General features: G+C 42.0%; 3 protein-coding genes across 20 annotated transcripts; 2 read left to right on the top strand and 1 right to left on the bottom strand.

Moving 5' to 3' along the window:
- The first annotated feature begins 6,947 nt into the window (after nucleotides 1-6,947).
- Nucleotides 6,948-55,897, top strand: LOC139408933 (alpha-adducin-like). 17 transcript variants are annotated; one of them, XM_071153409.1, is made up of 18 exons: nucleotides 7,041-7,217; nucleotides 24,777-24,989; nucleotides 26,152-26,314; nucleotides 28,052-28,203; nucleotides 30,195-30,275; nucleotides 30,939-31,088; nucleotides 31,437-31,580; nucleotides 36,545-36,643; nucleotides 38,540-38,707; nucleotides 39,004-39,351; nucleotides 41,915-42,010; nucleotides 42,308-42,400; nucleotides 43,403-43,486; nucleotides 48,067-48,223; nucleotides 48,543-48,932; nucleotides 49,820-49,903; nucleotides 51,148-51,181; nucleotides 53,774-53,926. In XM_071153409.1, coding segments are annotated over exons 2-18 (2,439 nt in total). In that variant the 5' UTR covers nucleotides 7,041-7,217; nucleotides 24,777-24,794; the 3' UTR covers nucleotides 53,775-53,926. The 17 variants fall into 17 exon arrangements, 16 of the variants coding, with proteins under 16 accessions (XP_071009522.1, XP_071009509.1, XP_071009518.1 ...); XM_071153420.1 differs by having other exon boundaries at nucleotides 39,004-39,258; nucleotides 51,148-51,185; nucleotides 53,774-53,910; XM_071153411.1 differs by having other exon boundaries at nucleotides 51,151-51,185; nucleotides 53,774-53,910.
- Nucleotides 55,898-58,199: 2,302 nt separating this feature from the next.
- LOC139408932 (NOP14 nucleolar protein homolog (yeast)) lies at nucleotides 58,200-92,295 on the top strand. 2 transcript variants are annotated; one of them, XM_071153403.1, is made up of 19 exons: nucleotides 58,200-58,367; nucleotides 58,518-58,717; nucleotides 61,865-61,999; nucleotides 62,585-62,726; nucleotides 62,983-63,125; nucleotides 64,444-64,581; nucleotides 64,858-64,980; nucleotides 65,207-65,338; nucleotides 66,149-66,446; nucleotides 66,721-66,851; nucleotides 66,968-67,053; nucleotides 67,158-67,293; nucleotides 73,699-73,800; nucleotides 76,525-76,678; nucleotides 79,465-79,624; nucleotides 81,733-81,880; nucleotides 89,917-90,035; nucleotides 90,588-90,743; nucleotides 90,994-92,294. In XM_071153403.1, exons 2-19 carry the CDS (start codon nucleotides 58,535-58,537, stop codon nucleotides 91,094-91,096), a joined length of 2,589 nt encoding a protein of 862 aa, XP_071009504.1. In that variant the 5' UTR covers nucleotides 58,200-58,367; nucleotides 58,518-58,534; the 3' UTR covers nucleotides 91,097-92,294. The 2 variants fall into 2 exon arrangements, with proteins under 2 accessions (XP_071009504.1, XP_071009503.1); XM_071153402.1 differs by having other exon boundaries at nucleotides 58,213-58,367; nucleotides 58,535-58,717; nucleotides 90,994-92,295.
- Nucleotides 92,296-92,751: 456 nt separating this feature from the next.
- On the bottom strand, nucleotides 92,752-94,857 carry LOC139408931 (vimentin-like). The gene is made up of 4 exons (XM_071153401.1): nucleotides 94,368-94,857; nucleotides 93,348-94,025; nucleotides 93,056-93,103; nucleotides 92,752-92,947 (listed from the first exon to the last, which is right to left on the bottom strand). Exons 1-2 carry the CDS (start codon nucleotides 94,855-94,857, stop codon nucleotides 93,349-93,351), a joined length of 1,167 nt encoding a protein of 388 aa, XP_071009502.1. The 3' UTR covers nucleotides 92,752-92,947; nucleotides 93,056-93,103; nucleotide 93,348.
- Nucleotides 94,858-102,825: the final 7,968 nt, after the last annotated feature.

Below are 102,825 nucleotides of genomic sequence, written 5' to 3'. Positions count from 1 at the left end.
TTGGGCACTCTGTTCACATCAGAAAACCGCTCGCCCACACGGCACCATAAACTTTGGTCTGCGGTTGAGGCCGGTTGGACGTGCCAAATTCTCTAAAACGACATTTGAGGCTTATGGTGTAGAAATGAACACTCAACTATCTGGCAACAGCTTTGGTGGACATTCCTGCAGTCCGCTTGCCAAATGCACACTCCCTCAAAACCCAAGACATCTGTGGCATTGTGTTATGTTACAAAAATACACATTTTACAGTGGCCTTTTATTGTCCCCAGCACAAGGTTCACCTGTGTAATTGACATGCTGTTTAATCAGCTTATTGATATGCCACACCTGTGATGTGGATGGACTATCTTGGCAAAGGAGAAATTCTCACTAACAGGGATGTAAACACATTTGTAAACTAAATTTGAGAGAAATAAGCTTTTTGTGCATATGGAACATTTCTGGGATCTTTTATTTCAGATCATGAAACATGGCACCAACACTCTACATGTTGCTTTTATATTTGTGTTCAGTATACAATGTGTGCGATGCCTTCTTCAGCATTCATAGCCAGTCTGAGCCTTGGTCACCGGAGGTTGCTACAGGTGCAGTCTACTAGTGGAGGAACACTGTCTGAGTCCATAATCCAATAACAGGTTTTGGGTAATGTATTACCTTGCATGCTCCATTGCTCACCACTGGGCATCCATTGCTCTTTTCACTGGCTTTCATATCACCCGTTCCTGTGACACTCTCCTGGACAGCTTTTTTTGTTGGCCAAAATCGGCTTATAATTGGACCCATGAAGGGGTAGATGATGGGTTCAAGGAACCTCTTATACACCCACAAGAGAATGGGAATGACGATGCAGGGAATGCAGACCATAGCTGTATCTCAACGATCAATGGACAACCTGCAACCGAGGGGACAGGGAAAACAAGGTTAATAATTTCTCAAATGTGTCATTAGGAAAATGGCTACTCTTATCTACAGTAATACAGCGGTGCCTAAAATGTCTCCCCATTGTCCTGCACTGGAAGCAATACTGCACATATATGGTGAGAGCATATGAGAACATGTGATATGTTGCAAGTAAACAAGACTCGAAAAATAGCTAAATATTCCATTATGCACCGACGGTATAGATGGTGGGCCGTAGCAAGCTATCTGCTTTAGTTTGAGAATATCGATCTGTCGAGGAAGAGTTGTTGTTTTTTACATATATGCTATATTTATTTCTTCCGAACACATTTCCGTCTGTTGGCAATGTCAGTTCTTGCACATTTTGATCACGTCTGCCAATTACATCTTCTGTATCTAAGGTCGAGGAAAAACTTAGTCTAATTGGCTGGGCCCGGCCCCCCCAGTGGGTGGGCCTGGCTCCCAAGTGGTTGGGGTGGGCCCATCCTTGCTCAGTCATGTGAAATCCAGATTAGTCTAATTTACTTCAATTGACTGATTTCCTTATATGACCTGTAACGCAGTAAAATCGTTGGAATTGTGACATGTTGAGTTTATATTTTTGTTCAGTATATTTAGTTACTGTATATAAATATGATACCATCAATGCAAGCTGTAAAATGACTCCCAACTTAAAATGCAGCAACCTTAGTAGTTTAGCTATCAGGAGCAGACAGCTTCATCACTAGCTGGCATGCCATTCTGGGACAAGGAGCATTTATCAGTTTATTTCAAGTAATAATTTAAGACTACAACAACTCTATAGGACAAGTAGTGTAAAGCTAATAGTCATTAAGGCAGGAAACACTCATTTAATTCATACAGACAAATAAGAAATGCCACATTATCCCTGTTAATTGTTGGAGTAGGATGATTGCAGAGCAACCTGCCTCAGTCTGTCAGGATGTTCATTTTCTAGCTGAAACTACATTTATTCTCTTCTCTCACTTTTGTCTCACATTATCTATTCAGTGCTCCCGTGTCCTGCTCCCAGACATCAGCCAAATGCTATTCACCAAGCATGGGCTGTTTCACCCACCTGTGAGGAGAACTATCCTACTGCAGTTTGAACTAGCTCTGCCGTCACTATTTAGACAGACATTCTTTGTGGATGTCTTACACCATCTAGTGCATTTTACAGTTGAAGAACATCCACTACTAGTGCTTGTTTGGGCATCTTTATTCATTATTGTTCCATTATATTACTCATAAGTGTCATTGGACAAAGGAGTCTTCTGTACTGAGGAGCTTTGTTAAGAGGCCCGACTCTCGGTCTGAACATTAACACACATCGCTTGCAGTACGGTTTTGGAAGGACCTTGTCTTTCATAAGAGTGGGAAAAAAATACGAAAAAAATGTTACGTTCATACACACCTTTATAAGGTTAGAGTACCCACACGGCCATATCGCAATGTTACAGCGCTTGTTTACGGAAAACAGATGAAAGAGGACCCCCTGTGCTAATACACCATCTAGCGTGCTCCGAACACCTGTGTGTGTAAACCTAACTCAGGAAGTGTATTCTTGTTGGATGGAGGCACACGTAGCTGTATATGGATCTGTGCAAAACTGCAACAGTTGGTGTATTTCTTTATTTGAAGGATTGTTTCTCACTGATGAAAGACAAGGACCATGTTTCGAAAGTCGCATTGCAAATGTCGGGGTTGTAGTTCACATGAGCCAGTTGTGGGCGAAGCTAACCGCTGAAAACTGTAGGGAGAATGCAGAATGCTCCTAGAAGGCTAGCGTCAGCCCACCACCATAGTAGAGAGGTCAAACGTTCAGGCTGCTGCAAAGACACTATGGAGGCTCTAGTCTAGAGTACCCTGATTAAATTGTTTAAGAGACTTTTTAAACTCTCTACCATCAGGGAAGTGGTAACTGCCTGCCCAGACTCCTTTTTGCAGGCCATCGGATCAATCTCCCCCACCAAAGGAAAAGTTTAAAAAAATAATAATGTTTTCAAGAGTTGGGGTCTCAATTTACTGTTGTGAGTTAGAATAGTAGAATACACAAGGTGCAATTTCGAAATTTGGTTATGCTTCAGCAATTTGTCTCATGTTGTCAGTCAATTAGCCCATGTCAGATAATTTTTGGGGGATTTCTAACATACATTTTGTGGTCAGTTTTTTCAACTTGTTATCATGGTCGAATTACCGGCCAGGGAGCCCGCCATTGATTTTGTTAGTCAGTCTCACTCAGATATCATTAAAAACTGCAAACATTCTCTTCACCCTATGGCAAAATTAGTAGAATGATCTGACATATTCTAAGATTGCTAAATCTTCTCTCCAGCCAATGGCAAAATCTGTAGAATTGCAGAAAACTGCAACATTTTCTCTACTCCCCGTGGATTTTTTTTTACAAAATTCACTTTAAAACAATTCTCTCAGTTCTCAATAGGTGGGGCACTAAAATGTTTTACTGGTCGTGTGGGGTGATTGGGGGGTATGGATGTGGGTAAACAGAACTTGAGCAACTGCCACCCCTCATGATGAGTTTAGATTTTTGTTGTGGCCCCCACCCCATCAAAGTTAACCATCCCTGCTCTAAATGTATTTTAGAGCATTTTTAAACTCTCTAAATGGTTAAATGTGTGAGAAATGTCATTGTTGCAATAGTGTGTGAGTGGGCAACATACTGTAATCTTAAAATGAACATGTTTAATTATTTTGCCATACTAAATTATTGTATATTGCGCTAATTTCCCTAATATGGACAGTTTGTGTTACTAACTTACAAAACTTGCATTTTCACCCCATACAATTGAGTGGAATAACACATTCTTTTTACCTCAGATTGGTGATGTTAGTATATATAAAAAAAAGTGTATAGCCATCACGACAAAATAAGACTACACCCCAAACGTTTACACCCAGTTCTATTGTCTTCAGCGTGACATCGATGGAAATGACTAACACAAACAAATGTGTTGCGATACACTTACCCAGATAGCAACCCACTTGAATCAAAATGTCGCTAGCGGTATTCTACAAATTGTCCTCTAACCAGTGATATACACCTTATTCCCATTTTTTTTTTTGCGGTGCTCGTTTAATCAGGACCCGGAACCTTAATTTCCCTCTCTACGCAATTTATTTCAACGTGATATCGCGTTATTGACAAATAAGTGTTGCTCTTTCCGATTTGGCGACTCCAAAATCGAAACGCAGCTCTAAAAATGTAGCTCTCCGTCTTCTGTAGGTTGTTCTCGAACCAGTGATGTAAAAATCTAGTTTCCATTTTTTTAGTTGTGGTAGTTTCAACAGCGTTTACAACCTGAATTCTCACCTAATCTCCCCTTGCCACTTGTAAAAACAACAGGGGTTTTGGTGCTTGTGTACGGTTTATAAGGTGCTCGTTTTAAAAAAAGTTTATTGAATTTACTGTTGATGCATATGTATGTGTAGATACTACATTTTCGGTTTAGGTTTTAAATATTACGAACTGTTTCTGCATGCTTATTGATTTGGACAGGTTAAAACTGCTTTGATATTGGGGTATTTATCTAAATGTGTTGTCGACAGGAAGCAGCGAAACCATAATTTGTAACTTAAATTTTAGCAATATAAATTGCATTTTCAACATACATATCCAATTGTATTGTACTTAATCAGGTAAAAAAAAAAAAAACTGAATGAGTCCAGAAACATGCTGCCATTGATTTATTTTGATGACCTAGGCCTTTATTTTTTATTTTTTTTCACCTTTAATTAACCAGGTAGGCTAGTTGAGAACAAGTTCTCATTTACAACTGCGACCTGGCCAAGATAAAGCATAGCAGTGTGAACAGACAGCAATACAGAGTTACACATGGAGTAAACAATAAACAAGTCAATAACACAAAAGAAAAAAAGAGTCTATATACATACATATATATAAAAGGCATGAGGAGGTAGGCAAATAATTACAATTTAGCAAATTAACACTGGAGTGATAAATAATCAGATGGTCATGTGCAGGTAGAGATACTGGTGTGCAAAAGAGCAGAAAAGTAAATAAATAAAAACAGTATGGGGATGAGGTAGGTAAATTGGGTGGGCTATTTACCGATGGACTATGTACAGCTGCAGCGATCGGTTAGCTGCCCCAGATAGCAGATGTTTAAAGTTGGTGAGGGAGATAAAAGTCTCCAACTTCAACGATTTTTGCAATTCGTTCCAGTCACAGGCAGCAGAGAACTGGAAGGAAAGACGGCCAAATTAGGTGTTGGCTTTAGGGATGATCAGTGAGATACACCTGCTGGAGCGCGTGCTATTGGTGGGTGTTGCCATCGTGAACTGAGATAAGGCGGAGCTTTAACTAGCATGGACTTGTAGATGACCTGGAGCCAGTGGGTCTGGCGACAAATATGTAGCGAGGGCCAGCCGACTAGAGCATACAGGTCACAGTGGTGGGTGGTATAAGGTGCTTTAGTAACAAAGCGGATGGCACTGTGATAAACTGCATCCAGTTTGCTGAGTAGAGTATTGGAAATGTATGGAGCAACACAATGTTTAAAAAAATATAAAATACATATAACAGTGCCGCTTATTTAACATGACTGTGCATAAAAAGCCAAACCTGATAATATATCACAGAAGATTAGCCTATACTGTAGTTATCCGAATGCCTCACGTTTCTCTAAATTGGGGCATTTATGCTTTAGGCATAAATGTTAATTGTGTATATATTATTGGCCTACCAGAAATCACCAAAACGTTTTGCCCTGCCAAACCGTAGTATGGCAGACTGTTTAGCTGCACATCAATGAAAGCTGCAATTTGTGTAGCAAAATCCTGTAAATTAGCTGCGTTTAAAAAAATATTATCCCCTTAATATGGTTAATGCAATTGGCAATAAGTACATTAATGTAACGTTATCTGTTTGATATCTATAGAAACATTCTGACTAGCTAGCTGCCGTTATTCAACCAGCTTTTGACGCTTACCTAAATCAGAAAATATGATTATTTTCTACTCTTGGATAAAAGCGAATGTACATCTTACTATCGTGCATTGAAGTGCATTGATGTTACGTTTGTGCATTGAAGTGCATTGATGTTACGTTTGTGCATTGAAGTGCATTGATGTTACGCAGACGAAATTTACATAATTTCTGAAAGGACGTCATTTCCGGATTCGCCAAAGAATTATCGTTACTAGTTTCTATTTCTGGAATTTATCTTCCTAAAATGTGATTTTAAACCTAACCACACTGCTAAACTAACCTTGAATGAAGACGAAAAGCTACATTTTGTTTTGATATAGCCTATTTAGACTTTGTGGCTGTGCTATCTAGTGGAAACCAGATGATTGGTTCGTGCTGTACAGTAGCAACAATAACATTTCGCAGCTTGTAACAATATTTATTTTTGTATTATTTTTGCAACACCGTTCAAAGCAAAGAGATACGCACGCAGATGGTCGCAGATGTGGTTTATTTCTAATCTCGAGGTCTACTACAGGGGGTAAACTATTGTATAAAACATGAATAGTTTTGAGTGGTTGACTTTTTTAACTTTTGAAGGGAAAGCCTGTATTTCCTTACAATGCCACAAGGTGACATGAGTGTGTCGACTACATGATTTCTATCTATTTCATGTAATGGACACATTAAAGGGGGGAGTTCTCAACTAAATGTTATTGTCTTTCAAAGAAGTCCTGCAATTAATTAAATGAATTATCTATATACACAATTAACATTTATGCCTAAAGCATAAATGCCCCAAATTAGAGAAACGTGAGGCATTCGGATACCTACAGTATAGGCTAATCTTCTGTGATATATTATCAGGTTTGGCTTTTTATGCACAGTCATGTTAAATAGGCTGCACTGTTATATGTATTTTGGGATGAAAAAAAAACATATTTTTTAAACATTGTGTTGCTCCATACATTCCTATAAATCGAAGGCCTGTGCCTTTGCAGCAATGGATTATGAGCACAACCAATTATACATACGTGCCAGGCATTCACCGCACCCACGTGAGAGGGTCCATGCTTTCCGGAATCCTTGGGACGTCACAACTCTGACGTTGCCCTATTGAAGTTGACATGGAAAATGGTTAAGGTTAGGTAAGGGTTACGGTTGTGGTAAAGTAAGATTAGGGACGTCCCAAGGATTCCAGAAAGAACTAACCCAAGTGAGAGGGCGGTAGTTGGGCGGAGCGTCGCAATAACTACAAGCAGAACCAGACCCTTTTGAAAGCACCTCGGATAGAAATTGTGAAAATAGCAGGCTCGCTATCTAGAAGAAGGTGCTGTCTTTCCAACCATATTTCGAATAAACGAGGGTAAGTTGCAACAGATAATGTTATGTCAATAGTAGTACGATCCAGTCGGTGCGAGATCATGTAAATTATGGAAGTGTTATTTTCATTTCTCTTTGTATAATATGTAGCGAACTTGCTAGTAGCGTCGCTACAACGTTGCCTACGCGTCGCCAATGGACTTTGCAGAGGGGCGTGTGGACCTTTTTTGTTGTTGTAACTGAAGCAATAGTGAATTATACACTGAATAGTTGTGTTGGCCTACTGGTAGGGTTAGTAACAACAATGGCTCTGTAGGCTACTACTAATCCCATCACCCACCTAGTCTAATTCAAACGCAGGAGTGGGTCTAGGCTCCTAAAGCCACACGTTCTAGTAGGCTGTTGTCTGAGAATGTTGAATAGCCAGGGGACAGGACGCTGAGTTTAGGTTAAACAAGTGCATTGGTGTGTTTTATTATAATATTTATCATAGCATTATGCAATATCGAGTGCAGCATTATGCAATGTTGTTAGAGAACTGTATGTGGCCCCTAATTGGATAGTATTTTACGGTTTACAGTAGGCCTGAATAATGAATGGGACAGGACAGTAGGAGAAGTAGGAGGAAGTAGGAGACCTTCAAACCTTTGAGTCAGTCATTGCTAATAGCCAGATGTTATTTGAACACCTAAACTCAGCAAAAAAAGAAACGTCCTCTCACTGTCAACTGCATTTATTTTCAGCAAACTTAACATGTGTTAATATTTGTATGAACATAAGATTCAACAAATGAGACATAAACTGAACAAGTTCCACAGAAATGTGACTAACAGAAATTGAATAATGTGTCCCTGAACAAAGGGGGTCAAAATCAAAAGTAACAGTCAGTATCTGGTGGGGACACCAGCTGCATTAAGTATTGCAGTGCATCTCCTCCTCATGGACTGCACCAGATTTGCCAGTTCTTGCTGTGACATGTTACCCCACTCTTCCACCAAGGCATCTGCAAGTTTCTGGACATTTCTGGGGGGAATGGCCCTAGCCCTCACCCTCCGATCCAACAGGTCCCAGACGTGCTCAATGGGATTGAGATCCGGGCTCTTCGCTGGCCATGGCAGAACTCTGACATTCCTGTCTTGCAGGAAATCACGCACAGAACAAACAGTATGGCTGGTGGCATTGTCATGCTGGAGGGTCATGTCAGGGGTACCATATGAGGGAGGAAGATGTCTTCCCTGTAACGCACAGCGTTGAGATTGCCTGCAATGACAACAAGCTCAGTACGATGACGCTGTGACACACCGCCCCAGACCATGACGAACCCTCCACCTCGATCCCGCTCCAGAGTACAGGCCTCGGTGTAACGCGCATTCCTTCAACAATAAACACGAATCCGACCATCACCCCTGGTGAGACAAAACTGCTACTCGTCAGTGAAGAGCACTTTTTGCCGGTCCTGTCTGGTCTAGCGACAGTGGGTTTGTGCCCATAGGCGACATTGTTGCCGGTGATGTCTGGTGAGGACCTGCCTTACAACAGGCCTACATGCCCCCAGTCCAGCCTCTCTCAGCCTGAGCACTGATGGAGGGATTGTGCATTCCTGGTATAACTCGGGCAGTTGTTGTTGCCATCCTGTACCTGTCCCGTAGGTGTGATATTTTTCCCAGTGCACTGTAACAATGAAGTATTTCATGTTGAATTTTGAACATCCCGTATTTTTCTTTGTCTATTTGAACAATCATCCAATAAGCTTCCAATCTCCCAAGAGATGTTTGATTACTCTTTCCTACTGATGACAATCCAGCCTTGCCTAGGCTACAGTACACATGTCAACAACCCAAAGAATAAGGAAGCATTATGGATTTCTATGAAAAAAGCCTTGAGATTAATACTTTGTCCTTCTCTGTACAGTGTTATCCCATCATAGGTAATTGTCATGCAGCCAGGCAGTGAAAGGCTTGGTAAGAGCATTGAGGGTTGTTCAGAGGATGAACAGGGATGTCTGAGGCTCTGTGCTGACCTGGCGAATGAATGTGTGCCTTCACCCTGTCTTTGACCTGCTGATATCAGGGTATTATTCATTGGGCACCAAACGTAACCAAACTCACTGAAACATGGGGGGACTTGCAGAACTTGTCCAATAAGAAACACTTCGTTTTCTGCTGCAAAGTGTTTTGCTACGCTATGCACTAGTGAGATAGACCCCAGGTGAATGTGTGCCATGCCATCTCTGGAATGCAGATTGCTGTTAAATTTGGGGCAATACTGGAGATCAGAGCATATTTCACTAAACTATTGCTTCTTTAGTCTGCTAGCTGTTGATATATTTTTCCAGTCAGTTAGTGGGCTGTAATTCCCCTCCTTTTTATAAAGATTAGTAGAGGCAAACTAGGCTAGCAGCCTGTAGAGCGAACTGGAGGGGTATCTCCTTGGATTTTGTTATTTTGTTGGAATGGGAGGAACACCATTTCGATTGGAACTGCTACACACACACAGACTCTTGTTTTTAAGATAGTTTTTTTTAGAGGTCGACCGATTATGATTTTTCAACTCCTACACCGATTATTGGAGGACCAAAAAAAGCCGATACCGATTAATCGTACAATAAGAATAAAATGTAAAAAAATATATATACATACAAATTATTTGTAATAATGACAATTACAACAAAACTGAATGAACACTTATTTTAACTTAATACATAACATCTATTTAGTATCAAATAAATAATGAAACATGCTCAGTTTGGTTTAAATAATGCACAATCACAGTGTTTGAGAAGAAAGTACAAGTGCAATGTAAAAAAAGCTAACATTGAAGTTCCTTGCTCAGAAAATTAGAACATATGAAAGCTGGTGGTTCAATATTCCCAGTTAAGAAGTTTTAGGTTGTAGTTATTATAGGACTATTTCTCTCTATACGATTTGTATTTCATATACCTTTGACTATTGGATGTTCTAATAGGCACTTTGGTATTGCCTGCCTAATCTCAGGAGTTGATAAGCTTGTCATAAACAGCGCTGTGAGTCAAGCATTGCTAAGAGCTGCTGGCAAACGCAGTAAAGTTTGAATGAGTACTTACGAGCCTGCTGCTGCCTACCACCGCTCAGTCAGACTGCTCTATCAAATATCAAATCATAGACTTAATTATAATATAATAAACACAGAAATTCGAGCCTTTGGTCATTAATATGGTCAAATCCAGAAACGATCATTTTGAAAACAAAACGTTTATTATTTCAGTGAAATACCAAACCGTTACGTATTTTATCAAACGGGTGGCAACCCTAAGTCTAAATATTGCTGTTACATTGCACAACCCTCAATGTATGTCATAATTATGTACAATTCTGGCAACAAGCTAGGCGACCCAAACTGTTACATATACCCTGACTCTGCGTGCAATGAACGCAAGAGAAGTGACACAATTTCCCTAGTTAATATTGCCTGCTAACATGAATTTCTTTTAACTAAATATGCAGGTTTAAAAATATATATACTTCTGTATATTGTGCGTTTTTCGCGAATGCGCTTCTGTTAAATCATCTCCTGTTTGGCAAAGTAGGCTGTGATTCGATGATAAATTAACATTGATTATATGCGACGCAGGACACGCTAGATAAACTAGTAATATCATCAGCCATGTGTAGTTAACTAGTGATTATGTGAAGATTGATTGATTGTTTTTTATAAGAGCAGTTTAATACTAGCTAGCAACTTACCTTGGCTCCTTGCTGCACTCGCGTAACAGGTGGTCAGCCTGCCACGTAGTTTCCTCGTGGAATGCAATGTAATCGGAGTCCAAAAATGCAGATTACCGATTTGTTATAATTAATCGGCCATGCCGATTAATCGGTCGACCTCAAGGTTGTTTTAGTGCACCAACCCACACCCTTGACCCCAGTGTAGATGATGATTAAAATGTGTTCCTCATTTCAAGTTTGTTTCCCCCTCTCTCTCGCTCTCTTTCCTTCCTTTCTCCAAGTGCAAACGTTTGGCTGGGTTTCATTGTGTAGAATGCAAGATTTGTCAGTGCAAGGGGGGGAGTCTTGTGTTGGACTCAAGAAACAATGTTTTCTGAAGTCTTGAAATATTTGAATACCTAGGTTAATATTTTACAATGTTTCAAGAAAAACAGGTTGATCCAGCCCAGTGGCACTCAGTGGTGTAGTGGATGCTATATGCAGATATATGCCGTATACCCACTTTTTGTTCAGTGGGTATTGCGTATACTCACTTCTTAATCCCCACTGACGCGTATCAAAGTGGTGTGGTGGAGGTATTTCACCCTATCAATTATGTAGTTGTCGTACAATAGAGAAATCAGGCGAAAAGTAACTTACACAAATGCAAAGCCTGTGAAATACTCTATGTTCAGATGCGCGCCACACAGTCTCAGCAGGCAGCAAGAGAGTGCAGCACTCAACTGGTTGTTGCAACTTACAGAAAAACATCTGTAGCCACTAAGGAAAGGTAGGTAGAAAATAAGTTAAAACTTTTATCTACCAGTATATGCTAAGGCAACAATGGACATGTAAACAATGTATTGAAAATGATTGGGTACGAAGTCTTGGTTGAATCTTTGCGATGCGCAATTCAGTCATCATGCGCATTTTAGCACATCGATTTCTAAATGCTTCCCCCAAAAACCTTCACAATTAAATGTTGACTGCAAAGTAGGCCTACCCTGGCAGAATGATACCATGATGATTTGTATCAATCAGGGGCATTTATTTAGCAAACTCTGCCATCACATGTAGGACATGTACAGAAACACCACTAGCAAAACAGTATCTTGCTAGGTGCGCAATTTAATTAACGGGCTACTGCACCCTTAAAAAAATTAACACAACCGTAGTGAATTTCAGCGAATACATAGCATAAGTGCTTTACTGTCATTATATTAATTTAGTTTAAAAAAACATGTAAAAAATAACCTACATTCACTTTATTATTGGATTCCTCAGCCTGCTAGTTTTGTTTTCAATGCTGATCATATAAAATCAAGCAACAGCACTGGTAACAAGATTTTTAATTAAAAAAAATATATATTATATATATTTTTTTTATACATCTCTGTTCGAACGCTTCTGCATGTAATTATTACATCTTCAACCTAGTCGTGGATACACTCAATGGCTGCCAGTCCACCAATTATGCCATTGATTACATTTCTATGGAATAGATACTATATGTAGCGACCCGCTTGGACAGTTGTGTGCCTCTTTTCTGACGTCCTGTTGTTGTGTGGTTATCACGGCACGTTTACCGGTCACTCAGGCTTTCGTGGGGTCCAGCAGGCCAGTCCCCCTGCTGCCTGCCAATCAAAGGAATGCCTGGAATGTTTTGGTGCCAGGACTCATTGTGGTTGGTGGAACAGGGGGGGCTGGGCACAACAGGTTCTGTTATATTGGCATGCTTAATGGTTCTCTCTCTCTTACATCCTGTATCAGTGAGAGAGCCATCAGGGTTAATGATTTGGTATATAACAATTTACTTAGTGTAGTCATACAATTTGATTTGTATAATAAACAGTTTGATATGAGAATGTGATCCACTGTCCTGGACAATCTTTTATTCATGATATATCGAGATCATTACAATACTTTATTGTCCATTTGGTCCATTTGGAATTTCATAGTGTGCCATTTTCCAAACCAATCTCCCCTCAGACACCGATCTCCCTCTTACATGTGACATCTGACTGCCACATAAAGCCTTGAGAGAACCCTCGCCAAGCACGGTCACTGCCCCCTCAACACAACGCTCTACGGATTCAATAATGACATTATGCAGTCGATAACCACTCGTCCCCCAGCTGTAAGAGAGCATTTTAGTGAAATCAGAATAGTATTTTAATAGCCAGAAACACACAGAAGTATTTCCATCTTCAACATTCATGAGTATAGAAGTTTTATCATATTGGGCTACAAATTGGATGCTTGAGGATGGTTATCAGGGCTTTGCCATGTAAACACTGCAACAGACACACAGAACACACTGTTCAATGCTCATAGCATCTCATTTACATGAGTGAAAAGGACCATGGCTATAATGCGTTCTTCTGTTAGGGGCACTAGTTATCTGAGGCACAGGCAACAGTTGTCAGGCAGTGGATTCCTACATCCCAAAGAAGCATTATTATGGATTCTATCTATGACAGGCATTCACTCTGGAGTTAGAGACTGCACTCATTGTTTGGAAGCATAGTGGACTTCGCCATGTATCACTGACCCATCCAGATATGGAGGCACACACACAGGAAGTGAGAGAGGGTGAGTTTGAGACCAAAACTTCAGTTTCCTCTCCTCGCAAAATCCTTTCACAAAATGACTTGACTGGCATATTTTTGGAGCTAACGCAAGTGCTCTTTTTATCCTGTTGTTTAAAAAAAATATGTATATATATATTCTATGACCTAGGTTTGATGGAAAGGTATTTTCAACGGAACTTCCTGCTCTGATTGAAAGCGCTTTGGTAAAATGATCTTATTTCTTATGTATTTTTGTTCTGCTTTATTTTATAGTACTACTGATATTGATTACTTCATTTTTGGGAAAGCGCTTGCAAGAAAGGTATTTCGCTGTACTTGTGCATGTGATGAAAAAAACGTAATTTTAAATGTTTGCACAGTCCAACAAGCCAATTTTAAATAGGTTTTCCCTCCAACATAATGACTAAAGGGGTGTAGAGTGGGGTTACATAACATTACACAGCCAAATGGTGTCTCAAATAATTCAAATGTTTTTCACTTTCATTATCTATGATGTTGAAATAAGCTAACTGAAATGTTATTTTTCATTACATTCTCTACTGTTATTGGAGATCTAGCAGGTGTAAAATAAACGCCTGAAAGTAGATCCACCTACATACTGGTCTTGACGAGAAGAAAAACTGTCGGGAGGTTGTTTTCTGCACTGTAAAACCTATCCAGTAAATGTGTAGGAGGAGTTAAGATGGAGTGTCGCCTCGTTAACGTCCAAAATCGGAAGAAGCATCAGCCTCTCTTCCCATTTCCCCTGAACTGCAACATCTGGTTGTTGGGGACTCGGCAGAGGTTATTGGAGATCAAAAGTCAAGAACACACATGTTCATCTCAATGGACCCTACCCTCCCTACAGTAACTCTGGTCTGTCTGCAGAGCTGAAACTTAACATCTATCTTCTCTCTTGCTCGCTAGCTAACAGCTTTTTGACTGAAGTTATTGTAGTACTAACAATTAGTCGCCATCTCTCGCTCTCCTAATGCATTCATCATTGCCTCATGTCAGGATGCAGGCTGGGAAAGGACGGAAAAGTTATGGACAGCATCTGGACTGTTGCAGAATTTCTCCAAAGCCGTCTTACTCTAATCAATACTACTCTTTAGGTTAGTTTCCCCCATAGCACTGTGTTGGAATGTGACCCAGATTGATTCATTCCTTTAATTATATTGGAAGGTTATACGTTGTAAAATATTTAGGTATGCATGCATCAGTGAGAGATTTAGAGTGCATTTTGAACCAAATCTTTAGTCAGAAGGACATAGGCTCATTTTGGGTTCAAAGATGACAATGGTGTTGCAACCTGTATCCCTACTACTACCTAGTGCAATCTGTCATGAATGAGATTTCTATTCCCAGTTCTCTGTAACAAGTCTGGAACGTGTTAATAACACATTTCATTTGGAGTAGAGTTGGTGTGTACTGTAATGATAGATTGCTATACTATTACATAAGTTTAAAAGGCTATTCCCAGTTTCCATGGTAATGTGCTTCGTTTCCATAGTGACCACAGTCAATGCTACACCCCTGCACATTTCTGATGTGCACCAGTTGTTGAGTAATAGTGGGAAGGGGGAACCTGTGTGATGTGGGGTTAGTACATAATGCAGATGAATCAGCCAGGTGTGAAATGTACAACTCTGGGCCTGATGCTACGATTGCAGCTTTTATCAGTAGCTGCACAGTTCTCTATCCTGGAAGCGTGATATTAAGTATAAGATATGTATGTAAAACATTGAGCTGATATTCCTTGTAGAAATGGACGGATGGATGGGAAAGGCCATTATGTTTCCACTGAGCTTGGGGATGGTTGGATGCTTCAGTGTGGCAGGGTAGATCTGTGTTGACGGTAGTCAGCAACAACATCAGCATTGTGTGCTTGAAAGGGGAGTGTTTTTGTGTTTGTTCAGCTTCATGATTATACTGTACTGTATCAAATGACATGGTAAGCACTGAGCAGCATGTAGTCTCTCGACATCCTTTTGGATCATTCCATCTCCCAAAAAGCATGAGGATTTCGACACCCACCATCTGAAATTGTGATGAAATCGTTTCTGTAGTTATAATTTAATCTCTACTTGATTGCACCCAAATTGTCCCTTTAAAAAAAAAAAAACATTTATAGGATTTATATAATCTTCAATAGATAGTACTTATTAACATCTAATAACACCGTAAGTCTTCCTAACAATGAGTAAGACATGTGGAATCTAGGCTTGGACGGTATACCGTATATACCATATACTGGGGTATTTGGAAATGGCTACAGGATGGTGTTTAGAAACTGTCAATACCGGTCCAAATAGGTACTATATTTTTTGAAGATGATATGAATCCCATAAATTAAAAAGGGAACATTTTAGGTCTTGATTTGTCATGTTTTCTATGTAGCTACAGATATTCATAGGCTATAGTAGTACATTGCCTAATTTTCCTATTTTTTGACAGCTTAGCTGCCGTGTTAGGGTAGATGCCCACGCAGTGGAGCGCATATGATATTGAGTTGCAATGACATTTGTTTACATAGCCAGCTAACAAGTGGATTGTTTTGTCCTTTTTCTACCGACGCAATTAATTCCCAGCTTCGTAATTAATCAGCTAACTTTGTAGTTGGTCTGTCAGGCAAGAAAACGAGTTGGAGGCAACATTGTGCTTTGCTCGTGACACTGTCACTTACTTGATAGTCTCACTTCCTCTCTACAAAGACAACCAGCTATGACCATCAAAATAGATTAAAAATTATTCTAAACCTGTTTGGCTAAATTGCACTTTGTCATCTTTGTAATCTTTTACTTTCAACATCCTAAATAAACAGTAGTTGATGTGTTGAATCTGTAAACCGTTGTGCCACATACTTTGACTTCTTACCATCTATGAAAAGTAATCTGAACATGGGTGTTGAAGTGGTTGTACCCTATATAGCCTTTGTGGTTATAATCTGACCCATCTATGAACATATTCATGAACGTATTTTTGTGTACTCTATATCCTGTCTGACATGCATATGTACAACATGAATTGAGAAACAATCTGGCCACCAAGGTTTTCGTAAAATAATTTTGATTGATTTGAAAGTGCTGTATAGCATCATGATACTGTTGTGTGTGTGTGTGTGTGTGTGTGTGTGGGTGGAATGGGAGGCGTGTAACTGTATCACACAATTTATTATGGAAACCTCTAATAGGAGATTTATTAGGAAGAGAGTATGTGTATGGTTGAGAAAAGGAGATGATGTTCCCGGCCACAATTGTATCCATTTTGTTGCTCTGCTCTCCCTCTGTTAGTCTGTTCCTCTAGGTCAGTGAAAGCGAGGGAAGTGATGTAAAAACGCAGGGCTCAACAGCAGAAGGCAAGGAGGAAGAGGAGTTAGAGATGGTAGCAGGGATAGAGATGTGGGGTAGGAGGAAGAGGGAGAGGCTCCCTCTCAGGTGTCTTATGTTTCCATATAGTGTCTGCCCCATGTCAGACCACAGCCTGGGCCTATAAAGTGACAGCAGCAGGGATTTTGGAGTTGCTCATCACCCTGAACACACCATCCCCACTGTCAAACATGGTGGTGGCAGCATCATGGTTTGGGCCTGCTTTTCTTCAGCAGGGACAGGGAAGATGGTTAAAATTGATGGGAAGATGGATGGAGCCAAATACAGGACCATTCTGGAAGAAAACCTGATGGAGTCTGCAAAAGACCTGAGACTGGGACGGAGATTTGTCTTCCAACAAGACAATGATCCAAAACATAAAGCAAAATCTACAATGGAATGGTTCAAAAATAAACATATCCAGGTGTTAGAATGGCCAAGTCAAAGTCCAGGCCTGAATCCAATCGAGAATCTGTGGAAAGAACTGAAAACTGCTGTTCACAAATGCTCTCCATCCAACCTCACTGAGCTCGAGCTGTTTTGCAAGGAGGAATGGGAAAAAATGTCAGTCTCTCGATGTGCAAAACTGATAGAGACATACCCCAGGCGACTTACAGCTGTAATCGCAGCAAAAGGTGGCGCTACAAAGTATTAACTTAAGGGGGCTGAATAATTTTGCACGCCCAATTTTTCAGTTTTTGATTTGTTAAAAAAGTTTGAAATATCCAATAAATGTCGTTCCACTTCATGATTGTGTCCCACTTGTTGTTGATTCTTCACAAAAAAAATACAGTTTTATATCTTTATGTTTGAAGCCTGAAATGTGGCAAAAGGTCGCAAAGTTCAAGGGGGCCGAATACTTTCGCATGGCACTGTATTTTGAAAGGGTCTCTGAATAGTTGTTTACATTGTTACAGAAGTAAGAATCATTGTCAATCAAGTGGCCAACTTTGTGTGGGATTTGAAATACTTTCAGAATATTGTCCTCTGATCACATTTAAAAATATATAGTATAATAAAGTGTAATGAAGTAATAAAGTATAATATATTATACCTGGTACATTTTTGGTGAGTAATTTAGTCAAATTTGCTGCATTAAGTTTTTTGATAGTAAGGGTCTTTACACAATGGAACACAAAATTAGTGTAATTGACATGAATCTGGTGTCATATTAAAGAAGAGGTTATGCTCTTTAAAACTAAGTTCACTTGTAATTGTTTTTGCGCCATGTCTGTTTGTTTGAAATGTGTGAGACAATGAGCTTTATCTTGAAAATGTTCAGTAATCTACAGCAGCATCCTAGAATTCTATTGGGGTCTAAAGGGTTAAGTAAATATCTGCAGTCAACTTGTGAAGTACCTTCGGAGATGAAGCAGATCGCATTCAGTGGCGACCCATCATTCAGGGCAGAGCCCCACCTGTGTTTTGAGCCCCACATTTTTAGCTAAAAAAAAAAACAGGGCTTATCCGTTTTGCATGTTATTTTGGCATTAATTTGTGTCACCATATCAGTTTGCAAACGATGTAATAAAAAAAATAGTTAATAAAGCCGCATACTAACATGGACTCTTTTTTTGTTGCTTTTTTGAGTAATGCAGCTCCAAAATGCAGGTGTTTCAACCTAGCTCTGTGCTTTCTGTGGTGGTGGGGCAGCCATCAGACTATATGGAGTGTAGGTGTTGGTAATGTTCTCCAGTTTCGCCATGATTAGCTCAGTGTTCTGTCACTCGTGGGGACAGTACATCAGCGCCAAGTCTAAGGGTAGACCTCAAATTCAAGTCCCTGGGTGCTGCCATAGTTACAATAGAAGTGCCCATCCAAGAAGGCGCAAGGGCATTGGCCACAGATAAAATGGCGTCAAATCACATATCAACAGTTGCTTTGATTGGACTGATCATGTCAGCATCATTATTTCAAAATCTTAGCTTGCAGTTATCATGAATCAAGTCGACAATCTACTGGCAAATTATTTTTAATCCTTGTCATATGAAGTGAAATTATAGATACAATTTATTGGTGCTCATTGGACACACACGTCCGGATCCAGAATTCTATATAATGTCACGGGTCTGGGTCGGCTCTGATATGATATGATTGTCATGGGTCTCCAGTATTTTGTCATTTTTAACTGACTTATCCGTAAAGGCCGTACAGAGCTGAACACTACTTCTGCAGTGGAGAGAGAATATTACAATTTATACTGCTGCTCTTGCATGAGAGTGGAGCCTGCCTTCCTGTTGGCTCTTGGTTGTTGTAGCCTATCCTTTAACCTTTAATTCAGTAAATGTGATTCTGTCTTCCATTCCGTCTTCCATCTCCTCCTAACTTTTGCAACACGTGGAGCGGGGCTCTTCAGCCTTTGATGAATTATGATTGGCCAACAACAAGCTACACACGCCACGCTCCATCTCGTGAAAAGTAAGAACAGAAGCATTAATTATGCATTTTCTCTCTCTCTCTCCTTACTGCAGCAGTCGCGTTAGGATCTGTACAGAATATTCCGGACAAGTCCGCTATAGTTTATATATACCCAATCATAGCAGATCTGACCTAGACCAATGACATTTATTTAGAATTCTGGATCCGGACCCACTTGGGTCCTGGATCGGGTCTCTGGTATTCAGGTACAGGTGGATCTGTACCGGCAGTTGGAACCTCTACTGTGAAAAGAAAAGTAGAGTACAGTATATTCTACTAAACTATACCGTACTGAACTGTTCTCTGCTGTGCTGTGATGTGTTTTCCAGACTTGTGAAACACGAGGAGAATGACTTTCATAACCATAATTATACATTTCTGTGTAGTACAGGCCAGGGACCTATGGTGTAATTCCCTTAGCAGGTGTAAATCCATTTCACTTACTATAGTTCAATAACAAATCTCTACAGACATCTTTGAATCTTAAATCGGAGCAGATATTTAAGAGCTTTTGGAAAACATGTTCACTGTAATTCCATTACCAAAGTTTGCATTTGCACAGTTCTTTCATTACACTTTTTTTTTTTAATTGTATTTTTTGGTTGAAATTGTTTAAAGTAGTCCTTGTGCATAGAGTAATATGGTTTGTTAAACTTTGAAATCAGTGGTTTTTGTTTGGCATATATTTTAAAGTGATAAAAACAGTCAAAGCGTAATTCCGTTACTGTGGAAATTGCCCTCAACTACAGTTTATTTTAGAGATTGTTCCGGGTCGTTTATCTAAATGGCATCAGGGTTGTATGTAAGAGAAGACAGATTTAGTCTGCAATGCTCCCTTCTCACACTGGCACCACAACATTAACAAAAAATACTCAACAATCAATAGTGCAGAGTGTGACTATGAACCAGAGACCTAAGAGACCATTAAGGAAGGATTTCATTGCTGGACACAGAAGACCATGGGTTGTGTACCAGATGTCACTCTATTCCCTATATAGTGCACTATATAGTGACTAGAGTCCTATGTTCTGGTCAAAGTACTGCACACCAGTACCAGTCAAAAGTTTGGGCACACCTACTCATTCAAGGGTTTTTCTTTATTTTGACTATGTTCTACATTGTAGAATAATAGTGAAGACATCACAACTATGAAATAACACATATGGGATCATGTAGTAACCAAAAAAGTGTTAAACAATCCAAATATATTTTATATTTGAGATTCTGCAAATAGCCACCCTTTGGCTTGATGACAGCTTTGCACACTCTTAGTATGCTCTCAACCAGCTTCATGAGGATTGCTTTTCCAACAGTCTTGAAGGAGTTTCCACATATGCTAAGCACTTGTTGGCTGCTTTTTCTTCACTCTGCAAACCAAATGGGATAGCGTATCGCTGCAGAATGCTGTGTTAGCCATGCTTTTTATGTGTGCCTTGAATTCCAAAAAATCTGACAGTGTCACAAGCAAAGCACCCCCACACCATCCCACCACCACCTCCGTGTTTCACGGTGGGAACCACACGTGCAGAGATAATCCATGCACCTACTCTGCGTCTCACAAAGACATGGCAGTTGAGAACCAAACATCTTAAATTTGGACTCGTCAGACGAAAAGACAGATTTCCACAGTCTAATGTACATTGCTCGTGTTTCTTGGCCCAAGCAAGTCTCTTCTTATTATTGGTGTCCTTTAGTAGTGGTTTCTTTGCAGCAATTCAACCCTGAAGGCCTGATTCGTGGAGTATCCTCTGAACTGTTGATGCTGAGATGTCTGTTACTTGAACCCTGTGAAGCATTTATTTGGGCTGCTATCTGAGGTGCAGTTAACTAATGAACTTATCCTCTTCAGCAGAGGTAACTTTGGGTCTTCCTTTCCTGTGTTGGTCCACATGAGAGCCAGTGCCGTCATAGTGCTTGATGGTTTTTGTGTCTGCATTTGAAGAAACTTTCAAAGTTCTTGAAATGTTCCGCATTGACTGACCTTTGGCTTAAATTAATGATGAACTGTCCTTTCTCTTTGCTTATTTGAGCTGTTCTTGCCATAATATGGACTTGGTCTTTTACCAAATAGGGCTATCTTCTGTATACCATCCCTACCTTTTCACAACAGCTCAAACGCATTAAGGAAAGAAATTAAACAAAATTAACTTTTAACAAGGCACACCTGTTAATTGAAATGCATTCCAGGTGACTACCTCATGAAGCTGGTTGGGAGAATGTCAAGCGTGTGCAAAGCTGTCATCAAGGCAAATGTTGGCTATTTGCAGAATATAATTTGATTTAACACTTTTTTTGGTTACTACATGATTCAATGTGTTATTTCAAAGTTTTGATGTCTTCACTATTATTCTACAATGTAGAAAATTGTAAAATATTCAGTAAAACCCTTGAATGAGTAGGTGTATGAAAACTATTGACTGGTACTGTATATAGGGAATAGGTTGCCATTTGGGAGGCATACACATCTATATTCTCTCCACCAGACAGACAGTGCAGCATTATCCACTGTCCTGTTGGACAATAAATAGATATTCGTCATACAAAACCAGAGATTTGAGGACTTTTTTGTCCTGATGATTTTAGAACAGCAAGACTTATGCCTAATTGCTATTTTTCTGTTCATGTTATTTGGTAGCCTGGAATCCAAGCTGTAAAACAGAGCATGTCAGTTTGGATTCTAAGCTAGTTGTTCTCTATTCTGTGGGTGTAAATTACACCAATCACAAGAATCCCTCAGGTCAGAAGTGAGATCCTTGCTTCAAAACAGTGTGGAAACATTGTATATACATTTTGACTTGATAAAGGATGCATCGTCATGGTTTTTCTACTTTCTCCATTCATTTATCCTGATTTCCCCTTTTATTTGCACCTAAACTCTTCTTATTGTGTATCTGGCACTAAACCGATTGGACCAATGTCTGCTAAAGAGGGCTGGATGGTTTGGGCCTGGCTAGTAGTTGTCATAGCATCCTTGTGTCCAGTTTTGGCTGCCTGAAAGCTGCTGTAACTGCTGAGAACTTAGAAGGGCAAATGGTTTACAGTGGTGTCTGCCAGCCCATAGAGGCCCACTAGCCTTACACTAATCCTCTTATGCTGCCCGTCTTTGTCCTCTGGGGGGTAGGTCTCTGTCTACAGGCTGCTAATGTACTTTATCTGAGAGAACATTATCCCCTCAGACAGCCTTGACAGAAATGAGACAAGATCAATTGCAAATAATTTCGGTCCCTCTAGCTTCGACTCCAGCCGCTCTAGGTTGAGTCTTGAATGGAAATCCGTGTCATGTCTGGCAGAGTGAGACTACTGTCCCTCCTTTCTCTCATCCCACCATCTATTTTCGCTCCATCTATTTTTGCTCCATCTCTCCCATCAGAAATTCCAAGGCAACACAATTATGCTGAGACTCGCTTTAAAGACTTGAAAGACTCGCTGCCAATTATTTTTTATTTTTTTTCAACGCTTAACAAACCATACAACTCTATGCAATGACTACTTTGAACAATTTACACAGTAAATAAATACACGCATGGAAAACCCCGTTAAAATGGAATTGCACCCATCTCTCTCTGATCGTCAATGATGTTCTGTCTAAATTGGAGGTGGCGGTGCAAGCTGTACTGTGGTCCCTCCTTCCTGTACTCACTGTGTAGCCATCAAACACAATGATTGCCTGTGTTTGGCGTGCTAGTGTTGGGTAAAATATTGATTTCCTGTCCATTTTTCCCTGGCTCAGCCATTCAAAACAAAACCCAATAATAACAATAGCAAGGGACTTTCTATTTTATTATTGGGTTTTGTTTTGAATGACTGAGCCAGGGAAAGTGGACAGGAAATCAATAAGCCATGGGGTGTGTAGTCACATGACCAAACAGGAAGCAGCAGAGGTGATGGCATAAAGCCATGCAACGTGACTGAATGTTTGGGACAGCAAGTATGACGTGCACATTTTAAATTCTGAGGCAGTGGCATACACCCAGTAGTCCAGTGTGACTGTGTGATATTAAACGGATTACTTCGATGAAACCAGGATTGTGTTCATTAGGTACCAAATGTAAGAAAACTGACAGGGAGAGACTACTACCTTGGACTTGTCTAATAAGAAATGCTCATTTTCATCTTACATTTCAAAATGTTTTTCTACAAGCGTACCTTAATAAACATGACCAGTGGAGATTTTAGCATGTAAATCTTGGTGGGGCAAACTAAAGAAGTACATGTTTTAGATCGATGCCAGCAAAGCCACACCACAACACTTAACAATACATGAATTGCACTGTAACGGTGACAAACAGTGCCCACAAACCTGTTAGGGCCTACAAAAAGCTGTCCCCACAGCAGAGTTCTCTGCTACATCTGGCTGTCAGCGGAGCCTTGTCTGGCAGTGAAACAGTTCATTCAGCCTCATTTACTGCCTTTTAAAAAAACATAGCTGATGTGGCTGACTTGCTTAAACAAATGTGGATTCTACTGACAATTGAGATGTACAAACTACGGCATAATGGGACGACGAGCGGATAAGAGGCAATCTGTAATTTAGATTAAGATATTAATGAGCGAGTTAGGATGGACGTAGTCAATAACTATTTGTTCAGCACTTTTGAAAGGTACAGCAACAGAACTAAGAACCTGGGCCATTCCTACAGTATTATCCCTGTACACCAAGGGAGAAAGGGACGTATAAGCAGACAATGAAAACTCTTACAATAGTCAATGATTACATTTCTCTAAAACAGGCTATAGGCTACATGTGCACTACCAAGTCAGCAGTAGGCTGAATTATGAGGGGAAAAGGGACCAAAAGATTAGGGTGAGGCATATGGGCTACTAACAGCTGACAAACACTTAGTATTACTTTCTCAGCTACAGTATACATATCTCGTTGGCATATTACATCATTTATGCTGCAGAATACAATACATTTTTGGACTCACCTTGCTGTGTTCACTTGAACAGGAAGTTGTTTTGAGCGTGGCAGAAGTCATGCTGGATTGACAGCATGGCCAATGTTGAATGTTTATCCTTTTAAGCTTGGAAAAGAGACCCTTAAACCCAGACTTGGACCACACACTCCACTGAATAGCAGGCTAGTAATTGCTTTGCAATGCTTGCAGTTAGCCACTGATTCCTTCAAACCACTCATTGTTGAATTTGCGATTTCCAACTTGTTGTGTAATGGTTGTCCAGTGGCCGATCACTGATACATTTTGTCGTAGTGTCCCCATGAGTGACAGAACACTGAGCCAATCATGACGCAAGTAGAGAACATTACAAACCCCTATTTTCCGCTGGCTACCTCACCACCACAGAAATCACTGAACTAGGCCGAAACACCTGCATTTTGGCGCTGCCTTACTCAAGAAAGCAAAAGAGACCATGTTTTGTATGCGGCTTTATTAACTCAAATATTTGTAACTTTTTATTATTATATATATTTTTTTACATTGTTTACAAACTGATGTGACACTTACTAATGCCCAAGTAACATCCCCACCTGCCCTGAATGACGGGTCGCCACTGAACATGACCCATGTTGTAACATCTGACCTTTTCTCCCTGGCATCTTCAGGAGCCAACAGACCTGGTGATGAACGGTGACTCAGGTGCTGGGGTGGTGACTGCCCTCCCGCCCACCACCGCCCACCACAAGGAGCGCTACTTTGACCGTGTGGATGAAAGCAGCCTAGAGTACCGGCGTGAGAGAAACATGGCTCCAGACCTCAGACAGGATTTCAACATGATGGAGCAGAGGAAGAGGGTCTCCATGATCCTGCAGAGCCCGGTAGGACTGGCTATCATACACACGCATGCAAATGCACATTCTCACAAACCCACACACACTCAGTATGAAGTGCTACTCCTTTTCTATCTTATGTCTTAATGTAATGTCACCAACATAAGAATATAAGAACACCTTTTGTTACTTCAAATTGAATAGCCTTTTTGTGTAGGGCTGTATCACCCTCTCCACTATCACATGTTATAACCACTTAACATTGATCAACAGTTTATCTGTCTCTCTCGAACACACTACTTACTGTTCCCTCAACGCTCAGTTTAAGCCCAGTATATATGTATAAAAACTAAATATGTATACATCAGCCCTTATAGAGCCGGAAAAAAGACTGTCTTTATTATGCTGTGCAGTGTGGATGGATCAGGGTCTAGGGATAGGCAGAGAGCCATAAGGCCTCCGTACTCTAGTCCGAATGAGTTTATATGGGTCAGAGAGGAGATGAGCTCTTTCAGGGCAGCAATGACACACGCACATACACAAAGTGTGCACACACGGACAGCAGCTGAGAGGGTAACACAAGGGTAGAGTTCATGATATTCTCGCCTAGGTTCTCATCATGTCAGGGGGCAGTATGAAATATACAGGACCTGTGTGAGGAGCAGATAATTTTTTAGTTCTCTCATAGCTGCTGTTGGGACAGTGGGAATGTTTAGTACAGTAATTGCTAGTCAGCCCTTCTGTAATATACTACGCTATTCCTAAGAACATTGTTTCAGTTAGGAGCCTCTCTGTCTCCTCTTTGCAATGCGGCAGTCAACAGGCACTTCAGACTTACTTGTGACATTGTCAAGCAGCGACAGTGAGAAGACACGGGCAGACATAATGTAGAGGCCCTTTTTAATTCAGATCACTCTTGATTTAAGAGTAACCATGGATCCTGTAATAGATGAACTAACAATAGCCATCCAGTGACAGTATTAGAATGCATCAGCGATTGCGACAGTGTATTGGCGCGTTCTGTCCTGCCCTGACCCTTCATCATCTGTCTGTGTGAATGTCAACTCTGCGACGGTTGTAGTGTATTGGCCCATATGTGTGCAGTGACGCGTCCTGACCCTTCAATGTCTGTCTCCAACTATGTGACTCTCTGACTGTGTGTCTGTCTCTGTCTGTTACTGACTGTGTTACTGTCTACTTTACTCCCCAGGCGTTTTGTGATGAGCTGGATACGATGATCAATGACCAGCTGAAGAGGGGAAAGACCCCCACCAGCCTGTTGGCCCTGCAGCAGATAGCTGATTTCATGACCACCAGTATCCCAACCATGTACCCTGCAGCGCCACAAGGAGGCATGGCTGCACTCAACATGAGTGAGTAATATGGAGTAGAATCCTGTCCTGTGTCTTCAGTTCTTACCACAATGATTCCTTTTTAAATACTTTTGAAGTAAGTAGACTGTCTGGGGATACTCGAGGAGAGGTTTGGGATACTTTTTAATCAAATGTAAACTCAGCAAAAAAACTACAAAAAAAGAAACGTCCCTTTTTCGGGACCCTGTCTATCAAAGATAATTTGTAAAAATCCAAATAACTTCACAGATCTTCATTGTAACGGGTTTAAACACTGTTTCCCATGCTTGTTCAATGAACCATAAACAATTATTGAACATGCACCTGTGGAACGGTCGTTAAGACACAAAAAGCTTACAGACTGTAGGCAATTAAGGTCACAGTTATGAAAACTTAGGCCACTAAAGAGGCCTTTCTACTGACTCTGAAAAACACCAAAAGAAAGTTCCCAGGGTCCCTGCTCATGTGCGTGAACGTGCCTTAGGTATGCTGCAAGGAGGCATGAGGACTGCAGATGTGGCCAGGGTAATAAATTGCGATGTCCGAACTGTGAGATGCCTAAGGCAGCGCTACAGGGAGACAGGATGGAGAGCTGATCATCCTCGCAGTGGCAGACCATGTGTAACAACACCTGCACAGGATTGGTACATCCGAACATCACACCTGCGGGACAGGTACAGGATGGCAACAGCAACTGCCCGAGTTACACCAGGAACGCACAATCCCTGCATCAGTGCTCAAACTGTCTGCAATAGGCTGAGAGAGGCTGGACTGAGGGCTTGTAGGCCTGTTGTAAGGCAGGTCCTCGTCAGACATCACCGGCAACAACGTTGCACAAACCCACCATCGCTGGACCGGACAGGACTGGCAAAAAGTGCTCTTCACTGACGATTTGCGTTTATCGTTGAAGGAATGACCGTTACATCGATTTGCAGGTGGAGGGTCCGTCATGGTCTGGGGCGGTGTGTCACAGCATCATCAGACTGAGCTTGTTGTCATTGCAGGCTATCTCAACGCTGTGTGTTACAGGGAAGACATCCTCCTGCCTCGTGGTACCCTTCCTGCAGGCTCATCCTGACATGACCCTCCAGCATGACAATGCCACCAGCCATACTGCTCGTTATGTGCGTGATTTCCTGCAAGACAGGAATGTCAGTGTTCTGCCATGGCCAGCGAAGAACCCGGATCTCAATCCCATTGTGCATGTCTTGGACTTGTTGGATCGGAGGGTGAGCGCTAGGGCCATTCCCCACATAAATGTCTGGGAATTTGCAGGTGCCTTGGTGGAAGAGTGGGGTAACATCTCACAGCAAGAACTGGCATATCTGGTGCAGTCCATGAGGAGGAGATGCACTGTAGCACTTAATGCAGCTGGTGGCTACACCAGATACTGGCTGTTACTTTAGATTTTGATCCCCCCCCACCTCCTTTGTTCAGAGACACATTATTCCATTTCTGTTTGTCACATGTCTGTGGAACTTGTTCAGTTTATGTCTCAGTTGTTGAATCTTATGTTCATACAAATATTTATACATGTTAAGTTTGCTGAAAATAAGCTCAGTTGACAGAGGACGTTTTATTTTTTTTGCTAATTAATTGGTAATTACAAACACTTTGTTTATGCCAAATAAACACATTATTCTTTGTTAACCGAGGTAAGTGAAATTGTTCCTCTGTCTCTCTTTTTTTCAATTTGTTTTATTGGAATTATGTAACAATGTACATATTGCCAAAGTGTCTCCCTCTCTCCCTCTTTAGGTCTGGGTATGGTAACTCCAGTGAATGACTTGCGTGGATCTGACTCTATCTCCTATGAGAAAGGAGAGAAACTGCTTCGTTGTAAGCTAGCTGCCTTCTACCGCCTGACAGACCTCTTTGGCTGGTCCCAGCTCATCTACAACCACTTAACCGTAAGATAACCTTATACTGTAGGCATCTTACCCCTCTAGTAATACTGTATATCACTGAAGCTGTCTTGTAGTCCGTAGGAAACACCTGAAGTGGTATGTAAGGACAGGATCTTTTTTCCCCCACTGCAGTATAATGTAGTGCTTGCTTAGCACATTTTACCAGCATATTTTCGGAAAGCTCGTTATGGAAATGTGGGGTTGGCTAGGTTAGTAAGATTAGCTGAGTAAGCGTTATATAGATGAACCATCAAAATAATGTGAAAATACTAACTACTGCATTATTGTATGTATGTACAGTTGAAGTCGAAAGTCTACATAAACCTTAGTCATATCTATTAAACTCATTTTTTCACAATTCCTGACATTTAATCCTTGTAAAAATTCCCTGTCCTGGGTCAGTTAGGATCACCACTTTATTTTAAGAATGTGAAATGTCAGAATAATAGTAGAGCGAAGGATTTATTTCAGCTTTTATTTCTTTCATCACATTCCCAGTGAGTCAGAAGTTGACATACACTCAATTAGTATTTGGTAGCATTGCCTTTAAATTGTTTAACCTGGGTCAAATGCTTCAGGTAGCCTTCAACAAGCTTTCCAGAATAAGTTAGATGAATTTTGTCCCATTCCTCCTGACAGAGCTGGTGTAACTGAGTCGGGTTTGTAGGTCTCCTTGCTCGCACAAGCTTTTTCAGTTCTGCCCACAAATGTTCTATTGGATTGAGGTCAGGGCTTTGTGATGGGTACTCCAGACCTTGACTTTGTTGTCCTTAAGCCATTTTGCCACAACTTTGGAAGTATGCTTAGGGTCATTGTCCATTTGGAAGACCCATTTGCGACCAAGCTTTAACTTCCTGACTGATGTCCGGAGATGTTGCTTCAATATATCCACATACTTTTCCTGCCTCGGGTTGCTATTTATTTTTTGAAGTGCACCAGTCCTTCCTGCACCAAAGCACCCCCAAAACATGATGCTGCCACCCCCGTGCTTCACGGTTGGGATGGTGTTCTTCAGCTTGGAAGCCTCCCCCTTTTTGCTCCAAACAAAACAATGGTCATTATGGCCAAACAGTTATATTTTTGCTTCATCAGACCAGAGGACATTTCTCCAAAAAGTACCATCTTTGTCCACATGTGTAGTTGCAAACTGTAGTCTGGCTTTTTATGGCAGTTTTGGAGCAGTGGCTTCTTCCTTGCTGAACGGTCTTTCAGGTTATGTCGTTTTACTGTGGATATAGATACTTTTGTATCTGCTTCCACCAGCATCTTCACAAGGTCCTTTGCTGTTGTTCTGGGATTGATTTGCACTTTTCACACCTAAGTACCTTCATCTCTAGGAGACAGAACGCGTCTCCTTCCTGAGTGGTATGATTGCTGCGTGGTCCCATGGTGTTTATACTTGCGTACTACTGTTTGTACAGAAGAACATGGTACCTTCAGGCTTTTTGAAATTGCTCCCAAGATGAACCAGACTTGTGGAGGTCTACACATTTTTTTTCTGAGGTCTTGGCTGATTTATTTTGATTTTCCCATGATGTCACGCAAAGAGGCACTGAGTTTGAAGGTAGACCTTGAAAAACATCCACAGGTACACCTCCAATTGACTCAAATGATGTCAATTAGCCTATCAGAAGCTTCTACAGCCATGGCATCATGTTCTGGAATTTTCCAAGCTGTTAAAGGCAGTCAACTTAGTGTATGTAAACTTCTGATCCACTGGAATTGTGATACAGTGAAATAATCTGTCTGTAAACAATTGTTGGAAAAATGACTTGTGTCATGCACAAAGTAGATGTCCTAACCGACTTGCCAAAACTATAGTTTCTTAACAAGAAATGTGTGGAATGGTTGACAAACTAGTTTTAATGACTCCAACCTAAGTGTATGTAAATTCCGACTTCAACTGTATGTGTGTGAGCCATTTGGGGTAATTCCTTAGGCTTGTTTGTTTGGTACTGAATAAATTGTTAAGACCACCATCTGTACTCTTCCAGGTCAGGGTGAATTCAGATCAGGAGAGGTTCATTATTGTCCCTTTTGGGCTTCTGTACAGTGAAGTCTCCGCCTCCAGTCTGGTAAGGTTCTTCCCCCAGTGCCTCTCACTCTTAACAGAGCTGCCTGCATAATGTATAATAACTGTTGTGAACTAATACATTTTTTTTTACATCTTATGTTGTATTAAATGCATTTTAAATAAGTGATTTGTCATTTTACCTGCCTATTTTAATATAATATCTGGCTTTGGGATTCTGAATGCATTACGTTTATCATCTTCCAACCGTACTAGAGACATTAAGGTTGTTCCATCTCTGGCTAGTGTATACTGTAATCTGGAGATATAACACTTGTCTTGTTATTTAATGACTCATAGATCCTTCAAGGCCGAAACTGCCGTCAACCCTTTTCCCTCTGCCTGTTTCATCTTTTTACATTGTCAATTTCACTGACAGGCAGTGTCACTGTAGCCTGAGTGCCATTTGTGCTGTCTTGCCAACTCTTATATCAAGTTTGGCTAGAGTTTGCAAGACCGAACAAATAGATCTGGGACTCAGGCTAGCATCGTAAGATAAGGGCATCGACTCACTTGTTTAACTGAATGATCCCAGATGTATTTTTAGTTTGTTCATTTCTCTAGGCTTTCAGTCATAAGGCATTGACTCACCGCTGCCTGTCTGGTCCTATCCCATAGAGCTATGTAATAATGTATCCTGCCTATTTAATTCTGTATCCCGTCCTAGGTGAAGATTAATATGCAAGGGGAGATTGTGGACCGGGGGAGCACCAATCTAGGGGTCAACCAGGCTGGCTTCACTCTCCACTCAGCCATCTATGCAGCCCGGCCAGACGTTAAGTGCATTGTGCACGTCCACACACCGGCAGGAGCTGCAGTAAGAAATAAGCCCCCCCACCCACCTGACAAGTTCCTAACTTCCTGTCTCTGCCGGTTGCTACAGATCTATGGAACTTTAGCATTTTTATGCTCTTGTAAACGTTAAAGTATTAGGTACATCTATTTTAGCTCATCATTCCATTGGTGAAAATTCTGCCCACCCGGTACATCAAGCGAGCTAGAACGAATGTGAAAAATCGTGAAATACTGCTGCTACCAAGTCAGCTGTTGTGGTGTAATTACAGTCTCTGTGTGTTGTTTCAGGTGTCGGCCATGAAATGATATCTGCTGCCCATCTCTCCAGAGGCCCTGTCCCTATTGGTAAATAACTTGTGTTGTATTTCAGGTGTCGGCCATGAAGTGTGGCCTGTTACCCATCTCTCCAGAGGCCCTGACCCTGGGGGAGGTGGCTTACCATGACTATCACGGCATCATCATAGACAAAGAGGAGAATGTCCTCATACAGAAGAACCTGGGGCCAACCAGCAAGGTACCAGAAGAAGGGTTCAAAAGTATGGGGGCCAGGCTAGGGAGGGTTTGAGAATACATTTTCAAATCAAATTGTATTTGTCACATACACATGGTTATCAGATGTTAATGCGAGTGTAGCGAAATGCTTGTGCTTCTAGTTCCGACAATGCAGTAATAACCAACGAGTAATCTAACCTAACAATTCCACAACTACTACCTTATACACACAAGTGTAAAGGGATAAAGAATATGTACATAAAGATACATGAATGAGTGATGGTACAGAACGGCATAGGCAAGATGCAGTAGATGGTATAGAGTACAGTATATACATATGAGATGAGTATTGGAGGGTCTATAAACATAAAGTGGCATAGTTTTTTAAAGTGGCTAGTGATAAATGTATTACATAAAGATGCAGTAGATGATAGAGTACAGTATATACATATACATATGAGATGTGTGATGTAGGGTATGTAAACATTATATTAAGTGGCATTGTTTAAAGTGGCTAGTGATACATTTTTACATCAATTTCCATTATTAAAGTGGCTGGAGTTGAGTCAGTATGTTGGCAGCAGCCACTCAATGTTAGTGGTGGCTGTTTAACAGTCTGATGGCCTTGAGATAGAAGCTGTTTTTCAGTCTCTCAAACCCTGCTTTGATGCACCTGTAATGACCTCGCCTTCTGGATGATAGCGGGGTGAACAGGCAGTGGCTCGGGTGGTTGTTGTCCTTGATGATCTTTATGGCCTTCCTGTGACATCGGGTGGTGTAGGTGTCCTGGAGGGCAGGTAGTTTGCCCCCGGTGATGCGTTGTGCACACCTCACTTCCCTCTGGAGAGCCTTATGGTTGTGGGCAGAGCAGTTGCCGTACCAGGCGGTGATACAGCCCGACAGGATGCTCTCGATCGTGTATCTGTAGAAGTTTGAGTGCTTTTGGTGACAAGCCAAATTTCTTCAGCCTCCTGAGGTTGAAGAGGCGCTGCTGCGCCTTCTTCACAACGCTGTCTGTGTGGACCAATTCAGTTTATCCGTGATGTGTACGCCGAGGAGCTTAAAACTTACTACCCTCTCCACTACTGTCCCATCGATGTGGATAGGGGGGTGCTCCCTCTGTGGAATTCAGGAAACAGCAATCATCTCCTTTGTTTTGTTGACGTTGAGTGTGAGGTCATTTTCCTGACACCACACTCCGAGGGCCCTCACCTCCTCCCTGTAGGCAGTCTCGTCGTTGTTGGTAATCAAACCTACCACTGTAGTGTCGTCCGCAAACTTGATGATTGAGTTGGAGGCGTGCATGGCCACGCAGTCGTGGGTGAAAAGGGAGTACAGGAGAGGGCTCAGAACGCACACTTGTGGGGCCCAGTGTTGAGGATCAGCAGGGTGGAGATGTTGTTTGCAAGTGTGCGTGCGTGCGTGCGCACATTGTAATGGTTTTGACTTGAGGTTTGTTAGGGGTGCCAGGTAGGTTGTGCCTACCAGAGAAAATATTGATTTCTCCATTTTGTTTGAGGGATTGAGTCCGGTCTGTCAAGTCGACACCAGTGCAAAGGACTCATGTAAAAGTCAGTATGGAAATACACTTTTCATAAATCCTTAAAACATTGGAAATAACTTATTTTGCATTTGCAATTTTCGTCTGCGATGTCGTGACCGCTCGAGCCTGTGGATTTCTGAACATAACACGCCAACCAAATGGAGGTTTTTGGATATAAAAATAATCTTTATCAAACAAAAGGAAACTTTTATTGTGTAACTGGGAGTCTTGTGACTGCAAACATCCGAAGATCATCAAAGGTAAGCGATTCATTTTTATTGTTTTTCTGACTTTCGTGACCAATCTACTTTGCTGCTAGTTGTTTGTAATGTTTTGTCTGCTGAGAGAGATGTCCTAACAAACGCTTGGATAGCTTTTGCTGTAAAGCTTTTTTTTTTAATCTGACACGCCAGGTGGATTAACAACAAGCTAAACTGTGTTTTGCTATATTGCACTTGTGATTTCATGAATATTAAATACTTTTAGGAATTTGAATTTGGCGCTCTGCAATTCAGCAGATGTTGACAAAAATGATCCCGTTAACGGGATGGGTGCGCCAAGAAGTTAAGGCATGAGACTTCTTCGTCTGAGAAAGTTTAATCACCTTCCTCTTCAACGATATCCAGGACCTTGTAGCCATCAATCTCCTCCAATTCCTCAGCAGAGGGGAAACTGTCCGTAAGGCGTGAGACATGTCCTCTTTCAGCTCTCAGTAGTTCAGAGGACCCATTTGCTACACCATCCTATATAGTCCTTGCCATTTTGGGGAAAAAAACTTTGTTTTTGCATTATTTAAACCAAATTGAACATGTTTCATTATTTATTTAAGGCTAAATAGATTTTTATTGATGTATTATATTAAGTTCAAATAAGTGTTCATTCAGTATTGTTGTAATTGTCATTATTACAAATAAATAAATAAAAATTGGCTGATTTAATCGCTAGCGGCTTTTTTGGTCCTCCAATAATCGGTATCGACGTTAAAATCATAATCGGTCGACCTCTAGTCTGAAGGTACCACGTTCATCTGGACAAATAGTACGCAAGTATAAACAACATTGGACCACGCAGCCATCATAACTTTCAGGAAGGAGACGCGTTCTGTCTCCTAGAGATGAACATACTTTGGTGTGAAAAGTGCAAAACAATCCCAGAACAAACAGCAAAGGACCTTGTGAAGATGCTGGAGGAAACCGGTACAGAAGTGTCTATATCCACAGTAAAGCGAGTCCTATATCGACAACCTGAAAGGCCGCTCGGCAAGGAAGCCACTGCTCCAAAACCGCCATAAAAAAGCCAGACTATGGTTTGCAACTGCACATGGGAACAAAGATTGTACTTTTTGGAGAAATGTCCTCTGGTCTGATGAAACAAAAATAGAACTGTTTGGCCATAATGACCATCGTTTTGTTTGGAGGAAAAAAGGGGGAGGCTTGCAAGCCGAAGAACACCATCCCAACCGTGAAGCACGGGGGTGGCAGCATCATGTTGTGGGGGTGCTTTGCTGCAGGAGGGACTGCTGCACTTCACAAAATAGATCATCATGAGGCAGGAAAATTATGTGGATATATTGAAGCAACATCTCAAGACATCAGTCAGGAAGTTAAAGCTTGGTTGCAAATGGGTCTTCCAAATGGTCAATGACCCCAAGAATACTTCCAAAGTTGTGGCAAAATGGCCTAAGGAAAACAAAGTCAAGGTATTGGAGTGGCCATCACAAAGCCCTGACCTCAATCCCATAGAAAAGTTGTGGGCAGAACTGAAAAGGCGTGTGCAAGAAATATTTAGGGCTAACTTATTCCTTGCTACCCACTCTGAAACTAACTGCAGCTCTTTAAGTGTTGCAGTCATTTCAGTTGCTGCAGTAGCTGACGTGTATAGTGTTGAGTCATCCGCATACACTCTGGTTTTGCTCAAAGTCAGCGGCATGTTGTTAGTAAAAAATAAACAGCTACCCTGGGGAATTCCTGCTCCTACCTGGATTACATTTGAGAGGCTTCCATTAAAGAACACCCTCTGTGTTTTGTTAGACAGGTAACTCTTTATCCACATTATAGCAGTGGGTGTAAAGCCATAACACACAAGTTTTTCCAGCAGCAGACTATGATCTATAATGTCAAAAGCTGCACTGAAGTCTAACAAGACAGCCCCCACAATAATTTTATCATAAATTTCTCTCAGCCAATCATCAGTCATTTGTGTAAGTGCTGTGCTTGTTGAGTGTCCTTCCCTATAAGTATGCTGATATTCTGTTGTTAATTTGTTTACTGTGAATCTGGTCAAACACAATTTCTTCCAGAAGTTTACTAAGGGTTGGTAACGGGCTGATTGGTTGGCTATTTGAGCCAGTAAATGGGACTTTACTATTCTTGGGTAGGGGAATGACTAGCTTTCCTACAGGCCTGAGATCACACACTTTCTAGTTGGCTTAAATTGAAGATGTGGAAAAACAGTATTTTTCCATCCAGATTGTCAGACCCTGGTGGCTTGTCATTGTTGATAGACAACAATTATTTTTTTCACCTCCTCCATCTCGCCAATGGAACAAGTCATTAAGTAGTTGGCAATATCAGTTGCCTTTGATGAATGAGCCATCTGATTCAATGAATGATGGAGCCGAGTTGGCTTTTTCTCCCAAAATTTGATTTAAGGTGCCCCAAAGCTTTTTACTATCATTCTTTTATATATTTTTTTGTTAGTCATAACTTAAAAACAACTGTTCCTTTGCGTTGGTTGTATTACCAAAGTAAATGATCACAGTCAATTTAAGTCACAAAACAATAACAACCTTGGTTCACTGGTAAATGTCCATTACCTCGGGCATAAATAAAAAAAAGTCCAGCCCGGGTAAAGGAGTGCAGTGAACCCGAGTGACCTCAGTCACCAATTGTCTTTCCATAAAATGATGCGTGAAACCCATCTCCTTCATACAATCAGATTGCAGTAAACTCCAGTTTCACACATAATAAAGAGTATCACATCTCAGCAGTCTTCAACTGAATACATAAACCAACACGGTATAAATCACCCCAAAACAAATGGGTCAAAGGTCAAGGAGAACAGCCGAGACCAACGTAGATCGGTAGTCCAACAATGGACAGAAGTAGATCCGATACTGGTTGATCTTGCGACACAGCTACAGTACAAACTTTGAAATACAACAAAACAAACGGGGTATGAACGACTTTCCAAGCTGAGTGTTGAACACTTCCTCTCTCGCCCAATATCACCAACCCACTTTTGCACGGCTGATGCTGGCTATTTAATAGGGAATTAAAGCGGAAGCACCCCATCGGCAGGAGAAGCACTGGGACGGTTCAGACAAATTCAGGGCAGTCACAACATGACTTAATCTGTCTGGAAACTGGCCCGACATGTCTGTGTGAGAGAGTGGACAGCGTTTGTGGGTACACTGAGTTGTTTGGATGTTATTTGTCCTCTAGGTTCTGATCCTGAGAAACCATAGTCTGGTGTCTGTTGGGGAGACTGTGGAGGAAGCCTTCTACTATATCCACAACCTGGTCACTGCATGTGAGATCCAGGTAGGACAGTTTTCAGACCAAACTTGATTTCTGTGAGAATCTGCTCCAGGGCCTCTTCTCTGCGGCCGGTCTTGATCAATGATGCATCATATTGTATTATTACAAAGAGGAGGTTATATTGTTACTCTCAGGCAAGATGCCAACTCTTTGAGCATTTGAAATCTAAGCACAACATACAGTGCCTTGCGAAAGTATTCGGCCCCCTTGAACTTTGCGACCTTTTGCCACATTTCAGACTTCAAACATAAAGATATAAAACTGTATTTTTTTGTGAAGAATCAACAACAAGTGGGACACAATCATGAAGTGGAACGACATTTATTGGATATTTCAAACTTTTTTAACAAATCAAAAACTGAAAAATTGGGCGTGCAAAATTATTCAGCCCCTTTACTTTCAGTGCAGCAAACTCTCTCCAGAAGTTCAGTGAGGATCTCTGAATGATCCAATGTTGACCTAAATGACTAATGATGATAAATACAATCCACCTTGTGTAATCAAGTCTCCGTATAAATGCACCTGCACTGTGATAGTCTCAGAGGTCCGTTAAAAGCGCAGAGAGCATCATGAAGAACAAGGAACACACCAGGCAGGTCCGAGATACTGTTGTGAAGAAGTTTAAAGCCGGATTTGGATACAAAAAGATTTCCCAAGCTTTAAACATCCCAAGGAGCACTGTGCAAGCGATAATATTGAAATGGAAGGAGTATCAGACCACTGCAAATCTACCAAGACCTGGCCGTCCCTCTAAACTTTCAGCTCATACAAGGAGAAGACTGATCAGAGATGCAGCCAAGAGGCCCATGATCACTCTGGATGAACTGCAGAGATCTACAGCTGAGGTGGGAGACTCTGTCCATAGGACAACAATCAGTCGTATATTGTACAAATCTGGCCTTTATGGAAGAGTGGCAAGAAGAAAGCCATTTCTTAAAGATATCCATAAAACGTGTCGTTTAAAGTTTGCCACAAGCCACCTGGGAGACACACCAAACATGTGGAAGAAGGTGCTCTGGTCAGATGAAACCAAAATTGAACTTTTTGGCAACAATGCAAAACGTTATGTTTGGCGTAAAAGCAACACAGCTCATCACCCTGAACACACCATCCCCACTGTCAAACATGGTGGTGGCAGCATCATGGTTTGGGCCTGCTTTTCTTCAGCAGGGACAGGGAAGATGGTTAAAATTGATGGGAAGATGGATGGAGCCAAATACAGGACCATTCTGGAAGAAAACCTGATGGAGTCTGCAAAAGACCTGAGACTGGGACGGAGATTTGTCTTCCAACAAGACAATGATCCAAAACATAAAGCAAAATCTACAATGGAATGGTTCAAAAATAAACATATCCAGGTGTTAGAATGGCCAAGTCAAAGTCCAGACCTGAATCCAATCGAGAATCTGTGGAAAGAACTGAAAACTGCTGTTCACAAATGCTCTCCATCCAACCTCACTGAGCTCGAGCTGTTTTGCAAGGAGGAATGGGAAAAAATGTCAGTCTCTCTATGTGCAAAACTGATAGAGACATACCCCAAGCGACTTACAGCTGTAATCGCAGCAAAAGGTGGCGCTACAAAGTATTAACTTAAGGGGGCTGAATAATTTTGCACGCCCAATTTTTCAGTTTTTGATTTGTTAAAAAAGTTTGAAATATCCAATAAATGTCGTTCCACTTCATGATTGTGTCCCACTTGTTGTTGATTCTTCACAAAAAAATACAGTTTTATATCTTATGTTTGAAGCCTGAAATGTGGCAAAAGGTCGCAAAGTTCAAGGGGGCCGAATACTTTCGCAAGGCACTGTATACCAAACACAATACTTCCTTCTGCATGTGACATGATTGTGACTGAATTACTTTGTGTGGGACTATGTGTTTGTGTGTGTGTGTGTCCAGGTGCGCACCCTAGCCAGTGCTGGAGGACCTGGTAACCTGGTGATGCTGGACCCTGCTAAGTACAAATCCCGGCCAAGGTGCTCTGAGCATGTCGAGGGCTCCAAACACCCGAAATGGCTGGTCGGGGAGCAGGAGTTTGAGGCTTACATGAGGATGCTGGATAACCTGGTAGGAATTAATCTATTAGTCTTGAGAGTAATGATACCTTTTCATAAACTGGTCCCAGATCTGTTTGTTGTCTTGCCATCTCCTATGGTCATTGCCAAATGTTGTTTGACCGTAGGAGTTGGTAAGACAGTACAAACAGATATGAGACTACCAGGATAACATTTTCTTACAGTTGACAGGTTTTCATGTGAAATATAATTATTAATACTGTAGATTACTATCAACTATTTGATATGCCTTGCTTTATCCCCTTTCATAAAAAAAAACTCTAACTGACTGTCTCTCTCCTTCTCTAGGGTTACAGGACAGGCTACCCCTACAGGTGCCCTGCCCTGCGAGACAAAGCTAAAAAGTTCAGCAGCGACATAGAGATCGCTCCCTTGGCCACGGGCTATTCCTATGCCGAGGACAGTGACTCGGGCGCTCGCTCCCCTCTCAAGCACAGCTTTCAGAGGCAGCAGCGTGACAAGACCCGCTGGCCCAACTCGGGCCGGCCGGAAGAGGCCTACGAGGAAGGGCCCGACGGTGGCAGCCCCAAGTCGAAGACTAAGGTGTGGACGAACATTACACACGATCACGTCAAACCCTTGCTGCAGTCTCTCTCGTCCGGTGTCTGCGTGCCAAGCTGTATTACCAACTGCTTGGTCTGTGCCTACCTTATTGTTCATAGTTACAGTTCAGCTAGTTGATGACAGGGCAGCTGGTTGGCACTCTAAGGTTGGGGGGAAATGGATCCTGTGATCTATTTAGACCCTGTGATATAGCTACTTCTCCAGACAACTCCAGTGTTTGGATGTATCTAACCACCCTCTCTGACCAGTATTTAACTAATTCCCATTGTGGTAGTTTTGCTCTATTTTCCTCTCTCTAGCCAGTCCAAAGACCAGACTTTTAATAACTGCTTAAGAGCAGTTCCCTTAAATGCACTTCTTTGTTCTAAAGAAGTTGTTTTCCCTACGAACCACTCTTAAGCGGTTGATCCCTCCCTCTATTCCTCATCTTAGTCCCTCCCCTTTCCGTCCTTTGTTCCCTCAGGCTTTAGGGTGCCACCCTAGCAGCCCAGCACATGCGGTGCTGCATGAGTAGTCAGATGCATTGTAGGTGCTCTCCGGGAGGAGGAGCGACAGGGGCGTTGCATGAGCCCAGAGTGGGCGCGGCTCGATGATGTTGCTAACCAACCACTACTGTTGCTTTACAGATGTATTCTCGTTCCTTTCTGTCTGGTGTTGTGTGTCTGGTCTGTAGCTTTTATAACTGTACACCCAGGGAAGTTAATGCAGTATTAAACTCAAGCAAAATGTAGGATGCATTTTACTAAAGCAAACCCTCATACCTTTCTACGGTGTTGCACACAATTTTTGTACCACAGTTGATATGAGAGAGTGACAATGTATTACTAATTACTAGCTAATGTAATAGAACCATACACTAAATTATAGATAGACAGTGTCCCCCTTTTGTAGATGCACTTCAAAGCTAGCATGCCTCTCTTTATTTTGAGCATTGTTTGACCTTTGAAACTGAGGAAGTTACCTCTTGTATCTCTTGTAGCTGGTCCTTCAGCCAGACAGCCAATTACGTCACAGTTAAATCCACAGACGAGTGAATAAGGCGCAAGGCCGCCCTGCTTTTGGTACGGAATTGGAATCAGAATATCATGAGTCATAGCCTGCTTTTTTTGTGACTCTGCCCCCTCTATTCTTGAATCCCGAACCACCTCCCAACTCTCCAGGGCTGATAATATGACATTTTATTTGTGTTCCCCTGCATGAGCGAATATGTTTAGTAACATTTTTATTTTTAAACAAGACATTTAACCCGTTTTTGACTTTTGAAACAATTACCTCCTCTGGGAAGTAGGAGAAAGTGTTGTGTTGTGAGACTCGGTACATAATCAGTGAGTATATCATGTTTACATGTCCATCCCATGTTTCCTAACTACATCCCAGATGCCCTTTGCCTCTTCCTCATCTAGTTTTTGGTTTGGCACCTAACAGCTTTAACAGCCCAGCTGAAACATCTCTTAAACAGAAAATAACCCATAGCTTATGCTACTCCAAGGCAAAATGCATAGTAACATGCTTTCCAGTAAGTGCATCAAAAAAGGTGGAAAAAATATACATATTTGCATGAAGGCTAAAAGTAGATTCAGCGGCTGCTCATTTAATCACATCTATAAAAAATCAAATGAAAAGCTCAATCTTTTTCTTTCCATCCTGGCCTGAGCTTTCACATCGTTTCTGTTTAAACACCTCTGTCAAGAACTCCCAGAACAGTCCAGTTCATTACCTTCATGACAGCTCCAGAGGTTTTTTTTCTCCACAGCTGTCATAAGAAAGTTGTTCAGTAGTAGATCAAAATACCATTGCATAATGGCAGCCCCTTTTAACTAAACGTGAACTAAGGACCATTTAACTTGTATAAAATGTAATTCTTGGGGGTAACACTAAGTTGGCGTTTTTTTCCAATTAGTTATTCTGTCAGTCAGTGAATGGTGGACGAGTGTCTCGTCTGTCGGTGTGTTTTTCTCTTTATCCCTGTTGTTCTGTTACTGTACTGTATGTTAGCCTGGGAAATGACTTGGTGATGCCCACTCTCTCACGCCTCAACACATTGCTGCTAGCTCGCTGGTCGACATACAGTACATAGCTTCTACTGTACTGTAAGCCAGCGCCATCCTCGCCTCACCCTTCCACGTCCTCACCCCCTCCCCTTCCACGGTCTCTCATCTTCTTGTGATGTCTTCAGTTGCTCTTTTTTTGTGTTTTTTTACTTTTCTCAGTTTTTGAAGTCTACGAGTAACAGCCAGAGTATCAATGATGATGATGATGATAGTGCATGTTTTGAGGAAACATTCAATAACCGATGCCTGTTAGGGGGTTAGATAATTACATAAAAATACCAGTAACTTAATACTGAAAAGGACTGTTCAGTGTGTACTTTCTCGAACTATGAAATATAGAGCCATCCTGCCAAAAGATGTATCATCATTGGTTTACTGCTTCCAGGTGTTTTTGTTATTTTTTAAAATTCCGTTAGTCATACCTTCTCAATTTTTTTCAGTTTGAAAAGCATGACCTATTATTATTGTCCTGAAAAAGCCTGCGTAGTCTGTATATTTAAATCTTTTGCAGCTGTTTTTTTTCATGTGATTTTGGCAGCATCGTTTTAGGCAGTTTATTTGAATTGTTGCTTTGGTAATTACAGTGGACGAATGAGGAAGGGATGCGACAGGCTGCAGTAGCCAATCAGTTTGTCCCGCTCAACACAAACCCCAAGGAGGTGCTGGAGATGAGGAACAAGGTAGGATATCATTTTAACATGGACTCTGTCGATTATTTCAACATGGGTTGATTTGTGTCCCAACTCTCTGCCCTACTCCTGTAGTGTGCACTTATACACTGTTCATCATGGATTTAAAGCATTAGGTTGGTGTAAGTGTTGGCTGGAGCGATTTTTCAACAAAAAAAATTGAATCCATGAGTGGTAGTGCACACTTCGTAAGAATGGTAGAGAATCAGGATTTCTGTCTTTGTGTTATTCAATGCATGTCTGTGCCTCCGTATCCAACTCCTCTTTCTGTCTGCTACCACCCTCTAGATCCGAGAGCAGAACCTTAAGGACATCAAGACTGCAGGGCCTGAGTCCCAGGTGCTGTGTGCTGGAAGCATGGTGGACCGCTCCTTTGTCCAGGTGAGTCCCTCCTGTGCCCTGCCCCACCTCACAGCCGCCAGACAAACCCTGCAAAAATAGCGATATGTGTGCTGCCCTAAATGCTTAACCCCGAGCCGGACCACATTTCAAATTCTTAAGCTTGGTTTGATTGAGTTTGCCTGGAGCAATGAAACAAATATAATAGTTGCAGAACCGCAAACCCTGCGCTCAAAGCAAAGGCTAAAAGTATTTGAATGATTTCCAATTTCCAGTATTTGAGCCCAGGTCTGATTTGATCACCCCCCGCTGACATTTAAGTTAACTTGGTTATTCTTTGATCACAGAAGTTCTGTAAACTTCCTGCTGCGTCTCAGGACGGGTTGTGTCCATCCCCTTTGGTTGATGTTAGATTTTCCTCCTTTTGATGACTAACCCCAACATGCTGTTAGCCTTCAGCACTGGTGGCCTTCAGCACTGGTGGCCTTCAGCACTGGTGGCCTTCAGGTCTGTCGGATTGCTTTCATATGACTTCAGAGTTGAGTTTGCATGTTGTTGGTTTGCCTTCCTTTGACCTCTGATCCCATTCATAATTTGTTATTGAGGTTTTGCTAGTTTCATTTGAATGATTTTTGGGAGGACTGCTGAGGCCATTGTTGAAGTGTTTGTCTGCTGACCAATGTAATGTGCATTATGTGATCAGATTTTACTAATAGAAGGACTGAATTGAGAAAGAGCTGTTGGTTTTCTCTTAACCTTTCTTCACTGTTAGTTGTAACGTTTTGGTTTTGCGTGATTTGATAGCGTTAAATCTAGCCTTGTGCATTGTATTGGGTGTTTGTCTCTGTAGTTTGACTTGCACACACTCCTGTGGTGTGTTGCAATGCATGATCCAGAGCCATTTGTTTTAATCATGATCATGCTCGAGACTGCCCAATTCACCTCCCTGAAACAAATGCTGCGTGTGTGTGTGACTATGCGTATTGTAACAAATGTGTGTTCTCGGACTGGGTTCTGCCCCCCTCACTCAGTTTACTATTGCAGGACGCCCCTCTGTCTGACTGTACGGACACTATTGCCAGCCTCGATCTGTCAGAGGCCAATAGTCCTGCTAAGTCTTTTAGAAAGGTACTTCCTGACCTTCCATGACCTCTCACCTCTCTTCTGTTTTTCTGTGTGATATCTGGAGCATGTTAGGCAACCGTTGTGGAACATTGCAGCTAGAAATAGAGTTGATGTGATTCCTTCAAGTCACATGTCAGAAAAAGCCAATTTATTCAACATTATTTATATATTTATATCTCAATGTTCCACAATGTTGTGCCCTGTTGAATGCGGCCCTGTTCTTCATCGCCCCATATATAGGACTCCAAGGTGAGGTACAAACATTTAAGACAAATTGAATAGGCCCTATTGTCCAGACTGCTTTGAAATGCTCTATACTAGTAGTGACGTCAAACGTTCAGGCGCCACGTTAAATTGTGTTTTAGACCATTTTTTAAAACTCTATATGGTTAAATGAGTGAGATAATGTCATCGTTGCAATAGTTTGTGAGTGGGCAATGTATGTACAGTTGAAGTCAGAGGTTTACATACACCTCAGCCAAATAAACTTAAACTCAGTTTTTCACAATTCTTGACATTTAATCCTCGTAAAAGTTCCCTGTCTTAGGACAGTTAGGATCACCACTTTATTTTAAGAATGTGAAATGTCAGAATAATAATAGTAGAAAGAATTATTTATTTAAGCTTGTATTTCTTTCATCACATTCCCAGTCGGTCAGAAGTTTACATACACTCAATTAGTATTTGGTAGCATTGCCTTTAAATTGTTCAACTTGGGTCAAGCTTTTTCAGTTCTGCCCATAAATGTTCTAAAGGATTGAGGTCTGGACTTTGTGATGGCCACTCCAATACATTGACTTTGTTGTCCTTTAGCCATTTTGCCACCACTTTGGAAGTACGCTTGGGGTCATTGTCCATTTGGAAGACTAATTTGCGACCAAGCTTTAACTTCCTGACTGATGCCTTGAGATGTTGCTTCAATATAGCCACATCATTTTCAATCCTCATGATGCCATCTATTTTGAAGTGCACCAGTCCGTCCTGCAGCAAAGCACCCCCACCTCATGATGCTGCCACCCCCGTGCTTCACGGTTGGGAGGGTGTTCTTCAGCTTGCAAGCCTCCCACTTTTTCCTCCAAACATAACGATGGTCATTGTGGACAAACAGTTATATTTTTGTTTCATCAGACCAGAGGACATTTCTCCAAAAAGTATGATCTTTGTCCCCATGTGCAGTTGCAAACCATAGTCTAGCTTTTTTATGGCAGTTTTGGAGCAGTGGCTTCTTCCTTGCTGAGCAGCCTTTCAGGTTATGTCGATATAGGACTTGTTTTAATATGGATATAGATACTTTTGTACCTGTACAAATTTTTTATGAGGTCTTGGCTGATTTCTTTAGATTTTCCCATGATGTCAAGCAAAGAGGCACTGAGTTTGAAGGTAGGCCTTGAAATACATTCACAGGTACACCTCCAATTGACTCAAATGATGTCAATTGGTCTATCAGAAGTTTCTAAAGCCATGACATAATTTTCTGGAATTTTCCAAGCTGTTTAAGGGCACAGTCAACTTAGTGTATGTAAACTTCTGACCCACTGGAATTGTGATACAGTGAATTATAAGTGAAATAATCTGTCTGTAAACAATTGTTGGAAAAATTACTTGTGTCATGCACAAAGTAGATGTCCTTACCGACTTGCAAAACTATAGTTTGTTAACAAGAAATTTGTGGAGTGGTTGAAAAACTAGTTTTAATGACTCCAACCTAAGTGTATGTAAACTTACGACTTCAACTGTATATCCTCTTAAATTGACATGTTGAATTATTTTTGCCATACTAAAGCGCCAATATGTAACTTTTTGGGCGATCTGATCAAATTCACATAGAAATTAGTTATAGATCTGTCATTCTTATTGAAAGCAAGCTTAAAAAGCGGTATTTGTTCTATGTGCGCTAGTTCTATGCATCCCGTTCTTAAATTTAGTTTTTGCATCTTACTTACTTTTGTACACCAGCTGAAAATAAAACATTTTGGGTTATGGAAAATATAGTTCACAGCAGTTTGGATGGTAAACTGATTCTCCACACACTCAAAACTTGCTTGTTTTGTCACAAACTGAAATTAGGCTAACTATTAATATTTCAGAAACCAGGACATGGCGGACCAATTTCTGCATATTGCACCTATTTTAAGTGATTGTATATTGCGCTAATATCCCTAATGTGGACAGTTTATTACTACCTTACACAAGCTTGCATTTTCACCCCATAAAATGTAGTGGAATTACACATCCTTTTTTACCTCCGATTGGTGATGTTAATATAAAAGTTTATAGTCATCACAATGACGAAATGTATTGCTTAAAACAGATCAATATCATTGGTTTTGTACTGTTGATTTTGTCATGGGCTGGGTTGAGCAGGACTTGCAACGCAGAGTTGAGGTCGCTGGCCACACCAATGCATGGATTTGACAGTCAAACTATCACTTAAATAGCAGCTAACCGTTGTCATTGTTCATATCCTATGCTGCGTCGTGATTCATTTACGTTAACTAACAGAAAAAGTGGTCTGTTCCTTTTTCTGTGATGGCAGCCTCCCGAAATCAACAACCGACATTCCAAAATCAAAATGCAACACTTAAATATACAAATTGTCCTCTAACCAGTGATGTACACATTCCCAGATTCCGTGTGATTTTTTTTGAGCTGTTAGTTTGAACAGGACGTGCAATCTCTCCCTCTCGCGCAAATGATTTCAACGTGATATCGATGAGATTAAGTGGCGACTTCCAAATAAAAATGCATCACTCCGAAATGCAAGCAGACTGTCTACTGCAGGTTGTTCTCTAATCAGTGATGTAAAAAATATCTCCAGTTTCCATGTGTTTTTTTTGTCGTTGTGTTAGTTTCAACAGCGCATACAACCTGATATTCCCCCCTAATTGATATGAGTGATTTTATTGGCACTTTTCAAAACATTTTTTTGGTGCGTGTGCAGTTAATATGGTTCTCGTATACAACTATATGATTACTATTCTTTCTAAAATTATCCGCTGCCATTGTTGCAACCCCTGTTCAACCTCTTTCGTATCGAGATCCCTAAAGTTTGGAAAGCTGCTGCGGTCGTCCCCTCTTCAAAGGGGGGGACACTCTAGACCCAAACTGTTATAGACCTATATCCATCCTGCCCTGCCTTTCTAAATTATTCGAAAGCTAAGTTAATAAACAGATCACTGACCACCTTCTCTGCTGTGCTATCTGGTTTCTGAGCTGGTCACGGGTGCACCTCAGCCACGCTCAAGGTACTAAATTATATCTTAACCGCCATTGATAAAAGACGGTACTGTGCAGCTGTCTTCACATCGCCGCATTCTTATCGGCAGACTCAACATCTCAAATGACTGCCTCACCTGGTTCACCAACCACTTCTCAGATAGAGTTCAGCGTGTCAAATCGGAGGGCCTATTGTCTGGACCTCTGGCAGTCTATTCGGGTACCACAGGGTACGATTCTCGGACCGACTTTTTTCTCTGTATATATCAATGATGTCGCTCTTGCTGCAGGTAATTCCCTGATCCACCTCTACGCAGACGACACCATTCTGTATACATCTGGCCCTTCTTTGGACACTGTTAACTAATCTCCAAAAGAGCTTCAATGCCATACAACACTCCTTCCATGGCCTCCAACTGCTCTTAAACGCTAGTAAAACCAAATGCATGCTTTTCAACCGTTCGCTGCCCGTGCCCGCCTGACCAGCATCACTTCTCTGGATGGTTCTGACTTAGAATATGTGGACAACTACAAATACCTAGGTGTCTGGCTAGACTGGCCAGGTCGCAGTTGTAAATGAGAACTTATCCTCAACTAGCCTACCTGGTTAAATTAAGGTGAAATCTATTTTATTTTTTTAAGTAGAATACACAAAGTGCAAGTTCGAGATTTGGTTGTGCATCAGTAGTTTTTCTCTTGTTTTGTCAGTCATTGACAGTCACTCAGTTAGCAGCGTCAGCTAACAATTTTTTTGATTTTGTAAATTAGTCTAGCCAGATACCTAAACTTGTTGGGCACGTGCCCAGTGGCCCGGATATCCAGGGGTCCCCCACTCAGATCATTAACATGGCAAAATGTGTACAATTGTAGGAAATTTGCTTTAAAACTGCAAAAAAAAATATCTCTGCCCCATGGCAAAATTAGTAGAATTGAATGACATTTGTTATAAAATTGAAAAATGGTCTCTTCCCCAATGCCGAATGCATAGAACTGCAGAAAATGTACTTCAAAAGGTATATTTTGCTGTCGCTGTCAAGATAGGGGCCACAAAAAAAGGGGGGGAAGCAGCGACCACATCATTTTCAACTTAAGTTTTAGGAATATAAATTTGATCTTTCAACATTAATTTCCAATGTTATTGTACTTAACCAGGTAAAATAAAGTCCAAAAACATGGTGCAATTGATTTATTTTGATGATATACCAGAAATCACCTAAACAGGTTTAAACCTGCCAAATACTAGTATTAACATACTTAGAAATTCTCAGTGTTAGCATTGATTTAAAAAATTGTCTGACAATATTAATTTTGTGACTCTGAGGCCTGTTTTTTAGCAACAATGTGTCCCTTCCTGTCTGAACCACTAGGGAGAGCTGGTGACAGCGTCTAAGGCCATCATAGAGAAGGAGTACCAGCCCAGAGTCATCATCAACCAGAAAGGCCCCAACCCCTTCAACAAGCAGTTCGACCAGGAGCTGGAGGAATACCGCAAGGAGGTGGAACTCAAACAGAAAGGACCCGATGGTAAGACCTGTCTCCTAGATCACCTCTTGGGTCACGTTATACCAACTCAGAGAAGAACTGCACTGTTTATTCACCATTAAACCCTCTTTTCTCCATTAACTTCTAGTAGTAGCAGTAGTAGTAGTAGGAGCAGTAGTAGGAGCAGTAGCAGCAGTTCCAGATGGGAAATTGGTTTGCAATATACAGTTTTAAGAAAGAAATGACAATTGCAGAAAGATACAGAATCACAATATGTGGGGTATGAGGTAGTTCTTCACAAAGCTCCTGGAGCCCACAACCCATCACAGAGATCCAAATTGTTGTTGCATCATTCATCCAGTACAGGGTGAAGGGTCCTCCACAGCCAGGACACAGCTCCCTTCACCTGGGCCTGGGGAGGGAGGCCTGTCCCCCTCTACCTCCCCACAGAAGCCTGCACTGAAGCCAAAGCCCCGCTGTGTCCCAGAGAAGGGACTGGATGTTTCAGAGACCCCCCCCACAGCCTCCACGGCCACCCCTACCACCACCACCTCTATCCCCAGCGGGGACACCCTGACACAGTCGGGGGATGGTCAGGAGAGCCCTGGGACGTCCACAGGGTCGGGGCCCAGGGCCTACGGGGGAGATTCCCGCCCAGAGTCTCCTCACAAGGATTTTCACTGTGCCGTGCTGAAGGCCCTCAGAACCACCAACACAGAACTGGCTGCCCTCACCCTCCTTGAGGCTCCAGGTACTGACTGACTGCAGAGTGATTCTGGCCTGCCCTCTGTATTCTGACACTGGAGTCCCTTTTCTGTCTCTCCGGGGTTGATCCTGTTCCCGTCCTACCCACTACTTAGCCCCCTCCAATCCTCAAACCTTGTCTGTCCTCTGCCTATGCCCACTTCTTCATGATGAAGGTTGCAAAATGTCCAGGTTTTCCATAAATCCAGGTTGGAGGATTCCAGGAATCAGCAGGGAGGAAATCATTGAACTGGGAAACATCCCACCAGGATTTCTGGAAAACCTTGGAATTTGGGGAAAGTTTCCAGAATTTTGCAACCCTCCCCCTACCATCTGATCTGACTCATCTCTGTTTAACCAATGGAATCCAATTGCTGATTGTTGCTGTCTGAGGAAGCCTTCCCCAAATGAACATCTCTTTCATCAGTCCTGGGCAAGAGACTCTTCCTCATCCTCCTGCTCCTCCTCCTAACATGGACCTGTTTTCCTTTTGGGGTTTGTAAAGGTTTACTACTAATCATCTGATTGGCATCTCCAATGGAAGAGGTTCCTTATCTGGGGTGAAGGTGGACTTACATGGATCTTGTTGCCATTGTGGGCTTTATTACTTCTGCAGTGTTGTGTGCAATATCCTATAATAATAATCAGTGCCTGTGTTCTTTTCTCCTATGTTCTGTATGCTGTTTTTATATACTGTATGTGGTGGTGTAAGGGTAGTAATGTATTACACTCATTTCTCTGGGTTGTTGTGTGTTGTTTTGAATGAACCCTGTAACTGACAATCCTCAATCAAAATCAATGAATGCATTGCTCTAATCTGACCAGTTGACAACCTTCGTCTTTTCGTTTGTGAAGTGGACTTTTAAATTAAGTTTGATTCGATTTCCTCCCTAGATGCGTTACCGGAGCCTGAGGAAGAGGTGAAGGGTCAGAGTCAGACCTGCACGCCCCCCAGCACCCCTGTCAGAGCAGAGGAAGGTTAGTTGCCCTAGGGGCTTCTCCTGGACTACTACTGGGTATGAGTCACCATGGTTAAGGGTCAAAAACAAGGAATTCAAGGGTTCCTGTCTGTTTTTCTTTGATGTGGTCTTTAGCATAACTGTAGTTGCTTTTGAATGTGATGTTTAATGTGTAATAACAGGCCAAGAGGTTTGAGACTAATTGAGTCAATTGGGGTTCATTGGGTTATATGGGAAACAAACAAACCGTAAGATCAGAGAGGTATACTACAAAGTAGGATCAATGAGTTAGCCAGCTATCTTGGCTAAATGTTCTGAAATAACATTAACATTTCAGATGCACTTGAAATGAACATGGTCTGTCACATTAACTCAACAACAAAAACACATATCTATGTTTATCTTTCTTAATGAACCAGAAAATCTATTGTTATTTCTGGTTGTTCCTCAAAGTTAGCTGGCTAAATTATGGATCCTGATTTGTAGTATAACCCTCATGTAGTGGAAAGTTCAGTGTAATTCAGGATTTTCATTTTTGTCCAAGGAATATCCTCTTAGATTATGATTCCTCGAGATCAACAGAGCGCTACAAATGGGTAATGTACCAAAGGTAGCCATGACTTTTAGAGCGGAGTGAATTTTTCTTACATGAGATTAAGATTGAAGTGCATTCTGATCATTTTAAGAAATAATTTTGTTTTATTCTCCCTCTTGGTCTTTATTATTGTTGGATTACATCTTTTAAAGTCAGCAGGGGAATGCCCAATACAGTATAATGACACTACTGGTTGTAAAAACCATAAAGTACATTATTTCCCAGACTCTTCTTTGCCATGGATTATACAATAATAAAGAATTAATGCATCGAGATCTATGGAGGCCTGCGAAGGACATAGTTATCCTTCCTCTGATTTTCTGAAGCCAATACTGTGCTTCTTCTAGCATCTCCCAGTATAAACCATAACAAGTGTGTGTTCTGTAGGATGTAAAGTATAGAAGAGAAGTAGAAGGTGATTGTCTACTAGACCAATCACAGGTGTAATCTAATCAAAGATGGTTTAACCCATTCACTTCTCCATTCTCCATCTTTTGGAGTCTTGTTAAGAATATGGATTTATTTTTTATTTTTTTGTCCTGGTGTTTCTCCTAATTTCATTTGGATTTTTATGTTATAATTTTAACACTGTGGTGGCTGTGATTGACTTGCATCTATAGACGTTTGTTTCTACCTGTGCTTCTTCTTTGTGGCTGCGTTACTATCAGGAGATGGAAATGCTAGAGAGTACCTGTTGCCATAGTAAGTACGTATTGTTCCAACTCACCACCGACCCATGGCTTGTGTTCAAACTATTAACCCCACCGTTCTTTGCATGGATTCACTCATCCGACTCTTCCTCGTTCTCTCTCTCTCTGTGTCTCTGTGGCCCGCTGGGGTTGAGTATCTATTCCTCCTCACTTTGGTCCTTGATTTCCTGTTCTTTCCCTCTTATTTCCTTTTGTTGCCAGGTGCTATTTCAGAGGTCCTCCCTGTCTGAAATGACAGTATCTCTTAAATGATGAGATTGATGTTAACACCACTTCCTATACAGTCTATGTTCCTAGCCAGCGACAGTGGAGAGATCTGAGATAGACCCAGCAACAAATCTCTTTTTAGGTAATCTCTTCCTTCCCGGAGTTGACCTATTGTGAACTTAACCTTTTTGAGTCTTACATGGGAACATCTTATTTTAAAACTATATGAAATCATAAGTACCTGCATTAGAATTTCCATTAATAAAATACATGAAACAGGTAATGTATATTGCTATTATAATGTATTGAATGTTTTTGTTCCAGATGAGACCAACCTCTGGCAAATACAGCTCTCCTGTATTTTAGTGGAGTGTGGCTGTAGTAGAATACATCATTTTTTTCGCTTTGCTAAGTGTGAGGCTTGTTTTCTGTTGGCTTAGCAGTAACATGAACAGCTTCCTATATCAATTATTTGTTTATCTTAGTGCTGTGTTATGTTTACCCCTCATCAATATTCAGAGGATCTTCTGGGGTTAAATGGATAATCAGTCTGTTGTGTGTACCTGCTAGTAATATGAGTTAGAAATACAGTATATTGTCTGTGGCTTGTATGCATGGTGAGGAACTCAGACAGCGGACAGTGGCTGTCTTGTGCTACATTGACTGCACAGTATATACATAAGCATGAAGATGAACTGTACTTAATCCCACTGCACTGTATAGTTTATATGCACATGAATTTGATATACAGTGCATTCAGAAAGTATTCAGACCCTTTGACTTTTTCCACATTTTGTTTCGTTTTCCTCTACACACAATACCCCGAAATGACACAGCGAAAACAAGTTTAGACATTTTTGAAAATACATTGACTCGCATCCTGTTTCCATTGATCATCCTTGAGATGTTTCTACAACTTGATTGGAGACCATCTGTGGTAAATTCAATCGATTGGACATGATTTGGAAAGGCACACACCTGTCTTTGTAAGGTCCCACAGTTGACAGTGCATGCCAGAGCAAAAACCAGGCCACGAGGTCGAAGGAATAGTCCGTAGAGCTCAGAGATGGGATTGTGTCTCCATTCTTTAAATGGAAGAAGTTTGGCTCCACCAAGACTCTTTCTAGAGCTGGCCACCCGGCCAGACTGAGCAATCAGGGGAGAAGGGCCTTAGTCAAGGAGGTGACCAAGACCCCGATGGTCACTCTGACAGAGCTCCAGAGTTCCTCTGTGGAGATGGTTGTCCTTCTGGAAGGTTCTGCCATCTCTGCAGCACTCAACCAATCAGGCCTTTATGTTAGAGTGGCCAGACGAAAGCCACTCTTCAGTAAAAGGCACATGACAGCCCGCTTGGAGTTTGCCAAAGGGGCGAAGGTTCACCTTCCAACAGGACAACGACCCTAAGCACACAGCCAAGACAACGCAGGAGCGGCTTCGGGACAAGTCTCTGAATGTCCTTGAGTAGCCCAGCCAGAGCCTGTACTTAAACTCGATCCAACATCTCTGGAGAGACCTGAAAATAGCTGCCCATCCAACCTGACAGAGGTTGAGAGGATCTACAGAGAAGAATGGGAGAAACTCCCCAAATACAGGTGTGCCAAGCTTGTAGCGTTATACAAGAAGATTTGAGGCTGTCGTCACTGCCAAATGTGCTTCAACAAAGTACTGAGTAAAGGGTCTGAATATGTAAATGTGATATTTCAGTTGTTGTTTTTTTTTAAATAGATTTGCAAACATTTCTAAAAACCTGTTTTTGCTTTGTCATTATGGGGTATTGTGTGTAGATTGATGTTGGGGGGAAAAACTATTAAATCGCATCTACTGTATAAAAGCTGTAAGGGCCTTACCATTCCCTGGATGTTATTTTAAGCATAAGTTAAAGAGCTGTTGAGCTTTGCTTTGTGAAATGGTCAGCGTTCTTGTCTGAGTCTTCAATGTAAAGCTTTTGTGGTCCGAGTCTTCAATGTATAGCTAGGCGGTGGTGATGGCCAGTTGAGCTGATGGTATTATTCCGCAGCTGAGGAGCATGTCTTATTGATGCCTGAAGATTCTGCTCTGCAGACGTAGACTGTTTTCATGGTTGATATAGATATGTGTCCACGACTAGCTGGGCGACAGAATAAAGACTGAATGATGGCAGAAGAAAATTGGATATATCGCTGTTGTGGATTAATCTGTAGCCCAAGTGAGAGTAATGGGAAATGGCTAATGTAAATAGTTGAATAGCAGATTTTAAAAGCTGATCTCATATCTGCCTTGACACGTGGTCTCATCTGTATTGCAGGTGCTTTGCAGGCCCTGTAAATGAACTGTTTCCTCCTATCTAATTAGATCTTCTCCTCCCTCCCCCTGCTCTCCCGCCCTCCCTCCCCCACAGAGCCCCAGCCGGAGCACACCTATAAGTATGAGAGTGACCAGGCTCCACTGAGACAGACCCTCCCTGACCTGACCCAAGACGACGAACCCTCCGCCACCCCAGCCCCCACCCTCCCCGCCAAAGACCCCACTCCTGTCCCTCCCGCCACCACTGAGGGAGAGGGGCCTGCTGACGCTTCCGCCGCCGGCAATCAAGACTGTGAACAGGACGGTGACGAATATCTCAGCAAATCACCTTCCAAGAAGAAGAAGACGTTCCGCACTCCCTCCTTCCTCAAGAAAAACAAAAAGAAGATGGAAGAAAAGGAACAAAAAGCAAAGGAACCCTAGATGAGACCTCCGCCTGCACACCCCTCTCACGCTTTGTAACCCTTTGCTTCCCCTTGAGCGAGCCACAATATTTCGATGTTGATGCTTTTTATAATTTGTTTGTCTGGCATTACAACTTTGTGGGCACCTCCTAGTGTGTGCTAATTTTCTATAAAAAAAAGGGTCAAAATCACTTACAAAGTTTTAATAAGTCGCTTTCATTGGTGAATGACTGTGCATTAAGTCTGGTTCAGTGTGGCTTGTTACGCATGCTGTCTATTTAGGCCCACTACTTGGAGTGAGCAGTGCATTTTTATTTTCAATGTATTATTATTTTTTAATAGTTACTGAAATTCGATTAACCACTACAATGTTTTGGGATTGTATCAAAGTGTGTGTGTCCCCCCTTTTACTCCGTCATTTAACTGGTGGTAACCGATTCAAAATGTATAACTACAAATGAACTGCATGGTGCTAATTTCAGATTTCTAACATTAGCGTAAAGTCTGTTCACTCAAACATGGGGTCCAAGTTATGTTTCTCTTGGCCTATGGCCCGTGAGAACTCAAATCATGTCAAGAATAGCATAACAACTCTTAATCTGAATTTGACATTCTGTCACTCCCGTACCTCTTCCATCAACCAGGGTTTAGTGGCACCTGGTGAGAGGGAGGACTGCTGCTCCAATCACAAAGACATAAACAAACGGGACCTAAGAGGACAGATACAGTACTAGACAGAGAATACAAATGTATTTTATATAGTTAATGATATAGCTGTAGTCAATTTATTTTGTTATTCAAAAAAAAATCTTAATTTAGACATTTTCACTTGCTGTGAGAGCATTGTGACCTGAAGCACCACAGCCTGGACTGCTGTTTTATAACCGTTGTTTTTAGAGGAAACAGTAGGTCAGCCTGGATCCAAACTGAAAGTCAAAAAGAACAATTCAGTCTGGATTCAGGCTACCGATAAGTATATAGGGAATGTTGGAATACAGTTCTTTTGAAGCCACATCGCACCATTTTAACACTGCATGCATGGTCAGTGACCACACTGCAATGGACTACTCTGTGAACCCCCTCTGAAATGAAATAACTGTCTCAAGAAAACATCTCGCTTTCAAGTTGCATTCAAGATACTGGAGTTCATGTAATCTATCTGTTGGTGTGATCTTACAGCCTGGTCCCAGATCTATTTGTGCTGTCACACCAAACAATGGCAATAGGAATGGACGAAATGACACATCTGGGACAAGGCTAGCGATCTTACACCTTGGCTTTTAAAAAAAAGTTGTCAGGCAGAGGGTCATTGATACCGGACCAATGTCATGAATTAATCCCACTTGCCTGTGAAGCTTGGTTTTAGACCACTATCAAAACCTAGCCTGGACCCAGTTCTGTTAGTGCTGTCTTTACCAATGGTATAAAGGACCATAGGAGTTGGCAAGATGGCACAAATGGATCTATGACCAGGCTACTATTAACCTGGTATAATACATGATTGATGCAAGGTGAGGACATTAGCCTGTTCCCTGAAGAACCGCATGGCATTAAACTAAGGCCTTGTATTGTTTGTTGTCTCTACATTATGACTAACTCCCGTTTACTTATTGTTAGTATTGTTATTAGCACAATGATAGCAAAGTCCTTAGTAATTTCTTCACTTGAAGTCACTTAGAATTGTTTTAAACTTGCAGCTAAGCTGTTCCCCCATTACACAAATGTGTAATTATACCATTTATAGACTACCATCTCTTTTTCACTGTACTGTTTATTTTTGTTCAATCATTAATAAAAATCCTTCCTTCAAACAATTCCAAATGATAATTTTTGCCAAGACTAGTAAATCTTGAGTTGACGTTTCATCAGCAGAACAATACTTATGGTATTACTCGCTGATATTAGTACTACACTGAACAAAAATATAACCGCAACATGTTAAGTGTTTCATGAGCTGAAAAAATAACCCAGAAATGTAACATATGCACGAAAAAAGCTTATTTCTCTTGAATTTTGTACACATTTGTTTACATACCTGTTAGTGAGCATTTCTCATTTGCCAAGATAATCCATCAACGGACAGTTGTGGCATATCAAGAAGCTGATTAAATAGTGTGGTGATTACACAGGTGCACCTTGTGCTGGGGACAAAAGGCCACTAAAATGTGCGGTTTTGTCACACAACACAATGCCACAGATGTCTCAAGTTTGGATGGAGCGTGCAATTGGCATGCTGACTGCAGGAATGTCCACCACAGCTGTTGCCAGAGAATAGAATGTTAATTTGCCTACCATAAGCCGCCTCCAACGTCATTTTAGAGAATTTGGCAGTATGTCCATCCGGCCTCACAACTGCAGACCACGTGTATGGCGTTATGTGGGCGAGCGGTTTTCTGATGTCAACGTTGTGAACAGTTTACTATACAACATTCACTTAGTATTACTTTCTTAGCTACCGTATACATATCTCCCTGGCATTTTGCATAATTTATGCAGCAGCAAACAATACATTTTTGGACTCGCCTTGATGTGCTGTGCTCACTTGAACAGGAAGGTAGCGTGGCGGTCCTTCGTGGGTAAATTTTGTCATCAAACTTTGTCATTAAAGTCTGGCATTCTCTGAATTTCAAATAAAAATGTACAGTATTTGTCACATGTGCCAAATACAACAGTGAAATGCTTACTTACAAGCCCTTAACCAACAATGCAGTTTTAAGAAAATACCTTAAAAAAGTAAGAGAAGAATAACAAATGATTAAAGAGCAGCAGTAAATAACAATAGCAAGGCTATACACAGGGGGTACCGGTACAGAGTCAATGTGCGAGGTCACCGGTGTCAAGGTAATTGAGGTAATATGTACATGTAGGTTGAGTTATTAAAGTGACCATGCATAGATATAACAGAGTAGCAGCAGTCTGGGTAGCCATTTGATTAGCTGTTCATGAGTTATGGCTTGGGGGTAGAAGCTATTTAGGAGCCTCTTGGACCTAGACTTGGCGCTCCGGTACCGCTTGCCGTGCGGTAGTAGAGAGAACAGTCTATGACTAGGGTGGCTGGAATCTTTGACAATTTTTAGGGCCTTTCTCTGACACATTTATGGTATTTCAAGACAACTGTGAACTCTGGAAAAAACAAGGTTGATTCATGACGTCAGTGATCTTCAGGTTGGAGCTCAGAAAGTGGCCTGAGTTCCCGACTTGGAATTCCGGGTTGGATGACCGTTCAAAACGTATTTTCCCAATCGGAGCTGTTTTTTTTTCCAGAGTTCCCAGTTGTCTTGAACTCACTGAAATTTGAGATTTCCCAGTTCCGAGTTTCCAGTTGTTTTGAACGCGGTAGAAGTTACGCTGGATTGACAGCATGGCGAATGTTGAATGTTTATCCTTTTAAACTTGGAAAAGAGACCCTTAAACCCAGACCTGGACCTCACACCCAGTCCACTGAATAGCAGTTGGTGATTGCTTTGCAATGCTTACAGTTAGCCACTGATTCCTTCCAAACCACTCATTGTTGTATTTTCGTAATGTTTATGGCCGATGAGCACCTACGTTTTATCTCTAATCTCTCTTCATATGACAATGATTAAAAAGGATTTTCCAGTAGATTGTTGACTTGATTCATGATGATGACTGCTAGTTTGTTAGCTACGATTTTGAAAGTATAATGTTGACATGATCAGTCAATTTAACGCTACAGTAGATATAACATGATTTGAAAACATTGTATCTGTGGCCAATGACCTTGAGCCTTCTTGGATGGGCACTTATAATGTAACTATGGCAGCACCCGAGGGGCATGCATTTTCAAGCACCTCGTAGATTTTGACCCCATGAGTGACAGAACCCTGAGCCAATCACGACGCAACTAGAGAACATTGGCAACCCCTACGCTGGCTGCTTCACCACCAAAGAAAGCACTGAGCTAGTATTTTTTACATAACTGATATGTGTCACGTAGTAATGCCAAAATAACATGCAAAACATGCACACACAAAAAAGCTAACAGGTGGGGTGACGAGCACCTATTTCACATCTCATCCTTTTTCGTTTTCCTTGAAGTGCAATGCTGAGTGTTTACCAGATGGCGACGCTGCAGAATATTACTTACCATGTCAACTGACGAGGAGTCGCCTCATGATGAACTTTGACCTCGTGCTGGCACGCGGATTTTCTGCTGTGGAACAACGTGGATAATGCAAAGTAGATGATTTAACGTTATATTTTAACTTGAAAATACATATGAGGTGTTTTACTTGAACGCGTTAACCATATCCAATCTATAAGGTATGCCATTACAATTTATGATGTTTGCCTTGAGAACGTGTCCAACGTTAGCTAGCCAGTTATCACACTAGCTAATGTATTTCAATACTTTCTTTACATGGTTGTTATATTAGCAAGGAGGTTCTCATCCATATTCTTGCCTTCACCTAGCTAACTATTTTGTCTAGATGGGGAAACCGCCAAAAAAGAAGAACCTTGCTGATAAGGTTCGCAAGACCAAAACTTCCACCGAGATCAAAAACAACCCATTCGAGGTGAAAATCAACCGGAAAAAGTTTGACATCCTCGGGCGAAAAAGCAAGCACGACGTCGGTCTGCCAGGTGTATCCAGATCTAAAGCCATCAACAAGGTAGGTGGTTGTAATGAAGTGTTTATGTACACATGGGGCTTTGAAGATAACATATGCTGAGATGGATGTAAAGTATCTAGCCTGGCTTCAGATTTGTACTCTCTTACCAACTTCCTATGGTCGTTGTCCATATAAATTGACCAAAGGAGTTAACAAGACAGCGTAAACAGATCTGGGACCAGGCTAGATGGATCCTAAAGACGCCCGTAGTAGACTAACTAACGTTTGCTCCAAGCAAAAACTCGTTTTGGCGAAGGGAACTAATTGCCAGCAATAGTTGCTGCAACATTTTTTCATTGAAATTGACCAAAAAGTCACTATTATTCGAAGGTCCGAGTCCCAAGTAGAACGTCTAGAGTAGAGGTCGACCGATTATGATTTTTCAACGCTGATACTGATTATTGGAAGACCAAAAAAGCCGATACCGATTAATCTGCCAATTTTTAAATTTGTAATAATGACAATTACAACAATACTGAATTAACACTTATTTTAACTTAATATATAGCATCAATAAAATCAATTTAGCCTCAAATAAATAATGAAACATGTTCACTTTGGTTTAAATAATGCAAAAACAAAGTGTTGGAGAAGAAAGTAATATGTGCCATGTAAAAAAGCCAACGTTTAAGTTCCTTGCTCAGAACAGGAGAACATATGAAAGTTGGTGTTTCCTTTTAACATGAGACTTCAATATTCCAAGGTAAGAGGTTTTAGGTTGTAGTTAATATAGTATTATAGGACTATTTCTCTCTATACCATTTTAATTTCATATACCTTTGACTATTGGATGTTCTTATATGCACTATAGTATTGCCAGTGTAACAGTATAGATTCCGTCCCCCTACTTGCCCCTACCTGGGCTCGAACCAGGAACACATAGACAACAGCCACACTCGAAGCATCGTTACCCATCACTCCACAAAAGCTGCGGCCCTTGCAGTGCAAGGGGAATAACTACTCCAAATCTAAAAGCGAGTGACGTTTGAAACAGTATTAGCGCCCACCCAGCTAACTAGCTAGCCATTTCACATTGGTTACACCAGCCATTAGGTTGATAGGCTTGAAGTCATAAACAGCGCTGTGCTTGCGAAGAGCTGCTGGCAAAACGCACGAAAGTGCTGTTTGAATGAATGATTACGGGCCTGCTGCTGCTCAGTCAGACTTCTCTATCAAATCAGACTTAATTATAACATAATAACACACAGAAATACGAGCCTTTGGTCATTAATATGATTGAATCCGGAAACTATCATTTCGAAAACAAAATGTTTATTATTTCCGTGAAATACGGAACCGTTCGGTGTTTTATCTAACGGGTGGCATCCCTAAGTGTAAATATTCTTGTTACATTGCACAACCTTCAATGTATGTCATAATTACGTAAAATTCTGGCAAATTAGTTCGCAATGAGCCAGGCAGCCCAAACTGTTGCATATACCCTGACTCTGCGTGCAATGAACGCAAGAGAAGTGACACAATTTCACCTAGTTAATATTGCCTGCTAAACTGGATCAGTAGTTATAACTAGTGATTATGATTGATTGTTTTTTATAAGATAAGTTTAATGCTAGTTAGCAATTTACCTGGGCTTCTACTACATTCGCGTAACAGGCAGGCTACTCGTGGAGTGCAGTGGTTAGAGCGTTGGACTAGTTAACTGTGCGGTTGCAAGATTGGAACCCCTGAGCTGACAAGGTGAAAATCTGCCGTTCTGCCCCTGAACAAGGCAGTTAACCCACAGTTCCTAGGCAGTCATTGAAAATAAGAATGTGTTCTTAATTAACTGACTTGCCTAGTTAAATAAAAGGTATAAAAAACATTTTTTTAATAATCGGAAATCGCCCCTAATTAATCGGCCATTCCGATTAATCGATCGACTTCTAGTCTCGAGTCATGTCCAAGTCGTACATTATAATGCCGCGTTCAAAACAACTGGGAACTCGGAAAAATAATGACGAAAGTGATCTTCAGGTCGGAAAGTTAAAGCTCTAGAAAGAGGCCCGAGTTCCCCAGGTGGATGACATATCAATTTTTACCAGTCCAAGCTCGTTTTCTTCAGTTACCAGTGGTTTTTAATTTTAATTGTACCTTTTATTTAACTAGGCAAGTCAGTTAAGAACAAATTCTTATTTTCAATGACGGCCTAGGAACAGTGGGTTAACTGCCTGTTCAGAGGCAGAATGACAGATTTGTACCTTGTCAGCTCGGGGATTTGAACTTGCAACCTTCCGGTTACTAGTCCAACGCTCTAACCACTAGGCTACCCTGCCGCCCCTAGAGGTCGACCGATTATGATTTTTCAACACCGATACCGATTATTGGAAGACCAAAACAGCCGATACCAATTATTCGGCCAATTTTTATTTATTTGTAATAATGACAATTACAACAATACTGAATGAACACTTATTTTAACTTAATACAATACATCAATAAAAATCAATTCAGCCCCAAATAAATAATGAAACATGTTCAATTTGGTTTAAATAATGCAAAAACAAAGTGTTGGAGAAGAAAGTAAAAGTGCAATATGTGCCATGTAAAAAAGCTAATGTTTAAGTTCCTTGCTCAGAACATGAGAACATATGAAAGCTGGTGGTTCCTTTTAACATGAGTCTTCAATATTTTTAGGTTGTAGTTATTGTGTGAGCTTGCAAAGTAAACGATAACAATTATTGTTCACTGAACCATTTTTGGAGCTAGATATTTATGAATGGCAATCCTCTCCCAACAATTTGACATTTGCACTCCACCCAATCTTATAGCAAATCAGCAATCTGTTCGCTTGCTCAGTGGTTCTCAAACGTTTTTACCCACGACCCCCAAAAAGGAGGTGCTGTCCAAGTGTAGCCTGCCATTACAGCCATAAACAGTGATGCATTTTCAAAATGCATGATACAGAAATTAACAGCATTTTACACCTGCTTTTTTGAGCTGAAAGTCATTCCTGTTAGCAGCCCATATCAACTAAATGTAGTAATGTATGTGTGAACTGTTTTGACTGGGAAGCATACGGTAAGCTTTACAATATCTCAAATCACAGCTAGAGTGGTTTGCAACGTGTGTTACCATGTTTCTTTGATTCTATTTATTATTGTGCCAGTGTGGATCTTATGCTTATAAAATATTCCTTTCTTCCCCCAGCGAAAAGAGACCCTGCTGAAGGAATATAAGACAAAGGACAAGGCCAATAAGTTCATAGACAAACGGTTTGGTGAATATGACACCAAGATGGACCCAGAGGAGAAAATCCTTCAGAGGTTTTCGATGGAAAGACAGGTGAGATCAATACGGACAGACATACAGTATCTCTCTTCACCCCACTGTCACTGCATGAAACACCTTCTACGGGAGTGGGCAAACTAAGGTCTGTGGCCGGCATCTTTTTTTTTTTTAGATATGATTATCTCCAGGCCACACTTGAATGTCTAAAACGAGAGAGAATGTATAGGGAGCAGGGCTCCCTTGCAAAAGAAACCTTGTTTATAAATGTTGAAATTATAATGGATTTATATATTTTCTGGCCCGCAAATTGGACATATTTTTTAACAAATCTGTGTGTCCCTTAGTTGATTTTCAAAATCCCGATGTGGCCCTTGAGCCAAGACGTTTGCCCACCCCAGCCCTACCATTGTCGATTTACAGCATGTCCAATATAAAATAATTCATTAAACTAGAGTCTTGGGAGCTGCACTTTGGCTGGCCCTGTGCTCCTCTCAAATCTGTGTGTTATGTGGGTGGGTTGAGACCAGAGGAGAAGACTCATTTCCAAAGTAACATTTGGACAAATACATGTGTATTGTATAAAGATGTACCGTAGTCCATAACTTAACATGGTCCTCTCTTGATGTTTTCCCCCTTCAGCGTACCCAAGACAAAAAGGACATGTATAACCTGAATGAGGAGGAGGAATTGACCCACTATGGCCAGTCTCTGTCTGAGATGGAGAAGCTCAACGATATGGTGGACAGCGACGATGATGCAGATGAGAAAGGAGTGCTCTCAGGTGAGACACAACGGCCCCAGTCTTCACAGAATCCGGGGGAGCTGTAGACTAGGGAGAGGGAGAGAAGGGGTGGGGGGGAAGTGAGAGAAAGATAAAGGGGAGGAGGGAAAGCCAGCAGGTGGTGGCGAGAGAACATAAAGATGTACATTGGCTAAGTATTTGTCTGTAAAAAAAAAATAAGGCGTCACTATTGGTGACACCTGTTGAAGTAGTGACCATAACAAGGACAATATTTTCTCATCCATCTTTCCTCCAGCTGAGCTGACTGCATCCCACTTCGGGGGAGGCGGTCTGCTGAGGAGGAAGACCCAAGGGGAGAAGGATAACGGTGGGAACCAGAGAGCCAAGTCCAGACAGGAACTCATAGAGGAGCTCATCCTCAAGTCGAAACAAGAGAAGGTGAGCGTCAATCCCTCTAGTCTCATTCTAGGATGTGCCTTAAAACCTCTTACTTCTACCCCCTCCTTTTTCGAACATTCTGTTAAAAATCGCGCAACTTTTCAGCGTCCTGCTACTCATGCCAGGAATATAGTATATGCATATGATTACTATGTGTGGATAGAAAACACTCTGAAGTTTCTAAAACTGGTTAAATCACGGCTGTGACTATAACAGATCGTGTGTTTCATTGAAAAACGCAAGAAAAACTGCTCTCTGAAAGCTAAAAATAATTTCCATAAGTCACTTTCATGGGTTGTTAAAAGAGGACAAAATTTAATATCGACCTGCATGCAATTCATACAAATTCCACACGATGTCGCCATTGTCGTCATTTTCAATTGAATTTTTTGTTGGAAAATCCAACTATCTGGCTTCCGTTTCTTCCAGTCTCCACCAGGACGCTGTAAATGTGGACATTGGCAGCCATTGATTTGCAGACGAGGAGCTATTGAATATACATCGCCCTGTAATCATTTTGATAGATTATAAACGTTTACTAATACCTAAAGTTGGATCGTCGACTTTTTTCATTTTAAAAAATGACGCAGCGTTTAAAAACGATGTTTTTTTCTGAATGACACAGCTTCCATAGAAAGCTATTTTGGGTATATATGGACCGATTTAAACGAAAAAAAGACCCAATAGTGATGTTTATGGGGCATATAGGAGTGCCAAGAAAGAAGCTCGTCAAAGGTAATGAATGTTTTATATTTTATTTCTGCGTTTTGTGCTGCGTCGGATAAGCAGAGTCTTTGTTTACGTCGCATTCAGGCATTTTAAGGTGGTGCATGCTATCAGATAATACCTTCTCATGCTTTCGCCGAAAAGCATTTTAAAAATCTGACTTGTTGGCTAGGTTCACAACGAGTGTAGCTTTAATTCAATACCCTGCTTGTGAATTTTGATCAAGGTTTGAGTTTTAACGAGTACATTTAGCATTTAGCGTAGCGCATTTGCATTTCCAGGTGCCTACTTGAGACATATGCGTCTCAAGTAGAATCAAGAAGTTAATGTCTTAAGACACATTAGGAATGGTATTAAGGTTTATTCACTGAAACGTTGGTGGGAGGTCCATTCAATTGTTTGGGGAGCATCCCAAGGTTATCAGTGTGCTGCATTTTCTTCCTTTTTAGGAGGGGTTTAATACCCTTCGTCTTGACTTGGTTGTGTATTGTGGTCCACCAGATATTTGATGAACTTTTCCAGTACTAGCAATAGCGCTACGGGTGTCTTGAGGTGAGATCAGATGCCTGACAGGTCTGTTGGTTGTCCTCAGAGGGAGAGGCAGAACCAGAAGGAGGAGTCCCAGGTGCTGACAGAGAAGCTGGACCAGGACTGGAAAAGCATTCAGGGGCTGCTGGCTCACAAGAATGCCCCCAAGGCTGACAGACTGGAGGAGGAAGACAAACCCAAGGTAAAAGAACAGGACATGCTTCCAATGGAACTTTTAATTGATTATCCACCAAGTCAAACATGTCCCTCATACAAAATATAATTAGTATCTTATTGAGTCTAACCTGTATACATCAAGGTTAAATTAAAATGTTTCCAGGAGACCTTATCTCAGGGAGATGAACCCGGATAAGTAAAATGATTGTGCCCAAGGAAAAAACCCTTTGTCTCATCTCAAATCAAATTTTATTGGTCACAAACACATATTCATCTTTGTCTCTTCCCTTGTATGTTCCAGCTGGATGAGTATGACATGATGGTGCGAGAGCTGGGCTTTGAGATGAAGGCTCAACCATCTGAGAAGATGAAGACTCCAGAGGAAGTGGCCAGGGAGGAAAGGGAACGCCTGCAGAAACTAGAGGTATGGATGTGTCTCAACACCATTTCCTTGTAATATTTTCTTTATGACCATTGATGGCTAATGGGTCTGCTTTCACCTGACCTGTCAGACAGTGATCATAGCGAAAAGGACTTGAGAAAGGGAAGGATGTTAACTATAGATACACTGACACAGTTTGTCCCTCTGTGGTTTGACCTGTCTACTGTACTGAAGCTGTTTCCTTTCTGCGGTTTGACCCTTGCCCCAGGCTGACAGGCTGAGGAGGATGATGGGAGATGTAGTAGAAGACTGCACCAAGACCCAGGCTCACATGTCAGCTGACGACCTCAACGACGGCTTCATCCTAGACGGTGATGAAAAACCGACTCTGGCCTATCAGGTAAGGGACCAGGCAGGCTCTGCCTTGTCGGGGAAGGGACCAGGCAGGCTCTGCCTTGTCGGGGAAGGGACCAGGCAGGCTCTGCCTTGTCGGGGAAGGGACCAAGCTCGCTCTGCCTGTGTGTGGATTTTGATTTGACCTTGTGTCTTGGAGTTCAGACATCGCATCATCGCTACTCTCTCAATGGAAGGAAGTAGTAGGAAGGGTCACACATTTATTTGGACAGTGACGCTAAAACGTTTAACTTGGCTCTAATATTCCATCCTTTTTTTATTTGAGATCAAATGTTTCATATTAGGCGACAGTCTAAAATCTAAATCAAATAAAATTGTATTTGTCACATGCGCCAAATACAGCAGGTGTAGACCTTCCTGTGAAATGCTTACCTACGCCACCTTTTATTTGAGGGTATTTTCAGACATATCTGTTTTACCGTTTTGAAATAAAAGTGCCATGTATCTAGTTCACCCATTTGAAGGTGTCATAGGTGTTTGGACAAATTCAATTATTTTTAGTAAAACGTGTATTTGGTCCGATATTCCAATGACTGCATTTGCAGTTTGTTTTTGTTGTGCCCAACCGATATGCATGAAAATATCCTAAAATAAAAGGTGCCATTCTGTACTGTCCCCTCATATGGAACATTTGATATCAAATCCAAAATGCTAGAGTATAGAGCCAAAATAAATATTTAAGCTTCACTGTCCAAATAAATACATAGGGGAGTGTGTGACACAGTCAAATTTACAGGCGTTCACTGAAAGAAGAGCACATAACAAAATTCATTTTTTTCTCGTTCTCTCTCTATAGGATGGGAAATGGAACATAAATGAGGAAGGAGCAAAGATAGAGGGGGATGATGAGGAGGAGGGTGGTGAAGGAGAGAGTGGTGAGGAGGAATCTGGTGGAGAGGAGGAAGAGGAGGGCAGTGGCGAGGATAGCCACTCAGACCTGGACTCTGAGCAGGAGAGTGAGGGAGGAGAGGAGGAGGAGGAGAAGGATGAGGAGGAGAAGGATGAAGTGCCTGCAACCAAATCTCAGCTGAGTGAGGAGGAGAGGAAGGCCCAAGCAGAGGCAGCTAAAACAGAACTACCATACACTTTCAAAGGTAAGACCCCTGTTTTATATGATCTAACTGGACATCATTTTCGGTAGGTGATAGTTTTTTGGAATATATTGGTATATAGGAAAAATAATTGACGGATTGATCTAAAATGATTTATGTTTCAATTGAAAGCTAACATTGACTGCTCTCCAGTCATCCAGCAAAACAAAACATGACTCTCCCTGGTGGTCATGCCCTGACACAACACCATCATTGTCTTGTCTGCCTTCTCCACCCATGTCCAATGTCCTTCTCTCCCCCTTGCCCCTCCTCCCAGCTCCGGAGAGTTACAGTGACCTGAAGGGCCTACTGCAGGGTCATCCTGCTGACCACCAGTGTATCATCCTTGCCAGGACACAGAAGTGTAACCATCCCAGTCTGGCTGTGGGGAACAAACTCAAACTACAAGTCAGTGTTCAGCCTGAATCACAAGATGGAATTGTTAACTGATATGCAGATGTTTTGCTATGGATCAAAATAGTTATTTGATTCAACTGCTGTGGATTTCTCACTTCCTCTTTTAGAAATTATTTGGCTTTCTGCTGGAGTATGTGGGCGAGTTGGCTTCCAGGAGTCCACCAGAACTTTCCACAATAGACAAAATGATACCGTGAGTAACGCTCTCTAGTTTTGATATGCTATAGGATTTGACTGTGCCAGGTGTATTGATTGTGATAGTGCTGGTTTGTTCTGTCTCTCCCTGCTGCTCTCCAGGCAGCTGTATGGTCTATGTCAGCTGTTCCCTGAAGCTGCTTCCAAGGCGATGCAGACGACTCTGGTTGACAGCGCACACAGGATGGAGGAGGTACTGGAGGTCAAGGGTCGGGCCGCCTTCCCACAACTAGACATGGTACCCTTGACTTTCCTCTCAAATGGTTTTGCTTCCCACTTCTCTGTTATGTTATTGCCATGGACTATCTTTTTCTGCGTGAAACACTGCTCTACATGTCAAGTCAGGAAAAAAGCCAGGGAAATGTATTTATTTATTTATTTTATTTCACCTTAATTTAACCAGGTAGGCTAGTTGAGAACAAGTTCTAATTTACAACTGCAACCTGGCCAAGATAAAGCATAGCAGTGTGAACAGACAACACAGAGTTACACATGGAGTAAACAATTAACAAGTCAATAACACAGTAGAAAAAAAGAGTCTATATACATTGTGTGCAAAAGGCATGAGGAGGTAGGCGAATAGTTACAATTTTGCAGATTAACACTGGAGTGATAAATGATCAGATGGTCATGTACTGGTAGAGATACTGGTGTGCAAAAGAGCAGAAAAGTAAATAAATAAAAACAGTATGGGGATGAGGTAGGTAAAATTGGGTGGGCTATTTACCGATGGACTATGTACAGCTGCAGCGATCGGTTAGCTGCTCAGATAGCAGATGTTTGAAGTTGGTGAGGGAGATAAGTCTACAACTTCAGCGATTTAAAAAAATAAATAAAAATTATTTAATTTTTTTGCAATTCGTTCCAGTCACAGGCAGCAGAGAACTGGAACGAAAGGCCGCCAAATGAGGTGTTGGCTTTAGGGATGATCAGTGAGATACACCTGCTTGAGCGCGTGCTACGGGTGGGTGTTGCCATCGTGACCAGTGAACTGAGATAAGGCGGAGCTTTACCTAGCATGGACTTGTAGATGACCTGCAGCCGACTAGAGCATACAGGTCGCAGTGGTGGGTGGTATAGGGTGCTTTAGTAACAAAACGGATGGCACTGTGATAAACTGCATCCAGTTTGCTGAGTAGGGTGTTGGAAGCTATTTTGTAGATGACATCGCTGAAGTCGAGGATCGGTAGGATAGTCAGTTTTACTAGGGTAAGTTTGGCGTGAGTGAAGGAGGCTTTGTTGCGGAATAGAAAACCGACTCTAGATTAGATTTTTAGATTGGAGATGTTTATGAGTCTGTAAGGAGAGTTTACAGTCTAGCCAGACACCTAGGTACTTATAGATGTCCACATATTCTAGGTCGGAACCATCCAGGGTGGTGATGCTAGTCGGGCATGCGGGTGCAGGCAGCGAACGGTTGAAAAGCATGCATTTGGTTTTACTAGCATTTAAGAGCAGTTGTAGGCCACGGAAGGAGTGTTGTATGGCATTGAAGCTCATTTGGAGGTTAGATAGCACAGTGTCCAAGGACAGGCCGGAAGTATACAGAATGGTGTCGTCTGCGTAGAGGTGGATCAGGGAATCGCCCGCAGCAAGAGCAACATCATTGATATATACAGAGAAAAGAGTCGGCCCGAGAATTGAACCCTGTGGCACCCCCATAGAGACTGCCAGAGGACCGGACAGCATGCACTCCGATTTGACACACTGAACTCTGTCTGCAAAGTAGTTGGTGAACCAGGCAAGGCAGTCATCAGAAAAACCGAGGCTACTGAGTCTGCCGATAGTGATTGACAGATTCGAAAGCCTTGGCAAGGTCGATGAATACGGCTGCACAGTACTGTCTTTTATCGATGGCGGTTATGATATCGTTTAGTACCTTGAGCGTGGCTGAGGTGCACCCGTGACTGGCTCGGAAACCAGATTGCACAGCGGAGAAGGTGGGATTCGAGATGGTCAGTGACCTGTTTGTTGACTTGGCTTTCGAAGACCTTAGATAGGCAGGGCAGGCTGGATATAGGTCTGTAACAGTTTGGGTCCAGGGTGTCTCCCCTTTGAAGAGGGGGATGACTGCGGCAGCTTTCCAATCCTTGGGGATCTCAGACGATATGAAAGAGAGGTTGAACAGGCTGGTAATAGGGGTTGCGACAATGGCGGCGGATAGTTTCAGAAATAGAGGGTCCAGATTGTCAAGCCCAGCTGATATGTACGGGTCCAGGTTTTGCAGCTCTTTCAGAACATCTGCTATCTGGATTTGGGTAAAGGAGAACCTGGAGAGGCTTGGGCGAGTAGCTGCGGGCGGGGCGGAGCTGTTGGCCGAGGTTGGAGTAGCCAAGAGGAAGGCATGGCCAGCCGTTGAGAAATGCTTGTTGAAGTTTTCGATAATCATGGATTTATCGGTGGTGACCGTGTTACCTAGCCTCAGTGCAGTGGACAGCTGGGAGGAGGTGCTCTTGTTCTCCATGGACTTCAGTGTCCCAGTACTTTTTGGAGTTAGAGCTACAGGATGCAAATTTCTGCCTGAAGAAGCTGGCCTTTGCTTTCCTGACTGACTGCGTGTATTGGTTCCTGACTTCCCTGAACAGCTGCATATCGCGGGGACTATTTGATGCTATTGCAGTCCGCCACAGGATGTTTTTGTGCTGGTCGAGGGCAGTCAGGTCTGGAGTGAACCAATGGCTATATCTGTTCTTAGTTCTGCATTTTTTGAACGGAGCATGCTTATCTAAAATGGCGAGGATGTTACTTTTAAAGAATGACCAGGCATCCTCAACTGACGGGATGAGGTCAATGTCCTTCCAGGATACCCGGGCCAGGTCGATTAGAAAGGCCTGCTCACAGACGTGTTTTAGGGAGCGTTTGACAGTGATGAGGGGTGGTCGTTTGACTGCGGATACAGGCAATGAGGCAGTGATCGCTGAGATCCTGGTTGAAGACAGCGGAGGTGTATTTGGAGGGCCAGTTGGTCAGGATGACGTCTATGAGGGTGCCCTTGTTTACAGATTTAGGGTTGTACCTGGTGGGTTCCTTGATGATTTGTGTGAGATTGAGGGCATCTAGCTTAGATTGTAGGACTGCCGGGGTGTTAAGCATATCCCAGTTTAGGTCACCTAACAGAACAAACTCTGAAGCTAGATGGGGGGCAATCAATTCACAAATGGTGTCCAGGGCACAGCTGGGAGCTGAGGGGGGTCGGTAGCAGGCAGCAACAGTGAGAGACTTATTTCTGGAGAGAGTAATTTTTAAAATTAGTAGTTCGAACTGTTTGGGTATGGACCTGGAAAGTATGACATTACTTTGCAGGCTATCTCTGCAGTAGACTGCAACTCCTCCCCCTTTGGCAGTTCTATCTTGACGGAAAATGTTATAGTTGGGTATGGAAATCTCAGAATTTTTGGTGGCCTTCCTGAGCCAGGATTCAGACACGGCAAGGACATCAGGGTTAACAGAGTGTGCTAAAGCAGTGAGTAAAACAAACTTAGGGAGGAGGCTTCTGATGTTGACATGCATGAAACCAAGGCTTTTTCGACCACAGAAGTCAACAAATGAGGGTGCCTGGGGACATGCAGGGCCTGGGTTTACTTCCACATCACCTGCGGAACAGAGGAGGAGTAGTATGAGCGTGCGGCTAAAGGCTATCAAAACTGGTCGCCTAGAGCGTTGGGGACAAAGAATAAAAGGAGCAGATTTCTGGGCATGGTAGAATATATTCAGGGCATAATGCGCAGACGGGTATGGTGGGGTGCGGGTACAGCGGAGGTAAGCCCAGGCACTGGGTAATGATAAGAGAGGTTGTATCTCTGGACATGCTGGTTGTAATGGGTGAGGTCACCGCATGTGTGGGAGGTGGGACAAAGGAGGTATCAGGGGTATGAAGAGTGGAACTAGGGGCTCCATTGTAAACTAAAACAATGATAACTAACCTGAACAACAGTATACAAGGCATATTGACATTTGAGAGAGACATACAGCGAGGCATACAGTAATCACAGGTGTTGATTGGGAGAGCTAGCTAAACCAGTAGGTGAGACAACAACAGCTAATCAGCTAGCACAACAACAGCAGGTAAAATGGCGTTGACTAGGCAGAGAGGGTCGGATTAACTACACACAGAGCCTGAGTGCGGCTGGGGCCGACAGATAAACATAAACAAACATAATGGAGTACCGTGTTTAATGGACAGTCCAGCAGGCATCAGCTATGTAGCCAAGTGATCACAGTGTCCAGGGGGCAGCGGTGGATGGGACAGGGAAGCTAGACTGGCGAGTATTATCCAGGCTAAAAAAACTGGCTGGCTGTGCAGCAGGTAAAAGCTGCTAGCAGTGGCTAACAATGACTAAATAGCTTGTAGCTAGTTAGCTGGTTGGCTTCTGGAGGTTCTTGAATGTGTTCTAAAAATGAAAAATAATAGCGATTCCGTATCACATTGGGTGAGGCAGGTTACCGGAAGGTATAATCGAATTAAAAATCGAAAAGAGATTGAAAGTAAATATGGGTCCAATGAGTGGATGGGCTGGCTGGGTACGCGGCGATTCAGACAGTTAGCAGGCCTGTGCTAACTAGCTAACAGTTAGTAGGCCGTGGTTAAACAAGCTAGCAGTTAGCAGACCGGGGCTAATCAAGCTAGCAGTTACCAGGCCCGAATTAGCAAGCAAGCAGATAGCACGGCTAGAAAGTTAGCCTTTGGGGGACGTCGCGATGGGGGTTAAGTCTGTTTATGCCTCTTCATGCGGTGACATCGATAGGCCGGTCGTGGGTCCTGATATTGTAGCCCAGGAGTATGCTTCGGTGGTAGCACAGGAGCTCTGGCCGGGCTAGCTTCAAGATACGTGGATGGAAACGCTAGCCAGGAGTAGTCATCCGGGGTTGCGGTTAGCTAGTTGTGAAGATCCAGATTAAAAAGTTCCGTTTACGGTGGGAATCCGGGGATAAAAATAATAGGTCCGTTATGCTCTGGTTAGAGTCGCGTTGTTCGAACTGGCGAGAGCTTTCCGAGCTAAAGGTTAGCTGATGACCGCTAGCAATGGTTTGCTGACTGATAGCTGGTAGTTAGCTGGCTAGCTTCAGTTGAGGGGTTCCGGATCCGAAGTAAATAAGAATACTTTAGGGGGAAAAAAGCAGATCCACGCTACATTGGGTGAGGAGGGTTGCAGGAGAGTATTTAGATGTTGAGGTTTAGAAAAATGTTTTAAAAAAAATATATATATATATACACAAGGGACACGACACGACGTCTGACTGCTACGCCATCTTGAATGAAATACTCTTCTGACATCTGTTGATCCTGTTCCATTTGTTCTCTGACAGTGAGAAGTCATGCCCCCAAATATACCCTCGTAAAACTGACTATCCTACCGAACCTTGACTTTGGCGATGTCGTTTACAAAATAGCATCGAACACTATTCAGTAAACTGGATGTAGTCTATCACAGTGCCATCCGTTTTGTCACCAAAGCCTCATATACTACCCACTACTGCGACATGTATGCTCTCGTTGACTGGCCCTCACTTCATATTCGCGCCAAACCGACTGGCTCCAGGTCATTTATAAGTCTGCTAGGTAAAGCCCCACCTTATCTCAGCTCACTGGTCACCATAGCAGCACCCACCCGCAGCACGCGCTCCAGCAGGAATATGTCACTGGTCATCCCCAAAGCAACTCCTCCTTTGGCCACCTTTCCTTCCAGTTCTCTGCTGCCAACGACTGGAACAAATTACAAAAATCACTGAAGCTGGACACATATCTCCCTCACTAACTTTAAGCATTAGCTGTCTGAGCATCTATACACAGCCCATCTGTAAATAGCCCACCCAACTACCTCATCCCCATATTCTTATTCATTTTTTTTGCTCCTTTGCATACCAGTATCTCCACTTGCACATTCATCTTCTGCTCATCTATCACGCCACTAATGCTAAATTGTAATTATTTCGCCATTATGGCCTATTTATTGCCTTAGCTCCCTAAACTTACTACATTTGCACACACTGTATATAGATTTTTTTATTGTGTTATTGGCTGTATGTTTGTTTATTCCATGTGTAACTGTGTTTGTGTCGCACTGCTTTACTTTATCTTGGCCAGGTCGCAGTTGTAAATGAGAACTTGTTCTCAACCATCCTACCTGGTTAAAGAAAGGTGAAATAAAAACAATTAATACAAAGAAGTGATGTGGGGAGAATCGATACAATTACATATTGCAAATTTAGGTTTGACGATATTATAGCGATACTTGACTCCCAATTTTTCTTAAATTAATTGCTAGTCAGCCATAGCTAGTGCCACTCGGCTGTACCTGCGCAAAATCTCTGGTATGTTTCATCCTATAGCTTGTTCTCAATCTTCTTTGTAAATAGTGAGCCAACATTTTTTTCTGCACTTTTATTTCCATGACTGATCAATGCGAATTTTCTCACGCTCTCGCCTCTCTGCAGCAGACATAGTGAGTGCGTATAGAATTGTGAGAATTGCAATACATATTGTATCGGGATAATGTCGTATCGTGAGGTCCCTGGCAATTACTACTAGCCCTAACAGTGAGCACCAAGCTTGTCTGTAAATTGGTTTCCTATGACAGTGTTCTGTCAAGTTGACGTGTTGGTGATGTCTCTCTCTCGCCGTCTCTCTCCTTTTTTTTCTCAGCTCATTTACCTGAAGATAACAGCATTGCTGTTCCCCACCTCAGACTTCCGCCACCCTGTCACCACCCCAGCCCTACTGTACATCAGCCAGGCCCTCACCAAGGTAATTATCGCACGGTGTGTTTGAGCCTGTGTCTGTGTATGACAGACAGATTGTGTGTGTGAAGAGCTTGTGTCAAGTTGTCTGGATAAAAATGGTCTTCCCTCACAATGGGACTGACCGTAATTAGTCGACTGGTTGATTGTTTGGTAGATTGTTTTAGTCGGGCAGTTAATAAATAGTGCATTCGGAAAGTATTTTCCACATTTTGTTACGTAACAACCGTATTCTAAAATGGATTAAATAAAAATGTTTCCTCCTCAATCTGCACACAATACCCCATAATGACGAAGCGAAAACAGGTTTTAGACATTTTTGTAAATGTATTCAAAATAAAAAATGGATACCTTATTTACATAAGTATTCAGACCCTTTGCTATGAGACTCAAAATTGAGCTCAGGTGCATCCTGTTTCCATTGATCATCCTTGAGATGTTTCTACAACTTTATTGGAGTCCACCTGTGGTAAGTTCAATTGATTGGATATTATTTGGAAAGTCACACACATGTCTATATAAGGTCCCACAGTCGACAGTGCATTTCAGAGCAAAAACCAAGCCACGAGCTTGACGGAATTGTCCGTAGCGCTCCGAGACAGGATTGTGTCAGCACAGATCTGGGGAAGGGTAGCTAAAATTGTCTGCAGCATTAAAGGTCCCCAAGAACTTAATGATGGCCTACATCATTCTTAAATGGGAGAAGTTTGGATCCACCAAGACTTTTCCTGGAGCTGGCCACCAGGCCAAACTGAGCAATCGGAGAAGGGCCTTGGTCAGGGTGGTGACCAAGAACCCAATTGTCACTCAGACAGAGCTCCAGAGATCCTCTGTGGATATGGGAGAACCATCTCTGCAGCACTCCACCAATCAGGCCTTTATGGTAGTGACCAGACGCAAGCCACTCAGTAAAAGGCACATGACAGCCGCTTGGAGTTTGCCAAAAGGAACCTAAAGGACTCTCAGACCAGGAGAAGCAAGATTCTCTGGTATGATGAAACCAAGATTGAACTCTTTGGCCTGAATGCCAAGCGTCACGTCTGGAGGAAACCTGGCACCATCCCTACGGTGAAGCATGGTGGTGGCAGACTCATGCTGTGGGGATGTTTTTCAGCGGCAGGGACTGGGAAACTAGTCCGTATCGAGGGAAAGATGAACGGAGCAAAGTACTGAGATCATTGATGAACACCTGCTCCAGAGTGCTTAGGACCTCAGACTTAAGCAAAGGTTCACCTTCCAACAGGACAATGACCCTAAGCACACAGCCAAGACAGTGCAGTCTCTGAATGTCCCTGAGCCAGAGCCCAGACTTGAACCCGATCGAACATCTCTGGAGAGACCTGAAAATAGCTGTGCAGCGATGCTCCCCATCTAACCTGCCAGAGCTTGAGAGGATCTGCAGAGAAGAATGGGAGAGTCCCCAAATACATGTAATAAGACTAGAGTCTGTAATCGCTGCCAAAGGTGCTTCGACAAGTGCTGTGTAATGGGTCTGAATTCTTATCTAAATGTGGTATTTCAGTTTTTCATATTTAATAAATTTGCAAACAATTTTTTTTATGGGTTTTGTCGTTATGTGGTAGTGTGTGTAGATTGACAGGGGGGAAATCAATTTTAGAATACACACTCACACTCACTACCGGTCAAAAGTTTTATAACATCCACTCATTCAAGGGTTTTTATTTTATTTAATTTTTTCTACTTTGTAGAATATTAGTGAAGACATCAAAACTATGAAATATCACACATGGAATCATGTTTTAACCAAAAAAGCTTTAAACAAGTCAGAATATATTTTATATCAAAGCCATAGCCACCCTTTGCCTTGATGGCTTTGCACACTCTTGGCATTCTCTCAACCAGCATTCACCTGGAATGCTTTTCCAACAGTCTCGATGGAGGTCCCACATATGCTGAGCACTTGTTGGTTGCGTTTCCTTCACTCTGCGGTTCAACTCATCCTGACAACTTGGCTGTCTTAACGGACCATTAGAATATTCCCAAAGCTGCTAACCCTGCCCATCTGGCACTCTAGGCAGGTTAGAGCAAATGCTCAAACTATTTGAAAAATGTCAAGTACTAGTTGAACCCGGGTCTGCAGAAGAGGGCTTTATCCTTCCTTCCTGCCACCAACCCTTTGTTTAATCATGGTGTTTATGTAGATAGCTCAGCTCAATGGAAAGGAACATGCATGCATACACACACACTGTTTCTGTTGCTACATGCCTGCATTTTCACTAAGCTTTTGACCTGTGGAGTCATGTCCTTTCTTAGTGTTGAATATGGTGGTGATGTCAAAGCAAACCTTGCCAGGGGAAAATATGAAGTTGTATTCTTATGTAACATCTACATGCCAACAATGAGTTTGTTGCTATGCGAATGGTGAAAACAGGCTAGAGAACCTCTGAGTTACTTTCTCAACGTGATTCGTGCGCAGACATGCATTTACACACACACACACACACACACACACACACACACTAGAAAAAGAAAGCAGACTGGCTAGCTAGATGAAGCTAATGGCTTTGTTTCAGAAAAAGCAGAGGATGCACAGAAGTGTCAAGGTCATAGAGAAGGAAAAAGGCTTGAAAGCACATTATTGTCCCCTTCTGAAGATTGTTAGTGTGTGTGTAAATGCATGTGTACTATGTTTAGTAGGCAAAGTAGTTTTGAGGTGGTGATTTATGCCTAAATTTGACCTATTTTTCCGGTGTTTGTGTGATGTCATCAGTGTCCTGTGATGTCATTAGAGGATGTGACATCAGGCCTGGTGCTGTGCTGTCTGGCGGTGGAGTACATCTCCTTCTCCAAGAGGTTCTGTCCTGAGCTCATCAACTTCCTGTTGGGAGTACTACACCTGGCCGTGCAAGATAAGACCTCTACAGGTACGGCCTTTCTGTTAATGGGCTACTGTCATATCTCCTCATCAACTAGGCCTAACTGGTTATTAGTTTTCTCCATTAGGGTTGGGGTTGTTTCCATTTTAATTCAGTCAGGTCTTATGAGGATAATTGGAATTAATGGCTACTTCCTGAATTGAAATGAAATTGACCCCAATCCAGCTCAGTCCCTGCCTTCTCACGGTATTCAGCACAGTACCATAAGCAGCCACACCCAATGTCAGGATTTTTTGAGGGCTGTTCGAAATATGTTAAAATATTATTTGGCTATGTTTTTAACCTGAGCACTTGCTGCGCGAGGGAGCGACTGTGCTCTGCAACCACTGCAGGTGAGACGAAGCGAGAGAGAGGATTACTGGTCAGCGAGTGACCAGTGATTCTGATCCCAATAAACCCGGGGGCACATTTCCTGCCCGTCCACTTCAGTATAGAGCAGGGCTGCCCAATTCCGGGCTTGGTGGGCCGAAACCGTTCTGGATTTCATCCTCTCCTTCTTTTTGGGACTAATTTAGACCTGGGACACCAGGTGAGTGCAATTAACTACCAGGTAGAAAAAAAACCCAGATGTGTTTCGGCCCTGGAAGCAAATTAGTTATGTATGTAACATGGATCATTTAATTTAGGCAATGCCTTTTCATTGTTAAAATAGGCATATCATTTCTTTCTCAAAAATGAATACTCAATAAGTAATCAAAGCTTATTACAAAGATCTGGGTCTGAGCCCCTCCCTGTGCAACTGGGTCCTAGACTTCCTGACGGGCCGACCTGGTGAAGGTAGGCAATAACACCTCTGCCACGCTAATCCTCAACATGTGGGCCCCGCAGGGATGTGTGCTCAGCCCCATCCTGCACTTCCTGTTCACGCATGACTGTATGACCGTGCACACCTCCAACTCAATCATCAAGTGTGCTGACTACACAACAGTGGTAAGCCCTATTACCAACAACGACGAGACAACTTACCGAGGGGAGGTGAAAGCCCTTGCAGAGTGGTGCCAGGAGAATAACTTCTCCCTCAACGTCAACAAAATGATCTGATCGTGGACTATAGGAGACAGCAGAGTGAGCACGTCCCCATCCACATCAACAGTGGAGAGAGTCAAAAGCTTCAAGTTCTAGAGGACCTGTGTGTGGTGAAGGTGCAATGGCGCCTCTTCAAACTCAGGAGGCTGAAGAAATTCTGCGTTGCCCCGAAGACCCTCACAAACTAATACAAATGCACCATCGAGAGCATCCTGTCAGGCTGTATTACTGCCTGTTACGGCAATTCCACTCCTAGCAACCGCAGGTCTCTCCAGAGGATGGTGCGGTCCGCCCAACGTATCATCGGGGACACACTGCCTGCCCTCCAGTACATCTGCAGTACCCAGTGTAACAGGAAGGCCAGAAAGATCAAGGGCCTTAGCCACCTGAGCTGCGGACTCTGGTCCGGATGCTAATTTCCTGCAATTTTATAAATTTTGCCATGGGGGTTTTGTACTGTGTATTTAAATACTGTATTCTCGACTGAGTTCATTCTACCACTTACTGTACATTTTAGTTCAACTTTAAACTCACCACATTTATTTATATATTGGATTCTTGACATAGCTCGTTCTAATATCTACTGCTGTACATATTCTTAGTATATCTTGTGTAGATTTGTGTAGATTGCGTTTGAAATACTTTGCTACAGTCCTATTTGGGTTATTCATTGGATTTGTTCCGACATAAAGCATTATGTATGTATGTATGTATGTATGTATGTATGTATATACATTGCCTTGCGAAAGTATTCGGCCCCCTTGAACTTTGCGACCTTTTGCCACGTTTCAGGCTTCAAACATAAAGATATAAAACTGTATTTTTTTGCGAAGAATCAACAACAAGTGGGACACAATCATGAAGTGGAACGACATTTATTGGATATTTCAAACTTTTTTAACAAATCAAAAACTGAAAAATTGGGCGTGCAAAATTATTCAGCCCCTTTACTTTCAGTGCAGCAAACTCTCTCCAGAAGTTCAGTGAGGATCTCTGAATGATCCAATGTTGACCTAAATGACTAATGATGATAAATACAATCCACCTGTGTGTAATCAAGTCTCCGTATAAATGCACCTGCACTGTTCGAATATTCAAATAAATTTGGGCAGAGGTCCGAATGAACACTTCTAAATAACCAAAAACGTTTGCCTGCCCACCTACCTGTTTGTGATTGCCTCTGTGTTTCTGCCAGCTACAGTATGATACTGCACGATGCTGTAGAGTGCATTCAGGGCACCATGGCAGTAGTGGTGCCCTGTGAAATAGTTTCACCGCCATGCCAAGTCATCGGCAGAATGAAAGCTAACCTCTTCTAGGTGTCAAGATCTCAACTCCCGTTGATGCTGATTGGATTTAGTGGAATTTAAATAAATCATGCTGTTACGCATATTTTGTTTGCCTTGTTCCACTTCGCTTGTTATTCTAAAAAAGTATGTCTCCTCCGTAGTTGTTCTAGTGGGTTTATTTGTCATGTAAAAGACTGGAGCCCTGTCTGTATTTATTTTACATGTAGACCACAGGAGGTTGGTTGCTCCAAAATTGGGGAGAATGGGCTCGTGGTAATAACTGGTGAGGAATTAGTGGAATGGTATCAAATACATCAAACGTGGTTTCCATGTGTTTAATGCCATTCCATTCGCTCTGTTCCAGCCATTACTAAGAGCTGTTCAGCAGACTCCACTGATGTAGACAGTGTGACACCTAGGGCCCTATCTTGACTGGCTGCTGTGTTGTGTTCCTGCCAGGTTACTCAGTGGTGCCACCCTTCAGGCAGAACGGTAAGGTTTGTGACCTGCTGGTGCTGTCAGACCCTGAGTCCAGCCAGACATGGAGCAAGAAGACCCTACCTCTGTCTGCCACCCAGACACTCACACTGACCACTGACCTGGACACAGACCACTACAGGTAAGATAGAGAGCAGAGCACCAATTTTTTAAAAAGGGTCCGATCCTTAAGCAGTGTTGCTTGCTTGTAGAAGCCTACGGCTGTGCAGTGGCATATACTTTTTTTGGTTAATTCAGCAGACTAGACACTGATTTATCGAGCCCTTGTCGCAGTCAAGACATATTTTATATGTAAAAAAAATAAATAACACGTAATAAAACCAAGGGTTGGAACAAATTATTTTCCAATTAAGTCCTAAACCAAAAAAAACAAATTGTTTTAATATTAAAAAACAACAACATTTAGCTCAACATTAAGTTACTTCACCAGCTATGCATTGCGGAAAGAGCAGCTTGATATGGAGCGGGCACGCTATAGATCAGCGAGTTGTTTACATGGGAAGACAAGTGTCCGGCGCGAGATGCAACTAAAATTTTGCGTGTGGGGAGAGGGTGGAAGAGGAGGCTTGGCTTGAAGCGCATGGCGTCTTGTGATGACTTGCATTATCTGATTTAAGCCCGCAGAAGGCAGCAGGAACCCAAACAAACAAACCAACACACACAAAACAAACCACACATTTCATTGCAAATTTAAAAAATAAAAAAATATATATATACAGTGGGGCAAAAAAGTATTTAGTCAGCCACCAATTGTGCAAGTTCTCCCACTTAAAAAGATGAGAGGCCTGTAATTTTCATCATAGGTACACTTCAACTATGACAGACAATGAGGGGGAAAAATACAGAAAATCACATTGTAGAATTTTTTAATTTATTTATTTTCAAATTATGGAAAAAGGAGCTATCTTTATCAGCATCATAGAAGCGGATAGTATTTCAACCACAAAATATGCATCCAAGCCAAACTGAAATATTATCAAAAACATGTTGGGTTGTTTTAACAGTTTAATATCCTTAACTGGTCAGGCTGATGTCATTAGAAAATGTTGGCGAAATCTTTCCTGTTTTTTTTTTTTTTTTTTTTTGTAGCATTTTCTCCCCGGTCTCTAAATGTCAATGCTGGGCGAGAGAAGCAGAGATGAAAGAAAAAACTAACCTTACCAATGTCAACTAGATTGCAGCATTTATTCGGTCAATTTATGACATTCTGGTGGGCAATTGTTTTGTCTTCTAGGGCAACAATTAATGACAGAAGAGAAGCAGAATATAGGCTATCTAATTATAGACAAGTGGACTTACAAATAGCCTACCTAAATGTCGGAAATGATAAGCGAAAACAGACGTAACTAAGAAGACATGTCATAAATTGTTCTGCCATCTCTGACTGTACAACACATTTACTATATTTGCAGTTTAGGGTCTGTGCAGAGCTCAGATTTTCACTATCACATATCGTCAGGCAGTTGCGAATGGGTAATTCGAAATTGTGGGTGGGTGTGGGTGAACAAACAGCTGATCCGCATATCACTAGCACGCGCAGACAGGCAACTTTGGTATGAAACATTATTAGGCAACTTGGAAACGGTCGTCTTTCTGTTTTGTAGGCTACGCGTTCGCCAAACAACTATATTAAAAGCACCTCTGTCGCACTATTCACACATCATTCGCTGCTTCAAGTTCAGTAGCACCTCCTGTCCTAGTTGGGTGTGCGTTATCAGGTGCGCCAATAGGCTGTACAGTGCATTCGGAAAGTATTCAGACCCCTTCACTTTTTCCACATTTTGTTACATCACAGCCTTAAACTTTATCAAAGTTTTTTCCCCGTCATCAATCTACACACAATGACAAAGCATAAACAGTTTTTTTTTTTTAAAGTTTGCGAAAATAAATAACACATTTACACATTTGCTTACTTACTTTTCTTAACTATTGTTAGTTAAGGGCTTGTAAGTGTTAGGTAAAAAATAGATAAGTAAAAAATGTAAATAACAAATAATTAAAGAGCAGCAGTAAAATAACAGTAGCGGGGTTATATACTGGGGGTACCGGTAACGAGTCGATGGTTGTGGGCACAGGTTAATTGAGGTAATATTTACATGTAGGTATAGTTATTTAAATGACTATTCATAGATAATAAACGGAGTCAGTGTGTGTCCGTGTGTGTTTTTGCATGTGGGTCTGAGTGTGGTCATTTAACCAGTGTCTTCTGTCTTAATGATCCCCCCCCAGACTGTCTGCTGTGGCCACCTGTATGGACCTGCTGAAACACTGCTCTTCACTCTACAGAGAACTCACTTCCTACTCGCACATCTTTCAGCCAATCACAACCCTGCTCTCCAAACATCTTCCAATCAAAACGTATCCTGCAGCATTACAGGTGAGTGGAACTGTAGTGTCATCCAAAGACAACTTAGTTGGGCTGCCCTGGGCAAATGTTGCTGCAGTAAAACATTTGAAGACCATGACAAAGTGTTGTGGTTTACAAATCAGGGATTAGTTAAATTAGTCAATCAAGCACTGTTTTAATTCGTTTTTTTTTCAAGAGGATAGTTGAGCATGTTCATTCCCTTCATCTGTCATTGAAACACTTACCAGGCTTATTTAATAGTAACAGTTAGGAGGTTGATGGCTTTACATGCCTTCCACTGGGCAGTGAACCCTGGAGTTTTTACATCTGATTACAAAAAAAACTAACTAATCAGTTGTTAGCAGAAAAAATATGAATACTTCTGAAAACTAGATTAGTTCTTGGGTAACTTTTAAATTCAGAAAGGGTGTTTACCCCCTTTTCTCCCCAATTTCGTGGTATCCAATTGTTAATAGTTACTATCTTGTCTCATCGCTACAACTCCCGTACGAGCTCGGGAGAGACGAAGGTCGAAAGCCATGCGTCCTCCAAAATACAACCCAACCAAGCCGCATTGCTTCTTAACACAGCGCACATCCAATCCGGAAGCCAGCCGCACCAATGTGTCGGAGGAAACACCATGCACCTGCTGACCTGGTTAGCGTGCACTGCTCCCGGCCCGCCACAGGAGTTGCTAGTGCGCGATGAGACAAGGATATCCACACCGGCCTAACCCGGACGACGCTAGGCCAATTGTGCGTTGCCCCATGGACCTCCCGGTCGCGGCCGGCTGCGACAGAGCCTGGGCACGAACCCACAGTCTCTGGTGGCAAAGCTAGCACTGCGATGCAGTGCCCTAGACCACTGTTCCACCTAAGCGGGTCTGACCATGTTTGATGGATCCTCCTTGTCTAATTCTAATGCAGGGGGTCCAATCTGGCCCGCGGGGGGTTTGAGTAGAAAAAATTAAATAATAAACAGTCATACACGTCGATCCAGAGCATCCCAAACATGCTCCGTGTTTGACATGTCTGGTGAGTATGCAGGCCTTGGAAGAACTGGGACATTTTCAGCTTCCAGGAATTGTCTACAGATCCTTGCCACATGGGTCCGTGCATTATCATGCTGAAACGTGAGGGCATGGCGGCGGATGGAGGTCACGACAATGGCCCTCAGGATCTCGTCCCTGTATCTCTGCATTAAAATTGCCATAGTTCAAATGCAATTGTGGATTTTCATAGCTCATACCTGCCCATATCATAACCCCACTGCCACCATGAAGCACTCTGTTCACAACGTTGACAACAGCAAACTGCTCCACACAACGCCTTACACTTTATGCCATCTGCCTGGTACAGTTGAAAACAGGATTAATCCGTAAAGAGGACACTTCTCCACCGTGCCAATGGCCATCGAAGGTGAGCAGAACTGTCGTCAGGTCAAAACCCTGGTGAGGACGACGAGCATGCAGATTAGCTTCCCTGAGACAGTTTCATCACCTGTCCAGATGGCTGGTCTGACGATCCCGCAGGTGAAGAAGCTGGATGTGGAGGTCCTGGGCTGGCGTGCTTACACGTGGTCTGCGGTTGTGAGACCGGTTGGACATACTGCCAAATTCTCGAAAACAACTTTATGGTAGAGAAATTAACAATAAATTCTCCGGCAACAGCTCTAGTGGACTTTTCTGCAGTCAACATGCCAATTGCACACTCCCTCAACTTGACATCTGTGGAATTGTGTTGTGGGTGCATATGTGTAATGATTGTGCTGTTTAATCAGCTTCTTAATATGCCACATCTATCAGATGGATGGATTATCTTGGCAAAGGAGAAATGCTCTCTTACAGAGATGCAAACAAATTTGTGCACTAAATTTGAGTGAAATAATTTCCATGCACAACTTTTCAGGGATCTTGTATTTTCAGTTCAACACTTTACATGTTGCATATATATATCACATACTTACACAACTGTTCAAAGGTTTGGGTTCACTTAGAAATGTCCTTGTTTTTTAAACAAAAAATGTCAGTTAAAATAGCATCAAATTGATCAGAAATACAGTGTAGACATTGTTAACCTCTATAGGCTAGCGTCCTACCTGGCCAACATCCAGTGAGATTGCAGAGTGCCAAATTCAAATACAGAAATACTCATTATAATAATTCAGAAAAGATGCAACTATTTTACATAGGTTTAAAGATGAACTTCTTGTGAATCCAACTACGGTGTCAGATTTCAAAAGTGCTTTACAGCGAAAGCATACCTTACGATTATTTGAGAACATAGCCCAACAGACATCATTACAAACCATAACCAGCCAAGTAGAAGAGTTACACAAGTCAGAAAGAGAGAAAATTATTCACTTACTTTTGATCTTCATATGATTGCACTCGAGGACATTCATTTATTCAATAATGTTTTTTTTGTTTCTAAAGTCTCTCTTTACATCCAAAGACCTCCATTTTGTTTGAGCGTTTTCTTCAGTAATCCACAGGCTCAAACACCGTCACAACGGGCAGACAAAAAATCCAAATAGTATCCGTAAAGTTGGTAGAAACATTTCAAACGTAGTTCATAATCAATCCTCAGGTTGTTTTTAGCCTAAATAATCGATAATATTTCAACCGGACAATAACGTTGTCAATATAAAAGGTCAACAAGAAAGGCACTCTCTCGGTCGGGCGCATGAAAAAGCTCTGTGACACGGCAGGGTCTACTCATTTAGACTGCTCTTACTCCCTCATTTTTCAGGATACAAGCCTGAAACAATTTCTCAAGACATCTAGTGGAAGGCAAAGGAACTGCAATTTGAGTCCTAAGTCAATGGATACTGTAATGGCATTGAATAGAAAACTACACACACACAAAAAACTACTTCCTGAATGGATTTTTCTCAGGTTTTCGCCTGACAAATCAGTTCTGTTATACTCACAGACACTATTTTAACAGTTTAGGAAACTTTAGTGTTTTCTATCCAAATCTACCAATTATATGCATATCCTATCTTCTGGGCCTGAGTAGAAGGCAGTTTTAATTTGGACACGCTTTTCATCCGAAATTCCAAATGTTGCCCTCTACCCTAGAGAAGTTAATGTTGTAAATGACCGGAAACTGCAGATTTGTTATGAAATGTCTACATAGGTGTACAAGCCCATTATCAGCAACCAATGGCACGTTGTGTTAGCTAATCAAAGTTTATCGTTTGAAAAGGCTAATTGATCATTAGAAAACTCTTTATCAATTATGTTAGCACAGCTGAAAACTGTTCTGATTAAAGAAGCAATTAAACTGGCCTTTTTTATACTGTTGAGTATCTGGAGCGTCAGCATTTGTGGGTTCGATTACAGGCTCAAAATGGCCAGAAACAACTTCCTTCTGAAACTCGTCTATTCTTTTTCTGAGAAATGAACGCTATTCCATGTGAGAAATTGCCAAGTAAACTGAAGATCTCGTACAGCGCTGTGTACTACTCACTTTACAGAACAGAGCAAACTGGCTCTAACCAGAATAGAAAGAGTGGGATGCCCCAGTGCACAACTGAACAAGAGAACAAGTACATTAGTGTCTAGTTTGAGAAACAGACGCCTCAACTGGCAGCTTCATTAAATAGTACCTGCAAAACACCAGTCTGAACGTCAACAGTGAAGAGGCGAATCCGGGATGCTGGCCTTCTTGGCAGAGTTGCAAAGAAAAAGCCATATCTCAGACTAGCCAATAAAAATAAAAGGTGTGCAAAAGAACAGACACTGAACAGAGGAAGATTGGGGGGGAAAGGTTATGTACAGACAAATCTTAAGTTTGAGGAGTTCGGATCACAAAGAACATTTGTTAGATGCAGAAAATATGCTGGAGGAGTACTTGACGCCATCTTTCAAGCATGGTGGAGGCAATGTGATGGTCTGGGGTAAATGGGATCTTGAAGAAGGAAGGCTGTCACCCCATTTTGCAACGCCATGCCACCCCCTGTGGACGGCGCTTAACTGGAGCCAGTTTGGACAGGACAATGACCCAAAGCACAGCTCCAAATTATGCAAGAACTATTTAGGGAAGAAGCAGTCAGCTGGTATTCTGTCTGTGCTGGCCACTCCATTATATAGTCACCGGATCTCCACCCTATTGAGCTGTTGTGGGAGCAGCTTGACCTTAAGAAGTGCCCGTCAAGCCAATCCAACTTGTGGGAGGTGCTTCAGGAAGCATGGGGTGAAATCTCTTCAGATTACTTTAACAAATTGACAAATAGAATGACAAAGGTCTGCAATTGCTGCAAATGGAGCATTCTTTGCCGAAAGCAAAGTTTGAAGGACACAATTATTATTTCAATGAAAAATCATTATTTATAACCTTGTCAACGTCTTGACTATTTCCTATTCATTTTGCAACTCCATTTCATTTCATGGAAAACAAGGACATTTCTAAGTGACCCCAACCTTTTGAATCTGTGTGTGTACACACACACACAAACTACCAGTTAAGTTTGGACACACCTACTCATTCCATGGGTTTTCTTAATTAAATGAATAATGAAATAACACATGAAATCATGTAGTAACCAAAAAAGTGTTAAACAAATCAAATCTTCAAAGTAGCCACACTTTGCCTTGACAGCATTGCACACTCTTGGCATTCACTCAACCAGCTTCACCTGGAATGCTTTTCCAACATGGTGTTCCCACTAGGTATACACGATATGTCGGAATTGGACGAAATTAGCTAAAAAAATGCCGACATTGGTATCGGCCTGATGTCTAGTTTAACGGCGATGTTAAAAACCGATGTCAAAGCTACCGTGCGTACCTATATAACGTAGGTTCAGGACGTAATGACGCCACGTAAAAATGTTGCGCTACATGTACAACACGGCATTCCTAACCTAGCCCACAATGTCTACTGTGTGTGTGTGTGTGGATCAAGAAGTCGAGCAGTCATTTGAAAGAGCAAGAACATTTCAGCAAGGCAACTCAAAGGCGAAATCCATTAAAGTCAAGATAATGGAATTCATTGCCCTTGACAATCAACCGTTCTCTGTCGTGGACGATGTTGGCTTTCACCAACTGGTCGAGCACCGGTACACACTACCAAGTGTGCTATTTTTCAGATGTTGCCTTACCGGAGTTACACATTAATGCTATTAGCTGCACTACATGCATACTATGGAATGCTGTTTGGGTCTTTGAGTGTCAAAAAAGATACAGTAGCACTGTCAAAGCTGTACCAAAAAGTTTGGAAACACCGTCCACGAACGATGTGTTTACAATACCGCGTTGGTAATAAAGCATCTTTTGTTCGACCGCAACTTCTGTGGTTGCTAGCTTTAGCTTGGTACCTAGCTAGCACCAACACAACCAGCCTGAAAACAATGACCAGTAGAAACTACAGTAATTTTCATTATTCTTAGCAATGATTTAGGAATCCTTGTTAGTGTTGTTGTTCGCCTATTGAAATTGAACATCATGAAAATAAATAGCCAACCAGCTACTTAACACGGTTGCCCAAAGCTAACGTTATAAGCAGGCTAGTGAGGCTCGACCGGACCTGATTATGTGTTGTGAAGCTAGCCACAATAAGGATTACACACAATAATGGCATCTGCGGTTTGCCTTCAAAATAAAGATATGACATTGACAGTGATGCAAATGAACACAAATAGTAGAATTATGCTACACTTATTTTGAAGGTGAACTTCAAATTCCACTAATATGCCTAATCCTTATTGTGGCTAGCTTCACAACACATGCATCTTTGGTTGAGAATGAAACGGCTGAACAAAGAAACAGCACCGCAAGTCAGCAAAATAAATAGGTTTTGATTATGTCTTACTGGTAGCGGGGACATGCGTAAATGCCAACAAAATAACTTTTTGGTGTAAGTGTAACCCTTTTTATTTAACTAGGCAAGTCAGTAAATAATACTTTTTTTTACAATGACGGCCCGGACAATGCTGGGCCAATTGTGCGCCACCCTATTCGACTCCCAATCACAGCCGAACGTGATACAGCCTTGATTCGAACCAGGGGCTGTAGTGACACCTCTTGCACTGAGAAGCAGTGCCTTAGACTGCTGTGTGTGTGAACTTTTTAACTGCTTAAATGGCCGCTAAAAGTTTTACTATCTGTTACCGGTATCGTTTTTTTGGCTAGGAAAATATTGGATATCGGTATAGTGCAAAAATGTAATACCGGTGCATAACAAGTTCCCACATATGCTGAGCACTTGTTGACTGCTTTTCCTTCACTCTGCGGTCCAACTCATCCCAAACCATCACAATTGGGGTGAGGTCTGGTGATTGTGGAGGCCAGGTTATCTGATGCAGCACTCCATCACTCTCCTTTGTCAAATAGCCCGTACACAGCCTGGAGGTAGGTGTGTTGGGTCATTGTCCTGTTGAAAAATAAATGATAGTCCCAATAAGCGCAAACCAGATGGATTGGTGTATTGCTTCAGAATGCTGTGGTAGCCATGCTGGTTCATTCTGCCTTGAATTAATCACCGACTGTGTCACCAGCAAAGCACCACCACTTCCATGCTTCATGGTGGGAACCACCCATTCGGAGATCATCCGTTCACCTACTATGCGTCTCACAAAGACACTGCAGTTGGAACCAAAAATCGCAAATTTGGACTCATCAGACCAAATGACAGATTTCCACCGGTCTAATGTCCATTGCTCGTGTTTCTTGGCCCAAGCAAGTCTCTTCTTATTATTGGTGTCCTTTAGTTGTGGTTTCTTTGCAGCAATTCAACCATGAAGGCCTGATTTACAGTCTCCTCTGAACAGTTGATGTTGAGGTGTGTCTGTTACTTGAACTCTGAAGCTTTTATTTGGGCTGCAATCTGAGGTGCAGTTAGATCTAATGAACTTATCATCTGTAGCAGATGTAACTCTGGGTCTTTCTTTCCTGTGGCGGTCCTCATGAGAGCCAGTTTCGTCATAGCGCATGATGGTGTTTGCGACTGCATTTGAAGAAACTTTCAAAGTTCTTGATGTTCCGCATTGACTGACCCTCATGTCTTCAAGTAATGGACTGTCGTTTCTCCTTTTTTCTTAATTGAGCTGTTCTTGCCATGATATGGACTTGGTCTTCGCCCTATTTGATATGTCTTCTGTATACCCAACCATACCTTGTCACAACCCAGCTGATTGGCTCAAACGTATTAAGAAGGAAAGAAATTCCACAAATTAACTTTAAACAAGGCACACCTGTTAATTGAAATGCGTTCCAGGTGACCACCTCATGAAGCTGGTTGAGAGAATGCCAAGCTTGTGCAAAGCTGCCATTAAGGCAAAGGGTGGCTGCTTTGAAGAATCTCAAATATAAAATAAAACACTTTTTGGTTACTAGATGATTCCGTATGTGTTATTTCATAGTTTTGATGTCTTCACTATTATTCTACAATGTAGAAATAAATAGAAACCCTTGACTGGTACCAATTTCCAGTGCGGTCCTCCGGGCCTCGAAGACCGAATGCGACCCCAGGGCAAAATTACTTAAGGGTAAAGTTATCAAAGTAATCAGATTACCTTACTGAGTTTGGCTAACCTAAAAGTTAAATTACTGATTTAACACTTTTGAACTGTTAACTACTAACTATAACCGGGTACATTTAGAAAGTAAACTACCCTGCCCATGGTCTGTGTCATGGTTCATTTCTATAAGGAGAATTTGAATTTCAGTTTACTTCCTGAATTGACTGACTGTAAATGGAATTGACCCCCAACTTGGACTACCCCTCACTATAGTGAGTCCTTGTTTTATCCATCTTGGGATGGGAATAGTGGTAAAGCAGTATATACATTTACCTTCACACAGGCTAGCAAGATGCTTATTACAATGGAGCATTGTCACAGTTCAGCTGCTCACCCTCACAGAAATACTCACTATTTCACCACTAGTTGCAATTGATGTAGGATTTGTTTACTTGCAAGTTGTCTACCACATGGTGTTTTTGTATAGGAGCGTTTTTTACTATTGAAATTTTTACTTTTTACTTATTGAAATGAGTCTTCTAGGCCGGGTAACTAGGCCGGTTTTCTAATATTGTGCACTTTTTTTAATCTTCTTGTCCCAGGACCTTCATGGGGAAATCCTTGCGACCATATCCGGTTCACTGACGTCACGTCCTCTCCTGGTGTTTCAGAAGAAGAAACCCATTCCCCTCAAACTGTTCACACCAAAGATTGTGGAAGTGTGAGTGAGACCTCTAAATTCAGTTATTTGTGTGGAGAAAAGGGAAGACAAAGTGATTGTATTCCGTTGTAATGTCATCTTCAATCCAAGATTGTAGAGTGAGACTCATCTTAATTCAGTTATTTGCGTAGCATTACCCCACTTAAGATGTAATTTTTTATTGAACCTTTATTTAACTAGGCAAGTTAGTTGAGGAACAAATTCTTATTTAAAAACAATGGCCTACCAGGGAACAGTGGGTTTAACTGCCTTGTTCAGGGGCCGAATGACAGATTTTCACCTTGTCAACTCGGGGATTCGATCCAGCAACCTTTCGGGTACTGGCCCAATGCTTTAACCACTAGGCTTCCTGCCACCCCTGATTTAAGATAGCGATGGATTGTTTTCCCTTGTAGTGTCACATGCACCCATTTGGCTTACATCAAATATTGTAGAAAGATTGTGTGAGACTAAATTAATTTATGTATAACAAACGCCTATGAAAATTGCCGTACAAAAGAACTATGTTCCCCTTTAGTTTCACCTTCCATTTTGTAAACCTCTCAATTCCAGGCTGGACTATGGGAAAAAGCGAGGGAACACAAAGGAGGAGAGGGAGAAGGAAAGGTTGAACCACAAGTATAAGAAAGAGTTCAAGGGAGCTCTGAGAGAGATCCGTAAAGACACCCGCTTCCTGGCCCGAGAGAAACTCAACGAGGTCATGGGCAGGTCTGTATGACATTACGTACACTTATCACTATAACACATGCCAGAGTCTGGTCTAGTGGTGGCGCTGCCAACTCCTGACTACATACCCCTTGGTGACGGTTATTTGAGCCCCGCCTTGGCCACTTTCTCTCCTGTGCCCTTCACCTTTCAACCCCCACTTAACCTTTTTATTTTTTTAAATACTTGAAAATATATGGACTTTTTTCATGTGCAGATGACCTAACGTTTTTTTTCTTCCCTCTGTTTGTAGGGATGCAGAGAGGAAGAGGAAGGTGAAGGAGCTGTTTGGCAGTCTGGCCACGCAGGAGGGGGAGTGGAAGGCTCTGAAGAGAAGGAAGAACAGCAGACACTGACCTATTCAAAACGGCTTTGTATTGTCAGTTACAAACTTTGTAGTATTTTCTATTATACTTTTGTTTTAAACATTGCAAAATAAAATTGCTGAGAACAACGTGCATGATTTGTATTAATTTGTGGATATCATCATCCATTTCATATGTTATATTTGTATAACATATTTGTACAATATGTCATTTTCTAAATGTACAATGTTTCAAATTTGCAAAACGTACAATATGTTAATTTACAAAACTTGTTACAAATTCCAATTTGTTGTGGCTAGCATTTGCTAGGCTTAAAGTTAAGGTTAGGAGTAAGGTTAAGGGGAAGGGTTAGCTAACATGCAAAGTAGTTGAAAGTTGCCAAAATGCTGAAGTTGTCTGTGGTTAGATTCAAACATGCAACCTTTGGGGAGCTAGATGTTTGCATTATACACCCAACCAACCAACCACCCTACTTTTAGTTTTTGCTTTAAGTAACCTTCTGTCTTATGTGCAACCATACCAAACGTAACATTTCAAAAATAATTAGTTTCCTGGATATATGTTCACTATGTTATGTCTAGTCCGAGACTTGTCGTGGAATTATTGTAATCAAAAGGAGAGACTTAAATTTCAAAACAAGTCAACTTTATTATTTATTTCCTGCAGTAATGGAGCTTGTCAACGAGCCCCCCCCCCGTAGGTAATTCGTTGAGAGCCCAACAAGCGGATTTGAGCCACGGCATTTTATAGCAAAGTCCATCCTCCTGGAAGTTCATGACAAACCGCAGATGTATGGAATGGGTCACAAGGTTAGGGTTCATATGAAAGATACTAATAATTCTCCGCAAACAGTATCGGCTGTAAAAACTTCTCATTATGTTGAGACCAGGTTCTGGCCCTGGGGCCTTCTCCCCTTGGTACCCAGTACAGAAACATTAACTCATGCTATGGAATGCGGTCTTGTTAGGATTATCACCCAAAGACCATGTAAATATTCTGTCCGTGTTAAATCTCCCTGAGGCCCACTTTCAGTCCAAACACAGATGAGTGTTCTTTAAAAAAAACTTCTGTTGCATAAAACAAGCATTTGATGCAGTAACAGTATTCTAACAATCTTGTAATTCCTGTTCTAACAGACCATCCTGGTTGACTTTGTGTAATCTTACCATGTACGTTTAAAAAAAAAAAAGATATGCTTTTGTTCAAAGTAATAAACATCTTTATATTTATGTTGCTTTCATTTCGTGTGAGTGGAAAGGTTTTGGTATTTCCCCACATTTCAGAATGTGCAGTAACCATTTCTAGTCAGGTTTTGGTTATTCTAATACAAAGTGGTTGGGAGCTTTTACATCTCTGACAAACCCAGACATAATTTTAGACAAAAACTATTAGGAGATTAAAAATGATTACCAGAAACAAAACACAGCAGTTGTATGCACTCAAGTTAAGCTTTATTTATTATGTAGTAGTGGGTATACATTTATGTAAACAGCTTTAGTTATCTTACATAAAATGGGTGAGTCACAAGGTTTAAATTAAAATAAAGGGAATGTTTTTGTTTGAGGAGTTAACCATACTGTAGCAGGGCGCTCCAATGTTCGAGAGAGGTTGACAGGGTCAGGCAGGAATGGGAGCGACCGATGACGAGGGCTGGTCAGGGGAGCGGAAGCTGTGGTGGGTAGGACTTGGGGAGAAGGTAGGGTGCTGAGGGTCTGCGTGTTGAAAGGGTTGGACGGGAAGAGCTGGGGTAGTGGAGGGAGAAGTTGACGGGCAATTAAGTCTGGGAGGGCTGACGGGTGGGAGATACGGTAGGGTGCTCAGGCAGACATTCTGGCAGCTGTGTGGGTCTCCACACTGAGGTGGTCCTCTCTCTGACCGCTCCTACATGGAGAAGTAGGTTTCATATGGAGGATTGAATCAGGGTACATAGCCTGAGTGGTACACAGCACAATTGAAAGTGACTATGGAAATTATAAATAAGGTGGGTACCTTTTTTTTATTTGAAGTTCTCCTCTGTCTCGAATGATATTTGGACACCTACAAATATAATAAATGTTTCAGTTATGCTGTATTGAAAGTGTGAACAGTGCTTTAGTGTTGCAAGTAAATATTCAAATCATTTTCTGATGTCAACACATTTTCCTTTAAGCCTTAGCATCACAATGAGCCATAAAGCCATCCAGTCAGTCACACAACTTTCTCTGTAACTCTTTCTCTACATCAAAGCACCACTTAGACTTTGAGGACACTACAGTTACCCATCCATCGGTGATCAACCCACCTTAAACTTCTGGCTCTTTCCCTGCCGAGATCCCCAGTCTGCTCTCTTCTCCCTCCAGCAGCTTCCTGTAGACGGCTATCTCAGCATCCAGCTTCAGCTTGATATGCAGCAGCTCCTGGTAGTCAGCCAGGTACTTGCCCATCTCCAGCTTGGTCTCGCAGAGTTGGTTTTCCAGCTGGGCAATGATGCCCTCCAGGTCTCCGACCTTATCCATGTGGGCCATCTCCATGTCCTCCAGCTGCTGCTCCAGGGCCATGTTGCGTGCCCTCAGCCCATCAATCTGGTTCTGGAGGTCTGTCACCTGGTTGTGGAAAGTGGTGATCTCTTCTTTAATCGACTTCATCTGCTCTTCTTTCTTGCCGGCAACCTCTTTGAGGGTTTCGAACTTGCCCTTGTACCACTTCTCGGCTTCCTGTACGTTTTTGGCCGCCACAGCCTCGATCTCGGCACGCATGTTGCGCAGATATGCGGCCAGGTCTGGGCGGTCACCGTCAATTTCCGCAGTCACCTTGGAGTCCTCGATCTGCTTCATGAGGTCGGCGACTTCCTCGTCGTGAAGCTTCTTGAGGAACTCAATCTCGGCCACCAGCTGTTCGACACGCTTTTCAAGCTCCGCCTTCTGCAGAGTGGCATTGTCTACGTCTTGACGGAACTCCCTCAGGATCATCTCTGCCTCCTCTGGAGATGGATAAATGGGGGAGGTGAGTAGATGTTTTAAAACATTACAACAACAATGATATTATAGTATTGCGATCAGGTTCACTTGGTGTATGTAGACAAAACGTTGGCTGATCATACACCCCTACGAGTACAAGCAATCTCAATCAACCAATGGTATGTCTAGAAACATTGTGTTGTCAAATTTGGCGTTTTGATTATTCAAGGAATACAATTGTAGCTAGAAATCCTGCTTCTTCATGGAAATTTGGTTTATATCATCATACAATAATGTTAATATGGAAGACGATCGAGATCAGTAGATCTCCCTAGCCAGTGATCAGTGTGGGACTGCTACCATACCTTTCAGTGACAGCTCCTCTTCCAGTTTCAGCCTCCACACCTCCACCTCCTCCTCAATGTATCCCCTCTCGATATCAGCAGCTCCCTTCTCATTGGTCAAAGCTTCAATCAGCTCCCTCATCTCCTTGAACTTGAGTTCATACTCTTCTCCGATGCCGGTGGGGCCTCCCTTGAAGCGGCCCTGTAGGGCGGCGAGCTCTGCAGTCAGCTGGGCGTTCCTCTGTTCAAGGGCCTGAACCTTCTCGATGTAGCCGGCGAACCTCACGTTCAGCTCCTGCATCTCCTCCTTCTCGTTGGCATGCTGCTGGTGTATCTCTGTGCCGATTTCCACGGCGGACGACAAATTGCCGCCCTGGTACCCGGACCGCCCATGGTTGTTGTATGAGGAACCGCGACACCGGGAGGGAGAGGGGCTCTGGACCCGCGTACTGCTATGAGAGCTGCTCACCTGCAGTGACTGGGATTTCTGGGAATAGGAAGCTCCTCTCATGTTTGCTTCTCAGTGTGTTTACAAAGTGTGTTCTAGAATCAGATTTTGTTTCTTGAGTATAGTTCCAGTTCCACCAAAAGGATTTGAAGGCCTCTTGTGTTCTCTTTCTTTGCTGGCTGGCCCACCTTATTACTGTACTGACAGTCTCTCAGATCGACCCGTGTCTTTTATAGGGTCACAAAGAATGTCTCGGACTCCCTTGAAACTCTCGCAGGGTTTTGACATGTTTTAAATGTGGATCATCACTCTCTTCCAAAGACCTGCAGCACAACAGTCTTCATTAGCTAGCTAGCATTGCGTTGTTAGTAGCGGTGACGGGTGGAGTTTGTGCGGCCCACGCCTCCGTGTGAAATAGTGATATGAGGATGTATGCCCGCTATTTTTCACTCTTACTTAGGGCACCGCTAGGGACTCGGGAGGGTATGGAGGCCATCTAGCACATTGGGAAACACTGATGAAGTGACTGTGCTTTGGCAACAGATTTTCCTGTAAGACTTTCCGACATAGCTTCAGGGTAGCCTCCCTCACACAATCAAGATGTCAGACACCATTGCAGTGGAGACATTCTTTGAAAAATTAACCATCTCCAAGTATAACAAGAGTCTTCCTAATGCTGGGAACGGTGTTAAGGAAAGCATTGGGGTAATGCTTCATTTGAGTCTCCATGTAGTCTCAGGATAATGTGTTATGACAAATAGGGTTATAATGATAGTAAATCTATTCCTTGATATTTTAGATTCAGTTGCCTCTATTTGTGCACAGTAAGAAAAGCCTATATTAGAACTATGGACAACCACTATTTGTCAGTAAAGTGGTCTAAAGCACATGCAACTGAGCACTATTGAAATGTTTGGAGATGTTTAAAAGTCATAATCTGAACTGTCAAAAATTGAAATCTGCATGTCATGAGACAATTGGTTTCTTTAGTTTTTACAGTTCGCTCGCACACTCAAATCACATTGAAATCCCTTCTACAACCCCTCCTGTCATGCCATTTTCACTCATATCTTCATTCGTGGACATGAGATTACTTTAGTTGGCCAAATGGTGAAGTAATACTCTTGTATTAGCTAACATTAGCTATGTATTACATAGCTAGATGTGTGCTGTGTCTATGTGGGTGTTATCTGTGTCTGTGTGATTCCTCCGGCCCAAGTTGTCAGTCCCCTGTGAGGGCTCTACAGTCATGGATATAAGATGACATGTCTTCACCAAATGAGGAATTAATACATTGATATACCACATGTTTTGTAGTGAATCAGGATTAGCTTGCTGCTGGCATTAGTGTGATGTGGGTGTATCTGTATGCTGCCTCCATGCCTATAGCCCCATACTCATTCCATTGTGAAGGCCTCAATCTTTGGTCTTCTCTTGACCAGAGAGAGGGTGAATAAATACTGCATGTTCAGTAGATAGCCAATCATCACTGCTATCTGGCTGTGTGTGGGTGTATCTATTTGTACTCCTCCAGCCCAGGTCAGACTCATTCCCCTGCTAAGGCCTCTACATTCATGGATATACGATTTAAGTAATGCCTTAATGTACCACATATTTAATAGGGATTCATGATTAGCTAGCTGCTAACATTGGTGTGCTGTGTGTGGGTCTATCACTGTACAATATCTATCTCTTTTAATGCCTCCAGCCCCAGTCAGCCTCGTTCCCCTGTGAGGGCATTGGCGTTGAGCAGGTTCAATCTCTAGGGTGCTTGTTAATTGGCTTGGGCCTCTGCTGTGACACGAGTCATGGAGACATTTTTAGTAATTTAGCAGACACTCTTATCCAGAGCGACTTACAGTAGTGAGTGCAAACACTTTCATACAATTCCCTATGTGGTGTGCACTACTACATACTATTCAATATGTAGTACACTACTTTTGACCAGAGACCCATGGGTTTCCCATTGCGGGCCCTGGACAAAAGTGCACTATAAAGAGAATAGAGTGCCATTTGGGATGCAGACGACTGACTCCTCCCCGCCGAAAGTCTATATGGGAGTGGCACTAGGATGTCCAGCAACAGTGTTAACTTTTTGGTTTCTCTAGAGTATACTGCATGGAGTCCAGGGTCATGATGAAGTAGGGAGGAGGAGAACGTTTTTTTTAAACAAAACGAGCATAAACGGCAGGCGGAGTGATGAGTTCAGGTAGTACCATCTTGCGGTTACTGATACATTGTGTGCCTACTTAACGCATTCCAGATTTACAATAAGTCACTGAAGTTTGTGGTCTAACCTCCACTGGAAACTGATAATTGTCTGACTGTGTTTTCTGTGACTTTAGAGGTGGTTGAAGTGCTCTGTTTCCCTTTTGACTCCAGGTTTAAGTGACAGTGGCAGAAGGGTGTGGAAAAAAACATTTGTCTCTAGATATGGCAATCTGTGTCAATATGATAATATGCAGTGACAACAGTGCATTGCTATCTGTGGTCACAATAAGACTGACATTTTAGGGAAACTACTTTGACCTAGTAATGATTTTTATATATTTGTCAATAAAAAAACAATGTGGACAAGCAAGTCATGTTCATTTTTCTTTGTGTGAGTTTCTCCTAGATAAAAAAATCTAGAAAAAGCATCTTGTCTAATCTTATTTATCATGCCCGTGTCTGTTGATTTAAGATACCTTTGGCACTCATCGACAATCAGAGAGCTGATATGACTACACGCACAGCTTACACACACCCACAGGTAGTATCTATGGGGACTGTCAATGCCTTCCGTCCTATTTCCATCTCTCAGCCACGACCATGTCACCTGTCTCGCTGAGGATCTGATATAATGAAAATAACTTGTTGCCTTAAAGACCCAGATAAGTCAAAAACTAGACTTTCCTGTGTTTTATATAAATTCAGTGGCCAGTTTATTATGTACACCCATCTAGTACTGGGTCGACCCCCTCCCACCTTTTGCTCCAGAACAGCCTGAATTCTTCAGGACATTTTATTTTTTTATTTAACCTATATTTAACTAGGCACAAGGCATGGAAAGGTTGCTCAATTGGTATCAAGGTACCTAATGTGTGCCAGGAAAACATTCCACACACCATTATACCACCCCCACCAGCCTGTGCTGTTGACATCAGGCAGGATGGGGCCATGGACTCATGCTGCTTACTCCAAATCCTGACAGCATTCAGCATGATGCAACAGGAACCGGGATTCGTCGGTCCAGGGGATGTTTTTCCCCTCCTCAATTGTCCAGTGTTGGTGATCGCGTGCTCACTGGAGCCGCTTATTCTTCTTTTTAGCTGATAGGAGTGGAACCCTGTCTGGTTGGCCCATCCATGACAAGGACAATCGAGTTGTTCATTCTAAGATGTCGTTCTGCACACCACTATTGTGCTGTGCCGTCATTTTCCTGTTTGTGGACTGCCTGTTAGCTTGCACGATTTTTGCCATTCTCCTTTGTCGCACCGTTATCGGAAAACCCTAGACTCTGTCGTGTGAAAATCCCAGGGGCCTCATTTATCAATATTGCATAGAAACTATTCTAAAATAGTACTTACGAATGGAATTTAGAATGGTGTACGCATAGAAAAGTGTGTTGGATAAATCAATCACACAAGCATCATACACACACTGGTAGGCGATAACCATTGATAAATACCAATTGTACTCAGCCTCAGTGCTCATATGGTCAAAACCATCCCTTTAAAGCTCTTGGGGAATCTTCAACGCTGTACCATGAAATACAACGGCGCAACCAATAAAAGCTATGTGATTTTGCACATCACATACAGTGCATTCGGAAAGTATTCTTACCCCTTGACTTTTTCTACATTTTGTTACATTACAGCCTTATTATTAAATAAAATCTCATAATGACAAAGCGAAAACAGGTTTTTGAGACAATTTTGCAAATTTATTCAAAATAGAAAACATACCATATTTACATACGCATTCCGAACCTTTGCTATGAGACTTGAAGTTGCACTCAGGTGCATCCTGTTTCCATTCAATATCCTTGAGGTGTTTCTACAACTTGATTGGAGTACACCTGTGGTAAATTCAATTGATTGGACATGATTTGATAAGGCACACAACCATCTACATAAGGTCCCACAGTTGACAGTGCATGTCAGAGCAAAAACCAAGCCATATGGTCGGCGGAATTGTCCATGGAGCTCAGAGAAAGGATTGTGACGAGGCACAGATCTGGGGAAGGGTACCAAAACATTTCTGCAGCAATGAAGGTCCCCAAGAACACAGTGACCTCCATCATTCTTAAATGGAAGAAGTTTGGAACCACCAAGACTCTTCCCAAAGCTGGCTGCCCGGGCAAACTGAGCAAGACGGGGAGAAGCATCTTGGTCAGGGAGGTGTCCAAGAACCTGATGGTCACTCTGACAGAGCTCCAGAGTTCCTCTGGGAGAACCTTCCAAAAGGACAACCATCTCTGGAGCACTCCACTAATCGGCCAGACGGAAGCTCCCCCTCAGTAAAAGGCACATGACAGCCCACTTGGGGTTTGCCAAAAAGCACCTAACTCTTTAGCCTGAATGCCAAGCGTCACGTCTGAAGGAAACTTGGCACCATCCCTACGGTGAAGCATGGTGGTGGAAGCATCATGCTGTGAGGATGTTTTTCAGCGGCCGGGACTGGGAGACTAGTCAGGATCGAGAGAAAGATGAACGACGCAAAGTACAGAGAGAACCCTGATGAAAACCTGCTCCAGGGCGATCAGGACCTCAGACTGGGACGAAAGTTCACCTTCCAACAGGACAACAACCCTAAGCACACAGCCAAGCAGCCAAGACAAGTCAGGAGTGGCTTCTGGACAAGTCTCTGAATGTCCTTGAGTGGCCCAGGCAGAAAGTAGATATTGGCTTGTCATGTCTTTTCCTAAAACCACTCTTACAGGATTATTGTGAGGATTTAACACCTATCTTAAAAAGGCTAAAGCGTGTCATGCAGGTGCAGATCCAAGTGCAATCCACCCTTGGATTTTTAGCAACGGGCTCTTTTCAGCAACTCAATGATTTTTTATTTATGCTTTTTTTTATTTTATTTTTTTTACATTGTTTTTAAACTGATATGTGACAAGTATTAATGCCAAAATAACATGCAAAACAGGCAACCCCAACAAATTGAAAAATGTTGTGGCTCAAAACAGGTGGGTCTCTGCATCTTTACTAAACTGTAGACATATTAGTTACCACACCCAGTCTCGGGGATGGCTAACTCTAGATGGAAAGACCTGTGTGTTGTCCTTGTTAATGCAGACAGAAAAGAGCTCCAACTTCTTAATCATAGCCTCAATTTTGTCCCGTACATTGAATATAGTTGCGAAGAATCCTTGTAATCCTAGATTCAGCTCATTCAGGTGAGAAAAAACATCACCCAGAGGCCAGTCGTGTGAGAAACTTGTCATCATGCAAGCGGTCAGACAAGTGAAAACTATGGTCAGTAAACTTTAAGCTCTTCTCTCAATGTAAAAAAAATAAGTGTCAATACTTGATAACCAACGCACTTCTGCATGTTGTAAAAGCATTGCATGGTTGCTGCCTATGTCATTGCATAATTTAGAAAATACACGAGAGTTCAGGGGCCTTGCTTTAACAAAGTTAACCATTTTCACTGTAATGTCCAAAACATATTTCAAGCTGTCAGGCATTCCCTTGGCAGCAAGAGCCTCTAGGTGGATGCTGCAGTGTAACCAAGTGGCGTCGGGAGCAACTGCTTGCACACGCGTGCGTTACCACTCCACTATGTCTCCCTGTCATGGCTTTTGCGCCATCAGTACAGATACCAACATGAGCAGCAGCTACGTTTGGCTACATACGTAGTAGAATTCCCGCGAGAGAGTAACAGTTAATGTGATTGGATGTTAATTATTTGACTAGGCTACTTGTATTTGACATTGTGTTGTTATTTCGCTGAACACTAGATTATTCAATTTTATTTTTGGCAGTGACACGAGGCTACTCAGGCAAGAAAAACACCTCACCCACACTTATAGCCCTGTTGGAAAATATAAATGGACTGTTTGAAAATGTGAAGGAAAAAAAATGTACATTTTTTTTTTTTAAGAATAAAAAAAAGAATATATGTATTTAAATGTGAAACCAATTTTTATTTGGCATACCCCCGACGGCATTGCGCATACCCCTGGGAGTACGCGCAATGCTGTCGGGGTTACCCCAGTTTGGGAATAACTGCTCTAGGGCAATTCAGAAAGCTGATTGTGGACATTATGACTGATGAATGTGTTGTTCTGGTGCCTCTAGGGCAATTCAGAAAACTGATTGAGGACCTTATTACTGATAAATGTGTTATTTTATTATGACCATGTTTTTATTTCTGCTTGCATTTTGCATGTTGTATTTATATTTTTATAAATCACCATCCCAAAACGAGTTAAACTATGTGAACAGAAAAGGCTTCCACTCTTTGTGTGCAGGCGATAGGTTATGTGATGTGCAAAAAAAAGCTGCTGAATGAAGTGGCCATGTGGAACGCAGGACTCGTTCATTCTGCAGAACAGCAAAGTTCTGCAAGACCTAGAGGGAGCTGTTGAGGATGGATGGCTTATTGGTTTGTTGCCTACTCTTTTGCCATTGCTAAAGCAACTTGAATTGTCCTATTGGTCCTCTTTTTGTAGCTGTTTTTACTGGTCAAACCACATGAGCGAACCTTTTGGTCGTACTTTCTGACACTAGCACCACTATGTATTTCAGTCTCTTTTGCACCATTGTAGGCTATTTCATGGTATGGCGTTGTATATTCCCCACGGGCTTTAAAGGCATGATTCTGACCATATTATGCTTAATCGGGGGCGTTTCTAAATGCAAATAGCCAAAGTCGTATTTCCACAATCGTTGGAATAAAACTGTGAAGTTGTGTTAATGCCCTTTTAGTGTTACAGCTGTTTGAAAAGACCACCTGAGACTTCAGCCTGTTTTGGTGGGTTGGAGTTTTGGCCTGCCTGGTGACATCACCAGGTGGTAAATTAGTTAATAGACCAATAAGAGTTTCAAACTAATGCCATTAATAGCGAGTTTTCTCCTCCCCACTTAAGACCACTCCTAGAAAAGTCCTAGCAACATTCTTGCTTGGGAAATTGTTCTTTGCTAAGAAGCTATTTTGATTTATTGTTGACCATTTTAATTGAAAGCAATCACAGTAAGGTACTTAATTGTTACAGAGAAATGCTTTGATAGAGATAAAAACAGCTGCATTTGATTTTTAAAGAAAAATACCACTCAAAAATGTAATTTTGGTGTTTGCTTCATTAGTCCACTGTTGATGTAGTCCCAAAATGTTTTGGATGTCAGCAATCAAGTTTTCAAGATATAGAACTTTCAAAATACAGAAAGTGTCACAGTATGATGGTTGTGATGCGTTTTGGAATTTTCTTTTAAGATCCTGCTGAGACAGTCGGGCGGAGTCGGTGTTGGAAAAGACTGAAGTTGGCTCTCCTGTTACATAGTAATACTGTACTTTTACAATGAGCATGCAGGCAAAACATAGAAATAGAATCCCTAGAATGGCATTCCTCAATACAGATCAGCCATATTGAGTGTACCAATGAATTTCCCAGTCACATAGCCTTGTGGAGAGGTTTTAACTACACTGCTCAAAAAATAAAGGGAACACTTAAACAACACAATGTAACTCCAAGTCAATCACACTTCTGTGAAATCAAACTGTCCACTTAGGAAGCAACACTGATTGACAATAAATTTCACATGCTGTTGTGCAAATGGAATAGACAACAGGTGGAAATTATAGGCAATTAGCAAGACACCCCCAATAAAGGAGTGGTTCTGCAGGTGGTGACCACAGACCACTTCTCAGTTCCTATGCTTCCTGGCTGATGTTTTGGTCACTTTTGAATGCTGGCGGTGCTTTCACTCTAGTGGTAGCATGAGACGGAGTCTACAACCCACACAAGTGGCTCAGGTAGTGCAGCTCATCCAGGATGGCACATCAATGCGAGCTGTGGCAAGAAAGTTTGCTGTGTCTGTC

This window comes from Oncorhynchus clarkii, chromosome 5 (assembly GCF_045791955.1).
Source record: "Oncorhynchus clarkii lewisi isolate Uvic-CL-2024 chromosome 5, UVic_Ocla_1.0, whole genome shotgun sequence".
NCBI classification, from domain to species: domain Eukaryota; kingdom Metazoa; phylum Chordata; class Actinopteri; order Salmoniformes; family Salmonidae; genus Oncorhynchus; species Oncorhynchus clarkii.
The sequence above is the reverse complement of the archived record's forward strand: the minus strand, read 5'-3'. Positions and strand labels throughout refer to the sequence as shown.

Coding starts and splice junctions, on each gene's coding strand:
- LOC139408931 (XM_071153401.1), bottom strand. CDS start 94,857: ATGAGAGGAGCTTCCTATTCCCAGAAATCCCAGTCACTGCAGGTGAGC. Junction 94,026..94,367: donor AGAGGAGCTGTCACTGAAAG/GTATGGTAGCAG, acceptor ATCCATCTCCAG/AGGAGGCAGAGATGATCCTG.
- LOC139408932 (XM_071153402.1), top strand. CDS start 58,535: ATGGGGAAACCGCCAAAAAAGAAGAACCTTGCTGATAAGGTTCGCAAG. Junction 64,981..65,206: donor AACGCCTGCAGAAACTAGAG/GTATGGATGTGT, acceptor CCCTTGCCCCAG/GCTGACAGGCTGAGGAGGAT. Junction 66,447..66,720: donor ACTACCATACACTTTCAAAG/GTAAGACCCCTG, acceptor CCCTCCTCCCAG/CTCCGGAGAGTTACAGTGAC.
- LOC139408933 (XM_071153404.1), top strand. CDS start 24,795: ATGAACGGTGACTCAGGTGCTGGGGTGGTGACTGCCCTCCCGCCCACC. Junction 36,644..38,539: donor TCACTGCATGTGAGATCCAG/GTAGGACAGTTT, acceptor GTGTGTGTCCAG/GTGCGCACCCTAGCCAGTGC. Junction 48,933..49,819: donor CACCCTCCTTGAGGCTCCAG/GTACTGACTGAC, acceptor TTTCCTCCCTAG/ATGCGTTACCGGAGCCTGAG.